The 121,933-nt window shown below is 40.7% G+C and overlaps 1 protein-coding gene and 1 pseudogene across 3 annotated transcripts; both read left to right on the top strand.

Annotated features, from left to right (window-relative positions):
• Positions 1–45,503: 45,503 nt before the first annotated feature.
• Positions 45,504–95,383, top strand: LOC124867893. Of its 3 annotated transcripts, XM_047364578.1 has the most exons (6): positions 45,504–45,563; positions 91,403–91,529; positions 91,734–91,886; positions 92,125–92,250; positions 92,357–92,488; positions 92,943–95,383. In XM_047364578.1, the coding sequence occupies exons 3-6, from the start codon at positions 91,773–91,775 to the stop codon at positions 94,365–94,367; spliced, it is 1,797 nt and encodes a 598-aa protein (XP_047220534.1). In that variant the 5' UTR covers positions 45,504–45,563; positions 91,403–91,529; positions 91,734–91,772; the 3' UTR covers positions 94,368–95,383. The 3 variants fall into 3 exon arrangements, with proteins under 3 accessions (XP_047220534.1, XP_047220533.1, XP_047220535.1); XM_047364577.1 differs by lacking the exon at positions 45,504–45,563 and having other exon boundaries at positions 91,203–91,529; XM_047364579.1 differs by lacking the exon at positions 45,504–45,563 and having other exon boundaries at positions 91,203–91,529; positions 92,330–92,488.
• Positions 87,142–90,575, top strand: LOC124867892 (annotated as a pseudogene).
• Positions 95,384–121,933: the final 26,550 nt, after the last annotated feature.

Below are 121,933 nucleotides of genomic sequence, written 5' to 3'. Positions count from 1 at the left end.
TGAAAGTCATCACCATTATGCGAAAGAAAAATGTGTCTTAATATTACTTAGTACAAGATTGTAAAGAAATGCCTCACTGGTTACTCTATTTAACAACATAGTATTTATTTGATACTCACCGAATGCATTGGAAAATGCCAAATTAGAATTAATTAAAATGGCCTCCATTGCTCAGCTGTCACTATTTAGACATTCAGATGGGTCTTACTTTATATAAATCTATACTTTATTCGTATAAATTGTGTTGGACTTATCCAACTTAACAGGATAGACCTGTCTCATGGAAAATGTGTCTTGTGCAACAATAGGTTTGTTTGGCTATTGGCAACTTATAATAATTGTATGAAATATTGACCAAATTATTAATAAAGTTAGAATATTTAATTTTCAGTCTGGCTGACAAATCAGAGCACCACTATAGGGCAACAGTGATTGCCCCAACTATTAGCAACTATGAATAATTATAAATAACAATTAATTATTAACAAAATTACTGATAAAGTTAGAACATTGAATTTTTTGTCAGATTTCTGATTACTGCACCCCATAATCAGCAATCATTGGCCAAACAACTTTCGGTCTTTCGGCAAGCCCTGCACACATATACAGAATAAACACACAACATCTTCTCTCATTAATCTAAGCATTTATTACCAAAATAATTCCACTTCAGGTTAAAATACTTCAGTTACCAAACTCTTTTACCAGACTAGTAACACTCAACTACAGTACACTTCCGTTTATGGCCTCTCACAAGATGGCGAACAAATGGACAGACATGATGATGTCACATCTGGAGTTAGCGGTTCAGCTAACACAAAGGGAATATTTTTTTAGCAACCCTTTCAGTTCCACATGTACTTTTAAATACCATTAATAAAAACATTGTGCATATGAGTGCTGACAGCATGCTAGCAGATGAGTGAATGAGCTATGCTGCAAACACAGTTAATGTTTAACATTCTAGCTTTAGCCTAGTGGATAACAAATACTGGAGATGCAATTTAGCACACTTACATGAGCAAAGTGGATATGTTTGATAAAGGTAATGAAGAGGAGATGAGAGGAAAACACAGATAAAACGATTATCGGACATGTAACCGAACAAATAGTGTTTAAACCACCCATTGAAAAAAAGTTTGTCTTAACTAAAGCAAATAAGCTAAGGCAATTTATCATCACAAAGAAAATAAAACACAATGAAATAAATAAATAAAAAATTAATTAGGGCTGCTACAGGAAGAAACTTGTGCCATCAGAAACTTGAATTGCTCAGACTGAATCTGTATTTGCATAATTTGAAATTAAATGCATTGGTTTGAAAACGAATTTCACTAAACTGAAACTGAATTTAATGGTTTGAAACTGAATTTGTTTGCTTTGAAATTGAATTTAATTCAGTTCAATTGAGTTTTATTTATATAGCGCCAATTCACAACACATCACGTCTCAAGGCACTTCACAAAGTCAATTCAATCGAATCATACAGATTTCAAGTCAGTTAGATACATTGCAATTAATCCTAACTATTGAACAGTGCAGTCAGATTTAGTTATTTTTTTCTAAATTTGGTTAAAAGGTTTTCCTATTGATGGAGTTGTTCCCAGAAACTCCTGCGTGCTCGTCTGTTTTGGTAAAGCTAAATAACACAGAGTGTGCACAGTTTCTTTTACCCCGGCCAGAGGAGAAGTGTTCCAGCTGAGTCACCAGAACACTTCTGACTTTTCCTCCCCAAAGACAGGGTTTTTATTCAAAAGCAAGGCGTGTACAATTACAAAGAAAAACACATATTTTTAGCTGAGTGTCAGTTGAACTCTTACACCTGGCATTCAGCTGTCTGTTCAGACCTTCACAACATTCCTGTTATTCTACTTTTGGCTGTTATTTTCAGACATGTACAGAAATATCTTCACTGGTGCCGGGCAGACCACAGCCAAGTCAGACACACACACACACACACCTGTTTTGAGCAATCCACTAAGTTACACAGTACATTTTATTTCACACATTATTAAACCTAACTTGAGCATAGCAATGCAGACCCTATTAAGTATTTTAAATATTTTCCAACATTTCCCCCTTTTGAAGTCAATAAGACTTCACCTTAAAATGCCCACAGATTATATTGGAAGCAACTTTAAATCTTCAGCATGCCTTCCTGCCCCTCATCATCACCGTCCACCTCTAACAGTGGCATCATGGTGGGATGCTGAGAAGCCTTCCCTTATTGGTTGCGCGTTTAAACATTTGCTCAGTTTGGCGGCTGTCAGAGCATGTCTGGAATGGAAGTTCACAAAACAAACCCAAAATCACTGTAATAATGCAAAAAGATATGACACACAAACATCCCATGACCCAACCCTTAGAGGGTTTTGGTCCTACCCTTTGGCTCCCAATGATTATTCCTGGTAATACTTGTGAGTAATATAATCTTTGATACCTGTAAAAAAAAGAAATTAATAGAGATACAAAAGTTTTAGTTCAGTTTCTTTCAGTATTTTACAAGTGGGAGAGAAAACTCTACCACTTTCAGTGAGAGGGAAACTCAATCACTGCCGCCTCTTCTCCTGATTGTGTTTTCTCCTCTTCAGCTCCCAGGTGTCGACTGACCTGGAGCCTTGCGTTCTCACACCTGGGAATTATTCTACCCCTTCAGTGGGGTGAGAAATTTGATCTTCCTTCCCGGTATTTTCTCTTAAGTTTTCCTGGACCTCCGCGAGGGATCTCTGCGGAGCGTCTGTCGCTGTACACTGACTCCAGTGGTACCATGTGTCGCCTTTACCCTTGAGTCTCACCGCATGTGAGGTTCTTTCTGTGATCTGGAATGGACCGGTCCACCTGGGTTCTGACCACTTCCTTTTGATCACCTTCAGCAGGACCCACTGAGCTTCCGAGGTGGTGGTGCCGTTTCTGGTCTCTGGTTCTGCTGGGACCTGTTTGGAGAAAGCTGTAACAAGACTGGAGAGATCTGTAATAATCACGATGAGACATACAGGTCATTCTCAAAATATTAGCATATTGTGATAAAGTTCATTATTTTCCATAATGTCTTGATGAAAATTTAACATTCATATATTTTAGATGCATTGCACACTAACTGAAATATTTCAGGTCTTTTATTGTCTTAATACGGATGATTTTAGCATACAGCTCATGAAAACCCAAAATGCCTATCTCACAAAATTAGCATATTCCATCCGACCAATAAAAGAAAAGTGTTTTTAATACAAAAAACGTCAACCTTCAAATAATCATGTACAGTTATGCACTCAATACTTGGTCGGGAATCCTTTGGCAGAAATGACTGCTTCAATGCGGCGTGGCATGGAGGCAATCAGCCTGTGGCACTGCTGAGGTCTTATGGAGGCCCAGGATGCTTCGATAGCGGCCTTTAGCTCATCCAGAGTGTTGGGTCTTGAGTCTCTCAACGTTCTCTTCACAATATCCCACAGATTCTCTATGGGGTTCAGGTCAGGAGAGTTGGCAGGCCAATTGAGCACAGTGATACCATGGTCAGTAAACCATTTACCAGTGGTTTTGGCACTGTGAGCAGGGGCCAGGTCATGCTGAAAAATGAAATCTTCATCTCCATAAAGCTTTTCAGCAGATGGAAGCATGAAGTGCTCCAAAATCTCCTGACAGCTAGCTGCATTGACCCTGCCCTTGATAAAACACAGTGGACCAACACCAGCAGCTGACACGGCACCCCAGACCATCACTGACTGTGGGTACTTGACACTGGACTTCTGGCATTTCCTTCTCCCCAGTCTTCCTCCAGTCTCTGGCACCTTGATTTCCGAATGACATGCAGAATTTGCTTTCATCCGAAAAAAGTACTTTGGACCACTGAGCAACAGTCCAGTGCTGCTTCTCTGTAGCCCAGGTCAGGCGCTTCTGCCGCTGTTTCTGGTTCAAAAGTGGCTTGACCTGGGGAATGCGGCACCTGTAGCCCATTTCCTGCACACGCCTATGCATGGTGGGTCTGGATGTTTCTACTCCAGACTCACTCCACTGCTTCCGCAGGTCCCCCAAGGTCTGGAATCGGCCCTTCTCCACAATCTTCCTCAGGGTCCGGTCACCTCTTCTCGTTGTGCAGCGTTTTCTGCCACACTTTTTCCTTCCCACAGACTTCCCACTGAGGTGCCTTGATACAGCACTCTGGGAACAGCCTATTCATTCAGAAATTTCTTTCTGTGTCTTACTCTCTTGCTTGAGGGTGTCAATAGTGGCCTTCTGGACAGCAGTCAGGTCGGCAGTCTTACCCATGATTGGGGTTTTGAGTGATGAACCAGGCTGGGAGTTTTAAAGGCCTCAGGAATCTTTTACAGGTGTTTAGAGTTAACTTGTTGATTCAGATGATTAGGTTCATAGCTCGTTTAGAGACCCTTTTAATGATATGCTAATTTTGTGAGATAGGAATTTTGGGTTTTCATGAGCTGTATGCCAAAATCATCCGTATTAAGACAATAAAAGACCTGAAATATTTCAGTTAGTGTGCAATGAATCTAAAATATATGAATGTAAAATTTTCATCATTACATTATGGAAAATAATGAACTTTATCACAATATGCTAATATTTTGAGAAGGACCTGTAGATTGTTCACACTCAGTGAGAAATGGTAACCTTGTTTGTGGGCCTGGAAATGGCCTCCCTATTTGCAGCTCATGTGGGGTCAAACCATGTTTCTGATTTATAAGACTCCGTATAGACATCAGATCTAATGGTAAAGCAGTAACCCAAGTCATTTTGGTCTGTGCACAGATTTTAGCCAATTTGGTTTTGAGGGTCTGATTCATTCTTCCCACCTTTCCCTGGGACTGTGGATGGTGCACTGTCCCAAAGGAATGTTTAAGTCCCAAAAATTTCTCCACTTCTCTGAGCTCCTCGTTTTTGAAGTGGGTGCCATTGTCTTATCTTATTTTGGCTGGAAAACCATGTCTGGGAATGTAATAATTTATCAAACACTTCACCACAGATTTGCTGTCTTAAGTCCTTCTGCATCCTGCCTAAAACAACAACCATCTGTGAACAGCTGTCTCACCTGTGGTCCCTTAAGGGGGCTGGCTTCTAAATCTGATCTTATCTTTTCTGTCCTGCTAACCAGCTCTTCACATTGATGTGGTTCCTCCTGTGTTATTCCATGTTGATTCCCTCGTGAATGTAGGTTATGTTGGTGCCTCCAAGATTTTGCTGAGCCTGTGTTATCTCAGAGCTGTCATGGTGAAACTTTGTGAGTTCACTTATGCCACCACACTGTGAGTAGTTAAAACATTCAGAGGGTGTCCCATCACTAAGTGAGCTGTTTTTTGAATTAATTTTGCCAACCCTGCTGCATGTTGTGTGTATTGTGGGTGGCGTTTTTCCATGTTATCCATCATTACTGAAATGTACATCAACACTCTCCTCTCTCCCCCTTTTTTCTGAAACAAAACTCCATTTACTGCCAGTTTTGTTACAGAAACATCCAAATAAAATGGTGTGGTGTAGTCTGGGAGCCTAAGTTCTGCCGCGTTGGAGAGAAGCTATTTTAACACAATAAAGGCGTCCTCCGCTTCCTGTGTCCAATTAAGGACATTGTTGAGATTTCGCATGCCCTGTTCTCTGACTAGGTCTCTGAGGGGCTGTGTGAGATCGGTGTTACCTGGGATGTAGTTCCTGCTGTAGCCTGTAAGGCCCAAAAATGACAGCATGTCTTTTAACCTAAGAGGTTTAGGGTGTGTTAAAATACGTTGCTTATGTGAACCTGACATGCTCGTGTTTCCTGCGGTAATAACCCCGCCCAGGAAGGAAACTTGCTTCCTTGCTATTTGTAGTAAATTTTTACTGACCTTGAATCCCTGTTTATGCAGATGTCTCAGCATGAGTTCTGTAGATTGCAAACAGAGCTCCGCTGTGGATGCTGCCAGTAGTACGTCATCCACGTACTGAATTAGAGTCACGTTCTGTGGTAGGGGGCAAGTCTGTAACACATATTTCAAAACCTGGTTAAATATACCTGGGAAAAGGGCGAACCCTTGTGGCAGACGGGTGAAGCGCAGCTGCTCCCCACAATAGGTGAAAGAAAAAATGTCTCTGCACTCTTCTGTTAATGGCAAACAGAAAAAGCATTAGCTAGATCAATACATGTGTACCACTGATGTGAAGGTTCAAGGTTGGAGAGAGCAACATAGGGATTTGGGACAGGAACAGTAGAAGTCACCAGAACTGAATTTATTGCTCTTAAATCATGTGCCATGCAGTATTTTCCAGTACCTTTTTTCTCTACAGGAAGAATGGGTGTGTTCCATGCTGAGGCTGAGGTTTCTAACACACCTGCTGCCTTCAGGCCTTCAATGGTGTCTCTGATGCCTTCCTGAGCTTAGTTTTTGGGCGGATACTGTGGAACCCAAATAAGCGAGGGAGATGCAATCTGAATAGAAACTGGGGCGCAGGGGTTAATCCTACATCTGTGGGCCCTTCAGCCCATAACTGATAAGATAGGCTCTGCAAAAGAGCTGCAGCTTTGGGATGATCTGTTTTTTTCTCTTCCATGATGACGTGTGAGCATCTCATGCTGCAACAGAACTTCATCAATGCTGTACATTTATACAGTATGTGTCTGTGCTTTTAGGATACCTTAAGTTGGTGACTGAGGTGTCCTGCCAGTCCCGACCTGCCAGAGAGCGCTTTACCACTCCTCCCAATTCCTTAGCTTTATGCTCAGGATGCAAAGAAAGAGAAACAGGAGGAACAGCTTCATCTGACATTAAATACCATTCTGCTTGGTCAGGTGTTAAATCAACTGCTGCAGCCACACGCTCAGGAGCCACATAAATATTTTTGGATGAAATAAACCATGTCCTACCTTCTACTGTTTCATTAAACAAATCCTGGTACCATTCAGTGTGACAACGGTCGTAAAACAGAGTGACGTGGGGCGGGTCAGGCGGAGAGGTGTAGGGTCTGAGACTTTGAATCCAGGGTTTCCACAGCTGATACACAGAGAAGATGCTGCTTGGAGAAGAAGGTGCTGTCAGCAGTCCCCAGTAGATTCCTCTTCAACTGGCTGTAAAAAATATTGTCCATGCTGAAGCATTTGTCCACATGCCAAAGAGGAACCATCTGGAAAAGTTTACCACACAACACTGATCCTCCCAGCTTAACAGGTGTGCTGGGTGAACACACAAAAGGGTGAGTAACTCTCTGAGTCCCAATCTGAACAGGCAGAATTTGTGCAGCCCCTGATAAGCCCATCACAGAAACAGTCTTGGTAGAGAGCAGTGGTTTAGGAGGTTGCTGTGTTATGGTGGAATAAGTAGCTCCAGTGTCCACTAAAAAATGCAGACAGTTCTCTCCCACCTTTGCAGGCAACATGGGATCTGCTGTGCCCACGCTGCCTTGGTCCTCCTCAGGGCGTCAGTATGGGCTGTAAGACGGGTGTCCACCCATCTGTGGATACTGGCCCTGCTGGTGTGGTAGAGGTGCCATACCTGCATTAGGAGGGACCGTTACTCCCTGCTGTTATCCCCAGGTGGGGCAGGTTCGTGGCCAATGTCCAGACTGACCGCAGTTGTAGCACACATCTCCCAGTGTCCTGTTGTTTCCACCCCTTCTTCTGGGTGCTCCACACCATCCACCACGACCAGCTGACCACCAACATGCCATCCGCCTCCACGACCGGGGCCACTGTACCTGTAATTATAAAATAAATAGGGTGGAGGAGGGGGTAACCCCCCTCCTTGGCACTGATCAGTCACAGGTGGTAACATAAACATAGGGGTGTGTGCTGCAGGAGGAACAGGTTGAGCCGCGCTCTTTCTCCTCTTTTCTTTTTCTCTGCCTCCTGAACTGTATGTAAATGGTGAATTAAATGTTTTTCCCACTTTGTGAAGTCTGCTCCCTGCAAATCAGGATTATTTTTCATCTTTTGACACATGACAACAGGAACTCCTTTTAATATGGCTTTTTGAACAGCTGTCCCATTCCTGTCCCGTCACCCTTAGGATTAACTCCTGTGTGTCTCATCCACGTGACCACTGCAGCACTAATGTGCTCTTTAGGATACTGATTAGGGTCCCAATCGAATTGAGGGACTGCAATGGGGGCGGATACTGATTTCTTATGGCCTTCATAGGGCTGTCATTACACGTGTCAGGGGTGTGTCATCAGGGTCCTTATTGCAATCAGCATTCTGTTCTATCTCTCTAGCCACCAAGGGACGCACAAATCGTCCCAAAATTGCTCTAAAGTCACCCAAGGCCAGTGTCATGCCTTTAGTCAATGTATCTAATTCCTGTAACCAGACACGTCCGCATCCTGCAGTAGGTGGCAACTTATCCACTAATGCCTGTACATCTCACAATGAAAAAGGGACATATTTTGTCATTCCAACTGATGAGGTCAACAATGGACATTGAAATCTGGATGGACCGCTCTGGCTACAAGTAGTCATGGTGTGTGTTCTTCGAGAATCTTTAAACTGTTTTTCTGTCATCTGTTGAGAAGCTTTCTCATATAAATCATGCACTTTTGATTCCAATAGTGTAACCCCTCTTAAAAGTCTAAGCGTTTCTTGTGCTTCTGTCTCTCTTATATTCTCGTCTCAACTATCTACCTCAGGGTTCCCTGTTGAACAACTTGTCTCTTTTTTTTACTCTATGGCAATACAGTTTGTAATATAATCACCACTTCTACAGTCACTCACACTCAAGTGCAGCCATTCGCAGTCACTCATTTGTATTCTCTTCTCACTCATATGCATAATAAATCCAGTTAGACAAATACGAAAACACAACAAGATATATAGCTTGCGCGCGTGGAGGGCCTCAAACCCTTCCACTCAGCGGGACTTTTTCAATCTCTCCTGGTCCGACCGCTGTGATGCCAAATCCGGTTTGACCTAGGAATCAACCCTCCGTTGACTCCCTGGAATTCCTTTTACTTAATCTTATTATTACAGTTTCACCATTTAAGTATCTCAACTGTCTTCCCTCACCTGCCAGTTCAGGGTCTCGGGGTCCTATCCCTGGCCACTTTGAGGCGTCCTAATCCCTCTGGGAAGCTCTTACTAACCCCAGCCTAAATACCCCAGTCCTCGTCAGGACTGAGTTTGAATTGCCAAATCCGGAACTTATTTACTTCAACACCGTCACCATTTAAGTATCTTCGGTGAAAAGTATGTTACAGCTTCAACATTCAAGTATCTCGGCTAAAATTTATCTTGTGTCAATCAACAAATATTTTTACGCAGTATATCATTTCTTTACCATAATACATTATTTCAACCAACAAATATTTTACCCAAAACTGATAAAAACTGTAAAATTAAGAGAAAACAGATATCTATTCCACAACACCACCTACACTATTAGCAGGCAAAAGGAGAATAAAAATAGATCTCCTTACCTTTTGTTTTGGGTCGACCCTGTGGTGTTGTAGAACGACGTCTGCCTCGTAGTCAATTAATTATCCTTTAGTTAGTGCCAAATCCGAGTCACGGCACCAACTGTCTGCAGGGCGTCTCCCCTTACACACTCTCACCCACTCCGCCTGAAAACGTCTGTTTTCACAGATTATTTCTTCTGTGAACAGCTCATGTATCTTATGTGTTTGTGTATTATGTACTTTTCTCTGGAGTCCACTAAATGTCCTCCAAGTCTAACTATTCTTGCTGAATTATCCTATTCCAGCTCATAGTTTTCTCATGCTGGTCTTGTTACAAATGTCATTTATAACTCACAGTCATGCTGTCACTGTTACTGGTCTTACAGATTCATACAACTTGTTCACAGTAACTCATTTGCTTCACAGGACTTATAGTATGTGCTTTATGTATTATTACATCTGTAATCTGGTTTTATCGAGGCAGAACTCGCATACAACACAGCATTCACACCTTTGTGTTTTTGCCTGGTCTCAGCTTCTGACTCCTTCAAACATAAAACTCTCAGGGACTCAAACCCTATTTAAAGGGACTCAGACCTAGTCAAAACAGGGACTCCAACCCTTAATTTCAGGGGACTCAAACCCCATTTTGAGGGACACTAACCCTTCTCAAGAGGGACTCAAACCCTATTTAAAACCGCTTTCAGAATTCGTAGTTTCCTATACTACGGGCCTCAAACCCAGCACAATCATGAATTTTCGTCAAAAAACATGTGGAGTTGCCAAACTCAGGAAAAAATCTTCAACCTCTTTTTTTTAAAAACTATTAATAATATTATTTAACCTCGTTCAGATTTCCTTACATTTTTCTTATTTAATAAATTTAGCAGAGTTTTCCACTTACTTGGACATAAGACACCATTTAATTTAGGCCTATCGAAAAATGCCAAAAGCAGAGTTTGATTAAACAGGTTCCGCTCATCTTTCTGTAGTTTTTTGATGGGTACCCGGTGTCAGATGTCTGTTAGTGGATCTCTGTTTCATCTGAATCTCTCTGCTTTTCCCAAAATCACGTCGGGGTCACCAAATTGATGGAGTTGTTTCCAGAAACTCCTGCGTGCTCGTCTGTTTTGGTAAAGCTAAATAACACAGAGTCTGCACAGTTTCTTTTGCCCCGGCCGGAGGAGAAGTGTTCCAGCTGAGTCACCAGAACACTTCAGACTTTTCCTCCCCAAAGACAGGGTTTTTATTCAAAAGCAAGGCGTGTACAATTACAAACAAAAAACACATATTTTTAGCTGAGTGTCAGTTGAACTCTTACACCTGGCATTCAGCTGTCTGTTCGACCTTCACAACATTCCTGTTATTCTACTTTTGGCTGTTATTTTCAGACATGTACAGAAATATCTTCACTGGTGCCGCGCAGACCACAGCCAAGTCAGACACACACACACCTGTTTTGAGCAATCCACTAAGTTACACAGTACATTTTATTTCACACATTATTAAACCTAACTTGAGCATAGCAATGCAGACCCTATTAAGTATTTTAAATATTTTCCAACACTATCTAGGAAAACTCAGCAGATTGGATCGAGTCAGTGACTTGTAGCATTCACTCCTCCTGGATTAGCATGTAGTGATAGTGGACAGTAAACGGCGTTGACTTTGCTGCAGTCCCTCATACTGAGCATGCGTGTAGTGACAGTGGAGAGAAAAAACTCCCTTTTAACAGGAAGAAACCTCCAGCAGACCCAATGTGAGCGGCCATCTGCTACGACCGACTGGGGTTTGAGAGAACAGAGCAGAGACAGAAAAAGAACACAGAAGCACTGATCCAGGAGTCCTTTCAATGGGAAGGAAAAGTAGAAGGTTAATGGATGTAGCTTCTTTAGTGGCTTCAACTAGGAAGAAAAAAACAGATAAACTCTGAGCCAGTTTTCAAGTTTAGAGTATAAAAGAAAGCGCATGTAGTTAGTCACAATAAAACCTCAGTCAGTAGATATCTTTAGGAGACAAGAAGAGTTCAACACTGAAAAACAGTTCCAAGTGTACCAATTTAATGGTTTGAAACTGAATTAATTTGCTTTTAAAATGTATTTCATTGTAAAGAAAAATTCAGTTTGACTACTTTCACTTTCAGGTCTGAAATTCAATTTCAGTTCCAAAATTCAGTTTTTTGTGTCACATGTCCGGGTCCTTGAGGATGGCCACAGATTAATCAAACACAGATTCGTCGATTTACGTTTCACATCAGGTTAAATTTCCTTCACGGCTTTTTGAGCAGGAGGAGTGCAACTACATGAGCTTGGCGGACATGAATCACCAAGTCAAATGACCATCTATGAGAAGTGTCATGTAAACTGTTGTAATTATGAATATGAATATATTATTTAATATTTAATATTAATACTTTAATATTTGTTAAATAATATTTCGGTCTGTTAAGGGTTGTCCTGTGAATACCAGCCTAATAAGGCGTTGGCATTAGGACAAAAAAAAATTTAAAGGGATGAGCCAAGCTCTGACATTATTGAACAGCAAAACTCTGCACACACATGGAATGAATTCACAAAATTTCTTAAAATACAATAATTTATAAACAAAAATAAGTCAACTCAAAGTCAAACATATTTCAATCAACAAACTCTTTACTATGCTAAAACTATCCAACTAAACTACCAAGCAGAATTAAAGAATAAGGACGACTAATGGGTTATGTACAATATAAACAAGATGATCAAAGATGGTTGAAAACCATGTCTGAAAGAGTGATGCAACATTACCATGCAATGTTATTTATGTTTGAGAACCAAGGATTATCTTGCAGAATCTGGAAGTGAAGTGAAGTTAGTCTTGGAACTAACTTAGGCAATAATTGGCATACCTTTAAACAACCATTCACAATGCAAGATCAGATAAAATATTGTTTTAATAAAATAACATTTTAAGAATGATTTGCTGAATAAAACCAACCTTCTGGATGACCAATTCTCAACAGTGCTTAATTAGCTGCCTGTATTTAGTAAAATAATATTTAAATAAATATTACTTTGAATAAGAAACAAATCTTTCTGGAGAAATTGCCTTAATGGTGTTTACTTAGTTTTCAAGTTTGGTAAAATAATATTTAGGGAAATATTATTTTTCTGGATTGAAAACTAACAACCTTCTTGAGTAAATGACCTTTAGCAGGCAAGCACGTGTTCTTAGCTGTTAGCAGTTAAAGCTAACAAAAGAAGCTTATAGCTTATCATCAGAATCACACATATACCTTTAAAATACCACTAATAAAAGGGGTTAAAATGCATAAGCATGGACGGCATGTTATGGCCAACCTTTTGTGTTTAAAATCACCCTTTAAATAAAGTTTGTCCTAACTTTAAAAAAAAATACAAACACAGAACACACAAACTGAGCACATGTGCTTACAACTAATCTGCTCGTACTAAGATAGCTGAGTTTTAACACAAACAAAACCAAACTTCATAAACGAAAAAATGTTTAGATCACTTCATTCTAAATTACTTCTCTCTGCCCAAACCTCTTAGGTGAACCATGCTGAGGAAAAGTTGTCAGGGCGATGAAGTTTGAAGAAAGCTTCCACAGTGAACAAAAGGGTTCGCTCTGTCGGCCAGCCAAACTGAACGTTACTGCTGTAACCACAGTGATGCGGTCCCGTTGTCCTTCCTTCAGACTGGGAAAACTGCTTCACTCGACGTTGTAGAGACAGGGTCTCTGCTGGGAACTCTCAATAACACAGTTCGCTTCTGTAGACCTCAGAGAGAAAAGTCAAGCCACGCTTGCACCTTAATTACCCCCGTTCATGAATGAATACCGGATACACAAACAGCAATTCATTCGTACTTAACTTAGTGCATATGATCGCGTGATCGTATGACACTCTTGGATCCAGTTTGAAAAGTTATGTCTGTTTGCCGGCAAAGAGACATTAGGGCGCTGTGTCCCTCTGTCCAGTTCCCCTGGGGGACCCGCGTAGAAGAGGTCAGCCCGTTGCAAAAGTGGGGTCTTTATTCAGACAGTGACGTCACAGGAAGTCCGCTGTTGCCCCTTTTCCTGGCTGTGCTGGAAGTAGGGTAATGCAATTTATTTTGAATGTCCCAGAAAAGTTCATACTGGCCTTTCATTTTGTACCCATGGCTGTGGTTCCAACAAAACAAATGATGGTCAAACATAAACACTTATGCTACCTGTAGCTATTAGCTAAACATGGCAGATTAGCATAGTGTGCCGCCAGTGTAGTGTCACTCTGCGCTTCCCCTGCCCTTACGTCAGCGTAACCTCTGTTTCCTAGCAACCATGTTAGCTTGAAGCACAGAGCTGTGAAGCTGAACAAATGGAGCCTGAAGGTTAATACCACTGTCTCTGTTGTAAATAACTACATGGTTTTTATGTAACCCTTTTACATATTGCTGATGGCTTATAATCCTATTGTGTTTAAAATGTTCTTGTTTTTTGATCTTGTTCATTATTCAGCCATTTAAAATGTTCAAAATAATTTTTGTGTTCATAGAAATAAAAATCTAAAACTGTAGATAAAATACATTGATGACAAATACCATTTGTTTAATTTACTTGTAAATATTTTAACAACTTAAACACTAACATATTAACTTTAGGAACAAAGTTTAAATCAGTTTATTTGTAGAGCATACTACTACTACTATTACTACTACTACTACTACTACTACTATTACTACTACTACTACTACTAATTATTATTATTATAATTATAATAAATAAACCAAACATTAATATTAGAAATCATCTGACTGAATTATATCTATTTAACTTCCTCCCTTTGGGAAAACCCAGTGGGAGTTTGTAAACAATGTGCCAGGAGTCAGCTGTTGTCTCGGGGTTTAGTACACCTTAACCACCCGGTTAGCTGACAGCTGAGGCAAGTCGGCTGTTGAGTCAGCGGGAGCGGACATCTCCAAACACGTCAGCGCACTTGAGCAATTAAGCAATATCTTGATAAACCGATTAGATATTTCAATGTTGTTGTTACAATGTTTTTAGACGACATTGTCATCTAAAAACATTGTAAAAGTAAATTTTGTTTCACAGAATGCGCAATATGTCCAATTTTATTCACAGCTTTTCTCTCTCCTCCGGCCTTTGCTACTTCCGTTTGAACAATCTACTTCGACCTGCTATGAATCATGGGATAGGGTGGGCTACAGGGGATACACCGGACCCTTCCTTCAAATCTCGGGAAAAGAAGGACGCATTTTGTCGGCCGCATTTGAAGGAGCCTTTGAAGTTGGGTAGCTTTCGTCGCCTCACCATGATGTAATCGGCCTATAAATGCGACCTTCAAAGGATGCAGCCCCTGAATCTGGACATAGCAATAGTGAATGACATCTGTGAATCAGTAAATCTGTGTTTAATCTGTGGCTTCAAGGACCTGGATGTATCACACAAAAAACTGAATTTTGGAACTGAAATTGAATTATAGAACTTAAGTGAAATAATCAAACTTTTTCAATACAAACCAAATCGATTCTCAAAGCAAACAAATTCAGTTTCAAACCATTAAATTCAGTTTCAGTTTAGTGAAATTCATTTTCATACCAATGCATTTAATTTCAAATTACACAAATACAGATTCAGTCTGATCAATTCAAATTCAGTTCCTGATGGCACAAGTTTCTTCCCATAGGCTGCAACCAATGATTATTTTGCAAATAGATTAATCTGTGAACTGTTGTTTTGATTAATTGATGAATAATCAGATAGCAGAAGGTGATAAAAAAGGGATTTATTTTTTTACATTTGAAGCCAAAATATGCCACTTGTAGAGTTCTGGATAGAGCATATTTACAGTCATCTTAAATGCAAATTGTATTTATTTTGTACAATTTTGGCCTAATTACTGCTTGGATTGGGCCGTTCTTACAGCAAATTCCGTCTTTTAGAGCCTGTATACTCCAATTAACGACTGTTTGATTACTAAATAAGTTGATGATTATATCAATAATTGATTAATCACTATTATTCTGATTAACTGTTTAACATTTATATACAGTGTTTATAACTAGTATTATCCTAAAATAATTAGTTTTGTACTATGATGTCTTGGGGATTCCAGCTGTGACTCCTCCTTCGTCGTAGTTGTCCTTAAAATAGGTTAGAGCTGTGAATTATGGGATTCAGAGTTTTTACTCATCTCTTTTTGTTTGTGTGATATAGTGGTTGTTTCCATCCATGGCTGGGCTAAGCAATGCGAAATAGTCAGAAATTAGAAGTTTTATGTTCATATATTTTTCTCTGAAAAGGAGTTAGCTTACAATTCTATAACCTTCATATAAAGGCCTTAATTTATTCTTGTGGAAGGAGTTTGTAACCTTCAAAATTCAAGTAAAAGGTAGTTATTTTTTTTATTTTTAAAAAGAGCAACATTAGTATGCAGACATATTTGTAACCATACATAATTATGAAATACAGGTGCAATAACATTGAATAGGTTATATATTTCTGTAATGCAATTTAAAAAGTGAATTATAGAGTCATTACTCAGAGTCATATATTTCAATGGTCTTCTGTTAGATTTGATGAGTTTAGCTCACTGCTCATAAAAAACACTTTCAGTTTCTCAGAAAATTAAAATATAACAGAATGCAGAAAACATTACATGCAGAACACATACCATTTCTGCAATGCAGAAATGATATGTTTTGACCATGTTATGGCCAATAAAATAATGGGGAAGACTCCTAACTTAACAGCTTTCAAGCAGACAGTGACTGACCCCCTTATTCAGTGGTGTCCAAGTGTGGCCATTTTAAAAAGCAGTATATATTTGCCAGCCAGCACAGACGATTGATGCAGGTGGAGATGTTAATTTTTTCATGAGAGCAAAGGTTTGAATGACAAACTGAAATCTTCCAACAATGGAAAATGTTAGATACAACACAAAGTATTCATCTTTTAAAAGACATGCGTTTGTATTCTTTCTAATTTTATATAATATCCAACAGTACCCCCCCCAGCACATGCCCACATGGCCAAAAGTTCCAATACCTGGTTTAATGACCATTGTTTCGTTGTGCAAACTCACTTGATTTTGTTGTAAGGGTTAAGATCTCATCTTCACAGAATCCAACAATGCAAATAAACTGAAGACTCTGGTTAAAGAATCTCAAGCTTCCTTGAACACCCCGGAGCCTCAGACTGATCATCCCCATGCCAATCTGTCTTGATTCAGTTAGTCATGCAAAAGGAACCTCTGCTAATTACTGAGTGCATACACTGTACTGTACATGGAGATACATTCAGTAGGCCAACATTTTGTATTATTTTTTGTTTTTGTTTCTCCTTAATAATATTCTAGCTTCCCAAAGAAGCTGTATTTAGAGTTTTCATTAGCTGCAACCCATTATCATGAAAACAACAGATATAAACATAAAATATTTCACTCTGTGATATGAATCCACATATTATATGACTTTAACTTTTTTAATTAATTGAAATTGATTATGAATTAATTATGAATTGAAATACATAAACTTTTTGATTATTTTCTAATTTATTTAAATGTACCCGTGTTGTACTGAATATGGTTCAATACTTTGTCGATTCTTTTTGAACAGATCAGATTTGTCTCACATTACTTTGAAAGAGCATCAATAATTCATTTTGAGGTATAAATTTGATGTAGAATGTATTATTAAAAGCAAGATTTCCCTAACATCAATCAGCATTCTTGATCATGTAATATTCCCCTGCCTTACAATTGGTTCAGGTTTTTTGAGAAAGCATGTCAGCATCCTGAGAGGAAAAGCTCATTAATCTTACCACTGTTCAGTACCTTAAACCTGTTCCACTAAGTTGACACTGCATTCAGAGTGATTTTTCCATTGCATCAAAAAGCTCTGACTCTGCTGTTAAACAGATTCAAAGGGTATGCTTTGTTTGTAGTGCATTTGATGTAAATTCAAGATACAACACTGACACAGAGCAATATTAATAAAACATGTTTTCATCTTCACCTGAGGAAACTGGGTGTTTTGTTTGATGTTTAAGTTACAAGATATAAAAGTTTATGTTTGAAATGGACATGAAAGGGTGAAGTACTGGATGTGGTACTCATTCTGTTGCCAGATTTCTAATACCACCAGTCAAATGGACAGATAAGTTCATGGAAGGACATGACGGTCACAGTGTTCATTTTGGGTATGACATGCTTTGGATTTGGTTGGAGGAGTTTTTTTTTTTTTATGTTTTCCTCCCTTGCATATCATTCTCATTTCTATTTCATTAGTTTGCTCCCTTGTTGTTTTTCAGGCCCTCTGCTTCCTTTGTGTAATCTAGAGCCGTGTGTACAAAGACTTGGCGTTGATTTCCTAGAGAAGCATAGTTAGCTTATAATGGGAAAACTGCTTGCACAAAAGACATGAAACTGTGCTTAGCCACTTCTTTTATACTTACCAATCAATGTGGAATTGCGTGTATGTGAGCGAATAACAGACTTTGCCATTTACACACCCCAATTGAAAAGGCATATATACTGTAAATATGTCCCACACATGTGATTCGCTGGGAAAAGGGTCGTATCCCTGCGCCTTCGGGTTGGGGAGAGGTCTCTGACTATCATTTCAGCCTACGGGCCGAGTGGTAGTGCAGAGTACCCGGCCTTCTTGGCGTCCCTGTCGGGGGTGCTGGATAGTGCCCCTCCCGGGGACTCCATTATTCTGCTGGGGGACTTCAACGCCCACGTGGGGAACGACAGTGACACCTGGAGAGGCGTGATCGGGAGGAATGGTACCTCAAGTCTCTGGATGTTGTAGGGCTGTCATGGTTGACACACCTCTTCAACATTGCGTGGCGGTCGGGGACAGTGCCTCTGGACTGGCAGACTTGGGTGGTGGTCCCCCTTTATAAGAAGGGGGACCGGAGGGTGTGTTCCAACTACAGGGTATCACACTCCTCAGCCTCCCTGGTAAGGCCTACGCCAGGGTATTGGAGAGGAGAGTCTGACCGATAGTCGAACCTCGGCTTCAGGAGGAGCAGCGTGGTTTTCGTCCCGGCCGTGGAACACTGGACCAGCTCTATACCCTGTACAGGGTGCTCGAGAGTTCATGGGAGTTTGCCCAACCGGTTCACATGTGTTTTGTGGACCTGGAGAAGGCATTCGACTGTGTCCCTCGTGATGCCCTGTGGGGGGTGCTCCAGGAGTATGGAATCGGGGGCCCTTTATTAGGGGCCATCCAGTCCCTGTACGAGCGGAGCAGGAGTTTGGTCCGCATTTCCTGCACTAAGTCGGACCTGTTCCCAGTGCATGTTGGACTCCGGCAGGGCTGCCCTTTGTCACCGGTCCTGTTCATAACTTTTATGATCAGGATTTCTAGACGCAGCCAAGGGCCGGAGGGGGTCTGGTTTGGGGACCAGGGGATTTTGTCTCTTCTTTTTGCAGATGACGTGGTCCTGCTGGCCCCCTCTATCCAAGACCTACAGCATGTGCTGTTGCGGTTCGCAGCCGAGTGTGAAGCGGCTGGGATGAGGATCAGCTCCTCCAAGTCCGAGGCCATGGTACTCGACCGGAAAAGGGTGGCTTGTCCTCTTCAGGTTGGAGGGGAGTTCCTGCCTCAAGTGGAGGAGTTTTAGTATCTCGAGGTCTTGTTCACGAGTGAGGGAAGAATGGAGCGGGAGATCGACAGACGGATCGGTGCGGCTGCCACAGTAATGGGGGCGCTGTGCCGGTCCATTGTGGTGAAGAGAGAGCTGAGCCGAAAAGCAAAGCTCTCAATTTACTGGTCGGTCTACGTTCCTACCCTCACCTATGGCCATGAACTTTGGGTCATGACCGAAAGAACGAGATCCCGGATACAATCTACTCCGAGCCCCTCCCGGCCATCCGGGAGGGGCTCGGAGTAGAGCCGCTGCTCCTCCACATCGAGAGGAGCCAGTTGAGGTGGCTCGGGCATCTATACCGGATGCCTCCTGGACGCCTTCCTCGGGAGGTGTTCCAGGCACGTCCCACCGGGAGGAGGCCCAGGGGACGGCCCAGGACACGCTGGAGGGACTATGTCTCTCGGCTGGCCTGGGAACGCCTTGGGCTCCCCCTGGAGGAACTGGAGGAGGTGTCTGGGCATCTCTGCTGAGTCTGCTGCCCCCGCGACCCGGTCCCGGATAAGCGGAATGCGACGAGTACGAGTACGAGAATATTTTATCTGATCTTGCATTGTGATTGGTTGTCTAAACGTTTCACAACGTTTAAGTTGGTTCCAAGACTAACTTAACTTCACTTCCAGATTCTTCAAGATAATCCTTGGCTCTCAAACATAAACATTGCATGGTAATGTTGCATCACTCTTTTTGGTCATGATTTTCAATCATCTTTAATCAACTTGTTTATATTGTACATAGCCCATTAGTCTTAACTATTCTTTAATTCTGCTTGGTAGTTTAGTTGGATTGTTTTAGCATAGTAAAGAGTTTGTTGATTGAAATATGTTTGACTTTGAGTTGACTTATTTTTGTTAATAAATTCTTGTACTTTAAGAAATTGTGTGAATTCATTCCATGTGTTTGCAGAGTTTATGCTGTTCAATAATGTCAGAGCTCGTCTCACACCTTTCTATTTTGTCCTAATACCATCGCCTTACTGGGCTGGTATTCACAGGACAACCCTTAACAGACCGAAATATTATTTGATAAAATATTAAAATATTAAATATTAAATAATATTCTCAGATTCATAATCACAACATTAGCAAAATAGAAACCATAAAGAAACCCTGACTATAAAAGTAAACAAACCTAAAACAACACTTATAGAACAAACTGAGAATGAGGCGGAGGAAAAGGAGGACTAGAATAAAAGTAAACAATAACTTAAGCTAACCTCTAAAAGGAGGGACTGGAGAATAAAGATGAACTGGAGGAACAAAACTAAGGACTGGAGAATAAAGGGAACTAAAACCGAGTAATCAACTAAAAGAGGATAACTAATGACGAGAGGAGAACACACTGGGAGGTAGAAGAAAACCAGAACTGTAGGAGAAACAGAAAACAATGAACCATGAATACAAAACCATAAACAAGAAACCTCTAGCTAACAGTTAACAAAGCCAAAAACAAAGTCCAAAATGTCCAAACACTGACAAGGCTGAAGCATTTCAAACTTTTCACATATGTTTACTAACATAACTACTGTAAACTCAGGCATTCAGGGGCTTGGAACAATATTCTGTAAATGTAGTTTAACCAGCAAAAAACAAAAAGCCACTCTGTCTAACTATGATGGTTAATGTTCACCACTAATGCCTGTTGACACATATTCTACACATATCAAGGATTGTAATGGAAGCAATTTGCCACAGTTTAATGGACAAAGTTATACCCAATTATTTTACCTTATTATTTCACAAATTTATTTGCTAAATGCCTAAATATATATCTATTGTAAGTGCTTTTTTCAAATGATCGCAAATTAGAATCTGTTTGACAACATAATCTAGTTTTGCTTTGTAATTGTAAATAAATTCAGGCAGTAATTGGTAACTGCTCTTTGTCTATTCTGTAAAAATATGTTATGGTACCAATCAATTCATGCTTGTTTAACAGCTTTAATTTCTCTGTTTCAAACAGGCCCAAGAGTCATGCCCCTGGCTACAGAGTGATGGCCACCAAACACACTATTGATCCATGAATGAGGTTCACTAGTACTGTGGGAAGGCCCCAGATGCCCTGATGTGGGCAGATAATCAATAATCAGAAAGAGCAAAATTGGTAACAAATAAATGCCCCTCATATTACAGAACTGTGGAACATTAGATACAAACACAAGCACAAGCACATGAGACAGCATCAATGTGTATATTGCTTTATGACAGCTTATTACAACATCACTTTCAGGTAAATTATGCAGCTGAAATAACATCTAATCTCAGTTCACTTAAGGAACAGAATTGAATTAATGATTATTCAATAGCTGTGAGATACACAACCTGACTTTGTCTGATTATTAGTCACTTGTCAAAAAGTCTAAAAATCTCCAATTTAAATGGCTTCGCCAACTTTCATGTGGTTACTGTACTTCAATTTTATCCTTCTTTTTTTATTCCTGATACACTCATACAGTCTTTGATAGTTTTTCATCAAAGTTGACACAATGACAGAGACACTGTCTTCAGCTAAAATATATTGAGGCATGCACTAAATGTGTCTCCAGCATCTGCTCAATGTCATTATATTTCCAGTTTTAATGTCACTTTTTAGTATATCCCTTTTCTTGTGAGTCCATAAATAAATGGAGATGTTCAGCCCCCTGTGGGTAAATTCTTTTCATTTCCTCCTAATATGTCACTAATATGTCTGCTGCCTGAGGCATTGGTAGGGATCATTAAGGAGAACTGATGCCTCAGTCATGTAGAAATGGGCCGAACAGTATAAGCCACGGAGTGTGTGTTATGTAAACTGTGCATAAATTGCTTAACTGTTAAGTAATTGGAAAGAATTATCTCTGTATATTTACTTGCATCAGAGCAGCTGGGTGCACAACTTAATTAATAACAGTCACAACTACAAAGTTAAGTAGCAGACGAGAAGACTTCTGAAAGCATAACTCTCTGTCCTCTGCCACTGCTTTCAAATCAAAACAGATAAATATTAATCTCTTTGCTTCAAATCAATACCTACTAAGCAGGTGGTATGTTATAAGGCTCATTAAATGGTGCAGGCTTCGATCAACTTAAATCAAAACTACTTTTAATAAGTAGAGACAGACTGACAGTAGAAGTTTGTCTCTCATTAAAAGCAATATGCAATTTGCTTTCATAATACTGTGTTGTTGTCAATTAAATTAACCACTTTCATTCCAGTGGGGTGGAGATATATCATAATTTTTCAGCAATATGTCTGGCCTGATTAATGGTTTATATATCATCAATAATATCACAGAATTTAGGGAATTTTGTTACAACTTCATTATTACTTTTAGATTACCCACCTTTTATTCTATTCTTTCCTCTCTGTGTTCTATTTTATCATAATGTAACACCTTGTTTTTCCGACATTGGAAATCTTCTTTTTCCTTTTGGATTAAAAACTGCTCAGTTGTTATTAGATGAAGAGGTTAGCACTTTAGCCCCACACTAAAGGGTCTCTGGTCTGAATCTCAGGAAAAAAAAATAATTCTGTGAGATGTTAGTTTAATATGTAAAAGTTTGACAGTTCTTTTGACAATAAAAGCATGCACCCCAAGTTAACTGATCATTCTAAATTTACAATATATATATACATTTGTATTTGTCTGTCTTTTGTCTGTCTGTGTTGATAATGCAGTGGTGTAACAATTTGTTTAGTTGAATCAGGCTTTTGTGATACCATAAATTACATAATTAACAGGTGCTTGTGTGCTACAACATGGTAATTCAATTCTAGCTGGAATACATTTTAATAATTAATAAATTTCTAAAATGTGAAGAACCATATGCATATCTTAGTAAAGCAGCAAATAGTTACAGTGCCTTGAAACTCATAGCCTTTGAACCTTTTCACATTTCTTCACCTTACATCCATAATTCAAGCGTTACTGTATTTTGTTTGGAATTTTATCATAGTAGTGAAGTAGAAGGAAAAGGCCATTGTTTTATTTTTTGTTTTTTTTACAGAAATTTCAAATCTATAATGTGCATTTGTATTTTGCCCCCTTAATACTCAAAGTAGCTCATATTAATAAAGTGGAAGAAAAATGATACATGGTTTTCAAATAAAATACTGAAAATATACATATTTATACATCTTGTTCAATCAATACTTTGCAGAAAAACTTTCAACTGCAATTATAGCTGCAAGCCTTTGCAGAAAAACTTTCAACTGCAATTATAGCTGCAAGCCTTTGCACATTAAAATTTGAAATGCCTATCTTTCTTTGCAAAATACCTCAAGCCCTTGGAAAGAGGATGGAAAACATATGTGAACATATATTTTCACATCTGTCCACAGATTTTCTATAGGAAATAGGGCTGGACACGACACATGTCTATGCTTTGATCTAAAACATTCCATTGTAGCTTTGGGTGAATATTTATACCCACGTCCCACTATTCCCTAACAGCATTTTGTCTTAATAGTATTGATAGACATCCTGTAGGAAAATAATGCACTTTCGTACACATTTAACACTGTGGCATTCATAGTTTGATCATCACATTTAACAGCTTGCCACTGATTTTTTATCAAAATAAGGGTTGCAGATCTCACCTGTCATGGAGTTTTGACAAAGATTTAATCTGGAAGACTCACCCCCTCCTCTGCTCCGTCCAATGACTCCACCATGCGTCCCCGCTCCAGCCAATCAGCATCGAGTCCGCATTTCCTCTTCAGCCATCACCGTCTAAGGCTCAGCTTAAAAGATCTTCGCTCACGGACTTCCTCGCTCTTCAAGCTGAGCTGCAACCCTTCTCCTCCCCATCTCCACAATCTGGCTTCCTAGCTCCTCCTGTTTTCCCTACCTCCTCAGGCCTCCACTCCACCACCAGTCCCAGGGGGAAGACATCTCTAATTCTATTCATAAGTTGTTCATTCAAGCTGATGTCATTCTCAGCATTCGTGTCTTCCTCAGGGGTCTGAGCGCCAAATAAATAAATATTTGTAAATGTATGTTTTCATTTTGAGTCTTACAGGATTGAAATGTAAACCGCATATATGTGCCACTGCAACAGGATCAACACAAGTGCTACTCAAATGCTGTGTCAATGACCCAAAAATAACATTACTGGATCTAACATTATACTATTCAAATGCTTTACTCACCTGTGGATGTGGGAGGCTTGAAACATATGCAATCACTAACTGATTCCATGATTAATTTGACTAAAACTTATCTGACAGCTTGCGGGCACATATAGATCATTTCATTTTCATCCCCAAACAAAAAAAGTAATGTCCTTGTTACGAACATCACAGCAGAACTTTGAATTCCACACCATTGTTCTCTGAGAAAATTTTTTCGCAAAGGCAGCAGATTGAAAGTGACACATATACTTCAAAGTCATGACAGGACTTCATGCTCCTCAAAATCTCCTAATCTGGTAATCTCCTAAAACCGAATTCTTGCTTTTCTTAACGGCAGCATAAATGGAAAGATAGGAAACTGTCTGACACGGGCTCCAGGGTTAATGTCCTGATGAAAGGTGAACCTCGAAGAAAAGCATTCCAACAGCAGGATGCTGCAGCTCCTTTGGAGGGGCCAGGGGACTCTTGGCTCCTCCTCTAATTAATGCACCAATTGACCATTCAGTTTAGGTAGACAGCCATGTCTTGGTAGGTTTCTAGTTGTGCTATACTCTTTCCATTTTCAATTCATGGATTAACCAGTGCTCTGTGAGATGAACAAACTCTGGACACTGTTATTTTACCCATTTAAACCTCTCCATAACTTTATCCATGACCTTTCTGGTATGGTTTAGTCTTCATGATGCTATTTGTTCACTAATTTTGTCCTTCAGAGCAGCTTCTGTATAGAGATTAAATTACACAATGTGTTTAAGAATAATCTAGATGTGGCAGTTTTCATTTTGCAAATGCCCTCCAACCCAGAATAGACCAGCATGTCTGCCATTGCTGCATGCTGTACTCCCATTATCCTTTCTCTTGGCAAAGGCCCCAGGCCCTTTTTTTAACATAAAGCATGAATCTTGAAGAGGAACTAGTGTTTACCTACAAGGTATTATGCAAATGGTTACTCAAAAAGATTTATTAACACATGGGGTGTTATTTGTTGTGTATATTAAAAAGAAGATGTTGGATGGGTGCAAAAACTTGTTATCACTCATGTAAAAACTTTGTGTTGCAAGGCACCTGCACTAAGCCTTCCTCCCTGTGTGTGTGAGATCATTGTTATCTCTGTATGAACCAGCCTCCTTTCTGTCTCACACACATACACCCTGTCTGAACTGTCTGTTGAATTGTGTATATAAATAAAGAGATAGGGTGTCAAAACGTTGTAGTTTTCACTGCAAAGTGGGCTACCCTTGCTGCAAGTAACTCTGACTGTATCGTTCTTACCTCTGAGTTGACTAAATAATACCTAACATTTATTGGTCCTTCATAGCCGGAGTAATTCAATAACCTTATTTTTCTTTGCTTTAACAGTGACTCTGGGATCCGTGGGGGAAGTCTGACGTCGAGCGAAGCACCGCTGCACAGCCTCCATTAGCCGGAGTGGCTGAAAGTCCCGGTGTGTGTGAATTCACACCTGGCCAGTGGGTTATCGCCTTCCTCGGCGCGGGGTGACTCTCACAGGGTCTAGAGAGTCACCAAGAAGTCAACTCCGAGGTGAGACAGTTTTAAAATACTGTTCATAGGAAAAGTACTTAACAGTCGTTGGTAGTGCGTCGCCGGTAAGGACGCTGCATTCGGATGGTTTTATTCCACCGTGAAAGGAATAGTGACAAATTTGGTACAATCCCGCCGTGAAGGGGATTAAAAAAAACGACTGAGGATTATTCCCCTGCGAGGGAATAGAGTAAGCGCTAAATAAATAAAAGAAGAAAAGTACTTAAAAGTCGTTGGTAGTGCGTCGCCGGTAAGGACGCTGCATTGGGATGGTTTTATTCCACCGTGAAAGGAATAGTGACAAATTAAGGTAGGGCCCCGCCAAGAAGGGGGCCAAATAAAACGACTAAGGGTTATTCCCCTGCGAGGGAATAGAATAAGCGCTATAAAAGTAAAAAGAACGGAGTAAATTGAGCTCATAAAATAACACCAAGTTAACTTAGAAAAATTACAAGGTACCTGAAACTAACTGTGTGACTGTGTTGTGTTTGTATGGAGGACTAAGCATTTTAATAGAATCATAGCAGGATTCTGCTAGTCCTGTGTTTTCTTTTGCCCAGATTAAAACTACGTACTGGTGACTTTGGAGATTCAGGTTGGATTTCATTCCAGAAAATTAACACCGCTGCGAATTAGTCGCAGTAGATGGCCGTGTTAATGTCCTCTCCTTAAAGTCTCGTGCCAGTGACCTTTTATCTGGGACATTTATACTACAATTAAACTAACATAAAACATAATGGGGAAGAAACAAAGTAAACTAATTGACTTAGAAGGGGAGGTAAAGTTTATGGAGAACTATGTAAAAGGAGCAGGTATGATCTGTCATAGATGGAATAAAAAATAAAAAACATGGGTTTTTGGGCAAATTAGATACAAAGGATGTCTTAAAATTACAAGGGGATCTAAAATTAGAAATAATGAAAACTAAAAAGAGAAAAATAACAAAGAACAATGGGGAAGGGACAGAGAAAAAGCTCTGATTTAACAGAAATATGTACACGATGGCATAAAAATACGGATTTTCAGGTAACTTAATTATCACTGAAATCCTAAAACTACACGGGGATCATAAACTGGAGATTATGCATTCAAAAGATTCAAGAAACAATAAAAAACCTTGCCAGATTATAATTTCAAAGGGGACTTTTCAGTCCCTGAGTGCACACAGTTGATAAACAGATTAAAACAAAAAGATGAATTAAAAAAAAAAATAAATAAGAGCAGCCTTTAGACATAGCCATAATACTGAGGCCTTAAGAAAAGCACAGGAAAAAAAGAAAAACTTTCAGTTTAACTGAAAACAAATAAGGGGGGGCGGACCGCCACCTATCCCAGTTTAGAATACCAAGGTAGCCCCAAATTATAAAGACTAAGAGGTGGTTTTAGAGGACGTGGTAAAGGAAGTTAAAAGAGGAGGTGACAATGTGGACAACATGGAAACTGTCCAACTGGACAACCCAGTGAACAATGACTAGAGAAGGGAGAACAGAATGTTGTTAAAGAAGTAATCTGAGAGTAAAGGATTTTGTAGGCAAGCATTAGTGAGAAACAGGTGCTTTAAAAATCATTCTATGGTGTTATACTACCAACGATATCATGATAAAATGCAAAAGATTCCTTTTACAGGGGAATAATTCCATATTTGGCTCAGATTGTGTGCATTCTTGATTTTTCCTCTTTGAGAGAAGTTAAATTTCAGCTCTGTGAAACGACCTTGACAAAGAGATGCAGCTGCCTGAAAACAAAGATAAAACTTCTGCAAACAGCAGAAGCCTGTCTCTGCTGAAAGGTCTGAAAAAAAAAAAAGAAAATTGTAACTCTACCCTGCATGTGTCAAACTCAAGGTCCGCGGGCCAAAACCGGACCCCAGAAGTTTAGTGATTGTCTAGAAGTAGAGCCTTTTAATATGGTGATTGTGTGCTTGAATGTTATTTTGTCAATCAATAAGCAGTTTTGTCTACATTCTGCCACAATCTGCCTTTTGAAAATGTTTTGAATCTTGCTCTTTATGCATAAAAAAAAAAAAAGAAAAGAAAAATTGGCTAAAGTCTGCAGACACAAAATGAACCTGGATTGAAGCTCTAACTAAGTTTATTTAATCTGAGATCCTCTCCAAATGCAACAGTATATGTCAGTCTACATGAGATACTAACAACTTCACCTACTGGTATAATATAAAGATGTGAGTGAATATGTGAAACAAACAATGATGAAAGTTTTTCAACAGGTGATGCTCATCCAGGAGGAAGACAGTGTTCCTAGGAAATGCAGCTCATTCATTAACAATCAATTTTTCTCCTATAGGTGGAAGTTTTGCTGACTAATCATAGGCTGGATCTATGAAACATTATGTGCACAGACCAAATGACCAAGGTTCAGACTGACGTATGAACCTCACTGACCTGACAATGATAACATGACACCCAACAGATAACACCTTTACGATGGACCCACTAAGACCACCTTATTGATTCTTGGTGAATAAAAAAAAAAGAATTGAAGCGTTCAAAACAGACCTAGTGGAAACAAAAAGGGTTATGAGGAAACAATGTGCATTTTAAGAATAATAGAAGTCAAATTATGTTCAAATTTTTGCAAAGACAATTACTCTGACAGAGAAATAAGTAAGTAGTGTGTGAATGTGTGTGAATGGGAATGACTGATTTCATTGTAATGCATCTTTGAGGGACCTTAAAAGCGCTAATAAAGGTCTGATGTTCTGATGATCTTTGCCAAATTTATATCTTGATAAAGTTTCCAGAATCTTTTTCGAAAAATCATATAAAGATAGCAAAGGTTCTACCTGTATTGAAAATACTGATAACCATAAGAAAGTTCATAGATCCGTCTTCAATTTTTCATAATTCTTTTACAAACAGGTTATTTAAACTTTCATGTGGCCAAATGTCTGTATTTGACTTTCTGTTTTTGTGAAATAAATGTCTGTTTCATGTTATGTGACAATTAGAGTCTTCAACAGTACCATAATAATATTAGGTCAGTTCTCTATGGTAAAACAAAAAGATTTTAATAGATGTTTAGTCTTTTTCCAGTCAGGTTCAAAATGATTGAATTAGACTCAAACTTAACACAAGATGAAATGAACCTTAACAGAATTACTGGACTGGACTGAAATAGAGAAAGCTTGAGTTAATTGAAACAAACTTTAGTTACTTGAACTAAATACAAAGCTGACTGAAACTGTATGTTGTATCTATAAAACTGGGTAAGACAAACTAAGATTATAAGATATAATATGCCCTTCATTTTTTGTGTTCATCAGTGAGTGAGTTTTTATTTTTTATTTTTAATAAGAACTAAACCAAGCATTATTTAAAATAATAGCAACTACCAAAAATAGTGATCTCATTTTTAAATGTAATAAGGACATATAAAATATGATAAAAAAGAATAATAAGAATTTGGAAAAACAGAGGCTTTAAACCTCTGCAGGAACAGCACTGACACTGTCGAAGGTAGATCCTAATACAGGAATCTGGAAGCTCATTCTGGCGTGGACAGTAAAAGTCCATCCAAGGACACATTTAGATGAGGCAGAGGGACAAATACAGGGCTTAGCTGAGAGCAAAGAGAGCAACATGCATCCTGCCCTAGCTGCTGTCCCACCTGAACTGTGGTCCCAATCATCAACTGATGTAGGGCTTATAAAGGGGTTCCCACCATACAAGGTTAAACTAATATCTGAAAAAAGGCTATCAGTCTGCCAATACCTCTTAAAGCCAGAAGCTGAAGAAGGTACTAAGCCAGTAATACAAGATATGTTGAAGTCAGGAATATTAAGAGAAGCACCTGACGCTACATGCAAGGCATATCACACTGACATCACTATTATTATCACAGCCAAACATAACTCTAAAAAGATGTGCCCTTTAAATCCAAGTACTCTAATACCTACTGCAGAAGATGGAAAACCACATTCTTATAAAGCAAAAGTTGAAGAAGACACAAAACCCAGACAAGACATTTCTCAAACCCTTATACCAGATTCATGTGTTGTGTTTGTAGATGGCTCAGCATCTAAAGATGAATATGGAAAGAATAGAGTTGGTTATGCAGTAACAACCATCGACAGAATAATAGAAGCTAAATCTCTACCCAATACATGCTCAGCCCAAACAGCAGAATTATATGCTGTAGTAAGAGCATGTGAATTACATGAGGGACAAATACTTACTATATACACAGACAGCCAATACGTGTTCGGATCAGTACATCACCATGCTAAGATTTGGCAAAATAGAGGTTTTAAAACATCATCAGGGACAGAACTAACTCATTTCAACCTATTAAAGAGAAAATGTCAGATCTGCTATTTATAGACACAGATGTGCTGAAAGACGCCCAACAGTCAGCACCCAAGACAGAAATAAAGGCCTGGCTAAAGAGAGGAGCACAGAAAAAAGATGACATCTATCAGATAGAAGATAAACCAATCCTCCCAAAACATTTATACAACACAGCGGCTACAGTGACACATTGGGAAGACCCACGTGTCAAGGGGGGAATATGTCACATCTGGTAAAGCATTAATGCTACACTATAAATTTTTCTGACCATACAAAGAATTTTGGCAGATCATGCATAATTTGTTGCAAACACGGGAGAATAAATATTGCCTAGTTGCAATAGATGAACCTAGTGACACATTTCTTCCCCACATATGGTATCCCACAGATTATAAGGTCAGATAATGGAACTCATTTTGTAAATAAATTAATAGAACTAAGTTCTAATGCATTAGGGTTTGAGTTAAAGATTAAGGAAAACAATGGAAGAAACAGGGAGGCCATGGCCCGAATGCCTATCCCTGGTTAAATTATGGATGAGAATAACTCCAAATCAAACTGGTCTTACTCCATTTGCCACCTACTGTACATCATTGTATAACTCCACCCACTGTGTTCTGAGCCTGAGATCACGTGACACCAAGTTGCTGATGTAAATTTGTATTCTCAAAGAAATAGTACATGGCGGACCGTTTTCTCTGCCCTCTGACATGAATGAAATAGAGAAAGCACAACAGGAAACTTCATTAGCTGAGTGGATGAATAAAATGTTGCAGACAAAAGAAAAACAAATGTCCAGTGGTCTGCCGATAATCTCTGCTCCTATCCCACAGAATGACCTGAGGCCTGGAGACCTGGCCCTGATTAAGACACTCCACCGGAAGGATTGGAGCACTCCTTGGTGGAAAGGGCCGTTTCAAGTACTCCTGACAACGCCCACAGCTCTGAAAATAGCAGAGAGGCCTTCCTGGATCCATAAAAGCCACTGTAAGCCAGTTTTGCCATTACAGGAGCCAAACCAACCGACGGGGTAGCAGAGGAAGTCCGGGTTCAAAGGAGTTGGAGGACCCATATGGCCCAGCGTCTCAAACCGGTGAAGAAAACAGCTGATCTGCGCCCAATTATAAAATGGCTCTCTGTAACATGTGGACAGGACTGATAAGCCTGAGCTTAATTCTGGTAGCAGGACTCTTTCTCTATCTAAAGCAGGATCCACAGGAAGTGATACCGAACCAGAAGAGATGGACATCAGACGGGACCCATCTCAGACCACTGACGGAAGGACATGACACACACCCATTTCTGCAAAATTACTGGTATCGTTATGTGTATGACACAGCTAAAACTCAAAATGAAACTGATTGTTATGTGTGTTCTATAATGCCCGTGCATTTCCAAGGCCCCACCATATATGTCAAAGCTATGAACCTCACCGAGACAAGTTGTGCCATATCAATGGGCCTGATAGGATATACAAATAAAAAGTTCTTTCTTATGCCAAACCAATCTTTCATATTTAACACTTCTGGAATGTGGACAGATGAAAATCAGATCGTTGTGAATTCTACACTGCGCAGTAACCAGAGATTAAATTATAGTTGTGACCCAGAAAACTGCACTTGCGACAGAAAACAATGGCAACCTCTCAACATTACAGGGAAATCAGAACCATTCAAAGCATATGTAACAGACCCTGGAAACCATCGACACTGCATAAGACAAAATATTACAGGGAATCATACTCATTTTGTAGGGAATACACTTACAGGAATAATCCCGGAAACGGCACATACTGGATAGAAGGGGTGGCATGGTTATGTGATAATAACGCTTATGTACTTCCACCCAGCTGGTATGGTGTATGTGCCCCAGTTTTCACATCAGATCACACTGTGGTACTTAGTAAGCAGACTATAGTTATACCACATAGGAGATCAAAAAGGGAAATAGATGTTAAACCACATGACCCCATTTGGGGAACAAATGTCCCAGATGAATTTAAACTTTGGTCTAAAGATAATAAAACATTATTATCTCTCTTACCCTGGTTAGGTGTGGGCAAATTAATGCTGCGCGTGGAAACTTTAAGTTATCGATTTGGATTGTTTCTAAATAACTCCATAATAGTAGAAGAGGGTCAAAACACAGAAATGAGCGCTATGCGAGCCATGATAATTCAGAACCGCATGGCTTTGGATATTCTAACAGCATCAACGGGGGGCGTTTGTGTTCTATTGAATAACACCTGTTGCACATATATCCCAGATAATATACACTCTGCAAACATAACGGGAGCATTAAACAACCTACGGAATCTGCAAAATGTCATGGCACATGACCACCCAGATCCTAACTCTTCTTGGTTAGATTGGATGCTCACAGGGGGATGGATAAATCTGTTTTAAGGTTCTCCTAGTTGCAGTAATAGCATGCATGGGCCTTCTGTGTCTCCTGTCAATATGTATTATCCCATGTTGCAAATGCATGGTACAAAGAATAGTAACTCAGTCAGTCACAGTGGCATATGCAACACTGAACCAGGTAGAAATGCACGAAAATGAAGGGGACGATTATGATGACATATTGTAAATAAATCACATCAAAAGCCTGAGTGTACTCATACATTGTATTTCATAAAATGACCTTACAGCAGAAAATCGAAAAAAGTTGTTGCTTAAGTGAAATGAGAAAAAGTACAATGATGACATAAACAGGGCAGATTTTTAAATTCCTTTATTATGTTTTACTGTTTTCATCAAGTCTTTTATTTTTATGTTTTCAAATATTATTCTTTTATTTTTATGTTTTCAAATATTATTCTTTTATTTTTATGATTTCAAGTATTATTCTTTTATTTTTATGATTTCAAGTATTATTTTTTTATTTTTATGATTTCAAGTTTTATTATTTTATTTTTATGATTTCAAGTATTAATCAACATTTAACTTTTAATGGTTGCCGAGGGCGGCGGGGCCGTATGAGTATTTCCCACAAATTATAATCTGTTTACCATCCGTGGATTTTTGCTCATACAGAGTATTTTTTCTTACTCGTTTTTATATTAAATGTTTTTACTTGTGATAAAAGGAGGGACTGTTGGATGGGTGCAAAAACTTGTTATCACTCATGTAAAAACTTTGTGTTGCAAGGCACCTGCACTATGCCTTCCTCCCTGTGTGTGTGTGAGATCATTGTTATCTCTGTGTGAACCAGCCTCCTTTCTGTCTCACACACATACACCCTGTCTGAACTGTCTGTTGAATTGTGTATATAAATAAAGAGATAGGGTGTCAAAACTTTGTAGTTTTCACTGCAAAGTGGGCTACCCTTGCTGCAAGTAACTCTGACTGTATCGTTCTTACCTCTGAGTTGACTAAATAATACCTAACAGAAGAAATTAAAAAAAATACATTTGTTCAGAGCTATACTGCACAATGACATCAAAGACTAGAAAAACTGTGGTCGCTTCAGATCATGACTGCATGTTATCGGCTTTTTCGTTCAGACATGTTTTCGTTTTTGCAACTCTGTTTTGATGAATAAATCCAACACTCAATGGCACTAAATAAATGAAAAAGGCTATCTGAAACAGGCTTGCCATCCTTTTAACAAACCATCTGATGCACCAAAATATAGGACCTATTGAAAATAATTTGTCTACTTGATGACCACAGGTGCTTCGCTTTTCTCTGGGCCGAATGTGGATCTGTGAACACATCAAGTAAAATGCACTGTGCATGTGCGTTTGGAATGTAAACCAAATCATGCAATGGGTCGTGAAACCTAGTTTTTCCAATCACTTGATTGAAAATATTGATTTTATTCTGATTGTTCAAAGAGAATATAACCTGAAAACAGGGCTCAGGGGGTAGGTGAAATCTGTAGAAATTTGTAGTGAACTATACAGGAACAACAGCAGGAAAACCAACAATAAATGAATAAATCAATTAATTAATTTAATAATTAGTCAATCAATCATATCAATAAAAACTAACTATGTATAGCTCCTCTTCCTAAATGACTGCACTTCAAAAGTTGTCTCCTAACCTAAGTTAATGTCAGTTTAGTAGTGAGAAAAAGAAGCCTTACAAATGAAATAAAGTAAACTTCTGGGAACAAACTCCTTCATGGGTGACTGCATAGTAAATGGGAAAAAGAGGATGTGGCAGATTTAAACAGAAGAGACAATATTAATTTGATGCTTCTTTCACCTAACACCAGAACATTAGAGAGGTTTTATAAATCACAGACGGTTGAGTTCAGCTGCATCTGCCCACTTTGTGGTAGGCATAAAGCATAGTAAAGTATAAGATGTACCAAACAGATACACACACTTAAGAGATTCTTAAGACATCTAAAAAGAAATGACTGACTGAACTGAGTAAGATTTCTCCCCATTGTTAAAAACATACATATTGTTAGTTGCTGGTACTCTCTGAAATTATCTCAAGAGATAAAAAAAATATTGAATGGCCAATCTATTTAAATAATGCATTTATAAAACAGGATATTTTAAAATGTAATGCTGTTGTTCAAGAATAAAAGCTGTCTATGTTTTTCTCTTTTGTTAAAGGAACATTTATTTAAAGCTTTTTACTGTTAGATATGCTGAATGCTTGGCGTGCCAGAGAGGAGTGTACTCATTAGGCTGATCACTGTTGGTTGTTTGTTTAGGTTGCAGACACAAGTATTTTTTGAAGTAATAGAGATTTTAGGGCTGAAGATGTAGAATTAAAAGCTGTCTTTTGTTATTTAAGTAGCAGAGTGGTTCTGTTGGCTACAGGTCAGTTCACCCCTTCGCCAGTTTGTACTCCTGGAGAGGACGTTTTTCGTAGAGTCTGGCAACCACGTTTCCAAACAGTCAACTATGACTAGATTATAGAAAATTACTTGAAATCACTGGTTGTCAAAGCAGGTTGATCAACATTCATTTTCCTTTCTTGAATGGCATACTGTCTTGTCTTTCCTATTTTAAAGAGTGGCCTAGAAAAAAGGGTCAGGAAAATAGGAAGTCATGAATTCATAATTAAAACTTATTAGACACCCTGATCAATTTAAAACATTAATTCAGAAATGTAAAAATTATTAATTTGCATTTATTTTACAGCAAAAATTGCGGCATCTCTGATTTTGTTGAAAATTATTGATCCGTCACATGGAATTCAACGTTTCCCCAAGAAATGTTGTCCGAGTGGGGAGTTGCAATTGCCGACCGACATAAACTCTTAAGGGAACATGCTTTTGCGTTTCTTTTGATAACAGCAGAAGAACAATTGATTGCTTTAATCAATTTCTACATATTTGACAGAACATTCCTAAAAATCCTTTATTATTATTGTTACTAATAAAAATCCCTTCTTCATTCTTTGTGTATCTTTATCTATGTATTGATATCTATCTTTCTGTCAACATCTTTCTATCTTTATCTATCTTTTTCTCTCTCTGTCTGTTTCTCTCCATTTTTCTATCTTTTAATATCTTAATTTGTTTCTCTCCATATTTATCACCTTATTTGTTATACATGTATTTACAAACATTTTTATCAAGATCAGTGTTGTAGAGCCATGGGGATATTTTCCCTCTGAGGTTCAAAACCTGCCACCCGTTGATGTGTCAATTTTTGCTGCTTATAAGAGGCGGGGCCTAAGCACATAGGCTCTTCTCTGTAGCTGGGAATGGAGTATGAGAGTTATGGCTGCTACTTGCAGCAGTGAGTGCTGCTATCCTCAGAACTCTGGGGGCGTTTAAAAAAATGCAGATATTTTAGCTTGTTATGCAGGTGGTTGTGAAATCTTTTCCGTTGCAGTCTGTGGCTACTGGTGGTAGTCTGTGTTCACCTGTGCACGCGCACATGTGAATGCATGTCAGAAAGAGTGATACAGAAAGCACAAAATTGTGGAGGTAGAATTGACATGGTGCTGTCTAAATAACAGAAATAAGATCATTGCACTTGTTTTCTCCCAAATGTAATGAAAATAAAATGTTGGATTATTCTGTAGTTATCGGTGTGAGCATATGCTATTGCAGTTAAAAATTTATTTTGAGGCTTACTGCATATCTTTATCATTGCCCATGCTTGTGAAGGGCACTGTAAATGGAATTGCTTAGATAATCTATGTCTATGTTTTGGTTTGGTGAGGGACTCAAATTCAAAGGCTGACTGAAGGGAAGGGGTTCTTTGACAAATAAAACAGAAACTTACAGGTTGGTCTTCCACACAGAGAACAGGACATGAAGCATGAGCAGAGTAATCTGGTAGTAAGAATGGACATGGAATGGAGAGTCAAATGGAAGAATCCAGCAATGATCAAAGAGTTTAAATACTGATGGAGATGTGGTGAATCACATAGAATGCAGCTGTGCTAATCAGGGGATATGTGGAGCAGCTGAAGCAAAAGGAAAGCAGGGAGACTAATTAACATGGATGGAGCTGAACTAAGACACAAAGAGATTTCTAACCAAGGGGGAAACATTAACCCTGAACTGAGAGAAATACATTCAAAAGCAAAAAGAACAGAACACAAGAAAAACCTAAGAAACTAAACACAAAGGAATTCACTAAAAAGGCAACACCTTTCTAACAGTAATGAGGGAAATTAACTGAATAAGTCAAGGCTTTAAGAAAATAATAAACAACAGGACAACAAATAAACAAAACACGAATACAAAAGAAAACCAAAAGTAAATCATCTGTAGATTGTAACAATTTAAATATGCTCCGGAATATATTTTAGAAAATTAACAAAAACTGTTCTAGACTTTCAGTGTGTAGAATATAAACTATCTATGTTTGTAACTGGAATGTGCAAGGTCCTTAGGGAGTGAAGCATAGAAAATGCAAGATCATAAATTGGTGAATGACAAGGGAGGAAAGGGTAGAGAGAGGGCAAGGTCGTAAATGGATGGAGGACGGGGAAGGCCGGAGACAAGATAAGACAAGCTTGCTAGGAGAAAATAACCAGAAGCACTCCTTATTTGGACCTAAGGAACTGTTATGTTATACATGAGAGACATGATATATGTATATGTTGAACACACCCTTGAAGACTGAATAAAATGAGCTGGAACCAGAGAGAGGGCAGAGTTGTTGCTTGCAGGTTTTGGCTGGAACATCTTTCTCTCACTCTGCGCAGAGGCAAACATAAGCTGATTGTACTTTGTGTTTATTTCACTCTTTTGAAACCTGTGCCCAAATCAACGGACCCAGGGAAGCAGAGATGGCTATGACAAGTGTCTAATTTCTGTGTTGTTTATTGAAAATGACAATGGAAGCAAACTAAACTGACACTTAGACTGTACTCATTTTGTTTCAGTTTACTTTTTAAAAGTGATTTGTAGTAAACTGGTTGGCAGATTGCAATGGATCATTAATTTTATTCATTTTGAAACTACAGGTCTTTCATAAGAAGATCCAGATTTTATGGTTTGAGTGCCCAGTGTTTTGAAATGCCAACAACAGCTTTACGTTATAACTGTCTGTCATAAGCAAAAGGCATGCATCAACATCAGCTTGGATATCACACATCAACCAAGAACTAATTTATTCCTTCTTGTATATCCCCAGTTTGTATTGAGTATGTTTCAAACATTGATTCATCTCTATTGCCATTATTTCCGCTTCCCTGCATCTCTCTCAGACCTCTGCAATCACTCTCAGTCATTCTCTCTTGCTCATGTTTAATCAGTCCACCCAAAGCATGTCTCTGCAGGGAACTGTGAATTATTGATGCTAGAGCCATAAAGAAATGGGAGAGAAACAGCAGGAAGGATAAAGGGAACACTGGGAGAAAGGGAAGAAAGAACATTTCCCTGAAATGACTAATGATAATTAACATAATACAGGATGAGAAAAGAAAACGAGACAGTAGAGGAAAAAATTACTCAAGATAAGAAAAGAAATTCAACATATGATATAAAACATTATCAGATAGGTCATCTTGTTTTAAACTAATGTCAAGACTGGAGGAGCCATGCAGTTAACAATGAAACCTTTGTAATGAAACTGGACTTCCTGTATAACACAGCCTTATGGTGAGAAAAAAAACAAAACAAAACATATGATGGGGGGGGGGGGGGGGGTGTCACCAAGGCTTTGCTGCCCACTCACAGGCACTGCCCTTGCTAGATGAGAAAAGTGGCCACATTAGGAAAGTAGAGGGAAAAAATCATATTTCACACTTTATCCTTTGCAGAATACAGTTTGAGATTGCAAAAAACCTCAGCACAAAGAAGCAACACGTATGCAAAACAACATCATGCCAGGATCGGTGAAGGTGGTGTGAGGGTGCATATGTTTATCTTGAGCATGTGTGTGTGTGCAAGTGAGTGTGTGCAAGTAAGTCCATGAAGCACTGTCACAGAGGCCATTGTCCTTGATGGTACGTTGGAATGTTCATCAACTGGCCATTCTGAGCAGCTCCACAGATGTCTTTAGGGAAGGGAGGGGGCAGAGGGAGCAGAGCGTCATGTTTACATAACTTCTAGGAGAAGTTGAAGATAGCCAGCCATCAAGGCCGTGCAGGGGAGCCAGATTCAGAAAAACAATAATTATTTGGGTTAGGCTGACTCTTAATTTTCCGTCAGCTTTGAGAGTCTCGCTGGTGCTTCTCAAAGGCAAATCCAAACAGTCAAATTCCTGGTCTTTTGCCAGATCCGAGCAAACAACTTTCTCCAAGATTTATCCCATTTCACCCCTGAGTCCAGGAACCGCAACCTGCCTGCGATCCTGTGTAAGGATCACATCCAGTCTGCAATTCAGCTCACGGAACATCTCAGTCTGAGTGTTGATCGCCCTGAAGATCCCATCACACATGCCAGGTAGCCTCACAATTGCCAGAACAGCTGCTGACATTCTCTGAATTTCTTGATATGCCAGGTAACCGCTGACTCCAAAAAGCAGAAATCCTGATATCAAACATCCAATTATATACATATCTTCCACATCCTCGACTGACATTATCGACAAACACACAATCCTCCACTTCTGCCAGGAGTCCATCGTGTATCCAGAGAAAAATGTCCCTTCCGGACAAGAGGTTTCTCCTCCACCCAGTCTTCTCGTCGAGAAAATTTGATCAATTGCATTGAGAGACAAGCTGACCAAATCCATAACTCAGAATTTGGAAGATATGCAAAAAGAGGCTCCAGAAACAGGACAAGACACAGAGCTGAAGCAGGGCAGATATGGGAGGGGTGTGGGAGACAGAGAAAAAGCGTCCTCCTCCACCAAGAGCAGAAAGAAAAGCGTACATTCCTTTTTTTCTGGAAAAAGCTTACAACTTAGTTAAAAGGAGAAAGAAAACTATAAAGAATAAAAATAAATATGGCAAACCATGTACATAATAAAAGGCTAAACTAATATTAGAATTGTGGAGATCAAGCTCAATGATTACCTCTAAAGATTTTCGATGGCACACTTTGAACATGTGAAAACATTCAGTTTAAAAGCATTTTCCACTTAAGAGAGGACAAATCCTATGATATCCATTGGCACATCATCCCACCTGACTAGGCCTTGTTTGTGTTACTACATATACCTGTAATAGTTTATTATACACTCACCAGTCCATTGGTAAGTTCATCTTTTAATACTTAACATAAATAACGAATCAGCCATCATATGGCAGCAATTTAATGCATTTAGCCATCCAGACTTGGTAAAGGCAACTTGCCCTGTACCTGCCTTAAAACAACATGAGAATGTTGGTTTATGCCACCGTGTATCAATCGCTGGTAGTGTATAACACACTGATAGTGGTGGTGATATAATGGTGTGGGGATTTATTTCTTTGGCACACTGTGGGCCCCTAAGTACCAGCTGAACATTGTTAAAAGTATAACAGCCTACCTGAGTTTTGTTGGTGACAATGTCCATGCCTTACTGATCTTAGTGTACCTTTTTTCTGCTGGCTACTTCTAGCAGGACAATGCACCATGTTACAAAGCTCAGATTTTGTCAGTATGGTTTCTTGAACATGATTTTAGTTTATTGGGCTCCAGTGGCCTTCACAGTCACCAGATCTCTGTCCAGTAGAGCAGCTTTAGGTTGTGGTGAAATAGGAGAAATACATTACCAATGTACAGCCGACAAATTTGTTGCAACTGTGTGAAGCTGTCATGTAAGTGTGGAGGAAGTTTTTGACGGATTTTTCTTACATTTTGATGAAACCATGCCATAAAAAACTAAGGACGTTTATAAACAAAGGTACGGTGGCCATGAAGTGCAAACCACATCAACAAGTTATACAAATTATAAAACATAACATTTCAAAAAACACAACAACATTTCAAAAAACGCAACGACATTTCAAAAAACACAACAACATTTCAAAAAACGCAACGACATTTCAAAAAACACAACATTTCAAAAAACGCAACATTTAAAAAAACACAACAACATAACCTACCGGAAAAGGTAGGTACCAGTGGAAGACATGAGACATCTCTGATTGGTCGACCGCGCTGTTGGATGGATAACAGCTCTTGTTCCGCCCATATCGATGAAGCATCCTTCTGCGGACTTGGGTAAGCTAGGGTTCCCATAGTGTACTCACCAGCAGCAGTCAATGGAGAAGGTGAGAGCAGACATTTATCGTTTTTATACCACTCGTACTCGTACTCGTCGTCTTTCGCTTATCCGGGACCGGGTCGCGGGGGCAGCAGACTCAGCAGAGACGCCCAGACATCCCTCTCTCCAAACACCTCCTCCAGCTCCTCCAGGGGGAGCCCAAGGCGTTCCCAGGCCAGCCGAGAGACATAGTCCCTCCAGCGTGTCCTGGGCCTCCTCCCGGTGGGACGTGCCTGGAACACCTCCCGAGGAAGGCATCCAGGAGGCATCCGGTATAGATGCCCGAGGCACCTCAACTGGCTCCTCTCGATGTGGAGGAGCAGCGGCTCTACTCCGAGCCCCTCCCGGATGGCCGAGCTCCTCACCCTATCTCTAAGGGAGTGCCCGGCCACCCTACGGAGGAAGCTCATTTCAGCCGCTTGTATCCGGGATCTCGTTCTTTCGGTCATGACCCAAAGTTCATGGCCATAGGTGAGGGTAGGAACGTAGACCGACCGGTAAATTGAGAGCTTTGCTTTTCAGCTCAGCTCTCTCTTCACCACAACAGACCGGCACAGCGCCCCCATTACTGTGGCAGCCGCACCGATCCATCTGTCGATCTCCCGCTCCATTCTTCCCTCACTCGTGAACAAGACCCCGAGATACTTAAACTCCTCCACTTGAGGCAGGAACTCCCCTCATACCTGAAAAGGACAAGCCACCCTTTTCCGGTCGAGTACCATGGCCTCGGACTTGGAGGAGCTGATCCTCATCCCAGCCGCTTCACACTCAGCTGCGAACCGCCACAGCGCATGCTGTAGGTCTTGGCTAGAGGGGGCCAGCAGGACCACGTCATCTGCAAAAAGAAGAGACGAAATCCACTGGTCCCCAAACCAGACCCCCTCCGGCCTTTGGCTGCGTCTAGAAATCCTGTCCATAAAAGTTATGAACAGGACCGGTGACAAAGGGCAGCCCTGCCGGAGTCCAACATGCACCGGGAACAGGTCTGACTCAGTGCCGGCATTGCGGACCAAACTCCTGCTCCGCTCGTACAGGGACCGGATGGCCCCTAATAAACGGCCCCCGATTCCATACTCCTGGAGCACCCCCACAGGGCATCACGAGGGACACAGTCGAATGCCTTCTCCAGGTCAACAAAACACATGAAGCCGAAGTTCGACTATCCTCTCCAATACCCTGGCATAGGCCTTACCAGGGAGGCTGAGGAGTGTGATTCCCCTGTAGTTGGAACACACCCTCCGGTCCCCCTTCTTATGAAGGGGGACCACCACCCCAGTCTGCCAGTCCAGAGGCACTGTCCCCGACCGCCACGCAATGTTGTCAACCATGACAGCCCTACAACATCCAGAGACTTGAGGTACTCAGGGCGGATCTCATCCACCCCCGAAGCCTTGCCACCGCGGAGCTTTTTAACCACCTCGGTGACTTCAGCCCGGGTGATGAAAGAGTCCAACCCCGAGTCCCCAGCCTCTGTTTCCACCACGGAATGCGTGATGGCAGGATTGAGGAGATCCTCGAAGTACTCCTTCCACCGCCCGATAATGTCCTCAGTCGAGGTCAGCAGTCTCCCATCCCCACTATAAACAGTGTTGGTGGTGGATACCACTAATATTTTCTGACAAAAAGTAGTTTTAAGGCGAGAAAGTCGACCTCAAAACTTCATCCGTGCAGTCAGTTTACCAAGAGTGAGCCTAGTTTGAACTGTGCTCTGGTATTTTCGGAGCAGGAGCATCAGAGCTCCGCAGACAGGCCGCAGTGGCTGCAGCCTGAGCGGGCGGCGGTAGGGGGTTTTCCCCACTAACCGGCAGACTGACCTCAGCCTGTCACTCTGTGATTTTCTGCTACCTGTTATTTGTTTGCAGCGGCTGAAAGTTGATATAAAGCATTTTATAATATGTGGTGGATAACTGCCAGTACCAGAATGTAAAATATAATATTTTCTCTTTTGAAAATGTTAACATTTGTCTGAGCTACCGCACCCTGCTGGCGGTCAGATGCCTCGGAGTCCCTCCGTTCCTTGGTCCCTGGAAGCGATCACACTCTAAATAACACTTGCTCCTAAAGGAACGACTCTCAAACTCTTTCTAACTTTTAGCTGTTTAATCCAAATAAGGCAGAGGAATGTTTACAGAGATCAGCGCTGAGGCTCTTGTCTCGGACCGTTGTCGTCTGTACATGAGGACCATAGCTAGTGATCAAACAGAGCTCTTTCCCTTTTGTCTAGGAAGTGGTGGCCTAGTGGTTAAAGTAGGGGATTTGCATTATAGGCCACAAGTACCCGGGTTCAAAATACAGCCTGCCACTCTGGGTTCCTGAGCAAGACCCTTAGCAGGCTCCCTGGGCTGCTCCCCACTGTGGGGTTTAAATGGTTTAAATGCAGAGGACAATTTCTTCATTGTGAGATCAATAAAGTCTATATATTATTATTACTTTCCTTGTACATAAAACACACATTTTCCCAAGATTGTCTTTTCATGTAAACCTTTGTGAAGTGTGAACAAATTTTTCCAGGTTTTATGCAGACAGCTCTGCAGGATGAGAGAGAGCACACTTCCAGGTTTGGATGCATTTTCCCACAAGCTCCCAGGGATCTTCACCATCATGTCCTGCTCCACTGTCTCCTTATCTCACTTTACATTTTTAAATTATATTAAATAGCTTATGATTAGACAGTCAAGGTATCAACTTCATGTACTTGCTGGCTGATTATCTCTTTTTTTTTTTTTGTTATTCCAATATAGATTTTACTACAAACATGTTGTCTCTGTTTGTGCTGTAATTATCTGATGAGTTTACCTTGAGATAATTAAAAAGAAGAAAAAGTGTGTTGATCAGTGTTTAGTAGCTATTGTAAATGAAACCTGCAGTTGTAAAACAAAAACTCTGGCCAAATGCAGGTTGGTAAAAAGTTTAATGTAAAGTAAGTTTTTAACCCTCCCACTGTCCTGGCTAATCGCTAGTACAGAGTGATGCAGATGTCACGGGAGGCCCCAGAAAGAACTGCACCCGGAGTTGCTCTGATCCCCGCAGGACCAGAAATCTAGAGTAATGTGATGTGGAGAGCTCCCTGTAGCCCAGCGTGTGGGAAAACCATGAAAGAGACGGGGGAAAACTCAAGTAGCGCAGGCGGGGTCCGTGCGACGTCTCCAAGACTAAGGGAGGGTTGCTTATGGATCCAGTGCAACTTAAGGAATAATGGAATTCAAGAATCAACTGTATAACTCTGAAGTTGCTTATCATCTTCTATTAATTGTCAGGACAAAAAATAATTTTTAATCAAAGTTATTTGAAGGGAGTAAAGATTTAAATTTGTTTTAGGAGACAATCATGAAACCACCATTATTCACTGAGTAAAGCTTTTTTATGATCAAAAAATAAAAACTTTAGCTTATTTTAAAAGATTTCTACTTATGCAGTTGATATTTGTCAAATTAATTTTTTTTTATTATTTTACTATCCGTTATACATATGAAAATACTCACATTCCGAATTAGAACAGTGCCATTTATGGAAACTCCAGGAAAGATATAGCTGAGACATCACTAAAAACGCTCTGTTCCTCTGTTTACCTCAGACCTCCAGTGCTTTGCACAGTAATGATGTTTTTACTATTTGACTTTTTTGCAGAAGTTATGCATTTACAGTTTAAAAAAGATGCAAAAGAACCTTTAAGTTGTCCATCATTTATTCACATAAATGGTAAATGGACTGAAATTATATAACGCTTTTCCAGTCATACAGACCGCTCAAAGCGCTTTTAGAGTTTACACTTTCGAAACAATACAGGGACACATGTTGGTCAGATCACAGCACACTGTCACAATTTTGTCCAGTAAAACCACCTCCTCACCTTCACATGGCAGCACCATGCTCAGTGGTATGTTACCCCGCAGCAAGGTGTGTAAACATGACATCTATGGTATTTGTGAACGTGGTGGACACAGTTGATTGGTCGATACAGAACAGGTGTGCCATATGCTGGATGGGAAGATTGAGCCTCAGGTGCATTAGAGTCAGGAGGAGCATCTGGAAGGGTGAACGTTTTTGGCCAGTCTGTGGTAAACAGGGAAGGATCTGAGACAGCACACCCATCACAACAACAACACACAACTTTATATCAACTTTCAGGTAGCAGAAAATCACAGAGTGACTGGCTGAGGTCAGTCTGCGGTTAGTGGGGAAAACCCCCTACAGCCGCCCGCTGAGCCTGCAGCCACTGCGGCCTGTCTGAGGAGCACATTTCAAACTAGGCTCATTCTTGGTAAACTGACTGCATGGATGAAGTTTTCAGGTCGACTTTGTCACCTTAAAATTACTTTTTGTCAGAAAATAACAGTGGTATAAAAACAAAAAATGTCTGCACTCACCTTCTCCATTGACCACTGATGGTGAGTGCATTATTGGAAACCTAGTTTACCCAATACTCGATATGGGCAGAACAAGAGCTGTGGTCTGTCCAACAGCGCGGTCAACCAATCAGTGATGTCTCATGTTTCCACTGGTACCTACTTGCTTTAAATCAAGATTAAAAACGTATTTGTTTAGATTGGCCTTTGACTGTGCCATTTAAGCATGATTAGTTGCATTTTCAGTCCAATTTTCCTTTCATTTTCTTGTCCGTTATTCTATTCTCTTTATTTGATTTTATTTTACTTTTTTAAATTACCTCTGTTGTTTGATTTTATCATTTGATTTGTTTTTCTGTGTCTGTATTTGTGTTTATTTTCTTTGTGATTGTATTGTAATTGTATGTACAGCACTTTGAGTGTCTCGTTGCTGAAAGGCGCTATATAAATAAACTTACCTTACCTTACCTTTTCCGGTAGGTTATTGTTGTTGTGTTTTTTGAAATGTTGTTATGTCTTTTGAAATGTTGCGTTTTTTGAAATGTTGTATTTTTTTAAATGTTATTTTGTTTTATAATTTGTAGTTGTGTTTAGTAACTTGTTGATGTTGTTTGCACTTCAGAGTCACCGTACAAAGGGGGTCCAACCTAGGAAGATTGAGCTAACACAGTGATTGAGCTAAAAAAGCGTTTTTTTTTTTTTTTTTAGTTTTTTCAACTTAAATTTAAATTTTTACATAAAGATTATTTTTCATGGTGCAGCAAGGATATGAAGCAAATATAGTCATGGCTCTACAGTACCAGAAAGGTGGACAGAAAAGTGGCGTTAGGCAAGCAGTCTATCATCATTGTAGTGCTTGAACTGGTTTCATAGCATTACCAAAATATGCTAAAAGAACACAGAATTTAAACAATTGTAAGCAAAAAGACACAGAGATTTTATAAAATTTTAACTAAGATGATGAGGAGTAGGTTTTTTTAAGTAAAAAAACACTGTCTAGAAGGTTTTCCCAATGTATTTTGAAAGTGTCTTCAAGCAATATAACTTCAAGCTGACAAAAACTATTAGTAAGACTCTGCAATTAACCAATTATTACCAATGTGGTTCTTTATTAGGAATTAATGTAGACATTGTCGCGAGGGATATTTTTCATCTGGAATTGACATCATTATAGGACTCATAATGTGGAAAGATTCAGGTATGCCCTAAAAACTTCCGGCCTGTTCTGTTGTTATGGAAGAAAACCTCAACTAATTAAAGTCAAGTAATTTTATGTGTATATAATAGATTAAGAAAAACAGACCCCATATGTGGCACCTTGAGGCAGTGGTTGGAGCAAACTAAATCAATAGCTGAAGGCAAATAGCTAATCGAAGCACCAAGGAGGGACGGAAAGAGGTGCTAGTGCAGTTACTGAGCTGTAAACCAACTTTGTGTGTGGGAAGGAATGTCTGACATCAAGCCCTCGAGGCCAGACAAAAACAGAAATTAAAGTAGCAGCAGGTGCTGCCACTTCACCTAATCAGGCTGCTTGTTGTAGGTGAAGTTTTCAACAGTAGCTGTCATGCTTAGGAGAAATATTGCTGTAATATGGTACATTTATATGGCCAAACCAAACAAAATGGAAAGCAATAGCAGATAGACAGCAGAGATAGGTTTTTAGTCTATGTTAAATTAAATGTTTGGTTGCCACAGAACTTGGAATTAAAATGAACTTTTTGAGAGTTTGCCCCATTTTATTTACAGAACATGCCTAGATCTTGGAAGATGTATTTTTTTTTAAACTGTGAATCAAACAACAAATAGGACAAAATAACTAAAAACAGCGTAAATATCTGTTCACCCGCTCTAAAGTCAGTACTTTTTTTTCTCCTTTAACCACGTGTTGCTTTAGCAGTATGCGTTGGGTCATTTTCCTGCTCCCTCCGTCCCAGGCTTTCTCTTGATTTGGACCAGTTTCCCAGTCACTGCTGCTGAAAAAAACATCTCCAGAACATGATGCTGCCACCTCCATGTTTCCCTGTGGGGATAGTGTTCTTGGGATGATGGGATGTGATGGGTGTGCGCCAGACATAGCATTTTACTTGATGGCTGAATAGTTAAATTTTAGTCTTATCTGACCAGAGCACCTTCCTCCAAACATTGGGGGAGTGGCCGACATGTCTTTGGGCAAACTCAACTCAAAATAAGTAATGGCTTTTTTTCTGGTCGCTATTCCATAAAGTCCAGCTCCCTGGAGTGTAAGGCTTATTGTGGTCCTATGTACATATACTCCAGTCTCTGTTGTGGAACTGTCAAACTCCTTCAGGGTTACCTTTGTTCTCTGTGGTTCCTCTCTGATTAATGCCCTCCTTGCCCTATCTTGCCAGGTTTATTGTGGTAACATGTGCTTTCCATTTGAAGATGATGTAACACCCTCAAATGATGGCGCTCAGAGGAACATCAAAGATTTGGATGTTTTTTACAACCCCACCCTGACTTGTACTTCTTAACATCTTTGTTCTTTACTTCTTTGGAGAGCTCCTGTTATGATTTGGGGTTGTTTAGTTTTTGGTTTCGGGTTTTTTCTTATGTTTTTCACAGTTCAAGTTTTGAATCATGTTTCTGTTTATTTTCCTGGTCATGCTTTAGTTTTGTCGTCTTGTTCATGTTTTGTCAAGTTTGGTTTTTGGATCTGGTTATGCTTTTTGTTTTTTCTAGTTTCTGTTAGTTTGTGTTCAAGAGTCTCTGTTTTGCTCCAGCCACGTTTTGTTCTGTTAATTTGGATCACCTGCACCTATTAATCTGTCTTCTTGTTTCACCTGGTCACACTCCATAAATACACACCTGTTCTGTCAATTATCGCGGAAACATTTCTCAGAATCATGTCTTGTTTTTTGATCATGCCATGCCTGTCTCGCCTGCCCGTTTGTTGTTTTGTTCCGGCCTCCTGTTGAGAGTGAGTTTTTGTTATTAAACCTTTTTCACTTACCATCACGCTGCCTGCTCGTCTGCATTATGGGGTCCTATATCTCGTAAGCCTTAACAGCTCCTTGGTCTTCATGGTGTGATTCCTCTTGCTTAGTCGTATTGCAGCCTATGGGGCCCTTCAGAAAAGATGTGTTTAAACTGAAAGATCATGTGACACTTAGATTGCGAACAATTGGACTTCATATTACTATTTATGTGACGTTTGAAGGTAATTATGTGCACCAGAATTTTTCTAGGGACTTCATAGCATTTTTTTCATTTCATAATCCTAACTTAGGCTATTTTGTGCATATCCATCTCCTAAAATAACATTTACAAACATTTAAAGTACAGGTTGCAATGTGTGACATATGTACACAGCTAAAACAATGTAAACAGTGATTCATTCATTCATCTTCTACTGCTTATTCCATAGTGGGTCACGGGGGAACTGGTGCCTATCTCCAGCTGTCCAGCAGCAGGAATTATTAATTTAAAATTAAATATTTATCACAAATTCAAAATGTATTTGCCATGTATAATGGATGTTACTCTGTTATTTTGTGATGCATTACTACAATCTTTAGGAACTGTTTGTCAAAGTCTTTTTGTTTGTAAAAAAATGTCTGAATGCCAACTAATCTGTTTTAAGTTATAGTAACACAAGGTCAAAAATAAATTATCAACTTCAAGTGCTAAAAACAAGACGGATGAATAACGAATGCAGTTTGAATTGGCTTTTAAAGGAAAACAAAGAGTCCATCAAACTTGAGTCCAAAGTATGAGAATTCAAGATTCTGGGGGCCACTGAAGAAAATTCCCCGTCTTATTTTTTTTAACTATGTAAGGTACTATCAGCAGGGTCTGCACTTAGGACCTCAGGGCTCTGCTGGGTAGCTATAGATACAGACTTTTCCTGACATAACTTGGTGCATTTAAACGTTTTTAAAGGTGACAGTGTCCCAAAGAGGGAGAATATATGTCAAAAGCAGGAAGGGCTCAAAACAGAACTTAGGGGAACACCAAATGGGACTGGCAAGGATAATATTTGTATTTTGAAAGAGCCTTACAAAATTATCTATCCAAGAAGTATGAAGAGAATCAGTTAAATAACTTTGTATAATCTTCTTATGGTCTGCTGTAATTTGGAAATGCTATGTGACTTCAATAAAAATCTGTCACCGGGGGCCATAATCTTTCTATAACAGTTGACTGACCCAAATGAGGGGAATAACTATAATTAGTGGAAACTGGGTATGGTTTTAAATCTTCCAAAAAAACCATACAATTTAATTATTTGTGACATTTTCAAATTCTAGGTACATTCGTTGATTAGATTGATGACATACTTGTACAGAGTGTACCATGCCTCTCGCCCATTAAGCACTGGAGCACTGGCAACCCTGCAAGAATTAAATGGGTATTGAAAATGAATGCATGGATGATTGCTTATAACAGTTTATCAGAATACTTTACTATCAAGAGAAATAGGCAGAAACATAGCTGGTAAACTCATGGGTGCAAAATAGTTTGCTTGCAGGTACAAAACAGAAGTAGGCTGATGTGAAATGGTAATGTGTGGGTAAGAACTGGTGAAACACTGACACAGACCAAGTTTTTCCTATGGTACATGTACATGTTGACAGTTTATTGATACAATAAATCTATTGTTCTGTGACCTTCATAAATAAAAGCTTTTCTTCCCATAAGAGATACCCCTTGCTTGCAGGTAATCTTTAGTTTTAGCATGCTTGTGTGCTGGTTTAAAGACAGAGGAAAGCTACTAGTCTAAAGCTTAATAAAGCATTCTTTTTCACACGTTTTAACACCCCATCCTTAAATTTCTCTCTGTAAGAGGGAAACTCATATAAATGTGTAGGCCAAACTGCAGGTAAAATGATATGGGTTGGTGCCTTTCAGGTAAAAGGTAATAGTATAGTCTGGTCTTGTAAATGCAGACAGAATTTTTTTCTTATGCCAAAGCAGGGTTTGCCCAAGGTACAATGCAACAGTAATTTAGAGCTTTCCCACTCAAATTCTGGTTGTATGGGCACACGTGCCAATGTTAGTGCAAAATGTCAGATTTTTTTTTACATCTAGTCCCCAGGTCCTAAATCAGACTTTTGATTTTTGTGCTGAGGAGAAAACCTCTCTGGCCCTAATTAAACAGACACATGATGTGCAGTAAAGAGCTCCTCTGAGAGAAAGAATGTGCAGATGTGAAGTTTGGCTGTGGCAGTTATGATCACTGTGAGCTTTCTTTTAACTTTTCAAACAGAGCTCCTTTTTTATTAAAACGAGCTTAATTTTTTTTGCAGTCATAATGCTTTCATAGAAACCGCAGAGTAGTTTAAATACATTTTCACTCAATTAAATTAAGAAGCATGAGAGTAAAGACCTTGCACTGTATTTACAGATAAACTTTGAAAACACCACTACAGTAATCCTTTCTTAGTCACAGTGCTTAAATCACCCAGATTTATAAACAGCGAAACTAAGTAGATTTTTGCTTATTTTTTTAATTAAGTGTGCCACTTAATTAAAGCTACTCAGGGGTGTCAGGAAGTAAATAGCTATATATGAATCAGAGCACACCTTACAGCACAAGTCTACTGCAGAGAAAATCTAGGTAAATGCACTGAAATTGATTAGATTGTAGTGTCTGACTGTTGTGACCTACAGCCATGGATTTCAACATTAAACTCCGGTACATACTTTTCTGGAGCTTTCAAAATAAATTGCCTTTAACAGACTTTCAGCAAAACTCCGAAGGGGGGAGGGGGGGGGGGGGTAACAAAGGACTTCCCATAATGCCACTGCCTGCATAAGACCCCCCCACCTTCCCACAAGTCTTTCTCTTCCACACCGATGACCATCGGGATAGGAGGGAAACAAAGCGCGCTGATGTCTTTTGCTGGCAAAAAGACATCAATTAAACTGGATCCAAAGCCATACGATCATCGATCATATGCAAAGTTAAGTAGAATGAAATACTGTCTGGGTATCCGGTATTTTCATTCATGAACGGGGAAATGAAGGTGTAAAAGTTGCTTATCTTTTCTCTCCGAAGCCCCCGCAGAAGCAAAACTGTGTCGCAGAGAAATCCCCGGCAAGCTGTTTCTACAAGCCGAGCCTGAAGGAAGGACCACGGCCTGCACAACCGTGTTTACGGTAACGAACAGCTGGTTGACAGACCAAACGAGCCGCCCAGCTCTCCGGAGTTAACCCTATTGTTCACAGAGCGAACGCAGAGGTTAGCTAACCGCTTGTTGACTGTGGACGTTTCTTCGAACTTCATCGCCCTTGGACAACATTTCCTCACCATGGTCAGAGGTTAGGTTTGGGCAGATTAACAGTTAGGATGAAATAATCTGAACATTTTCATTCTATGAAGTTTTGTTTTTGTGGAACCTGGCTATCTTAGTGCTAGTAGGCTAGCTACAGCACGCGCCGGTTTTGTGTTATTTGTATGTTTTAAAGTTAAGATAAACTTTATTTAAAGGGTGGTTTTAAACAGAACATTGCTCATAACGCGCCGTCCGCGCTTATGCATTTTAACCCTTTTATTAATCCTGGTATTTTAAAGGTATGTGTTGATTCTGGTGCTAAGCTATCCGCTTCTTTGTTAGCTTAACAGCTAACCGGAAAGAACACGTGGTTACTACATATAACATGCTACAGATAGCATGTATGATAGAGACTCCACAGCGACTTGCAGCTGTACCTGCCGCAAAAGATGGCTCTACAAAGTACTGACTTTAGAGGGAATGAACAGTTTCACCCATCAAAGTCTTCTGTTATTTTGTCCTATTTGTTGTTTCCTTCAGAATAAAAAAATGTATACATTTTCAAAGTTGTAGCCATGTTCTGAAAATGAAATGGTGCAAACTCTCAAACAATCCATGTTTATTCCAGGTTGTGAGGCAGCAAAATGTGAAAAATGCCAAGGGGATGAATACTTTTACAAGTCACTGTACTTCTCCATGGCGGTTTTCAAAAGCATGCAGAAAAAATGGTGCTCTTTAAAAAGTGAGAACTGATATTACTTTAATACAAATTCTAAACTGTGGTAAATAGAAAGTTACATTTAAAAAGCAAACAAGATATGAATCTTGGTATACTTTGATATACAGATCTACTGCCAACATGAATCACTAGAATGTCAAATGGATAACTGAACAGAAAAAAAAAGGTTTGACAGAGTTGAGTGCTTTTGCCCTCTGCCCATTTTTATTCAGCTGGATATAAGAAATCCTTTTATGCACTGACTTGAGTGCTTCATCATGTTTTTTATTTTTTAATCTCACTGGGTGTTCCACTTAGCTTGCTACACACTGACAAAAGAACACAGAGGACATTGCAACTGTCACAATGTCATACTTCTATGTTTCTTTTTCCCTTAAAAATAATATTACTTTTATCCATTTATTTTGAACACCTGACTTTACTCTCAGCATGTGAAAAGACTTACCACAACTAAAAGTGGTAAGTGGAACAAATGTTTAAATAAATTCATCATTTTACTTCTTTTTACCTTCATCTTCTGTCACTGATGGAGTTTCTTTCATAATTTACATTGTCCTTAACAAAGCATCCTACAAAGATGGCTTTGTGGACTAGGTTTCAGAAGGACACCGCTCTTTTGCAGGTAAACTTTCATAGGGCAGCTACCTAGAACGTGTTAAAAAAAAACAAAAAAACAATTTTAAAGTTTACACAAAATAAAAATGCCATTTTTCAGTCTTGTTCTAAAAAAGTACATTAATAACATTATTTTCCCTAATTCACCATAAAGAAAAAAATGCCAGTGTTATTTATCATAAGCTGGCAAAATCTGGCAGAGAAAAATCATTTTCAGCCAGTTCTTCACTCAAAAAATCCGATTCGACACCTTCCTTTAAAAATGTGCCTGCGTGAAATCTCAGCATAGGTATAAAAAACATGCCAGTCACTCTGTGTGATTGTAAATATATCTATAAACATGTTTTTTTTTTAGACTGTATTCTTTCTTCTTAGGGTTTAGAGGGAATTTTACTTCAGCAATAAAATCAAATTAATAAAAGTAATATTGGAAATGAACAAACACTGCTGCACACTCTTAGAAGCTATTAGTTTGTTCAAAACTGAATGTAAATTGTTGAATGTGTTCAGTGTGTAGTATTTTCCAGCTCTGAGAGGCATATCAGTATCAAATAACAACACCGGGAAGATAACAATGAGGTCCAAAAGAAACTTGTGTTGTTAAATTTGTAGAATTATCAGGATTTGCAATTACATTGCATTTCTGTTAAGTTGAAATTAGCATTATAACCCAACAGTTAGATACAGAGATGATTTAGATTCTCCTGTCCTTTGCTGATTTTAGCCTACATATCAGAAATAATTGATGATCACCTGCATGTCCACTCCAATATCTTTGCATATATCTCCTGGCTTGAGGTTATGGAAGAAAGATATATTTAGAACCTTTTTACATGCCTTACATACCTGCTGTTCATAGACATTAGCAAAGGCACAATGACTGTAAATATTAACTTTGATATGCTCATATTAAACAGTCAATTTAACCTTTGAAATTTAGTAGAACTAGGAATACATCATTCAGCTTTATATTTATGTTTATGCATTTGAGTCTGTAGTCAAAGTTTCATTATGTGTAGATGCAAACATGCTTTAAACAGCAACAAAGTATTTTGTATCATACAACAAACATAATGTCCTGCCGGGAAAAAGAAGAAAAGACTGTTGGTGCACATGAATTATCTGCATAGTTTTTGTTCCCTCACTTGTTCCCTCACGCCAGTAAACCAAGATAGATTTTTAAGTGTTAAACTTCTCTTGTCTCGTCACTTTTTCAGCAATTCTCACGTTCTTGTGTAATCATAGAGGCATGCTGCATCTCTCTGTCACTTTTTCCATTTTATTTTAAATTGGTGTGCAATATCTACCCACCAGCTGTCAAGAGAGAGCTCAGAGCCAACCAATTACTGTCGAGGCAGTCTTACACCAAGAGTACCCAGCCCGACACGCAAAACCTCCCAGAGGGCTTGTCCAAGGTCCTGTTGTGATGAGGGGAGGGGGTCAATGCAAGTCAACCTTAGGGTGGTCCCCCTTGTCCTCTGCTATAACTTCCCCTAAAATGGATCTGACACACATGAACAGCCTATGACCACAAGGTGATGAGTGGGAGGAGAGTAAAGGAAGAAAAGCTAGAAGAGAATATGTTGCTGTTAAGGGGGGCTGAGCATTAGGGCGCCAAAAAACTTTGGAGAAAGAGTGAAGAGTGTGATCAAGTAGTAATGAAGCAGATTATACATCAAACATGTCCTTCCAGTGAATCTAAGGAATGTAGTAATTTAAATGAAGGGGATTTGTAGGCAATCAATAATAGAAACAAGTCAAGTGAGAGACGGTTTTCAGATGGAAAACTGGACTGGCATGGCTGCAAGTCCTTAGTTGTCCTTTAGGTAAGGCAGACTTGATTCTGTTTTTGTTTAGTAGCTGTCAACCATGCAGCAGTATATACTTCACATTTAAGACATTATTCATTTAAAAAGAAAATGATAAAACCTAACAAGTTACTCTCAATGTACAAACTATTTAATGCAAAAAAAAAACTTAAAATATGTTTATTTTCCAAACCAACAATACATTTATGCTCATTTTCTAGAGTCAAATTTTAAAATGTTTTTTTCATGGCAGCATGTATATTCTTGATATATGTTCTTATTCTATTCCTCTTTAAGCTTTCTGCCTCTGATTTCCCCACATGTCTCTTATTGGCAGTAGTTCCTCTTCAACTGAATTTTATTATGTTGACAACCCCTTACAAAGGACATTTAGGATTCATGCAAACTGATCCGGCATTTTGCTCATGATTTGTTGCTGTTGTTTACAGCCAAAAAAATTTAAACACATGAAAATAGAGGCAATAAAAACTTGGCAAAAAATCTTATGTATGAATTTAAATCAATTATACACTCACCGACCACTTTATTAGGTACACCTTGCTAGTACCGGGTTTTTGTTGTCCGATGAGCTAACCCCTCCCTCCTACTTCCCCATGTCTAAAGGGATTGCTCAATCCAGCTCTCCATTTAACGGGTCCGGACATCCCTAAACCTGAAAGATCTTACTAAATAAGTTTACTGAAAGTTCTGTTTAAGCTGGTGTCGGGAAATGACTCACCTAGCCTCTGACACCCTTCATCCAAGTCTCGCCCTTCTTCAACTGGAGGTTCGGGCGACCGAGTAGCCTATCGCAGTCATCCACACCTTCGACAGTCACTTTTGTTCACGGCTGCTCATTCCCTAATTTACAACTGGCACTTGGTATATGGGCTAGGTTCATTTTAGTAGTTCAGCACGAGCCCCAAGGGTGCTGTTTTAACAAACTTGACCAAGGCAACATAAAAAAACCTCCTAAAAATATCTTAGAAACAGGCCGCAAGACTTTTTACCACCAATGAAAAACCAACAATACGGTGACTCAAATAATTGAATGTCCACGAATTAACTAGAATTTTATATGCTTTCTTTAATTAGTAATGCTTTTGCAGGGGTCAGTAACAGCTTAAATTCTGCAACACAAAATAATTTCAATAATAGAAATGAATCAATCAACTCAACCTGTCTTTCCCTGATGCTGAAACTAGTGGGTTTGAAAAGGCTTTGAAGACGGAGGCTCGTCCATGCGCCTAATGGAGAAGGATTCTTCTGGTAACAACGAGTGGTTTCTTGAAGGGAATACGACTTAATCTTCAGTTTTCTTCCTTTAAGTGGCAGACATTGATGCCCCAGACATTGGTGGTTAAACAGGATCTTCGTTGTTATTTGTCTCTGAAGACAGTGGTTTCCAGAGGCTGAAGAGTTGAAGGAATCCCGGGGACATAAATTAAGTTGTTTCAGGACTTCCAGAAGCCTGAACCTTGGAGCAATCAGTTGTTCACCGATCAAGTTCACTTCTGTTGTCTGGATAAAAAGGCTTTAGATGAAATCGGATTCTCAATTTTAAGGCACAGTCCTTTCTGGGCTCACGGGTTGATCTTCTTTTTTAATGCAGTCGATCAGTTGGGCTGTGTCTCTGTTCCTTTTCCATCCAAGCTTAGTTTCTCCGTCTGAACTTGTTCGCTGGTCTTCTGCAAGGAAACAACCCCGTTTCTGCTTTCAGCATTGTTTTTTATAGCGCTTGATGCCTTCACTGGTCAGGCCCTTATTAGGCTTCTTAGTTATTGCGCAGCTTTTTCAGCTTAGCTTCTTGCTCATTGCTCAATACTTTAGTCATGGTCTTTTGAGACCTACTGATCCTGCCTTTCAGCTTTGGAGATGCCCAAAAATAGCCATGCTGGTCTGTAGTCGCATCCTCCCGTTGTTGTCAGCATGCAGCTGGCTCTCGTCACTCCTTGTCATCCTACAGTTCTTTCCCTAATCTGCTCAGTTTTAAACTTTACACAGTATTACACATTTCATTCTTCAGCTTTCAGCATTCTCTTTAAAACACTGTTGCAAAACCAACACTTCATTCTTTTTATTCATGCTTTACAAATGATTAATGTTATATTTCCTTCATATATAGCTAACTGAGAATGCCAAACCTTAATGTATTTCTTCTAACTCTCAGTTCTTAACCACATTTCAATCATACATCTTTTAACTTGTTAATCATAGACTACTAATTTCATTCAATACATGTAAAATAATATTAAATCATCATACCTCATTTTGTTGGATATACTTGTAGAATATAAAAGCATCATACATCAATTCATTGAATATTCTTGTTTATATTTCTGCTAGAGATAAGACAGATAACATGTGGCAAATAATACTTGGCTCCACACAGGCTTCTCCAGTCTCTCAGCTGAGAATGAGATCATGCTTGTTTCACTCTTTACTGCTTCAACTGTGTGTTTTAATCATCATTGCATGCGTTACACATAAGGATCTAAGGATTTTTATTGTAACTGTTATGGAGTTAACTGTGAGCAGTTACTATATGTTGCATGGATTGCATGGAAAGATCTCACCTTATTTTGACAGGTTGGACCCCCTTTTGCTTTCAAACCTGCCTCAGTCCTTCCTGGCATAAATTCAACAAGGTACTGGAAAGATTCCTCAGAGAGTTTGGTCCATATTGACATGATAGCATCATACAGATGCTGCAGATTTGTCGGCTGCACATCCACGATGCGAATCTCCCGTTCCACCACATCCCAAAGGTGCTCTATTGGATTGAGATCTGGTGGCTGTGGAGGCCATTTGGGTACAGTGAACTCATTGTCATGTTCAAGAAACCAGTCTGAGATGATTTGTGCTTTATGAAATGGTGCGTTATCCAACTGGATGGGTACACTATGGTCTTAAAGGGATGGACATGGTCAGCAACAATACTCAGGTAGGCTGTGGTGTTGGCAGGATGCTCAATTGGTACTAAGGGGCCCAAAGTGTGCCAAGAAAATAGCCCCCACACCATTACACCACCACCAGCCTGAACTGTTGATACAAGGCAGGATGGATCCATGCTTTCATGTTGTTGATGCCAAATTCTGACCCTACCATCCGAATATCGCAGCAGAAATCAAGACTCATCAGACCAGGCAACGTTTTTCCAATCTTCTATTCTCTAACTTTGGTGAGCCCGCGCGAATTGTGGCTTCAGTTTCCTGTTCTTAGCTGACAGGAGTGGCACCCAGTGTGGTCTTCTGCTACTGTAGCCCATCCGCCTCAAGGTTCGATGTGTTGTGCGTTCAGAGATGTTCTTCTGCATGCCTTGGTTGTAACGAGTGGTTATTTGAGTTACTGTTGCCTTTCTATCAGCTCGAACCAGTCTTGCCATTCTCCTCTGACCTCTGGCATCAACAAGGCATACAGAACTGCCACTCTCTGGATATTTTCTCTTTTTTGGACCATTCTCTGTAAACCCTAGAGATGGTAGTGCATGAAAATCCCAGAAGATCAGCAGTTTTTGAAATACTCAGACCAGCTCATCTGGCACCATCAACCATGCCACGTTCAAAGTCACGTAAATCACCTTTCTTCCCCATTCTGATGCGTGGTTTGAACTGCAGCAGATTGTCTCGACCATGTCTACCTGCCTAAATGCACTGTGTTGCTGCCATGTGATTGGCTGATTAGAAATTTGCCTTAAGCAGTTGGTGTCCCTAATAAAGTGGCCAGTGAGTGTATGTAAATTAGTGTAACATTTACACACGATTTTATAATTCTGCTTTAGTTTCCACATTTTTACAGATTTAGCTGTCTTAGTTTAATCTTATTTTCCAAATGCACAGCACTAAAAAACATTGTGTTAGCAGCTCTACTTTACATAGCAAGGACTTCTCAATATTTTTTTGTTCTCTTTTATGGACTTATCCAATTGAATCCCTTACTGATAAATGGATAAAGGTAAAAACAATATGTTTGCTTTATAACCATCTATTAAATATTTAACTAAATATTTTTTTTAATTTGCAGAGGATAATTGTCAGGGTAATTCCTGAAGAAAGCATGTGAGTCAAATACAGTGATTTGTATTTGTGCAGTAGTTTAATTATTTTAGACAAAGAACGTTTTAAATTCACATGCATAGACAGCAGTGATTTTAGGGATGTGGGATTCATTTGCAGTCTGGTGACTGGAGCTAGGAGGGACTGCTACACAAAAGACTGGGCTGCTTGTGAATGCTTTGGGAAGGGGGAGGGGCCTATGCCAGCACCTGCTCAGAAGAAAAAAATGACACATGCTTTTACATCAATCTCGAAATAACACCAGAAAAATGTTACATGTTTTACTGGTCACTCCTTTAAAAAATAATCATTAGAGGGGTCTGAATGCTTGCTAAATATAGCGATATGGTGCTAATGTATCTAACCAAACAGAGACACAACAGCAAATGTCTTCCAAATAATATGTTGTTATGAAATAAGCCTATTTGCATGTTTAATTTAGTTTTTTTTTTTGTTGTCTAAAAAGGTGCAAATCTCTTAAGTGTATACAGCTGTATGCTACTTTCTTAATAAATGCCGCCACTGTCAACAGCTTCACAAATACAATCACAGAAAGAAGGGGCCTTCACACCCCAACTGGATGATAATGCACTTTCCTTAAAAAGTAGGCCATCCTTTTGCTAATTGTTATTTTAAATACTATTAATTTTGGTTGTTGTGATATCTTGGAGGAACTTCTGCTGGAAATCCAACCTAAGTTGGAATTAGTTGGACTTAGCTGGAATGAAGTGGATTCAAGACACTGACATTATAGTCTAAAACATTTAACCTGAAGCTGACAGTCAACAGACCAAAATACAACAAATTTACTCAAACACATAGATACTAGATGCTGTCTGATTTTAAATTCTGACATTTCTGTAGATGAACATAAATAGCATATTTCAAATTATTATTAAGTGAAGCAGCCTACTTTATGAAGCACATTTTAAAGGAGCCTCTAATTAAGGAAGATCTACAGGCACGATATAAATCTTCTGTTTTACTTTTTGGGAAGTGCTTTTCTGATTAGGAGCCAATCATATGCACCCTGCTGTCTAAAATGTTAAACACTTCACATGCACCTAGACCTTGAGCTGACTCTGAGAGTCTATTAAAACACCACTGACCTCCCAAATCTGGTAAGTGTAACTAAAGAAAGCTATCAGGGGAAGCAGCCGTAGACATGGTGAGTGAACCAAATGGAAATTTAAATGGAAACCTGGGAGCTGCATTGTGTGCCAGTGGAAACCTAAATGAACACTCCTCTTGCCCTGTGACTTCAGCAGATCTGGCAATTTATCGTACTGGGGTTATTCTACAAAAATCGTATGAAAACACACACTATTCACAAAATTATGTAGAAGACTTGGGCAAGGTCTATAGCGGTTTGTAGTAATAAAAAATCTGTTAATACAAACATGGGAATTGGGGTAAAAACTACATATATGTATTATTTTTTCTAAAATGATTTTCCTAAATATGAACCCATGTGTCTCTAAAATAAGTACTGAGGTAGTTGGACTAAGACAAAGCATCATAAAGCAGTAAAAACACCATTAGTGAAGTTTTCCATATAAATGGATCCAACTAGTCAATTCAAGTGAATTCAATTCAGTTTATTTATATAGTGCCAATTCACAACACATGTTGTCTCAAGGCACTTCACAAAGTCAGGTACATTCCAATTAATCCTAACCATTGAACAGTGCAGTCAGATTCAGTTATTTATTCAAATTGGATAAAAGTAAAAGGAAACCCAGCAGATTGCATCGAGTCAGAGACTTGTAGCAGTCACTCCTCCTAGATGAGCATGTAGCGACAGTGGACAGTCACTGGTGTTGACTTTGAAACAATCCCTCATAATGAGCATGCATGTAGCGACAGTGGAGAGGAAAAACTCCCTTTTAACAGGAAGAAACCTCCAGCAGAACCAGGCTCAGTGTGAGCGGCCATCTGCCACGACTGACTGGGGGTTTGAGAACAGAGTAGAGACACAAAAAGAACATAGAAGCACTGATCCAGGAGTACTTTCTATGGGAAGGAAAAGTAAATGTTAATGGATGTAGCTCCTTTAGTCTTTACATCTAGAAAGAAAGAACAGATAAACTCTGAGCCAGTTTTCAAGGTTAGAGTATTAAAGAGAGCACATATACAGGTCCTTCTCAAAATATTAGCATATTGTGATAAAGTTCATTATTTTCCATAATGTAATGATGAAAATTTAACATTCATATATTTTAGATTCATTGCACACTAACTGAAATATTTCAGGTCTTTTATTGTCTTAATACGGATGGTTTTGGCATACAGCTCATGAAAACCCAAAATTCCTATCTCACAAAATTAGCATATCATTAAAAGGGTCTCTAAACGAGCTATGAACCTCATCATCTGAATCAACGAGTTAACTCTAAACACCTGCAAAAGATTCCTGAGGCCTTTAAAACTCCCAGCCTGGTTCATCACTCAAAACCCCAATCATGGGTAAGACTGCCGACCTGAGACTGCTGTCCAGAAGGCCACTATTGACACCCTCAAGCAAGAGGGTAAGACACAGAAAGAAATTTCTGAACGAATAGGCTGTTCCCAGAGTGCTGTATCAAGGCACCTCAGTGGGAAGTCTGTGGGAAGGAAAAAGTGTGGCAGAAAACGCTGCACAACGAGAAGAGGTGACCGGACCCTGAGGAAGATTGTGGAGAAGGGCCGATTCCAGACCTTGGGGGACCTGCAGAAGCAGTGGACTGAGTCTGGAGTAGAAACATCCAGAGCCACCGTGCACAGGCGTGTGCAGGAAATGGGCTACAGGTGCCGCATTCCCCAGGTCAAGCCACTTTTGAACCAGAAACAGCGGCAGAAGCGCCTGACCTGGGCTACAGAGAAGCAGCACTGGACTGTTGCTCAGTGGTCCAAAGTACTTTTTTCGGATGAAAGCAAATTCTGCATGTCATTCGGAAATCAAGGTGCCAGAGTCTGGAGGAAGACTGGGGAGAAGGAAATGCCAAAATGCCAGAAGTCCAGTGTCAAGTACCCACAGTCAGTGATGGTCTGGGGTGCCGTGTCAGCTGCTGGTGTTGGTCCACTGTGTTTTATCAAGGGCGGGGTCAATGCAGCTAGCTATCAGGAGATTATGGAGCACTTCATGCTTCCATCTGCTGAAAAGCTTTATGGAGATGAAGATTTCAATTTTCAGCATGACCTGGCACCTGCTCACAGTGCCAAAACCACTGGTAAATAGTTTACTGACCATGGTATCACTGTGCTCAATTGGCCTGCCAACTCTCCTGACCTGAACCCCATAGAGAATCTGTGGGATATTGTGAAGAGAACGTTGAGAGACTCAAGACCCAACACTCTGGATGAGCTAAAGGCCGCTATCGAAGCATCCTGGGCCTCCATAAGACCTCAGCAGTGCCACAGGCTGATTGCCTCCATGCCACGCCGCATTGAAGCAGTCATTTCTGCCAAAGGATTCCCGACCAAGTATTGAGAAGTATTGAGTGCATAACTGTACATGATTATTTGAAGGTTGACGTTTTTTGTATTAAAAACACTTTTCTTTTATTGGTCGGATGAAATATGCTAATTTTGTGAGATAGGAATTTTGGGTTTTCATGAGGTGCATGCCAAAATCATCCGTATTAAGACAATAAAAGACCTGAAATATTTCAGTTAGTGTGCAATGAATCTAAAATATATGAATGTTAAATTTTCATCATTACATTATGGAAAATAATGAACTTTATCACAATATGCTAATATTTTGAGAAGGACCTGTAATTAGTTACAGTAAAAGCTCAGTCAGTAGCTATGTCTAAGAGAGAGAAAGGGTTAAACACTGAAAGACAGGGCCAAGTGGATCATCGGCAGAGGGTGAGCATTAAGTTGTTGACAGCAGAAGCTTGGATGATGCCCCTCTGCAGAAAGGTGTCACAGGTAGACACAGAAGAGAAAAGAGAGATAACATAAAGTTAACAGCTGAAATAACAGCAAATAATGCAAAATTGGAGAGTAGTGTGAGAATGTAGCGAATAGAGTAAAAGTGGTCTTATGTCTTCCAGCAGCCTAAGCCTATAGCAGCCTAACTCCAGAGATAGGTCAGGATAACCTAAGTCACTCTAACTATAAGCTTTATCAAAAAGGAAAGTTTTAAGCCTAGCTTGAGAAGTAGACAGGGTGTCTGCCTCACGGACTAAAACGGGGAGCTGGTTCCACAGGAGGGGAGCCTGATAACTAAAGGATCTGCCTCCCATTGTACTTCTAGAGACTCTAGGAACCACCGGTAAACCTGCAGTCTGATAACAAAGTGTTCTGTTAGAAATATAAGGAACAATCAGATCTCTGATGTATGATGGAGCAAGATCATTAAGGGCTTTATATGTGAGGAGGAGAATTTTAAATTCTATTTTGGATTCAACAGGGAGCCAATGAAGGGAAGCTAAAATAGAAGAATTTTCATCAAAACTCTTGCTGCAGCATTTTGACTCAGCTGAAGGCTTTTAACAGCATTTTGTGGATATCCTGAGAGTCAAGAATTGCAATAGTCCAGCCTCGAAGTAACAAATGCATGGACTAGTTTTTCAGCGCCACTCCTGGATAGGATATTTCTAATTTTGGCAATGTTCCAGAGGTGAAAGAAGTAAATCCTTGAAACTTGTTCAATATGGGATTTAAATGACATGTCGTGGTCAAAAATAAATAAATAAATAAATAAATTTATTAGAACTGAACTGCTGGCCCATACTGACAGCCTTGCCACAACACTTACTGGTAATGCGGGGAATATTCCTTTAAAACCTACAGACGTCTCCACAAGAGTTTAGAGCTTTATGGCACCCTAATTGCCTTACCCCTAACCTTCTGGTTAGGGGAGCCTCACTCAACTGTACAGGGAGGGGACTCTACTGGTGAATTACTGTTCACCCATGCACAGCATGGCATCAACCGCGCAAGTGAGGTCCATACACCTCCCTGATCCCCTTTGTCCCCAGTAGAAAATTGTTAGTTTTAACCTTTGTTAGGGTTATGATTATTGATTGATTAATCTTGATCAATAATTATAATTACAAATCATAATCTGACAAAATCAATTTCTTAACCAAAAATCCTCATTTATGAATCGAGACCAGAGATGTTTCTGGTGTTGTAATTGTGGCTCAACGCCTCTGACAATTACAACCGTTGAATACTCCGTAATAATTAATAACTATTGCCGGAGATGTCACTGTTTAATCGACCGTTTCTGCGAAAACGTGTGGAACTTGAACCTTATTTTGACTGACACATCACTTTTTGCACACAATGAAACACAAAACGCTCTCTCTTCATCTATGTGAATATTTATTAATTTTCACCTACTCAACATGCAAAATTCTACAAACACAGGGGTAACAAATCTAAATAAGCAAAATCAACAAACGGTAGTGGGTATGTATTGAATCAACCAGCAGTTTATGGCACTACAGACGAAGGAAAATGAGGATATGAGTGGTGGTGTGGTGGCGAATGGTGGGGGTTGGAGCACAGCTTCGACTGTCCTTTATGGTCTTCTGATCATAAAACTTCCCCCTAACTCCTGAGCACAAAGGATTCTAACTTTTGGCGGCAAGCTAGCACAGTGAGATTGAAGACAAAGGGAAATGGAGAATTTTACCATGAGGTCGTTTTAACAGTCCAGTCTTGCAACGCACCCGCGTTGACTCTCAGATAGTAAAACACAAACAGCTCTAGGACCGCGGCGGATCCCGACATCAACATAACACATCAAAGTTTCAATAAGCAAGGTTACATGCACATATTATTCAGAACACATGAGATCCTAACCAGCGATTCTGATCGCTTCTACAACCTCTGACCCTGCCCAGGCCTTCTAATAAAGAAATAAAAGATTAAATTAAAAAAATGGGTTTTACTTGGTGTCGTCTTCTTCCTGAGCGAGGGAATTCGAGCGAGGAAAAGTGGGGGTAAGTTAATTGTGCGTCCACAATTAACTTCAGGGAAAGCGGTCAGTCTTCGTCCTTTGGTCTTCTTGACAAAAAGGAAAAATATGATCTGACCATCAAAGTCGACTTGGAAATGAAACACGGTAGCGGTTCGTCTCTCCGAAACTCCGTGTTCTCAGTTACGTGTTTAACTCACGTTTTCGATCGGCAAAGTGAAATCTCTGGCCTTCTTAGTCCAAAAACCTCAGTTATGAATTGTTCGTTGTCCAACGAGAGAGAATGAATGAAACTCTGCAAAGAGCTCTTCTCTTGAAGTGGCGCGCTTCAGTCACTAGACCGGTTTCTAGCAGAAGGCGAGTTTTCAAACATGAGCGCCTTCCTATATAGCGTCCTGTGACGTCAGACTTGGGACGCCCAGTCATATCAGTCGCAATGCTCGATGGGATATGTAGGAGCGGGCTGTCCTGGGTACAAAATGGCCGATGCCATTGGAGGGGCACAGTGACGTCCAACAACGTGCAGATAGTCCAATACTCAGCAAACAAGTGGTCCAACACCTTTTAGTTAAAATTTAAGAAGTCCTTATTATTATTAACCCTTTTATTATTTTCTCTATTTCTGCTTTTTTTTTATATTTAGCAATTTAATTTATAGGCCTTTGGTTATAATTATCAAATTACTATTAAGCAAATTAATATTGATGATAATTAATTAAATTATGTTGATTCATTGTTTCTCACTGTCTCTTGAAGAAAAAAAAAATTGGTTCTTTTGGATTCCAGTGCTGAGTCTCCAAGAACACTCAGCAGTCCTCCATCCCTTAACACTAAAAGGGTTTGAGGCAGGGAAGCTCTTCCCAGGTTGATTAGACACTCCTGCCGATGTCCTCGGAAGAACCCAGTCAAGAAATCCCATCTTTGTTGCCATTTGTTGGAGAAAATTCGTTTTTACCAAGACAGAGACCAATGATTGTCACTCAGAATCAGCTTTATTATAATCTTGCAAGAGAGAAGAATTTTTTACAGTATTGGAGATGCGCTCAGTAGTGCTGCCAAATCGTTCTGCCTAGACAAATCAAAAGTTCTCCTTATAAGCTACAAAAGTTTTCAAGGTAACTCATGCGGCCCAGACAGACGTGGTGAAACCTGTTGTCCTAGACATGTTGACAATGGAAATGGAACCTTACACAGTGTGGCATACATGTTATCTCACACAAGTGAAAAGGAGAAGGTTGAAAAACCATCTCTGTAAGACTGAACAGAACCATCTGTCCTAACCCTGGAGGGAGAAGAGAATAACACAGAAGGGTTTGAATAGTTTTATCAGATCCTGCAGTGTATCTAGTAGAAAAGAAAGCAAGGCACTAAAGTTTTCCATAACCCTTTCTAACTGGTTGGGCTCATCAGGATTTATGGATAAGTAAAGCTGAGTATCATCAGCGTAACAGTGAAAATTTATCCAATGCTGCCTGATAATTTTACCTATTGGAAGCATGTATATATAGTGGAGAGAATTGGCCCAAGCACTGAACCTTGTGGTACTCCACAATTAACCCTGGAGTTTGAAGATGATTTATCATTTATATGAACTGTTGGGACCCAGCCATGGTTACAACATGAAAGTCCGGTACAAACTTTTCTGGAACTTTCAAAATAAATCGCATTAACCTACTTCCACCACAGCCAGGAAAAAGGGGCAACAGCGGACTTCCTTGATGTCACTGTCCAAATAAAAGCACAGCTCCTGCTTCATCCTGTGTCTTCTACGCGGGTCTCCAGGGGTCCTTACAGGGAGACACAGCACGCTAATGTCTCTTGGCTGCCAAACAGACATAACTCTTCAAACTGGATCCAAGCGGGTCATTCATGAATGGGGTAATTAACGTACAAGCGTGGCTTGACTTTTCTCTCTGAGGTCTACTGTTATAGAGAGTTCCCAGCAGAGACCCTGTCTCTATGACGCCGAGTGGAGCAGTTTTCCCAGTCTGAAGGAAGGACAATGGGACCGCTTCACTGTGGCTACCGCAGTAACGTGCAGTATGGCCGGCCAACAGAGCGAGCCGCCACGGCTACGGAGGTTAGCTGCAGCTAACCCTTTGTTCACTGTGGATATTTTCTTCAAACTTCGTCACCCTGGACAGCTTTTCCTTAGCACAGTTCACCTGAGAGGTTAGGTTTGGGCAGAGAGACGTAATTTAGAATGAAATAATCTAAACATTATTTTTGTTTTATGAAGTTTTGTTTGTGTTGAAACTCACCTATCTTAGTGCTAGCAGATTAGCTGTCAGCACACGACCTCAGTTTGTGTGTTCTGTGTTTGTGTTGGTTTTAAAAGTTGAGAAAAACTTTATTTAAAGGGTGATTTTAAACACAGAAGATCGGCCATAACGTGCTGTCCATGCTTATGCATTTTAACCCCTTTTATTAGTGGTATTTTAAAGGTATATGTGTGATTCTGATGATAAGCTATAAGCTTCTTTTGTTAGGTTTAACTGCTAACAGCTAAAAACACGTGCTTGCCTGCTAAAGATCGTTTACCCAAGAAGGTTGTTGGTTTTCAATCCAGTAAAATAATATTTCCCTAAATATTATTTTACCAAACTTGAAAAAGTAAACACCATTAAGCCCATTTCTCCAGAAAGATTTGGTTCTTATTCAAAATAATATTTCTTTAAAAATTATTTTACTAAATACAGGCAGCTAATTAAACACTGTTGAGAATTGGTCATCCAGAAGGTTGGTTTTATTCATTCTTATAATATTATTTTATTAAAATATTTTATCTGATCTCGCATTGTGAATGGTTGTTTAAAGGTATGCCAATTATTGCCTAAGTTAGTTCCAAGACTAACTTCACTTCACTTCCAGATTCTTCAAGATAATCCTTGGTTCTCAAACATTGCATGGTAATGTTGCATCACTTTTTCGGACATGGTTTTCAACCATCTTTGATAATCTTGTTTATATTGTACATAGCCATTAGTCTTCCTTTTTCTTTAATTCTGCTTGTTTAGTTGGATAGTTTTAGCATAGTAAAGAGTTTGTTGATTGAAATATGTTTGACTTTGAATTGATTTATTTTTGTAAATAAATTCTTGTATTTTAAGAAATTGTGTGAATTCATTCTGTGTGTGTGCAGAGTTTTGCTGCTCAATAATGTCAGAGCATGGCTCATCCCTTTCAATTTTGTCCTAATACCACCGCCTTATTGGGCTGGTATTCACAGGACAACCATTAACAGACTGAAATATTTAATAAATATTAAAATATGAATATTAAAAAAATAAATAATATATTCATATTCATAATTACAAGAGAACAAACAGGAATCTGACAGACAAATAAGATTTAAACCAGCCTAGTGCTGTTCCCCTGATCCCTACAGCATATTCCAGCCTTTCTAAGAGAATATTGTGATCGACTATATCAAATGCAGCACTGAGATCTAACAGGACAAGTACAGACACAAGTCCATTATCTGAGGCTAGGAGAATATCATTAGTGACTTTCAGCAGAGCTGTTTCAGTGCTAGTCTGTTTAGAGAATGGGTGAAGGTTCAAATAAGATTCAGGTGAATGCTGTTTAACAATGTGAGGATTGTTACCTATTTTACCTGGTTGTACTTGTAATGTGGAATCTTCCTGGAACATGAAAGTCTGTATACCATCTATTTTGCATGAGCATGTTTTTTTAAGAATTATAAAGGAAGCATGTTCATATCATCAGGGCTGCATCAGACTAATTCTGATGCAGCCAGCTTATGAGTTAATATTTTCAAAGTTAGTTTAGAATTGCAAGTTTTTTCTTATACGTGATTACACAACATATTTGATCCTACCTCATTGTACCTGTCATTCACATTCCACCTCTGTTTACCCCCTGCCTCAGTAACTGTTCCCATCCTTATCCCTTTGGAATCATTTGCCTGCTCATTTATGCCAGTTCTCTCCATCACATCACAACGAGAATCCCGATTAAGACATTGTAAACTGATTATCTTGAGAAAAGTCCTACCAACATCATCCACTCCCAGAAATAGGCAAAATATGTTTTTGAGTTTTTTCCCCTTTCAGTGTCTGAAATGACATACAACATACACTTTTATGTGTGTTGCCTGGTTTGACAATAAGGCACCTGTTTCATTGCTGGATGCTTGTACATAATTGCTTGCCTTTTTTATGTGACTGTTGTTAAGTGGTTGGCAACGTCGGTCGCAATCAAGACCTGATTATCTACATGGCGTGAAAACGATCCATGGAAAATTGGTCTTAGATTGTGATGCATACAATAGCAGCAAGCCTCACTTGGAGTCAGTTTTGACTCTAGGCTGTCATCTATGATTTAGCTGTAGCTGAGCTCAGCTGCAAGGCAGGAGAACCAAGGTGCTTTAAGGTACAAATCCCAGCTTAGGTTTTCTGTAAAAATTAAACAGCTACAACAATTATTTGTGGTCCATTTTAACTTTAACCAGAATGAAAAAAGAGCCATTTTAGAGCATAATGTGTTTTACAATCATCAACTAACTATAATGCACTCGCTTTAAAAATACGAGTTGAACCTGCCCATTGCACATATTGAAAGCGCTACGCATCAAGCACTTTATACCATGTGCTTTATGTTTCTGCATCATTTGACTCTGGTATGCATGCACATGTGTTTTTGTATTTATTATAATTATTACATGTACCCTGCAAATGAACAACAGATGAAAATGATCTGTCTTGCTTACTCTGGCATAGTTACATCTGCAACTGTCATCTATGTTCGTTGATATGCATGTCCCTTTCAAATAAGACAGTCAAATGTTCAGAAAGCAGGATTAAAACATAACTTTTTGTTTAATAACTAAATCTGGAATATGTGTGTGGAAGCCTCTATCTTCTCGTTTTGTTTTTTGTGTCTGTTCCATTTAATCTCTATTTCAGCTCACGCTTTACCAGTGAGCAAACGTGCCTTACAAAAAGGCTAACCTAAAATTGCTATATCATTGGAAAAGTGAAGGCGTATATTCTTATGTTGCTTTTATGTTTTATCCCTGAAGATTATAGAATGCGTTAGAAATGATTGTTTTGATAATTCAGAAACTTGCCTTTATAACAATGTAGTGGTTAGAAGAGAAAAGAATCTGGCCAAATAAAAAGCTACATTAAATACAGAATTAAAAGGCTTGTCTATGCAGGAAGGATAAATGCAGACTCGGTTTTAATGTGCAGTTTTTCCTGAGGCCCTTCCTCCTCACCTGCTCCCTTCATCTAATTATCTGTGTTTTCCTTGTTCTTTCTCTTTTATTCGGGTTTTTCCTTCCTGTAGTTTGGCCAGAAACTGGCCAAACTACATGGCATAGATCCATCTTTTCCTGTATCAGTGGTTCAGGCTGCTGGTGGTGGTGGTAGAATGGGTAGTACCCTTTCACATATTACCATGTCACACTTTGAGCCTTTAGTAACAATTGAACAACCTTGAAATGCTAGATAAAACCTGAATATTGTTGCTGACTATGTCCATCCATTTATCACCACAGTTTACTGCTGATGGCTACATCCAGAAGGATAAAACACCATGTTACAAAGCTCAAAGCATCTTAAACTGGTTCCATGAACATGTCAATGAGTTTACTGTACTCCTATGGCCTTCACAGTCTTTCCTTCCTTCCGCCATCACATATCTGTTTTGAAGAAAGCACCTCAGGTGTCAGAGAATGACAAAGTGACAAGTTGAACGTTTATGTCACAACTAAACCCCATTCTGTAACACTGATCACCGTGTCGTTTTTCTCGACATGGTGAGATGGCTGTGAGTGTGAAGTTATTAACTGAGATCGAAAAATAACGATGAGGTTGAAGTAGAAACAGATTATGTTTGATTAGACATGTCACATCCAATCACAGTCATATCATGGAGCTGATGAACTCGTACAAATATTGACGACAGTGAAATTCCAATTTGAATTTGTAATATTTTTCATTTGACTGAATAAATGTGTGAATGTTGCAGCCATTTAATGCAGAGAACTTCAAGCTGACGTTTCTTTGGGAACACCGTTTTTGCTTGAAATGCTTTGATTTGCTCACACATAACCTTAAGTAACTAACTCAAAAGCATTATATCTAATTAAGATCTATGGTTCTTTGGGTGTTATGTAAAACTGAAAACCCTCTGCTGACCCACATCAAAACACAAGTAAAGTAAAGTAACTTTAACTGCTGTTTTAATTAGAGTGCTCTACTTAATTGTGTTCCAAACATCACAAGCTGTTCTCTAGAGACAATTTGCTCTTCTAATGCTGCTCAGATATGGATTTGCTTTTTAGTATGACTTTTTATGGAAGTTTTATTGCATATTCTTGAACGACTCTGGCTGCCTGTATGACAGCAACCATTCACTATAAGGTTAACCCCTGGGTAATCCTGGGTTCGATTCCTGGCCAGGGGTCTTTCTGCATGGAGTTTGCATGTTCTTCCCGTGCATGCGTGGATTCTCAACGGCTTCCTCCCACAGTCCAAAGACATGCCTGTTAGGTTAATTGGTCTCTCTAAATTGCCATTAGGTGTATGAATAAGTGTGTGCATGGTTGTTTGTGTGTTGTTCTGCGATGGACTGGCGACCTGTCCAGGGTGTACCCCGCCCCTTGCCCGTAGACTGCTGGAGATAGGCACCAGCTTCCCTGTGACCCACTATGGAATAAGCAGTAGAAAATGACTGACTGACTGACTAATGATTTTGTTTAGAAATTGTTTTTTCACAGACTTTTCCATTTTGGCTTTATTTTTGTTTCATAAAAAAAAAAAAAAAATATTTATTCCGTTGTAAAACGTCTAGATTATAATCATTTTACATCTTGGTAAAGATCAAAACCTTTAAATTAGCACATGACATATATTTTCCTTTTTACAATGACAGCACCGAACTTTATTCCCCATAATTCCCCAAGGCATATAACGATTCCTCTCAGTTTCCTTAGAGGTTTCTTTATCTCCATCTTCATAGCATTCGCCAATGAGAGTGAATTAACCTTTTTTGTAATGTAATAAAAAATTTAATTTCTGGTGAAGAATAAATAGCACCCACACATTTGCTTCCACCTAAAACATTTTAAAAAACAGACAGGCTTGTTGTACCAGGTGCACATGATTAGAAAATTGTTACTCAGCAATTCGAAAGAGGTTTGACCTATTTAAACCTGAAACATTTATTTTGGTGTGCTACTGAAACGAGAGTGAAAATCATGGCAAAATTGAAACAGCTATTTGAGGCAATCAGAAACAAGAATTGCTTGCTTTCTCTCTGAGGCCTGCAGAAGCAAACTGTCCCAGAGAAGTTCCCTACTGAGAAGCAGTCTTTACGAAGCCAAGCGGAGCGGTCTCCTAGTCTGGAAGGAAGACAGCAGAGACCCCATCACCGTGGTTACGGTAACGTGCAGTGTGGTTAGTGGACAGAATGGGCCGTCTTTCATCCACAGCTACGGAGGTTAGCATTTGTTCACAGACAGAACAGCCGCCACTCCCCACTAAGGAGGTTAGATGAAGCTAACCATTGTTCACTGTGGATACCTTCTTCAAACTTCGTCGTCACCCGGACAACTCCTTAGCATGGTCAGAGGTTAGGTTTGGGCAGAGCAGAATAATATGGAAGTGATTTAGATTGAAATTATCTTAACGTTTTTCATTTTATGAAGTTTGGTTTTGTTTGTGTTGAACTCAGCTATCTTGGTGCTAGCAGATCTGCAGCACACGTGCTCAGGTTGTGTTCTTTGTGTGTTTTTAAAGTTAAGACAAACTTTATTAAAGGGTGATTTTAAACAGAAGATTGATCATAATGCGCCTCCGCGCTTATGCATTTTAACCCTTTTATTAACAGTATTTTTAAAGGTGTGTGTTTGAATCTGGTGCTAAGCTAGCAGCTTCTTTGTTAGCTTAACTGCTCACAGGTAAGGACACGTGCTTGCTGCTAACTAATATTTACCCAGGAAGGTTTAGTTGTCAATCCAGTAAATAATGTGTCCCTAGCATCATTTTACTAAATTTGATAACTAAGTAAACACCATTAAGGCCCAATTCTCCAGAAAGATTTGGCTCTTTCCAAAATATTCCCTTAATAATATTTCTTCAAATATTATTTGAATAAATAAAGGCAGCTAATGAGACACCGTTGAGAAATGGTCATCCAGAAGGTTGGTTTTATTCAGCAGATCATTATTTAAAACATTGTTTTATTAAAATAATATTTTATCTTGCATTGTGAATGGTTGTCGAAACGTTTGCTGATTATTGCCTAAGTTAGTTCCAAGACTAACTTAACTTCATTTCCAGATTCTTCAAGATAATCCTTGGTTCTCAAACATAAATAACATTGCATGGTAATGTTGCATCACTCTTTTGATCATGGTTCTCAATCATCTTTGATCAACTTGTTTATATTGTACATAGCCCATTAGTCTCCGTTATTCTTTAATTCTGCTTGGTAGTTTAGTTGGATTGTTTTAGCATAGTAAAACGTTTGTTGATTGGAATATGTTTGACTTTGAGTTGACTTATTTTTGTTAATAAATTCTTGTATTTTAAGAAATTGTGTGAATTCATTCCATATACAGGTCCTTCTCAAAATATTAGCATATTGTGATAAAGTTCATTATTTTCCATAATGTCATGATGAAAATTTAACATTCATATATTTTAGATTCATTGCATACTAACTGAAATATTTCAGGTCTTTTATTGTCTTAAAACGGATGATTTTGGCATACAGCTCATGAAAACCCAAAATTCCTATCTCACAAAATTAGCATATTTCATCCGACCAATAAAAGAAAAGTTTTTTAATACAAAAAACGTCAACCTTCAAATAATCATGTACAGTTATGCACTCAATACTTGGTCGGGAATCCTTTTGCAGAAATGACTGCTTCAATGCGGCGTGGCATGGAGGCAATCAGCCTGTGGCACTGCTGAGGTCTTATGGAGGCCCAGGATGCTTCGATAGCGGCCTTTAGCTCATCCAGAATGTTGGATCTTGAGTCTCTCAACGTTCTCTTCACAATATTCCACAGATTCTCTATGGGGTTCAGGTCAGGAGAGTTGGCAGGCCAATTGAGCACAGTGATACCATGGTCAGTAAACCATTTACCAGTGGTTTTGGCACTGTGAGCAGGAGCCAGGTTGTGCTGAAAAATGAAATCTTCATCTCCATAAAGCTTTTCAGCAGATGGAAGCATGAAGTGCTCCAAAATCTCCTGATAGCTAGCTGCATTGACCCTGCCCTTGATAAAACACAGTGGACCAACACCAGCAGCTGACACGGCACCCCAGACCATCACTGACTGTGGGTACTTGACACTGGACTTCTGGCATTTTGGCATTTCCTTCTCCCCAGTCTTCCTCCAGACTCTGGCACCTTGATTTCCGAATGACATGCAGAATTTGCTTTCATCCGAAAAAAGTACTTTGGACCACTGAGCAAAAGTCCAGTGCTGCTTCTCTGTAGCCCAGGTCAGGCGCTTCCGCCGCTGTTTCTGGTTCAAAAGTGGCTTGACCTGGGAAATGCGGCACCTGTAGCCCATTTCCTGCACACGCCTGAGCACGGTGGCTCTGGATGTTTCTACTCCAGACTCAGTCCACTGCTTCCGCAGGTCCCCCAAGGTCTGGAATCGGCCCTTCTCCACAATCTTCCTCAGGGTCCGGTCACCTCTTTTCGTTGTGCAGCGTTTTCTGCCACACTTTTTCCTTCCCACAGACTTTCCACTGAGGTGCCTTGATACAGCACTCTGGGAACAGCCTATTCGTTCAGAAATTTATTTCCGTCTTACCCTCTTGCTTGAGGGTGTCAATAGTGGCCTTCTGGACAGCAGTCAGGTCGGCAGTCTTACCCATGATTGGGGTTTTGAGTGATGAACCAGGCTGGGAGTTTTAAAGGCCTCAGGAATCTTTTGCAGGTGTTTAGAGTTAACTCGTTGATTCAGATGATTAGGTTCATAACTCGTTTAGAGACCCTTTTAATGATATGCTAATTTTGTGAGATAGGAATTTTGGGTTTTCATGAGCTGTATGCCAAAATCATCCGTATTAAGACAATAAAAGACCTGAAATATTTCAGTTAGTGTGCAATGAATCTAAAATATATGAATGTTAAATTTTCATCATGACATTATGGAAAATAATTAACTTTATCACAATATGCTAATATTTTGAGAAGGACCTGTATGTGCAGAGATTTGTTGTTCAATGTCAGAGCTTGTCTCACTCCTTTCTATTTTGTCCTAATACCATCGCCTTACTGGGTTGGTATTCACAGGACAACCCTTAACAGACCAAAATATTATTTGATAAAATATTAAAATATTAATATTAAATAATATTCTCATATTCATAATCCCAACAGTCTTGAGGGGGTAAAGCTCCGGGTGGTACTGACTGCACCAATGGACCAGGCAATCCACCTCATGTCTGTATGCAGATTCATCATTTTCCTGGATCAGACCATTAGCCGTGGTGTGTTGTGCAATAACAGCTGGAAGATTCTCTCTGTCTGGTTTTATTCCTTAAGGAAAACTGTCCATCAGACAAAATGAAAATTCTTCTGAAACATAGTGTTCACTAATGCCAACAAATCCATTTTAAACACAATTTTTGTATCAGTCATAGTTATTTACTTTTATTTTTGCCATCTACTTTCAGTCCTTATGACTCTGGCATCATTGACAACTGGTGACCCAGATATTCACTATGCAGACCATTCGAGCCTTTTAAAAGCTTTGCATTTTTGTAAAATCCTGCCTTGTACGTTTTGTATTACATTTATTTTTTATTCAGTTGTTTTTTTTAATATAATTGTGCAGTTGCTGAAAAAGTTTAAACAGAATAAAAGGAATTTGACCCATGTGCAAGTTCTGCACACAAAGTAAAAATAAAAATATATAAGAAAAAATACTGGTTTCACATTCCAACTATGAAAAGTTAATGAAGGGTTTCTGTAAGCAAATAACATAAACTTAGTGCCCTGGGCTTGTGTTCACAATTTTACCATAATGCGGACAGACCTTTGGCCCTGAAGATAGATGACCGCGTTAAATAGCATCACTGTCAGAGTCCTGGTCTTGCTCTGCATTCACTGTTCCAGCTCCAGTCTGTGTTGGTAAAATGGGAAGACAGTTGCCCTCACCACCTTCAAAACTTGCATGAATGTTCTGCATAATATCCTTGCAATGACCTCCTGTTATTCTGATTATACCATTGAGCAGATGGATGAAGTAATATGGTTTTAAAACTGAGTGAAAACACAATTTAGTTACCTTCAATATTACAAATGGGTTGCTAGTACGTGTATTAAAATAGGCTCTAGCAAAATCCTAACTTGTTTGTCTGTTTAATAGGTCATTGTATTAGTATTTTTCATCACAGTAAAGTATGGATTGATAATCAGCTATGGACAAATACCCACATTTTCTTAGTATTTGGATTTTGCACTAAAGAAATGGCACCAGTCTAAACTGATTAAAGTGGGATGTGCATATTTGGGAGCTTAAAACACTCTTGCTTTTCACCAGCTATTTTCATAAATTGACAGAAAGTGAAACCCAAGTTATTTTTTTAACAAATTCTTCCTTTCCATTTCTCTTGTTTACTTGTTTGTCAGTGTAACAATCTGTTCATTTTAGCTGTAGCTTTACAATAATGGTAAATGGTGTGCACTTGTATAGCGCTTTGTCAAGTCCCCAGATACCCTAAAGCACCTCGCACTACAATCAGTTATTCACCCATTCATACACATATTCAAACACACAGTGGTAAGATACATTGTAGACACAGTTGCTCTGGGCCAGACTAACAGAAGTAAGGCTGCCATACACAGGCACCACCGAGCTCTCTGACCACCTTCAGCAGGCAAGGCTTGTTTTGCCCAAGGACACGACTGAGACGGGCAGAGGAGGGATTCGAACTGGTAACCCACCGGTTATAGGGCAAATCCCTACCCCCACATAAATGTCTCAAACTGATGACTTTGGATCATTTAAGAAGAATATACTTGCCTCCAACATTCTCTCACTGTTAAGCTAGCTGCAACATTACAAGGACAATTATTTTTGTCGTACTCGTACTCGTCGTCTTCCGCTTATCCGGGACCGGGTCGCGGGGGCAGCAGACTCAGCAGAGATGCCCAGACGTCCCTCTCTCCAGACACCTCCTCCAGTTCCTCCAGGGGGAGCCCAAGGCGTTCCCAGGCCAGCCGAGACCTCCCGAGGAAGGCGTCCAGGAGGCATCCGGTATAGATGCCCGAGCCACCTCAACTGGCTCCTCTCGATGTGGAGGAGCAGCGGCTGTACTCCGAGCCCCTCCCGGATGGCCGAGCTCCTCACCCTATCTCTAAGGGAGTGCCCGGCCACCCTACGGAGGAAGGTCATTTCAGCCGCTTGTATCCGGGATCTCGTTCTTTCAGTCATGACACAAAGTTCATGGCCATAGGTGAGGGTAGGAACGTAGACCGACCGGTAAATTGAGAGCTTTGCTTTTCGGCTCAGCTCTCTCTTCACCACAACGGACCGACACAGCGCCCCCATTACTGTGGCAGCCGCACCGATCCGTCTGTCGATCTCCCGCTCCATTCTTCCCTCACTCGTGAACAAGACCCCGAGATACTTAAACTCCTCCACTTGAGGCAGGAACTCCCCTCCAACCTGAAGAGGACAAGCCACCCTTTTCCGGTCGAGTACCATGGCCTCGGACTTGGAGGAGCTGATCCTCATCCCAGCCGCTTCACACTTGGCTGCGAACCGCCACAGCGCATGCTGTAGGTCTTGGCTAGAGGGGGCCAGCAGGACCACGTCATCCGTAAAAAGAACAGACGAAATCCACTGGTCCCCAAACCAGACCCCCTCCGGCCCTTGGCTGCGTCTAGAAATCCTGTCCATAAAAGTTATGAACAGGACTGGTGACAAAGGACAGCCCTGCCGGAGTCCAACATGCACCGGGAACAGGTCCGACTTAGTGCCGGCAATGCGGACCAAACTCCTGCTCCGCTCGTACAGGGACCGGATAGCCCCTAATAAAGGGCCCCCGATTCCATACTCCTGGAGCACCCCCCACAGGGCATCACGAGGGACACAGTCGAATGCCATCTCCAGGTCCACAAAACACATGTGAACCGGTTGGGCAAACTCCCATGAACCCTCGAGCACCCTGTAGAGGGTATAGAGCTGGTCCAGTGTTCTACGGCCGGGACGAAAACCACACTGCTCCTCCTGAAGCCGAGGTTCGACTATCGGTCGGACTCTCCTCTCCAATACCCTAGCGTAGGCCTTACCAGGGAGGCTGAGGAGTGTGATCCCCTGTAGCTGGAACACACCCTCCGGTCCCCCTTCTTATGAAGGGGGACCACCACCCCAGTCTGCCAGTCCAGAGGCACTGTCCCCGACCGCCACGCAATGTTGAAGAGGCGTGTCAACCATGACAGCCCTACAACATCCAGAGACTTAAGGTACTCAGGGCAGATCTCATCCACCCCCAAAGCCTTGCCACCGCGGAGCTTTTTAACCACCTCAAGGTAAAGATAAAATATATTGAATAACTGCAGTAACATCAAGTGCATAATCTTAGGAGCAGTTAAGCATTTCAACAGACTGAGACAGAAAACTGTGCAGCAGTCTTGCGGTTTTGCTTTTGATGTTAATGGCAGAAGGCTAATGGCAGATGGAGAGTCCTCAATAGGGGGAGTGCCAAAATAATAGTACCGAGACCGTTTGGACAAGGCTGTCTCGATAAGGTTGTTTTGGTTTGCGCCCTAGTGCAATTACTGTGTTCACATCTTCACAAACAAACTGCACCAAGAGGGGAAACAAATAGCTAGTTTTAAACATACTAAACACCTCAGGTGTGAATACACCCTTAATGTACTGCTTTTCAGCAACCGAACTCTAGAGCGGTTCTTTAATGGTGTGAATGTGATCCGACCAAAGTAAACAAACTGTAGGTGTAATAACGCCCTAACACTCTGTCTACCATAGCTCTGTGGAATGTTGAGGAAACTGGTAAGGGATGATGTTTTTTTCAGTTTACTTTAAAAAGTGCAGGTTCTACTGGGCCTGTTTCACAAACCTAGTTGTTTCTTTAAGTGGGTGAAGTCATCAGAGATCAGCACTCCAAAGATTTTAAATCTATTCATTTTCTGGTAATCTTTTTAGTTAATTAGGTTTATTAATTGAGTAAAAACTTTGAATGTACCATGGAGGAAATTATTTCAACATAATTTTAGGAGTTTAGTTTCATTCCCAACTTTGATTATCTTTTCAACATAAATCCTCTCGTTACCTGGTGAAAAAAAAATCATCCATCAATCCATCATCTTTCACTTTTCTGAGGTCCCCATCCCCAACTCTAAGGCTCAGCCTTCCGCCCTGCAGAGGAAGCTCTCTTAAGCCTATTGTGTTTGACAGGGGCCCAAGTCAAGTCCTTGAGAGCTACTGTTCTGCAACTGTTAGATGCATCACTTCTCCAACACACCTGAATCAAATGGCTGAATTCCCTCATCAGCATGTCATTAGGCTTGGCAGAGGCCTGGTAACAATCTGTATATTTGATATACCTGTGTTGAAGCAGGGTTGCACCTTAAAGTTGCACAATAGTAGCTCTTGAAGACTGGATTTGGGTACCCCTGCCGTTTGGGATCTCGTTTTTTTTCAGTCTTAATCCGTATGGTCATAGATAAGAGTTGGAAAGTAGACAGAATGGTAAATGAAATACTTTACTTTTTGGCTATGCTCTTTTCTTTATCATGACAGAGCAGAAAAATATGCATTAGGGCAGGCAAAGCCCAAATCCATCTACTTCTGTTTTGCTTTATCCTACCATCGACAAGATACTAAGATATGTAAATTTCTTCCACATGAGGCAAAGACGAGTCCTGACTCTGAGAGAATGTTCCACTTTTTCTAGTAGAGAATCATTGTAAAAATATATATTAAAATGCAGATGGAAGTAATGTGTTTTTTACCTGAATATTCTTCTGTATAATTTCCTTTCTGTCAACAAAAAAACTATGCTGTTAAGTCAGAGATTGAGTATAATTCCTAACATAGAAAGTGTCTAAATTGACATTCTCATTGTTTTACACTCTGAAAGGTTGTCTAAAGAGGATTACTATATGACAAACCTGCTGTGTTAAGGGTTAATTCCTAAGCCTCCACATTGCTTTCACTTCCTTTATACCTTTGCATATTTGTTGGGAACACAGTCACTCTCTCCCATTCCTTAACACTTCCACGTCCTTTTATCCCTTGCTCTGTATAATCCAGGTTGCTGATTGGCTTTTTGTCTGTGGCTAATTAACAATTAGCTAACACATTGTTTTCTTTGTGAAATTCGGACGTGTCTTTAGCTTCTAACAATTTATTTTATTACTTCCCCCCTTTATTACTCCTTCATACGTGTCTCACTGTGTCGTCTTTTTTTAACACCTGAAGCGAACTGGTGAGTCGCTTCTGTCCATAGATGGTTAATTGGAATTACACTGAGGCTCTATATGGTGGTGGATGTATTTATTATGTATTTAATGGTCTGATATATTTATATCTACCTTTTGCCAAACTATATAATTTCCACTCTGTCCATAAATGGTTAATTGGAATTACATTGAGGCTCTATATGGTGGTGGATGTTTTTATTATGTATTTAATGGTCTGATATATTTATATCTACCTTTTGCCAAACTATATAATTTCCTCTTTGTTGTTTTACTTTTTAATGTCTGTCATTTCCTTGCTTTTACATGACTACACACAGTTATATGCAGTTGTTCCAATGCTCTTTCTTGACTATTTTTCTCCAGTTGTAGCAATAAAATGGTTTCCCAACAAACATTAGAATACTCAATATTACATGGACATTTGCCTCTTTTCTTTTATGTGCCCCAACTCTCCCTCTCATCTTATCAGTTACTCTTTCTGTTCTTCTTGTTGGGACCCACAGCCATGGATTTCAACATTGAACTCTGGTACGAACTCTTCTGGAACTTTTCAAAATAAATTGCATTAACCTACTTCCGGCACAACTTAGGAATCGGGGGTAACAGCGGACTTCCCATGATGCCTCCGTCTGAATAAGAGCACCCCCTCTCCAACAAGCCAATCTCTTTCCACACGGCCTCTAGTGGGACCAGTCAGGAGAGGCCCAGCGGACTGATGTCTCTTTGCTGGCAAACTCTTCAACTGGATTCAAGGAAGCCATACAATCATCAATCATATGCAAAGATAAGTACGAATGAAATACTGTCTGTGTATCCGGTATTTTCATTCATGAACGGGGAAATTAAGTTGTAAGAGTTGCTTACTTTTTCTCTCTGAGGCTTGCAGAAGCAAATTGTCCCAGAGAAGTTCCCTACAGAGAAGCGGTCTCTATGAAGCCGAGCGGAGACCGCACCACCGTGGTAACGGTAACGTGCAGTGTGGTTGGCGGACACAACGAGCAGTTCTTCATCCACAGCTGGAGGTTAGCGGGATGCTAACCCTTTGTTCCCAGAGCACCTTCAACCGCCCCACAGCTAAGGAGGTCAGCTGTGGCTAACCTTTGTTCACTGTGGATACCTTCTTCAAACTTCGTCACTTGGACAACATTCCTCACCACGGTTCATGAGGTTAGGTGTTTTGGGCAGAGACAGATTTAGAATGAAATGATCTAAACGTTTTTCATTTTATGAAGTTTTGTTTGTGTTGAACTCTGCTATCTTGGTGCTAGCAGGCTATCTGCAGCACACGTGTTCAAGTTGTGTTTTTAAAGTTAAGACAAACTTTACTTGAAGGGTGATTTTAAACAGATGATTGATCATTACGCGCCGTCCGCGCTTATGCATTTTAACCCTTTTATTAACGGTATTTTAAAGGTATGTGTTGATTCTGGTGCTAAGCTATTAGCTTCTTATGTTAGCTCAAATGCTAACCGGTAAGAACATGTGCTTGCTACTAAAGAGTATTTAACAGAAAAGTTGTTAGTTTTCAAGCTAGTGAATAATAGTCCCTGAACATCATTTACTAGATTTGATAACTAAGTAAACACCATTAAGCCCCATTTCTCCAGAAAGATGTGGCTCTTTTCCAAAATACTATCTTAATAATACTTCTTCAAATAGTATTTCAATAAATAAAGGCAGCTAATTAGACACCGTTGAGAAATGGTCATCCAGAATGTTGGTTTTATTCAGATCATTATTTAAAACATTTTATTAAAATAATATTTTATCTGATCTTGCATGTGAATGGTTGTCTAAACATTTGCTGATTATTGCCTAAGTTAGTTCCAAGACTAACTTCCCTTAGCAAAAAGTAGTATACTTGAAGATCATTTTATTAAGTACACTTGAGTTTAAGTATATCAAGTATACATTTGATTTGACTATGTACTTGTAATGTACTAGAAAGTATACTAATTAAATACTTCTTCAGACTAAATTGGGACATTTTTAAGTTTATAAAGGTATACTTTAAGTATACTGTTACAAGATCATTTTAAGTTTACCAAATTATACATTAAAGTATGCAAGTACACTCATCTATACAGGTCCTTCTCAAAAAATTAGCATATTGTGATAAAGTTAATTATTTTCTATAATGTAATGATGAAAATTTAACATTCATATATTTTAGATTCATTGCACACTAACTGAAATATTTCAGGTCTTTTGTTTTCTTAATATGGATGATTTTGGCATACAGCTCATGAAAACCCAAAATTCCTATCTCACAAAATTAGCATATTTCATCCGACCAATAAAAGAAAAGTGTTTTTAATACAAAAAACGTCAACCTTCAAATAATCATGTACAGTTATGCACTCAATACTTGGTCGGGAATCCTTTTGCAGAAATGACTGCTTCAATGCGGCGTGGCATGGAGGCAATCAGCCTGTGGCACTGAGGTCTAATGGAGGCCCAGGATGCTTCAATAGCGGCCTTTAGCTCATCCAGAGTGTTGGGTCTTGAGTCTCTCAACGTTCTCTTCACAATATCCCACAGATTCTCTATGGGGTTCAGGTCAGGGGAGTTGGCAGGCCAATTGAGCACAGTGATACCATGGTCAGTAAACCATTTACCAGTGGTTTTGGCACTGTGAGCAGGTGCCAGGTTGTGCTGAAAAATGAAATCTTCATCTCCATAAAGCTTTTCAGCTGATGGAAGCATGAAGTGCTCCAAAATCTCCTGATAGCTAGCTGCATTGACCCTGCCCTTGATAAAACACAGTGGACCAACACCAGCAGCTGACACGGCACCCCAGACCATCACTGACTGTGGGTACTTGACACTGGACTTCTGGCATTTTGGCATTTCCTTCTCCCCAGTCTTCCTCCAGACTCTGGCACCTTGATTTCCGAATGACATGCAGAATTTGCTTTCATCCGAAAAAATTACTTTGGACCACTGAGCAACAGTCCAGTGCTGCTTCTCTGTAGCCCAGGACTGGGGAATGCGGCACCTGTAGCCCATTTCCTGCACACGCCTGTGCACGGTGGCTCTGGATGTTTCTACTCCAGACTCAGTCCACTGGTTCCACAGGTCCCCCAAGGTCTGGAATCGGCCCTTCTCCACAATCTTCCTCAGGGTCCGGTCACCTCTTCTCATTGTGCAGCGTTTTCTGCCACACTTTTTCCTTCCCACAGACTGAGGTGCCTTGATACAGCACTCTGGGAACAGCCTATTCGTTCAGAAATTTCTTTCTGTGTCTTACCCTCTTGCTTGAGGGTGTCAATAGTGGCCTTCTGGACAGCAGTCAGGTCGGCAGTCTTACCCATGATTGGGGTTTGGAGTGATGAACCAGGCTGGGAGTTTTAAAGGCCTCAGGAATCTTTTGCAGGTGTTAACTCGTTGATTCAGATTATGAGGTTCATAGCTCGTTTAGAGAGCCTTTTAATGATATGCTAATTTTGTGAGATAGGAATTTTGGGTTTTCATGAGCTGTATGCCAAAATCATCCGTATTAAGACAATGAAATACCTGAAATATTTCAGTTAGTGTGCAATGAATCTAAAATATATGAATGTTAAATTTTCATCATGACATTATAGAAAATAATAAACTTTATCACAATATGCTAATTTTTTGAGAAGGACCTGTACTTGTAAGTTCGCTTAGCATATTACTTATAGCATACTATTTATATACAGAAATACACTTCTTAAAGTATTCTTAAAATTGACCCATAATGTATGTACACATCACCGCGATGTTTACAAAATCACAAGACAAAATCTTGAGAACTTTCATTTATTTATATAACATTTTAAAACATAACGTCCAGTGTTTTTGCAATTACCTGCCTAAATGATTAAAGGTGTGCAGTTCAAAAACAAAAAGCCTCTATGAAATGAAGCCCTGCTATAAACATTTTATGGAAAAGGTGCACATTTGCATATAAAAATGTAAACACTATGAAATCCTTCTCTGTAAAAAATGGAACATGAGAAAGTGTGCATATCCTTTTAAAAGTGTAAACAAAATAGTGTCTCCAACAGAGAACTGAACTCATGCCTTGTCAAAAGAAGGTAAAAGAATAGTGCACATCTTTGGAACAAAAAATAAATATCTTGGCAGAAACAAAAACGCTACTTTTATGACTTCTTTTCATGTAGTTGCTTGGCATAGTTTATATTGTTGCATTTCTTTCTTATGATTCGTCTCACATCTTGCATGGTGGTGTCTGGGGAACTTCGCCTGGGCATAGACTGTGTGAAAAAACATACAAAACAAAACATTACTTCAGTGTTTTATCCACAACTAACACAAATGTCAAAGAGGCATAAAGCAGTGATTATCAATTATTTTCTATCCCTCTCAGGGAGCAGAAATTCTTTCTGACCACTAGAACTTGGCCGGTTGATGAACATTCCAACGAACCATCAAGGACAATGACCTCTGTGACAGTGCTTCATGGACTTACTTGCACACACTCACTCGCGCACACACACACATGCTCAAGATAAACATATGCACCCCCTCACACCACCTTCACCGTTCCCAGCATGATGTTGTTTTGTCAACTGTTGCTTCTTTGTGCTGAGGTTTTTTTGCAATCTCAAACTGTATCCTGCTAAGGATAAAGTGTGAAATATGATTTTTTTTCCCCCTCTACTTACCTAATGTGGCCTCTTTTCTCATCTAACAAGGGCAGCGCCTGTGAGTGGGCAGCAAAGCCTCGGTGACCCGTCTCCCTTGTCTTGTGTCATGATGTATGTTTGGATGGGTTGTACTGGAATTCTAATTTCCCCTCAGGGATCAATAAAGTATCTTTGAATTGAAATTGAATTGAATGGAATTTCCACCCCCCCTCAAACCTCACATATATACATAAAAAAATCAAGTAATGGAAGCTTAAAATGCATCATCATTTATTAAAGGTGATGTTAGAATCTTATTGCATTTAAAGCAATAAAATGTTATTTAAAAATAAATTAATTTTTTTCTAGCATTTTCTCTTTCATATATCTTTACTATTTTAAGTTGCAAAACAGAATTTTTTATTCGCTTACTCGATTATTCGCCAGAATCGATAGAAAACTCGATTACTAAAATGATCGTTTACAACAGCCCTAGTGTATTACCTCCATTTGTAACAGTAAAACAGTTTTTGATTCATATAGCTAAGAAAAAGAGTGCAAATGAATCACTCGGAAGTGCATTTTTGTAGAACTTATGCAAAAACATTCAAACTGTGAACTTAAATGCAAGTAGCAAAACCTATTATAGAGGGACTGCACATACATCACACTCCAATCAGCTACACTGAATAAGACAGAGCAATAACTGAGTGGGCAGCCTGCTGACGGTGACATCACATGCAAGCCTTCTATAATTTACCAAAAATAAAAACATTATCTATTGTTTACCATCACATATAGGCATAATTATTTGTTTGTTAGAATTGTTACATATGTAGTGTTGATAGTGAGTGCTGATAGCGTGTACACATGTATGTCTTTTCATATTACAAGTGACAGTAACTGAACTAATATCATGTACAATATTATAGTACATGGAACATTACAGACATCTGCTCATAAAAGGAGAAAACAATATGTATGGATTTATTTTAGACACGTTTTGTCCTAAATTATACCCACTCACCAAGTATGGCATCAAGCTTTGTGTTATCCAATTGTGGCTTTGACTCCACATCTATGTGAGCCCTGGACTGCCTTCCGGTCAAGCTCGAATTGGACAGTGTTTCTCTGCCATAGACGAGCACCGCGAGATCCCCAATGTACAATGCTGAGCTTGTAGTTCGCAGGGACTTCAGCTTTTGTCTTTGGACTTTTACATCGTAGTCTGGCACAAGAGGCACCTGCAAAACATTTAATATAGACTTTATTGATCTCATACCCATACCCATTTTACCCATCCATGCCCACCCAGTGGGCTGCCATTGTGTGGCGCCCAGGGAGCAATCTGGGGCTAAGGGTCTTGCTCAGGGACCCAGAGTGGCGGGCTGTGATTTGAACCAGGGTACTTGTGGCCTCTATGGAACCACTAACCAGTAGGTCACCACTGCCCCACAGCAATGTTACTCACCAAATAATGATTAAACAATTACATACAGTATTTGGAAATCTACTCTATTTATTCATCTGTGCAGTGAATATGCATAGGCCTATACTTTATAGACTAACAGCAGAACATAAGAAATCTGAGTGTCATACTGTTTCCTAATGGTATACGTCCAGGACAAAGTTTATCAATATTTTCATTCTAGCTTATGTGTGCAATCAAAAGATGTAGAGGGAAACTGTATAGCAAACATCTCCCCACATGGATCAATAGTATACAGTAGCCATGCATTTTGAGGTAATTACCATATCATCAGGGTCAGATAACACTTGAGGAGAGGTAGGTGGAGAAACTGGTGGCTCTACAGATGGTGTGGGTGTTGGCCAGGTGGATGCAGGAGTTGATATCTGAACGGTGATTCTTTCGATCACATCTTTCAGTTGTGTCACTACTACTGGAAGCTCTGTAAAAGAAATGAAAACAAGGGGCAAAACAGGGGACCAAAAGCTTTGTGTCATCACTCTTTTGAGACCAATTAAAATTAAATTAGTTATTTTTGCTTTGAAGAGTGCAGGTGAATGCTGGAGGTGGAGATGATTTAAGAGGAACAGGAAGGTGGAGTAAACTGAATCTGCTATTAGGAACAAATAAAAGATTAAAGCCAGGTGAAGGCATTTTTCCACACTTGGCTTTAAAAAGTGGTGTTTTATAATTTGCTTTACTTGAATTAATTATTAGAAAATGCCTCTCATGGCATGTAGTATCTCTTCCACATGGTCTTCTTTCAGGGTCTTGATTTCGGTCTGAAGCTTTTTAAGTTTCTGCTGTGCCACACACCAGTTTCTGGGCAGTTGCTCCTCATCTGATGACGCCTCATTTGACTTACTTAACTACACAGAAACACATCAAAGAATGAGCCTTCTGCATGGCAGCAAAATTTACGCCATAATTATTATCAACTCAATGTACAACAATTCAAATATAGTCAAATATTTTACCTTCAAAGGTGCTTTGCTTGCCAGCTGCTTCTTCAGCTCATCTATCATATGGTTTGCTGATTCTTTTTCTGTCCAGGTAGCTTTTTTCTTTTTCTGTCAAAATTACAATTCAGTTTTGTGTTTTTATAACAGACATGTAATAGCATCACTGTTGATGATAATTTAGTACTAGCTGCAGAATCAACTGCACCGCTTATTCAGAAATGTGTAAATAAAAAAGAAAAGTCACATAAGTTATGGACTTGACCAATAATTAAATGTATTTAATTATCTGGTGATACTAATCAGGCTATAAGAAACTCAGATAGTCTTATTATTGTGCCAAGTTCATGTAACAAGAACATATTTTGTTAAATCATTTTAATGTTTACAAAAAAAGGAATTACTAAGATTGGCTCAGTGGAGCTGCAGCTGTGGCCAGAAAGCACACACCAGTGCACAAACACATGCCAGTGTCTAAAAACACGACCTTCCCCCTTCACAACATGTTCAATAAAGTTGTTTTCTGGCACGCATCCAGGCCTGGAGCCGAGGGCGCAGCCACAACAAAAAAACATGAAAAATATGTTAAAAATAACACAAGGACAGGACATGGCCGTGCAGCTGCACATGAGGCCACAAGAGGGAGCTCCCGCTCCACCCTTGCCACAGCTGCACATGAGGCCTCAAGGGGGAGCTCTCACCCTACCTCTAACACAGCAGGCTGTTTTTTCTGTGGAAGAAGCAGACCTGGGACGAGCGCAGCTGGCAGTTGTAGCGGAACAGCAGATCCCGGTGTTGCGCAGTGTTTACACGGAAGCACCTTTAGGTCCACTGGCAAACAACACTCAGCTGTGGCGTGCGTGTGGAGCGTCAGATTGGGTGATAAAGACTGTATCCAAGGGATACAGGCTCCAATTTGTGACAGCCCCACCCCGTTTCAAGGGCATAGTACAGTCATACGCCCGGGGAGAGTCCGCTCGCGTCCTGCAAAAGGAAATAATTTCCCTGCAGCACAAAAGAGCTGTCCGGCTGGTACCGCAGGAGCAAAGCAGAGACGGGTTTTACTCCAGATACTTTCTCGTGCCGAAAAGGGGCGGGGGTCTGCGACCGATATTGGATCTGCGGGCTCTGAACACATATCTGAGACGGTATTCGTTCAGGATGCTAACACACGCAGCTCTGATAAAGTTTGGGCGTCACGGAGACTGGTTTGTCTCCATAGACTTGAAAGACGCATATTTCCATATCCCTATATACCCCCCTCACAGAAAATACCTCAGATTTGCGTTTCAGGGAGAGATATACAAGTACCTGGTACTTCCTTTTGGCCTCTCACTGAGCCCACGTGTGTTCGTGAAATGCACCGAGGCAGCCATCGCGCCTCTGAGGGAAAGGGGGATGCGTCTGGCAACGTATATAGACGATTGGCTGATTGCAGCTCAGTCTTTAGAGGAGCTCAGGACGCATGCCGAGATGCTTACTTTACATCTGACAGCTCTGGGATTCACAATAAACTGGGAAAAGAGCATTTTAACCCCAGTACAAACAATCACCTTCATTGGCCTGTCCCTGAATTCAGTCGAGTTCAGAGCACGCCTCTCAGCGGAACGAGTAAAAGCCTTTCAGGCTTGTCTGGCACTCTTTCGCAGAGGCACACAGGTGAAATTCAGGTTATGCCTCAGACTGCTGGGTCTGATGGCGTCTGCGCTGGCGGTCATCACACTCGGCCGTCTACACATGCGCCCGTTTCAAAGGTGAGTGGCGTCACTCAGCTTGAGCCCCACACACCATGCTCACCGCAGCGTCCTGGTTTCTCTCATATGTGCACGCGCGCTGAGCCCGTGGAAGCGTCCCGGTTGTCTCAACCATGGGAACCATCCTGACGAGGAAGGTAATTACCACAGATGCCTCGCTGACAGGCTGGGGAGCCACTCACGAGGGGATGATGGTAAATGGTGTTTGGAGTCCACAAACACAGACAGCTCACATAAATTGTCTGGAACTCCTGGCCGTGATGCTGGCACTGAGACACTTTCTGCCCTTTATCAAAGGGCACCATGTTTTGGTCAGAACGGACAACACAACAGTGGTTGCTTACATCAACAAACAGGGGGGTCTGCCCTCACGTCATTTACACGAGCTGGCATACAGACTGATAATCTGGACCAGCTCACACTTGCTGTCGCTAAGAGCGACTCACGTGCCAGGGGTAATGAACAGAGGCGCGGATCTGCTGTCAAGGGGCAATGCCCGCTACAAAGAGTGGAAACTCCACAGCGAGGTGATGTCCCAGATATGGAAGAGGTACGGCCGAGCGGAGGTCAGCCTCTTCGCATCAGGGGAAAATGCTCAGTGTCCGATGTTTTTCTCACTGACAGAGCAACAAGCTCCCCTTGGGCTGGATGCTCTAGCGCACAAATGGCCGCCGGCCCTACTGTACGCCTTTCCCCCGCTGGAACTGATCATTCCTACTCTCGCCAGGGTGCGAGAGGGAAAACACTCACTCATTCTGATAGCTCCCCGCTGGCCAGGGAAACATTGGCTAGCGGAGATTTTTCAGATGCTACACGGCGAGCCATGGCGGCTTCCCCTCCGCAGAGATCTCCTGACGCAGGCACGCGGATAAATATTTCATCCGCATCCAGAGCGCATGGCCCTATGGGCCTGGCCTGTGAGGGGTTAAATCTGGCTGCCAGTGGGCTTCCCCAGAGCGTTATTGACACAATTCAAAATGCAAGGGCCGTTTCCACGCGTAACGTGTATGAGGGTAAATGGCAGGCATTCGTGGGTTGGTGCGCAAAACCTATGGTGAGCGTAATGCAAAGCCCTGTGTCGGACGTTTTAACTTTTCTGCAGGCACTGTTGGATAAAGGCTTGGCTTTTTCCACTGTGAAGGTGTACCTGGCTGCTATTTCAGCCTGTCACGTTGGCTTTGGTGACAAAACAGTGGGGCAGCACCCCTGGTGTCAATTCATGAAAGGTGCACGACGGCTCCGTCCAGTGTCGAGGAGCCTCACTCCTTCATGGGATTTACCTATGGTACTCGATGCGTTGTCACGTGCACCGTTCGAACCGTTGCAGCAGGTTGAGCTCAAAGTGCTTTCCTTTAAAACGGCCTTATTGATTGCTCTGGTTTCTGCTAAGCGTGTGAGTGACATTCAAGCACTCTCAGTTAACCCGCCTTGCAGCAGTTTCTGGGTGAGTCAAGGGTTTTACTGAAACCCAATCCTGCCTTTATACCTAAGGTTGCTACGGCTCTGCCATGCCGTGCCCTTGAATTAATGGCTTTCTACCCACCACCATTCTCCTCTCAGGAGCATGAACGACTGCATACGCTCTGCCCAGTACAAGCTCTGCGGTTATATGTGAAAAGAACAGCAGATTTTCGTAAATCAGAGCAGCTGTTTGTGTCGTGGGCTTCATCACATAAAGGAAAGCCTCTCACAAAGCAACGTCTTTCGCATTGGGTAGTGGGGGCTATTATTATGGCTTATGAGAGCAGAGGCCTTGCACCCCCTGCAGGTCTGCGGGCTCATTCCACTCGTGGTGTGGCATCATCCTGGGCATTGTTCCAGGGTATACCTGTGGAGGAAATATGTGAGGCTGCCAACTGGGCGACCCCTCACACCTTCACTAGGTTCTATAAACTGGATGTCACCAGGCCCACACTGGCTCACACGGTTCTGGGTGTGGGTTCCACATTGCCATGAATGCAAGATGCAATCTGTTGGTCTTCGAGTGAGCTTATCTGGCAATACGGGAGCAGAAATATCCCATAGTGAGATACTGAAACGAATGTTGAAAGAGAACTTTAGGTTAAGGATTTAACCCCGGTTCTCTGAAACATGAGTGAGGTATCTCACCAGATCACCCTCCTTGCAGGGAGCGAGGAAGAGGTGTGCTTATTAAACTGAAGATCACCTACGTGACGTCGACTTTTATACTGGGAGGAAGTCCTCCCATGGGAGCGGACGTCACTTCCGCCTGCCAGTCAAGACTGGCGTAATGTAATAGAGCTTCTGGGGGACAGGCGCTGGAGGCATGTCCCATAGTGAGATACCTCACTCATGTTTCAGAGAACCGGGGTTAAATCCTTAACCTAAAGTTTACTAGAGCTAACATGGCGAAACATTGTGGATGTAAGCAGCTAGCTAGCTAGCTAGCTGCTTACATCCATGTGTTTAGCATTGCAATAAATGGCAGTTTCCAGGTGCATATTTATATTTTGGACAGGTTTAATATCGTTACAAGAACACTGGTTAATGAAAATGATCATGTAGTATTATGTACTCTTTTCGTGAATGTATTTTTTTATTTAATAAAAAAATTTTTTATTTTCTTTTAGGTGGGAAACTTTGACCTAATTAATTTATTTAATTTTTTATATGTAATTTGTTTCTACAAATATTTATAGTAAAACGTTTGCAATGTGGCCCACCAATTCCTGGGGAAGGATTGAGCGTGGTTTTGTTTTCAAAAGCAATAGCTACTTTTGCTATTGCTTTGTATTACAGTCTCATTTGGAGGGATCTTTCCAAATAATGTTGGGATTATTTTATGTTAAAAATGCACTCAGAATACTCAGGACTAATATGACTTGAGTTATAATTTACATTTATATTTGAACACTTCACCTTTCCAGGATAGGGCAGAACTACAGAACAACATACAAGATCACATGAGTCAGCCTATTGCTTCCCACAGAGGTTAGAGATGGCAACAGTAGGAGCTCCTCCACACCTAGCCTTTTGGATCCTTCCTTTCAACAGGTAATTACACAATGACACATTTTTAGTATAAGTGGAAATGTTTATGTTGCAGTTATTACTGGCAGTCAAATCTTAAAATATGCCAGAGCATCTTCTGCTGTTGTGCCTGGTTCACACTGCAAGATAAATGTGCCGATTTTGGTTTATGGTTGGCAGCTAATGACAATTCATTCAGTTAATTATCTTTCTGTTGTCAACCTGTAGAATGTCAGGCATGATGATAACATTAACACCGATGGTCACATGAGTAACTCTTCAACCAATGGAGAGGAGGAAGTCAACAATTCAAGCAGTGAAGATGAATTCAATAATGAGAACTCTCCCACAACTACCCTGATGGACAAGGGCATACAAGAGGTACACTTGTTTTGTTTGGGGGGGCAGGTTTGCTGTAATAGCTGGGTGGATTCATACCATGTAATGGCACGTTTAGCTTAATTTTGTTACCTTTTGACCTATGCTTTATCCTAACCCATGTGTAGACAAATGACAGCATTGTCAGTAAAAAGCAGAAGCTACAGCAAACCAGTTGCACAATTTCAATCATCATTTTATTGACTACATTTTTAATTATGTTTCATTTGTTCACATATAGAATGATAATAAAGATAACCAAATCAGCGCAGAAAACTGTATTAACACTTCCAACAGTGAAGATGAACATGAGGGACTCAATGCTGAGAGCACTACCACAAGCAAATGGGATGTGGACATTTCAGAGGTAAATGCACTATTTTATGTGGTAGTTTATACATGTTTTCTTTACATACATGTCTGCAGTTTTAATTAATAACTTCAAGTAATCTTTTTTCCTTGGCAACCTGTAGAATGAAGAAGCCATGTCATATTTTGAAGAGGACTTGAGTGATGCTGCTAGTAATGAAGGGGAAAACCATGCTAGCAATGAAGATGTAATGGAGGGGAATAGAACTAGAGAAAAGACACCTGAACTTCCAGTGGTATGTAGACAGTGGTTCAATAAGACATAGCTAGTAGTTGCTGTAAATGGTAAATGGACCGAACTTATATAAAAACAATTACTGGAATTCTAATTTCCCCTTGGGGATCAATAAAGTATCTTTGAATTGAATTTGAATTTCCAGTCATACAGACCACTCAAAGCGCTTTACACTAGAGCCACATTCTCCCAATCGCACTCACTAACGCTCACACATTCATATACTGATACGCAGATCGGTAATCTGTAAGTCCATTATATAAACTTTTAGCATTTATACACAATACTACTATTACTACTAACAATACACACATACATAGGCTATGCACTTATTGTTGATGTGTTTGCTATAAGGTTAAAAATACTTTCTTAGATTGATGTTACTGCTCAGGTTTGCTGCTACTCACTTTCATTTATACATGTTTTGTTTTAAATCTTTTTTCTTATATCTATAGGGCAGTGAAGACCAAGCAGATGGTGACAATCGCCTGTATCCTGGTGCACCTGTTTCAAAGGGAGAAAGTTTATTGATGCTCATGTCATATGTGCTGCGGAACAATTTAACGGGCAAAGCACTTACTCATTTACTGGAAATGTTCAATTTTTCCAGGTCTGATTCCACCCTCACATACCTTTTCCACAAAGAATTTGGAAGTTCATCACAGTCTGAAGTTCACTTTTATTGTGAAAAATGCTTAGCATACCTTGGCATTAGTGCACACTGTCCCTCTCATTGTACCTTTTGCAACACAGTGTTTGATGCCAACAAAAGTTTAAAAAATGGCTTCTTCTTTCTTGTAATTCACCTTCATGCACAGATTAAACAACTTCTGCAGGAACATGATGTCAGTCTTACTGAAAAAACTAGATCCTTTGGTGTTTTAACTGACATACAGTCTGGTGGAAAGTATCAGAAATTGTGTGACAGTGGAGTTCTTGGAAAATATGATTTGACCCTGATTTGGAATTGTGATGGTGCACCAGTGTTTAAAAGCTCTAAATGCAGCATTTGGCCAATTCAGTGCCAGGTAATTGAACTGGAACCAGAAATAAGAAAAAGGCACATTTTGATGTCAGCATTATGGTTTGGGCCAGCTAAACCATCAATGATTACATTGCTGACACCATTTGTTAAAGAAGCTTCATTATTAGAGACTGAAGGCATTGCCTGGCAAGACAGAAAAGGACACAGTCATGTTTCCAAAGTGTTTGTCCTAATTTGTAGCTCTGATTCTGTGGCTTGTCCATTGCTTCGCAACACTAAGCAGTTCAATGGTTTTTACGGCTGTGATTTTTGCTTGCACAGAGGTGGTAGATCGTATTCATACGAACAACCTGTACCCCTACTTAGAAATGAGAGGGATCATTTCAGTCATGCAATGTCAGGAACAAATAATGAACCAGTGTATGGAGTCAAAAGGCCATCTCCTTTAATGCAACTTCAACACTTCCAAATGATAAATGGCTTCATTCCTGACTATCAACACAATGTGTGTCTGGGAATCACTTGCCAACTCTCTACACTGTGGTTTGATTCAACAAACAGAGATTCCCCCTGGTTCATAGGTAAAGAGATTGATGAAGTTGATAGGCGACTTGTAAAAATAAAACCACCTGTTGAGATTACTAGGACACCAAGGTCACTGACTGAACGGATGTTCTGGAAAGCTTCAGAGTGGCGAGCATTTCTCCTTTTCTATTCTCTACCTGTATTGAAAGGCATACTCCCTGCAAGATTTTGGAACCATTTGTTCCTACTGGTGTTTGGCATATATACATTATTGCAGGATACCATTAAGACTGAAAGCATCTTGATAGCGGAGCTAGCTCTAAAACATTTGTCATTGTTTTCCAAAGACTGTATGGGAAGAACAATATGACTTTTAATATCCACTTGCTAACACACATTGCTCAAAGTGTCAAACAATGGGGGCCATTATGGGCTACATCAACCTTTACATTTGAATCCAATATGGGCAGTCTCAAGAAGTATTTTCATGGAACACAGTATGTCCCCTCACAAATTGTCAGAACATTTCTGTTGTGGAGAGAATTGCCAAAAAGGGCTAAGAACACTATCCATCCGGAAAATGAAAAGGTTAAGTCTTTTGTTGAAGAACTTTACTTTAATAAAAGAAAAATAGAAAATTGTAAAATACTAACTGAAAGTGTCAGAGGTTTTGGTCATCCCCTGATACAAAAATGTATTAAAATACCATGTAGGCTTGCCATTGCAAAGTTGTGTGGAAATCTAAGCATCTGCTTCTGGTCTTACAACCGTTTCTTGGTTGACGGAGTTCTGTATCATAGTCAAAACTATGACAGACTAAAAAAGAGATACAACAGTGCTGTATGCTTAAAAGATGGAACATTTTGTTTAATTAATGACTTGGTTATTTTTAAAAAAACATGTTCGCATCAACTTTCTGCTTTTTGTTCATGTGCCAAACTATGTTGTGTTTTAGTTGAGGTACTTGCTAAATCAGACAGGCCTGTGTGTAAAGATTCACAGATCAGTGTTCAAAGTACTTTCATATATGAGGTTAAACACACTGAAACTGTTAATGCTGTCTGGCCTGACATGATTAAAACAAAATGTGTTCTTGTTGAAACGGATGATGCTATGTACATAACACCATTGCCAGATCCTTATGAGAGGGACTAGAACTTGATCAATAAAGTCAAGTCTGTTTCCCTGTTTCTGTGTATGTTATTAAGGCACAAAAAGGTTATGCAATTGAGCATGCATACTATACTGTAACTTAAACTCCAGCACAATATGATCTTGAACATGTAAGTTTATAACACGGGTGATACCTCAAAGCAAACTTGTGTAATGAAAAATGTAAATGTAAGCATGAGTCTGACTTCACCTTATCCTGTACTTGGATCAAGATATTCCAAGTATCAGTACTTTGTGGCAGAAATAAAAGTTATGCTAAAGTACAAGTATAAGCTTCATTATAAGTTTAAGTCTTATTATTACAGTACTTAGTCATAGACTTCTCATTATACTTTTCAGTAGAAGCCAAGTATACTTCACTATACTATTCTTAAGTATATAAAATGTAGTTTATAAAAAGTAAACTTCAAGTATGCAGCCTCATTTTAAGTATAAAATAAGTGTACTCGTAGTACACTTCAATAAACTACTTTTTGCTAATTCTCAGTAATAATTGCTAACTATTACTAGATGTCACTGTTTAATCAACCACTTCACCGAAGGTGGGGGAACTTTGACCTTATTTTGACAGACACTAGTCTGCGCTCAGGTGTTCAAACACAGTGAGACATGCACAGCTTCAAAGCGCGGCGGCTTTCAGAGTCCAACAGCAATCAAAGTTTCAATAAGACATTGGATGCACATACAACTTAAAACACATTGGACTATAAGTGGTGATTCTAAATCGCTCTAAAATCCTACTCTATCCTGCCCAAGCTATTTCTAATAGAAATAAAAACAAAACGGGATTACTTGGTGTCGTCTTCTCTGGAGCAGGGGGAGAGGGGGGAGTTTGTTACACATCCGTAACAAACTCAAAGACGGCCGACCTTCCTCCTCTGGCAAAAGGGGAAAATATGACCATGATTGGTCAAGGTACACACAAAAAAAGGCTTTTTTTCAAAACCATTGCATTGGTTTATGGGAAGTTGAAATAATTACCTCATTCTCTGTCATGTTATTTGAGTGAATTATAAGCAGAGTTTATGTGTCTGACCAGACAAACATGTTTATTTAAATAACAAATATCTTTATTGTGAGAATTAGTGTGGCGGGGGAACGGACTGTCAAACTAATGATTTTATCATCAGCTAGGCTGATAGTATTCAGTTTCAGCACTCAGATTTCCACAGAGTTGTCTGTATGCATACTGCCCACCTCTTTATGCTAATTCCCTGCACCGAAAATAGATTCTGACAAACTCAGCAGCTCCACCGTTTCATTCACAATTGTTTGGTTTAGTTAAGCAACACAGTGCATATATTTGATGAAAAGTACATGTTTATTGATAGTCTGCCTTCCTTTTAAATAATTTATTTTTATGCACATACAGTGCTGTGAAAAAGTATTTTTCCCTTTACAGATTTCTCCTGCTTTTTCTGTTTCGGCCCACTTATGTTTCAGATCATCAAACTAATTCTAATATCAGACAAAGTGGAGCTTTCAAATGGTGATTTTTTATTTACCATAGAAAAAAAAAGCTGACCAAAACAACCTAGTCTGAAAAGGGTTGTTATGAGTCGGAAAAGGGTTATAGAGCAAATTCTAAGCTTTTGGGGCACAAGCTAATCACTGGTGGGCAAAAAGAACACAAAGGCCTGTCTCACATTTGCCAAAAAACATCTTGCTGATACAAACTCATGACAGGGCAATGTGCGTCAAGGACTGAAGCACCTTGCCCTGTCATGAGTTCGAATCTTGACCCCGGAGACCTGTGCTGTATGTCTTCCCCCTCTCTCCACCCCATTTTCTGTCTGCCTGCTTTAGAAAAAAATAACAAAAATAAAGGCCACTAGTGGTGCAAAAAAAATCAAATAAAAAAAACATCTTGCCGATCCTTGCTGATGGTGGTGGTAGTTTGACGGTCTGGGACTGCATTATTGCTTCATGAACTGGATGACTCGTAACTGATAGAACCATTAATTATGTTCTCTTATCCTTCAGGAGAATTGCCAGCCATCAGTACATCAGCGTGACAACAAAGCTATAAAGGTACTATTTTTCCACCACCTTCTGATGTGATTTCCCTTTGACATAGGGGTTTTTAAGTTTGTATTCTGCACAGATGTTTCTGTACACTATGCTGGCTACTTATGGTATTCATTGTATTCCTTTCCTGCCAGTATTTTACACCTGCTGTGAGATGTTGGGTTGTTTCTGGGGCCTCAGCACAGCTGCATCTAGGATCTTTCGCTGTTATGGTAGATCTCGGCATCCGTAGCTCTGGTGCTCAAGGCCTACTCCTGCACTGCCATGTTCAGTGCTTCTGTGCTGTCCTTCAGACCACCATCTCTCACCAACTGGACTGCAATAATGAGAAGACTAACCTTAGTTACGATACATTGCTAAAAATACTGCTTTCTGAAATGTACCTAAGAAACATTAATTCACAAATGCTTTTAGAACAATTTCAAATATTTTAAAAATACCAACTCAAGTTGGCATCAAGAAATTAAAATAGAAGCATTGTTGTAATCAGCAACATACAAGAAGTGTCATCAATCACTTAGACTGCAATAACAATGACACCCAAAGAAATGTAGATAAGGTTGCCAAATTAGGCTGTGATGTGTGCATTCCTGACCACTGTCAAAAATAAAGAAACTGCTCAACTGCTCTGTCTTGGTGCTTGGCCATGTTTGATTGTCTTGTTAACTTGGACTTGTGCAAGCTAGCCTCGAGTTTTTGCAAGGGTCTGAATCATAAATGAAAAAAAAAAAAAGAGACAGGTAACATTTTAAATGGTTCAACATAAAAGACAGATTCTAAACCTAGTGCAGTTTCTTTAGTATAGTCCTACAGTGTCACGGTTTACTTGATATTGGAAAACAAAAACAGAGTTCAGGCGCGCGACCAGGAGGTCGTCCCCAGCAGGCACAGAGTTCAGGCGGGCGAACCGACCTGAACCAAAGACGTGGAGGCCGACAGAAGCGTAGAGACCGTGGCGGCCTGCAACGGGAAACTGCAGGTAGATCAGAAGGCCGACTGAGCAGAGTAGAGGACCTCCCAGAAACTCTGTGGAACTCCGGAGGCGTGGAGCCTGGCGAACCCTCAGAGGCTGAAGCAGAGCCTGGCAAACCCTCAGAGGCTGAAGCAGAGCCTGGCAAACCCTCAGATCTGTGTTCAAAGGCCAGAACAAGGACAAAACGTTCCTTAAACCCCTCAAGAACAGGGTTCAGCTGTGCTTCCTCCTCGAACCCCTCATCGCAGGGTTCAGAAGCCAGAACAAGGACCAGTTTGTCACTGAACCCCTGCAGACTAGGAACAGGAGCTGAGGCGTCGACGAGATCCTCAGTGACGTGAGCAGGAGCTGAGGCGTCAGCAGGACCCTCAGTGACGTGCGAGGAGCTGAGGCGTCGGCCGGACCCTCAGTGACGTGAGCAGGAGCTGAGGCGTCGGCAGGACCCTCAGTGACGTGCGCAAGAGCTGAGGCGTCGGCAAGACCCTCAGTGGCGTGCGCAGGAGCTGAGGCGTCGGCAGACCCTCAGTGACGTGCGCAGGAGCAGGAGCAGGAGCATGAGAGATGTTTCCGCGACAACTAACAGAACAGGTGTGAATATATGGCATGAAAACCAGGTGGAGCAAGGAGACAGATTAACTTGAAGCAGGTGAACTGAATAAACTTAATTAACAGAACAAAAACGTGACTGGAGCAAAACAGAGACCCTTGAACACAAACTAGAAAAACATGAAGCAAAAGCATAACCAGATCCGAAAACCAAACTTGACAAAACATGAACAAGGCAACGAAACAAAAGCATGAGCAGGAAAATAAACAGAAACATGATTCCAAACTTGAACAGTGAAAAACATAAGGAAAAAACCCGAAACCAAAAACCAAACAACCCCAAATCATGACATACAGGGTCTGGTCCAAACCAAATTAGAACTAAACTGTATAGTGACTGTCACTCTGGTGAAACGCAATGTGGGAGTTGATTTATGGTTTTCAATTTAGATGAAGTACACCATTTCCAGAAAAGTAAATGTAATTATGGATTAGACTGTTAAAAACTGAATTTACTAGTGGTCCGACTGCTGATGAACAGAGAGGGATAATGATCATATGTGTAGCCTATAACAAATCAGGAGCGGGATACAATTACCTAAGTTTAGCTAAAAACATCCCACATTAGGAGATCATTTTTAACAGAATATCTCGAGCCATGATTATTAGCACCTCCTTTGTTTATAGTTTGCACAGGCCGCTTTTGCCAGCAGTTTAGAACTAATTCTTCTTCTCTATAATTTCCTAAGCTTGGAGCATACATGTAGAGGGATTTTTGAATATTTCTCTATGTACAATTTAGATCAGGGTTGCCCAAGCCCAGTCCATGAGAGCTACTGTCCCAAAACATTTAGATGCATTCATTCTCCAACACAACTGCATCAAAAAAGGCTCATTACCAGGCCTCTACAGAGCTTAATAACATGCTGAATAGGTTTACCCATGTGTTTTGGATTATTATTCTAATGGAGGACCACATTATGACTCATTCTCGTTATTTTCAGTAGAGTAAACCAGATGTTTATTAAAACGGCTGTTATTTAAAAGACTTCACAAAGCTTTGCATCATAACAAGGTCTGCCGATCATTTGGGCAGAGAAACAAAACATCACACATCCTCTACTATGCTTATCTATCATATGTAATATTCTTTGTTTATGCGTGACCCAACTGAAGTGTTTTTATTTGACAAAAGTTCTGTTTTAGTTTCTTCTGACTAAAGCACACTGTCCCAGTAGCCAACTCAATACAGTTTCTTTTCTGGCAATCCTCTAAGACCACTGGCTGGTATGTAAATGTCTGTCATTTACACTTGCTTGATTGATTAACAGCTGTTTATTTAGAACATGAGAAGCCATAGAAGTTAATGTATATCTCTCCAATATTAACCAAATCAAAAAAGTAATATGAAGAGGTTTCATCTTATTCAACCATATCTCTTACAGCAAGATGCTACTGCTTGCTGCAATTCTATTACAGTGAGCTTTCGAGATTTTTACCTTCTTTTTCATCTTGCTCACAGTGTGTGGTGGCAAGATAAATATAAGTCCTTATTCAGCCTAGTAGCCAGTGGCTAAGAGAATTGGGTCAGTGTGCTATGTAATTTATACTGCAGAGAAACAAGAAACCACACATTACTAGAGATCCTAGACATTCTGATGAACTTGAAAGACATAAAATAGAAATAAAACATGCTTCAGTTACTCTGATTTTGATAAGGGGTGCCCTATAAGTGAGACAGTGGGGATTTCGGGACAAATAATGTTTATGTACTTGTATTAAAACTTGTATTTCTCTGCAGAGAAAGATGATACTACCACTGTAATCTACTGCAATAAAATAAATGAGTTTTGAAACTTTTCACGCAATCCTACCAGGTGTATCAATAAGTGTCACTGACACTCTACAAAAATAGCAAAACAGCAAACAAATGTTAAACCTTATTGATTAACAAGACATCAAAAGTAAAATCATATGAGTAGAATATTGTTTCATCTTGTTGAATGGCAATGAGAAATTATCTGTTGACCACCCCCAAGCCCCCCCTCCCCAATCTGGTGAGACCACAACTGCAACTTAAATGAGACAATTCAAGTTTGGTTTTAATATTTTCTAAAGGAAATTCAGAGGAACTAAAACAAGGACAGGAAAAAAAATCATTCTATTATGAGTAAATTATCTAGTCTCATTTTCTTTCTCTCTTTCTCTAGTTCCCCTTCCAACCATTTTATACTACTGCTAAGGAAATCTTATTAGGAACATTTCAACAGGGCCTACAAACGACTCTTCACATGATCCCCGCCCCATTTCCTCTGTTAGATGGTGTTCCCATATGGATAGTTGGAAGAAGGAGCGGAGTTAGAAGCATATACTTTCCTTCTCACCTTACCCACCCATATAATCAAATAAGAACAGTTTTGTGCCTGCATAAAACAGGCACGCAAGAAAAAAAAAAAAGAATATAGATTGGCTATAGTTCTAATTCTATAATATTTATGAAAAGAAAAAAACACACTAACACAGATGTACTTTTAAACAGCAGATCGATATTTTTATCACGGTAAGATGTGCAACAATCAGTGCAGTGTAAATACATGGTTAAAAATCTACTTTCCTAACATGAACAATTCTTTCTACATTATTGACTTTTCTCAGAGCTACTGCATCAGTCAGCAGCTGCAATTTAAAGATACTCAAACACACTCACATGCACACAAATTGTGTCTTTCTATCTTTACAGGTACTTGCATTGACTTCCATTCATTTTCTAATATTAATTTCTAAGGTCTAACCCAGACCCTAACCCTAAAACTAACATAAACTCAGTTCACACCGTAGTCCTAAACCTAACCCCTAACCCAAAAATACCACGTTTTCTTATGGGGCCCAGGTCTTTGGCCCCATACGGAGCAATTGGTCCTCACAACATAGTAAATGTTGGAGAAACAAGCATTACACTGTAACAAATGCTAAAATTCAGACACACACACACAAACAAACACATAACCACTCATGTATAAACAGTCAATGCATGTTGTGCTGGCACACTAATTAGGTTCCATGACATGTTAATGTCTTTCTCCTCTACGAGAGAATTGATTACCATGCATCTTTCTTTTCATCATAGGGGATCAATGAAACTCTCCATACACAAACCATGCTTCCAACACTGGATGAACAATTATAGCAGTCCAGCTTGTGGGTTGATTTTAGTAACACTTATAAATACGCTTTTTAAGATATATTTCAAGACCATGGGCCTCAAGACATCCATGAGTTTCCTACTCAAACATGCTTACATTGTAAAAGCTGTGTTGTTGTGATTATGCATATGAATATATTATTTAATGTTTAATATTAATACTTTAATATTTTATTAAATAATATTTCGGTATGTTAAGGGCTGTTTTGTGAATACCAGCCCAATAAGGTGGTGGTATTAGGACAAAATTGAAAGGGATGAGCCAAGCCCTGGCATTTTTGAACAGCAAAACTCTGTACACACACAGAATAAATTTACACAATTTCTTAAAATACAAGAATTATAAACAAAAATCCATCAACTCAAAGTCAAAGATATTTCAATCAACAAACTATTTGCTATGCTAAAACAACCCAATTAAACAACCATGCAGAATGAAATAATAAGGAAGAGTAATGGGCTATGTACAATATAAACAAGTTGATCAAAGATGGTTGAAAACCATGACCAAAAGAGTGATGCAATATTACCATACAATGTTATTTATGTTTGAGAACCAAGCATTATCTTGAAGAATCTGTAATAATTGGTATACCTTTAAACAACCATTCACAATCAACTTTCTGGATGACCAATTCTCAATAGTGTTTAATTAGCTGCCTTTAGTTATTAAATAATACATTTTAATTCCTAGATTGGAAACTAACAACCTTTCTGGATAAATGATCTTCAGCTGACTCAAAGTAGGCAACCACGTGTTCTTAGCCGTTAGCAGTTGGAGCAAACAAAATAAACTTATAGCTGGTTACTAAAATCAACACTCGTACTCGTACTCGTCGTCTTCCGCTTATCCGGGACCGGGTCGCGGGGGCAGCAGACTCAGCAGAGACGCCCAGACGTCCCTCTCTCCAGACACCTCCTCCAGTTCCTCCAGGGGGAGCCCAAGGCGTTCCCAGGCCAGCCGAGAGACATAGTCCCTCCAGCGTGTCCTGGGCCGTGTCCTGGGCCTCCTCCCGGTGGGACGTGCCTGGAACACCTCCCGAGGAAGGCGTCCAGGAGGCATCCGGTATAGATGCCCGAGCCACCTCAACTGGCTCCTCTCAATGTGGAGGAGCAGCGGCTGTACTACGAGCCCCTCCCGGATGGCCGAGCTCCTCACCCTATCTCTAAGGGAGTGTCCGGCCACCCCACGGAGGAAGCTCATTTCAGCCGCTTGTATCCGGGATCTCGTTCTTTCAGTCATGACACAAAGTTCATGGCCATAGGTGAGGGTAGGAACGTAGACCGACCGGTAAATTGAGAGCTTTGCTTTTCGGCTCAGCTCTCTCTTCACCACAACGGACCGGCACAGCGCCCCCATTACTGTGGCAGCCGCACCGATCCGTCTGTCGATCTCCCGCTCCATTCTTCCCTCACTCGTGAACAAGACCCCCGAGATACTTAAACTCCTCCACTTGAGGCAGGAACTCCCCTCCAACCTGAAGAGGACAAGCCACCCTTTTCCGGTCGAGTACCATGGCCTCGGACTTGGAGGAGCTGATCCTCATCCCAGCCGCTTCACACTCGGCTGCGAACTGCCACAGCGATGTAGGTCTTGGCTAGAGGGGGCCAGCAGGACCACGTCATCCGCAAAAAGAAGAGACGAAATCCACTGGTCCCCAAACCAGACCCCCTCCGGCCCTTGGCTGCGTCTAGAAATCCTGTCCATAAAAGTTATGAACAGGACCGGTGACAAAGGACAGCCCTGCCGGAGTCCAACATGCACCGGGAACAGGTCCGACTTAGTTCCGGCAATGCGGACCAAACTCTTGCTCCGCTTGTACAGAGACCGGATGGCCCCTAATAAAGGGCCCCCCGATTCCATACTCCTGGAGCACCCCCCTCAGGGCACTACGATGGACACAGTGGAATGCCTTCTCCAGGTCCACAAAACACATGTGAACCGGTTGGGAAAACTCCCATGAACCCTCGAGCACCCTGTAGAGGGTATAGAGCTGGTCCAGTGTTCCACGGCGGGGACGAAAACCACACTGCTCCTCCTGAAGCTGAGGTTCGACTATCGGTCGGACTCTCCTCTCCCATACCCTAGCGTAGGCCTTACCAGGGAGGCTGAGGAGTGTGATCCCCCTGTAGTTGGAACACACCCTCCGGTCCCCCTTCTTATAAAGGGGGACCACCACCCCAGTCTGCCAGTCCAGAGGCACTGTCCCCGACCACCACGCAATGTTGAAGAGGCGTGTCAACCATGACAGCCCTACAACATCCAGAGACTTGAGGTACTCAGGGCGGATCTCATCCACCCCCGAAGCCTTGCCACCGTGGAGCTTTTTAACCACCTCGGTGACTTCAGCCTGGGTGATGAAAGAGTCCAACCCCGAGTCCCCAGCCTCTGTTTCCACCACGGAATGCGTGATGGCAGGATTGAGGAGATCCTCGAAGTACTCCTTCCACCACCCGATAATGTCCTCAGTCGAGGTCAGTAGTCTCCCGCCCCCACTATAAACAGTGTTGGCGAAGCACTGCTTCCCCCTCCTCAGGCGCCGGACGGTTTGCCAGAATCGCTTCGAGGCCAACCGGTAGTCCTTCTCCATGGCCTCACCGAAGTCCTCCCAGGCCCGAGTTTTTGCCTCTGCCACAGCCCGGGCCGCAGCACGCTTGGCCTCACGGTACCCGTCAGCCGCCTCAGGAGTCCCACAAGCCAACCACAGCCGATAGGACTCCTTCTTCAGCTTGACAGCATCCCTTACTGCCGGTGTCCACCACCGGGTTCTGGGATTCCCGCCGCGACAGGCACCGCAGACCTTACGGCCGCAGCTACGGGCAGCAGCATCGACAATAGATGCGGAGAACATGGTCCACTTGGACTCTATGTCTCCAACATCCCCCGGGATCTAGTCGAAGCTCTCCCGGAGGTGGGAGTTGAATACATCCCTGGCCGAGGGCTCCGCCAGGCGTTCCCAGCAGACCCTCACTATGCGCTCGGGCCTGCCAAGTCTGTTCGGCTTTCTCCTCCTCCAGCGGATCCAACTCACCACCAGGTGGTGATCAGTGGACAGCTCAACCCTTCTCTTCACTCGAGTGTCCAAAACATGCGGCCAAAGGTCTGATGATACGACAACAAAGTCGATCATCGACCTCCTGCCTAGGGTGTCCTGGGGCCAAGTGCACTGATGGACACCCTTATGTTTGAACATGGTGTTCGTTATGGACAATCCGTGACTAGCACAGATGTCCAATAACAAAACACCACTCGGATTCAGATCGGGGAGGCCATTCCTCCCGATCACGCCTCTCCAGGTGTCACTATCGCTCCCCACGTGGGCGTTGAAGTCCCTCAGCAGAATAATGGAGTCCCCGGGAGGGGCACTATCCAGCACCCCCGACAGGGACGCCAAGAAGGCCGGATACTCTGCACTACCACTCGGCCCATAGGCTTAAATGATAGTCAGAGACCTCTCCCCAACCCGAAGGCGCAGGGATACGACCCTCTCATCCACTGGGGTAAACCCCAACAGGAGACGGCTGAGCTGGGGGGCAACAAGCAAACCCACACCAGCCCGCCGCCTCTCCCCGTGGGCCACTCCAGAGTAGAAGAGAGTTCAACCCCTCTCAAGGAGATGGGTTCCAGAGCCCACGCTGTGCGTGGAGGCGAGCCCGACTATTTCTAGTCGATATCTCTCGTCCTCCCGCTCAAGCTCAGGCTCCTTCCCCCCCAGCGAGGTGACATTCCACGACCCTAGAGCCAGCCTAAGCATCCGGGGATCGGGCCGCTGAGGTCTCCACCTTCGTCCGCCACACAATCCTCTTTGCACCGGTCCCTCACGGTTCCCCCTGCAGGTGGTGGGCCCACTGGGGGATGGCTTCGCGTCTCTCATTCGGGCTTGGCCCGGCCGGGTCCCGCGAGGACAACCCGGCCACCAGGCGCTCTCCGACGAGTCCCGACCCTAGGCCTGGCTCCAGTGTGAGACCCCGGTTCCGCCGTACCGGGCTACGTCACGTGCCTCGATATTTTGTTCTTCATGAGGGATTCTTGAACCACTCTTTGTCTGACCCATCACCTAGAGCCTGTTGGCCATGGGAGACCCTACCAAGGGCATTTAGGCCCCAGACAATATAGCCTCTAGGATTATTTGAGCACTCAAACCCCTCCACCACGTTAAGGTGGCGGTTCAACGAGGGGTGGAATCAACACATACTTTTAAAATACCACTAATAAAAAGGTTGAAATGCATAAGCGTGGACAGCCTGTGTGGACAGCCACCCGCTCTGTGTTTAAAATCCACCCTTTAAATAAAGTTTATCTTAACTTTAAAAAACAAAAAACACACAGAACACATCCTTAGCTGAGTGCTAGTCTGCTAAACAAACATTGTGATTATTTAACTCTAAACTAATGTTCTCTGCCCAAACACTACCTCTTAGGTGAACCGTGCTGAGGAGAAGTTGTCTGGGGTGACGAAGTTGAGGAAAGCATTCACGGTGAACAGAGGGTTAACTTGCAGCTATCCTCCATAGCTGTGGGCTGAACTGCACGCAGAGCGGCATGCTGTTTTGCGGTACCCTTGTCCTTCCTTCAGATCGGGAAAATCGCTCCACTCTGCTGGGAACTCTCTGGAACACAGTAGACCTCAGAAAGAAAAGTCAAGCCATGCTTGCACCTTAATTACCCCCGTTCATGAATGAATACCAGATATACAAACAGCAATTCATTCCTATTTAACTTAGTGCACATGATCGCGTGATTGTATGACACTTGGATCTAGTTTGAAAAGTTATGTCTGTTTGCCAGCAAAGAGACATTAGCGCGTGGTGTGTGTCTCTCCTTCTAGCTCCGCAGAGGACCTGCGTGGAGAGGTCCGCCTGTTGGAACGCGGGATTTTTATTCAAACAGTGATGGTAAGTCTGCTGTTACCCTACGTGTTCCTGTTACTGGCTGCGCTAGAACTAGGTTAATGTGATTTATTCTGAAAGTTCCAGAACAGTTCTTACTGGCCTTTAATGTTGTAACCAATGCCTGGGGTCCCAACAGTGTAAACACAAAATGTATACACTGTACTCTATGAAGGATTTTGCATTGTATGAATTGTAAACTAGGGTTACTAATCATTTTAAAAGTACTTAAACATGTCTGAGACCAGACGTTTTGGCCAACGTTGGCTGATAAATCTGCCCCCCATTTCATAATAGGAAGGGATATTGATTTATCTATTTTAGACAGTGTATTTTAGACAGTAATATGGGAGGAATTGAGAATAGGGAACTCTAATACATTTGGTGGTGTTTGCAACCCAATGTTATTGAGCCTAAATTTATTTTTATTAGAGATTTAATTTGTCTTTCCTGTGAGATGGTAATGGTGAGTTTTCTTTGCTGTTGCATTTTCTTCTATGTTCAAAAGTTAAAGCGTTTCTTTCCTAAAATGTTTTAAATCATGCCCTGCGATGGACTGGTGACCTATCCAGGGTGTACCCCGCCTCCCGCCCATAGACTGCTGGAGATAGGCACCAGCTTCCCCGTGACCCACTATGGAAGAAGCAGTAGAACATGATTGACCCACTGACTGTTTTAAATCATGTCCTCGATGTTGTGAAAATTTAAAACTTTCCAACACAGCATATATTGGATTCCATCTCAAATTAGGTTTTTAGAATATTTCTAGAGTATGCTTCTATGGTGGCAAGAGCAAGGTATTTTTTCTAGTGGAGGAACAAAAACAAGGTCAAAGGAGAACACACCTATTCATTTGAGAATGTATCATTCTATTGCAAATCCAGTGGACGTGAGACCCATTGCATTTAATAAGTTTACAAAATGTTTATTATTACCTGTGAGCTGCAGACTCACATGCCTGACGCTTCAGTAGTCAACAATGATATCATACAATACGATTTTATTAAACATGGACAGAGCTTGCCTGGCCTCATTTTAAATATTGCAATGGTGTCATAATACCTCCTATTGGAGCTACGATATATTTTTTTCAGGTATTTTAAATATTGCTTTATCTCCTGTGGCAAAAACTATGAGGTAAATAGTTAACTCATAACTTTAATTTGTTGCAAAGCATAAATGGTTGACAATCTTGAAAAAGCCTCAACATTTCATTGAGTACAGTATTCTAAAAGTCATAATCCAGAGGAGTGCTACAGCTTGTCCCAGCCATCAGTGAGATGCTGGGTACACTTTACACAGATCACCAGGTTAAACCTATATTAAGCTTAGTGGAAAAAAATAAAGCAAAATTGAAATTTCTGATGGGTTGTTTTATATGATTGCTAACTGTTGCGGTGAGTGGTGCACATAGGTATTTACGCTGCAGAGAGATGCAAATAAGTGAGTCATTGAGTTTCTTCAGCCTCAGGCATATTTATTAAAGCATTGTAACAAAGCTGCATGTATGCCATTTCACTTACAGTGCCATCTTCTTCAGAGAAAAGAAAACGTAAAATCATGACGTAATAACGTTGTACATGCGCACACCAGGAGTAACATAAAGAACAACAACAGCAGGTGGCAGTATTGGAACATGTGCTGAGTACGAGCGTTCACAATAGACTGGTGATGACAGGCTTGACCTGGTATACGTGAAAAACAGGGTGCGCTCCATAGTGAGAAGGCAGTTTCAGATGGAGTGAGGAAGGACTGAGCACAGTGTCCACCTTAAAGGGCCTAAAAAACGGGGTGCAAGCTTTTTAGAAAAAGCCCTAAGGGGAAAATCTCTAGCTGACAGCCATACCTCCTGACCAGGCTGGTAAACTGGGGCAGGAATCCTCCTCCTATCAGCGTAGCGCTTATTCTGGGCGGAAGTACACTGGAGAGCGGACTTGGTCTGGTCCCAAAACGTTTTACACTGTCGTAAGTAGGTCCAGACAGAGGGAAGGACCCGATCTGGAAAGCTAGTAGGGAGGAGGAAGCCTCAAAAGGAGACAAACCAGTGGCTGCGGAGAGATGACTGTTGTGGGCGAACTCCACCCAAACAAGATGTTTGCTCCAAGAGTTGGGGTTGTCAGTACACAGACAACGTAAAATGTTCTCCATTTCCTGGTTGAGTCTCTCACATTGACCATTAGTTTGAGGGTGGAAACCTGAGGATAACTTGGACCTAGCTCCAAGAGCTGTACAGACACCTCGCCAGACCTGAGAGATAAACTGAGGACCTCTGTCAGAAAGTATCTTTGAGGGAATACCGTGTAGGCGAAAAACAGGATTGATGAGGAGTCTGGCTGCTTCGGCGGCTGAGGGAAGTTTGGTGAGAGCTAAGAGATGGCAAGCCTTAGAAAAACGGTCAATAATGGACAAAATAACTGTCTTGTTCTGAGAGGGAGGAAGACCAGTAACGAAATCTAGGGCTATGTGAGACCAGGGACGGCTAGGTACTGAGAGGGGCTGGAGAAGTCCAGCAGAGGGCCTATAGGAGGACTTATTTCTGGCACATGTAGAACATGCAGACACAAACTCAACCACATCTCGGTTAAGGGTGGGCCACCAAAAATACCTGCGAAGCAGGGCTATGGTTCGACTAGAACCAGGATGTCCAGAAAAACGTGACGAATGTCCCCACAAGATAACCTGAGACCTTAGGTTAGTGGGAACATAAAGGCAACCTGGGGGACCACCACCTGGGTCAGGCTCGATCTGATGGGCCTCTTTAATCGTATCCTCTAATCCCCATGACAAAGTGCCAACTATGCATGAAGGGGGAAGAATAGGGACCGGCTCGGACTTCTCTTTAGAGGGAGAAAATTGTCTAGATAAGGCATTGGGTTTAGTGTTCTTAGCCCCTGGTTGATAAGAAATAGTAAAATTAAAGCGGGGAAAAAACTATGACCAGTGGGATTGTCTTGGATTGAGGCGTCTAGCCTTCCTTATGTATTCTAGATTTTTGTGATCTGTCCATATAACAATGGGTTGAGAGGAGCCTTCGAGCCAATATCTCCATTCCTCTAAGGACAACTTTATGGCGAGAAGCTCTCGATCCCCCACATCATAGTTTCTCTCAGCTGGAGAGAAACATCTGGAGAAAAACGCGCATGGGTGTAGCTTACCATCTACGGGTGAACAATGGACAGAACTGCACCAGTCCCTGTGTCTGAGGCATCCACCTCTAGAAGAAACTGCTTCTTGGGATCAGGGTGACTGAGAACACATGCAGAGGAGAAGCGTTGTTTGAGGTCAGAAAAGGCCTTGTCCGCCTCAGAGGACCAGACGAATGGCTACTTGGTGGAGGTGAGAGCAGTGAGTGGAGAAGCAATGATGCTGTAATCCTGAATGAAACAGCGGTAGAAGTTAGCAAACCCTAAGAAACGTTGCAGCTGTTCCGTAGGGAGATCCGTAGGGAGAGGCCAATCGACCACTGCAGAGATCTTGTTGGGATCCGGATTCACCCGTCCACCCTCAAAAATAAAACCAAGAAAAGTCATAGATGACACATGAAATTGCACTTCTCAGCTTTGACGTACAGACGATTCTCTAGGAGCCTCTGAAGAACAACCTTGACATGAGTGGGGTTCTGAGAAAAAAATCAAAATGTCGTCCAAATCAACAAAAACAAAAACATTAATGAAGTCCCTGAGTACATCATTAACGAGCACCTGAAAACCGCAGGGGCATTAGTAAGTCCAAAAGGCACAACTAAATATTCAAAATGTCCCACTGGAGTCTTGAAGGTGGTTTTCCATTCATCAGCCTGTCTTATTCGGACAAGGTGGTATGCATTACGTAAATCCACCTTTGTGAAAATCTTGGCTCCCTGAACTGATTCAAAAGCTGAAGATAGCAAGGGTAATGAATATTTGTTCTTTATGGTGATATCATTCAGGGTTTGGTAGTTTATGCATGGTCTAAGTGTCCCATCCTTCTTGGATACAAAAAACCCCCCAGCTCCCATGGGTGACGATGACGGACGAATTATACCAGCCTTGAGGGAGTCATGAATGTATTTCTCCATAGATTTGCGTTTGGGCCCAGACAAACAAAAATGGTGGCTGGAAGGTAATGGGGCGCCTGGAAAAAGATCAATTGCACAATCATAAGGGCGATGAGGGGGTAGAGATAGATAGGGCCAGATCCTTGCTAAAAACCCTCTTTAGGTGGTGGTAATCAGATGGTATGTTAGATAGATCAGGTAAAGTATTAGGATCTATGGAGTCTGAGACTGCGGGGACGGCTGAACGAAGACAGGTTGCATGCCAGCAATCACTCCAGGCTTCAATACGGGATTCTGACCAGTTTATGTGAGGGTTGTGAGCCCTCAACCACGAATGACCTAGAACCAGATCGGTCTCCTTAGTAGGGAACAACAAGAGAGAAATTGTCTCATGGTGATTTCTGGAAGTAACTAGTTCAAGGGGTTTGGTACTCTGAGAGATTGAACTTAAAGACTCTCCATCAAGATAAGTTACACTGATGGGATCCCCTAAGGTATAAACCGATAGTTTGAACTTATGGACTAGTCCTGGGTTAATTAAGTTTTGTTTTGAACCTGAATCAATAAGAGCGGTAAGCAGAATCTGTTCCCTAATATAACAAAGAAAAGTCTTAATAAGAAAACGAGGGGTGTCAGATCTCGGGTTAATGCCCACTAGTGCCCCCTGGATCACTGGCGGGGTGGCTCTTTTAGGCGGATCGGGCAAGCGAAACGAAAGTGACCAACAGCGCCACAATACAAACACTGACCAGCCCTTAGCCGTTTATTCATTTCTTCTAAGGTTAGATGAGCTCTCCCTATTTGCATGGGCTCAGGAGGAGAGCTACTGTCAGACCTGGATCTTGCAGGTACAACCATGCTAGTAGCTCGCAATTCGGAGGAACGATCGAGACCTCTGATCCTAATTCTCTCATGTAAGCGATTATCGATGCGAATAGCGAGATTTATGAGCTCCTCTAATGACTTTGTCACGGTAAGTATGCTCATCTGTAAGGTTCTCATTAAGAGCGTTAATTAAAGCAGGAGAATTCCATCCTGATTCTGCTGCTAAAGTCCGAAATTCAATAGCCATGACAGCCACAGGTCTACTGCCTTGTTTTAAACTCCATAATCTTTTGGCTGCCTCCTCATTCTGTTGTCCGGGTGAAAAAGTTTGTTTAAATAAGAATAAGAAATCATAATAGGTGTATTGGTATATTGATTTCTTGTCAATTATGGCTTCTGCCCACTTTAGGGCCTGATCCCTGAGTAAACCAATGATATAGGAAATATTACATCGTCGAGGCAATCTATGAAAAATAAGAGAACATTGGAGTAAGAAACCCTTACTCTTGTCTAGATTCCCCAAAAAAGGTTCAGGAGGAGGGAAAGTTAACTCACGACCCACGGAACAATCCTGGAGAGAAGGCAAAACAGAAGGGACAGGATTAGGTGGTGGAGCATAAAGTCGTGCTAACAAACCGTGCAACTGAGTAGCCATAGAATCAAACGATTGTTGTAAAAGACTTTGTTGCTGGGAAAGAGTCCTAAGTACTCTTTCATGCTGACCTAACAACCCGCCTTGATGTGAAACGTCTCCACGTAATAGTGTGTCAGAGTCATTCTGGTCAGCCCGTTCTGTCATAATGCTGGTTTAGACTCTGATACCACACAACCATGAGAGGCAAAGAGAAAGTTTTGAAACTGTTTATTTTCAAACAGTAGATGTGAGGATGAACGGGAACCAGGAACTGGGTAAGCGGGTCAATACTGGAGTTATTGAGTGAGAGGCTGAGTAAGGAGGTAGGAGAATAAGTCCTTCGCCACAGCGTCTGTGGTTGGCAGGCAGTGAGCCGACTAGTTCCTGTGATCTCCAGTTAGAGAGCTGTCCTTTTTTCCGCACGGAAAAAACTCCGCTGCGACTTGAGGTGAACGATGGAGGGTGGACAGGCAGGTGAATATTCCTCTGAGTTGGGTCTGACGGTTCTCCTTGAGAGGATGGGTTTGGAGGTAGAGAGCAAGAACCATGAGTCTGAAGGCGTCGCGTTTCTGGGTTCCCACTCTTCTTAAGACACGACTCGGGGATAAGCAGGCACAGGTTACTCCATGAGAACCCCGACTGGGCAAGATCACTAGGTGAACACAACGGGCTGACGCCTTCCCTTGGTTATCCACTCCTTAAAAACCCAGCTGATTGCTGTCAGAATGAGGAACACCTGTGCAGGAGCACCTGCCTGTCACACCCTAAGGAAAAGAAAGGAAAAAGCAAAAAACACAGCAAGGCCCAGCATAGCACATAACCTGCACACAGACACTGTAGAAGCTGTCAGTTAGATAATATTTAGGCCATGATCCAGCGGTGGAAAACACAATTTCACAGGTTTTATAAACAAAATTGCCAAAGAGCACTACAACCATTTTTCACATAATCTTGTATTATTCTGCCAATGCAAAATGTAAACCCATAATTTATTGTAAAAAAGCATTGCAGCATTACACTGTGACAGAGGACTTTAAACTAAATTGAGCCAGAAGGATTCTTGCCAACTTCACAAGAGCATCCTGGAGCACACTTGACTCTCTGAGCACCTGCAGATTTACAAGATGAGATGAGATGAGGGCAGAGTTGGGCAGAATAACTAAAAGAGGAGAGGAAATTGTAGGTAAAGTGGAGTCAGGAGATGGTGAAAGCCTTGTGAAGCCATTAAAACGAGAGCCAAAGAAAAGAGATGAGACCGCTGTAAAAATGAGAATTGGAATGTTATGTTATCAACAAAACAGTTCAAGTAATTTAATTTTACTCACAATATTTATTAGTTTAAATTCATAACAATGGGACAAAATTTACTTTTCTTGGTTTTAATAAACATCTACAACTGAAAATATAGGTTTTACCTGCTTGTAAATAATGAAAAAACAAAAAAGTTAAATGGCTGATAACCTGTATAGGTCATAGAGTACTTCTTGCTTGTTGACTGCTGGGATAGGCTTCAGCCAATATTATTGTTGGTTGCACATTTGCACCTTAATAAATAAGAATTTCCATGAATAGTTAATTTTTTTAGCAATTCTAAAACTGAAACTGTAAAAAAATATATTTTTAATACCAAAATGTAATGTTATAGTCATATTATGGCCTTCACATTTATTGAAAAGACTGCTAGATTTGACCAACATGCAGCCAATGACACCCTGTACAACAAGGGTAAGCCACAAAAAGGTCATTGCTGAAGAACTGGGCTGTTTACAGAGTGCTGTCTCCAAGCATCTTAATAAAAAGCTGTGTGGGATAGATAAAGGAGAACAAGCAACAATGATAATTGCAGATCTTTGAAGGTTGTGAAAAAAAGCTAACTCGAGAGCTTAAAGGAGATGCAAAAGGTGTGGACTGAGGCCAGAAGAGATGGGCGACAAATGATAGAAATCCAGATTTCTACTTCCAACAGGACTGAGCACCTGCACAGACTCCCATAAGTACCAAGATCTAGTTTATTGACCATGGTCTCACTGTGCTTGACTGGCTGAGAATCTCACCAAGAGGAATATGGGTGACACCAGAAACATCACTGCAGATGTGTTAAGGACTGCAATTAAAGCAGTGAGTGTTCTGATTTGTCGGTGATTGGGTTTTGGGTTCTTTTCTGATTATGTTCTTCAAGTTGTGTTTTGGATCTTGTTTTTGATCATATATTTATGTTCTTTTATAGCTAAGTTTCTTATGTTTGATTTTGTCCTTGTATTCCTGTTGTAGTTCCAGTCATGTTTTGTGTTCACTCCTGCCACAGCCTGTAATCAGCTTCATCTGGTCTACCTGTTTCAGGTCAATCAGTTCTGTTTTCACCTGTGTCTTGCTCGTATATATTCTGCTGTTCTGTTTACTCCTCGTGGAAACATTCTCACTGATGTGCCAAAGACGGTCCATGTCCTCACCTGTTTGCCAGACCTACTTCTGCTACCTGCTTGAGTTTTTCCTTTAATTAAATTATTTGCTACTCAACGCGCCATGCTGCTTCCTGCCTGTCTGCATTCTGGGGTCCACTCAGAACACCATATCCTGACAGCCTGGGCTTTTATTGCCAGTGCCAAAGGCTGACCGCTCCCATACCACACCACACTGATGCAGTAATTCATGCAATAAGAACTCAAACCAAGTAGAGTTCAGATATTGCCCAGTGGACACCCTTTTCAGTAGGCCTACATTTTCTGGGGTGGGAACCCCAGTGAATGATGCTAAACACAAGTTGGTCTGGTCTTGATTATCTTCAGAAATCTAAAAATAACTTTTCAAAGCATATAATCATAGTAATAATTTCAAGATATCAAAACAGTTTCACAATGCTTTGTGTAGCGTTTTTTATTTATTTATTTGGTTTGATTAGTCAATTTGCCATTTTTGTACAGTATGTGGAAACTAGTGACAGTTGCACAATTCACAATTGTTAATAGTGATGCAATTGTGTCTCTATATTGGACAGAAAGTGATCCAAATATCCTAAATGTTTAGATCAAAGAACTCATGACAAAAATGTATGGCAAACACTGTTTAAAACAAATCAGTTATGCATTGTAATAAACATTGATTAGGATTAACTATTCTTAATAATGCCTTAAGTTCAAGAATTAACAAATTCTTAAACTTAAGCAGTTTGCTTCTCCAGTTAAATAATCAGAGGATGTGCTCCAGACAGATTTTTTTTTTTTCAGATTGGTATGTAATCTTCTGTATTGGTGTCTTCCAGAATGGGAGATCGTGTTTCTTTTTAGAATCTCAGATCTTGGAATAAGAACAAACTTTGCATATTAATTAGAGCATGAATAAGGAGAAAATACTGCCAGCTCAGCAATTTGTGTGGACAAAGCCTTGTTTAATCCCTGCTCTATGACACTAGATGGATCTGTTTAAGGGATTCTGTGCATGCAGCCTTTGTGAAAAGGTGCCAGCTGTGTGAAAAAGTGATTGCATAGCAATGCCAGTTGCTGTACAAACAAATTATTATGCACCATTTTCTAGGTGTGTCCGTTAAACATTAAAGTCTTTATATGCATGTCAAACAGTGTGCACACTGTTCTTTAGAAAGTGCATGCATGCACATTATTGTGCTAGCTGTTAATCTGCATAGCTTTAAGTACAATTAAATTTTTTTTAATTAGTAATATAAAAATCAAGCACAAGAGACTGAATAAGAAGAATAGCCCTGTGCTATTCACAAAGTCCTGTCTCACATTTGACAAAAAAACATCTAGCATCTTTAAAAAAAAGACCAAACATGGTGGTGGTAGTGTGATGATCTGGGGCTGTTTTGTTGCTTCAGGAACTGGATGACTCGTTATAACTGATGAAAGCATGAATTATATTCGGTTATCCCTAAGACGAATTGCCAGAAGAATAAAATAAAGAAATCTGTAAGGGGTAAAAGCATTAGTGTGAAGGTTCAATTAGCAGGGTAAGAGCACAGTTTTGCTCAAAATATTGAAATGCACACAACATTATGGGTGGCATACCAGAGTTCAAAAGAGGTCAAATTGTTGGTGCATGTCTTGCTGGCGCATCTGTGACCAAGACAGCAAGTCTTTGTGATATATCAAGAGCCATGGTATCCAGGGTAATGTCAGCATACCACCAAGAAGGACAAACCACAGGATCCAACAGGATTAACGGTGGACGCAAGAGGAAGCTGTCTGAAAGGGATGTTCCGGTGCTAACCCGGACTGTATCCAAGAAACATAAAACCACGGCTGCCCAAATCACGGCAGAATTAAATGTGCACCTCAACTCTCCTGTTTCCACCAGAACTGTCCGTCGGGAGCTCCACAGGGTCAATATACACAGCCGGCCGGGCTGCTATAGCCAAACCTTTGGTCACTCATACCAATGCCAAACGTCGGTTTCAATGGTGCAAGGAGCGCAAATCTTGGGCTGTGGACAATGTGAAACATGTATTGTTCTCTGATGAGTCCACCTTTACTGTTTTCCCTACATCCGGGAGAGTTACGGTGTGGAGAAGCCCCAAAGAAGCGTACCACCCAGACTGTTGCATGCCCAGAGCGAAGCATGTGGGTGGATCAGTGATGGTTTGGGCTGCCATATCATGGCATTCCCTTGGCCCAATACTTGTGCTAGATGGGCACGTCACTGCCAAGGACTACCGAACCATTCTTGAGGACCACGTGCATCCAATGGTTCAAACATTGTATCCTGAAGGCGGTGCCGTGTATCAGGATGACAATGCACCAATACACACAGCAAGACTGGTGAAAGATTGGTTTGATGAACATGAAAGTGAAGTTGAACATCTCCCATGATCTGCACAGTCACCAGATCTAAATATTATTGAGCCACTTTGGGGTGTTTTGGAGGAGCGAGTCAGGAAACGTTTTCCTCCACCAGTATCACGTAGTGACCTGGCCACTATCCTGCAAGAAGAATGGCTTAAAATCCCTCTGACCACTGTGCAGGACTTGTATATGTCATTCCCAAGACGAATTGACGCTGTATTGGCCGCAAAAGGAGGCCCAACACCATACTAATAAATTATTGTGGTCTAAAACCAGGTATTTCAGTTTCATTGTCCAACCCCTGTATATATATATATATATATATATATATATATATATATATATATACACACTGCTCAAAAAAATAAATGGAACACTTAAACAACACAATATAACTCCATGTAAATCAAAGTTCTGTGAAATCAAATTGTCCACTTAGGAAGCAACACTGATTGACAATCAATTTCACATGCTATTGTGCAAATGGAATAAACACCAGGGGGAAATCTTTGGCGATTAGCAAGACACACTCAATAAAGGAGTGGTTCTGCAGGTGGGGACCACAGACCACAGAACTCTCAGTACCTATGCTTTCTGAGTGATGTTTTGGTCACTTTTGAATGTTGGTGGTGCTTTCACACTCGTGGTAGCATGAGACGGACTCTACAACCCACACAAGTGGCTCAGGTAGTGCAGCTCATCCAGGATGGCACATCAATGCGAGCTGTGGCAAGAAGGTTTGCTGTATCTGTCAGCGTAGTGTCCAGAGCCTGGAGCAGCAGGACCGCTACCTCTGCCTTTGTGCAAGGAGGAACAGGAGGAGCACTGCCAGAGCCCTGCAAAATGACCTCCAGCAGGCTACAAATGTGCATGTCTCTACACAAACGGTTAGAAACCGACTCCATGAGGATGGCATGAGGGCCCGACATCCACAAATAGGGGTTGTGCTCACAGCCCAACACCGTGCAAGACTCTTGGCATTTGCCAGAGAACACCAGGATTGGCAGGACTGGCGCCCTGTGCTCTTCACAGATGAAAGCAGGTTCACACTGCACATGTGACAGGCGTGACAGAGTCTGGAGACACCGTGGAGAGTGATCTGCTGCCTGCAACATCCTTCAGCATGACCGGTTTGGCAGTGGGTCAGTAATGGTGTGGGGTGGCATTTCTTTGGAGGGCCGCATGTGCTCGCCAGATGTAGCCTGACTGCCATTAGGTACCGTGATGAGATCCTCAGACCCCTTGTGAGACCATATGCTGGTGTGGTTGGCCCTGGCCCCCAGTTCCTGCAAGATGAAGACACTGAAGCTATGGACTGGCCCGCCCGTTCCCAGACCTGAATCCGATTGAGCACATCTGGGACATCATGTCTCGCTCCATCCACCTACGTCACGTTGCACCACAGACTGTCCAGGAGTTGGTGGATGCTTTAATCCAGGTCTGGGAGGAGATCCCTCAGGAGACCATCTGTTGTCTCATCAGGAGCATGTCCAGGCGTTGTAGTGAGGTCATACAGGCACGTGGAGGCCACACACAAGACTGAGCCTCATTTTGACTTGTTTTAAGGACATTATCAAAGTTGGATCGGCCTGTAGTGTGTTTTTCCACTTTAATCCAGGCCTCCATTGGTTAATAAATTTGATTTCCATTGATGATTTTTGTGTGATTTTGTTGTCAGCACATTCAACTTTGTACAGAACAAAGTATTCAATGAGAATATTTATTTCATTCAGATCTAGGAGTGTTCCCTTTATTTTTTTGAGCAGTGTATATATATATATATATATATATATATATATATATAAAGTACTTCTCAAAATATTAGCATATTGTGATAAAGTTCATTATTTTTCATAATGTCATGATGAAAATGTAACATTCATTTATTCATATATTTTAGATTCATTACACACTAACTGAAATATTTCAGGTCTTTTATTGTCTTAATATGGATTATTTTGGCATACAGCTCATGAAAACCCAAAATTCCTATCTCACAAAATTAGCATATCATTAAAAGGGTCTCTAAACGAGCTATGAACCTAATCATCTGAATCAACGAGTTAACTCTAAACACCTGCAAAAGATTCCTGAGGCCTTTAAAACTCCCAGCCTGGTTCATCACTCAAAACCCCAATCATGGGTAAGACTGTCAACCTGACTGCTGTCCAGAAGGCCATTATTTACACCCTCAAGCAAGAGGGTAAGACACAGAAAGAAATTTCTGAACAAATAGGCTGTTCCCAGAGTGTTGTATCAAGGCACTTCAGTGGGAAGTCTGTGGGAAGGAAAAGGTGTGGCAGAAAACGCTGCACAACGAGAAGAGGTGACCGGACCCTGAGGAAGATTGTGGAGAAGGGCCGATTCCAGACCTTGGGGGACCTGCGGAAGCAGTGGACTGAGTCCGGAGTAGAAACATCCAGAGCCACCGTGCACAGGCGTGTGCAGGAAATGGGCTACAGGTGCCGCATTCCCCAGGTCAAGCCACTTTTGAACCAGAAACAGCGGCAGAAGCGCCTGACCTGGGCTACAGAGAAGCAGCACTGGACTGTTGCTCAGTGGTCCAAAGTACTTTTTTCGGATGAAAGCAAATTCTGCATGTCATTCGGAAATCAAGGTGCCAGAGTCTGGAGGAAGACTGGGGAGAAGGAAATGCCAAAATGCCAGAATCCAGTGTCAAGTACCCACAGTCAGTGATGGTCTGGGGTGCCGTGTCAGCTGCTGGTGTTGGTCCACTGTGTTTTATCAAGGGCAGGGTCAATGCAGCTAGCTATCAGGAGATTTTGGAGCACTTCATGCTTCCATCTGCTGAAAAGCTTTATGGAGATGAAGATTTAATTTTTCAGCACGACCTGGCACCTACTCCCAGTGCCAAAACCACTGGTAAATGGTTTACTGACCATGGTATCACTGTGCTCAATTGGCCTGCCAACTCTCCTGACCTGAACCCCAAAGAGAATCTGTGGGATATTGTGAAGAGAACGTTGAGAGACTCAAGACCCAACACTCTGGATGAGCTAAAGGCCGCTATCGAAGCATCCTGGGCCTCCATAAGACCTCAGCAGTGCCACAGGCTGATTGCCTCCATGCCACGCCACATTGAAGCAGTCATTTTTGCAAAAGGATTCCCGACCAAGTATTGAGTGCATAACTGTACATGATTATTTGAAGGTTGACGTTTTTTGTATTAAAAACACTTTTCTTTTATTGGTCGGATGAAATATGCTAATTTTGTGCGATAGGAATGTTGGGTTTTTGTGAGCTGTATGCCAAAATCATCCATATTAAGACAATAAAAGACCTGAAATATTTCAGTTAGTGTGCAATGAATCTAAAATATATGAATGTTAAATTTTCATCATGACATTATGGAAAATAATGAACTTTATCACAATATGCTAATATTTTGAGAAGGACCTGTATATATATATAGTAATGTAACCATTTATATTGTAATGTAACTGACTAACTTGGCAAGCTAAGCACTAAAGGAAGTATAGGCTGTAGAACATTATAAAGAGAAAATGCCATTTTTCAAAATGATAGAGAAGTTTTTTATACTATCTATGGGGCACGAAAGGAAAAGAGCAGCTCTTTTCCATAGATGGATTTTGAAATGGCACCCTCCATATTTGCCTATTTTCACAGTGGAGCCAATTTTCAGAGCGCAGTCTTAGGAGCGTGGTCACTGTGGATGAATGGCCACATAAAATTTCTCAGTGTCTGGCTTTATGGCTGCTGACACAGCATTGTAACCACACAGGTGTGCACATCTCATAAAAATGAGACACTCTTCACTTTAACAGAGCCAAGCCTGTGATATGTCTGTTTTTCATTGGGTAATGCTTAGCCTTTGGTGGAAGAGTAATCAGCTTTTAATTTAACCTCATTCAATCTTTCAGTCTTGCTGATTCACTCTCAGCACATTTTTGGCCAGTATTAAAATTCTAGCTGAGCATTAAGTGATTAATCAAGTAAAAATATGCTTTACCAAATAAAATTATGAATATATCAGGCACCAGAAATTCAGGTTTGGGTCTGAACTTTAACAGGAAGGATTTATGTTGGTGAATTACATATCATTACCTTCCTAAAATAATGGCCTATGTCATTTTTGGTCAAAAATATTTTTTTTTGCTTAAATCATTTCCTCATGATGCTAGCCACCTTTTGTAAAATTGTCTAAATCCTCCATTGAGGAAGTTGTGCAATTCCATGCCTGTTGTATAATGGTCTATCACAAGAGTGTCACTTAAACAGTTCTACAGGCTTTTCAAAATGGTGACCACTTCAGGAAAAAAACAAAATCTACTTAGCCACTGAAGCTATTTCCATAATTCAGGGCTTATCCCCTATTGGTAAGTGATAAGGATTACAACAATATACGCTAGGCATTAATATTGCATAGATAATTAGTATTTTAATTTTGTCCACAATGTAGCTACATTTATGAAGTTAGCATTTAGCAAAGAGTGGACGAGCTCCGGAACCTGTGGCTGTAACAAGTAATTGTGTTTCTCAACTCTTTTCTTTCTTTTTAAAGATTACTTCATCAAGTGTTTTTCTTTTAATTTTCCACATTATATGATGATATCTATAAAGATATGTAGTTTAATAAAAAGGACCACAGGAAATGGCTATGTCAACACTCATCTGTTATTACCTTTTAGGGTGAAATTGTTAATAAATATTATATCCATTTTGTGAAGTTTTTTGTGTTTTTTGAAAAAATTTGCAAATATTTTATCCAGCAATGTCTGTCAGAAACTTCAGAGACTAATGGTCAATTTGGAAACAGACTGTAGGTTATGTCAAGAAATACAACATTCAAAG

The sequence above is a fragment of the Girardinichthys multiradiatus genome, chromosome 5, assembly GCF_021462225.1.
Source record: "Girardinichthys multiradiatus isolate DD_20200921_A chromosome 5, DD_fGirMul_XY1, whole genome shotgun sequence".
Taxonomy (NCBI): Eukaryota; Metazoa; Chordata; class Actinopteri; order Cyprinodontiformes; family Goodeidae; genus Girardinichthys; species Girardinichthys multiradiatus.
This window is presented reverse-complemented; position numbering and strand designations above follow the sequence as displayed.

Coding starts and splice junctions, on each gene's coding strand:
- LOC124867893 (XM_047364578.1), top strand. CDS start 91,773: ATGAGTAACTCTTCAACCAATGGAGAGGAGGAAGTCAACAATTCAAGC. Junction 91,887..92,124: donor TGGACAAGGGCATACAAGAG/GTACACTTGTTT, acceptor GTTCACATATAG/AATGATAATAAAGATAACCA. Junction 92,489..92,942: donor AGACACCTGAACTTCCAGTG/GTATGTAGACAG, acceptor TTATATCTATAG/GGCAGTGAAGACCAAGCAGA.